Source organism: Hippopotamus amphibius, chromosome 4, assembly GCF_030028045.1.
Source record: "Hippopotamus amphibius kiboko isolate mHipAmp2 chromosome 4, mHipAmp2.hap2, whole genome shotgun sequence".
Lineage (NCBI taxonomy): Eukaryota > Metazoa > Chordata > Mammalia > Artiodactyla > Hippopotamidae > Hippopotamus > Hippopotamus amphibius.
Window position 1 is genome coordinate 61,791,704 of NC_080189.1, and position 132,710 is coordinate 61,924,413.

Genomic DNA, 132,710 nt, shown 5'->3' on the forward strand with positions numbered 1-132,710 from the left:
GTCAAGAGAGGTTTGAACACTAAAAATGTTATTTGACCATTAAAAATGTCATTCTTCCATCAATAATGCTGCATTGACCTTCTGGAAGAGGTAGGTTATATCGAAAAAGTTTTTGAGGTGCTACTCCAAGAAGAAGAAAAGGTTAGATAAAATAGAAAAGCATTATACACCTCAAGAGTCAAGAGGGCTATTCAATGAGCTAAACACAGAAAATGATTGGTCTATAAGAAAGGAAAAGAAAGAAAACCGCAGCATGCTAAAAAGGTAACACCTGTTTTTAAATTAAGGTTTAAGAACACTATAAAGAAAATCAATATGTAAGCACCAAGTGATGAAATGTTTGAAACCTGTTGACACAGGTTTTATTAAAAGTTCATGCTAGCTAAATTGAATAAACCTGTGATTGATATCTGATGAAAGAAAAGTCACAGATGTGGTCACTGGGGTTGTCTATATAATTTTTTTTTATTTTTTAATTTTTTTGGCACATCAATGAAGCCTTTACTAGAAAATTAGCAAACAACTTCTGTAGAAATATAAAATGATGCATCTTAAATTTCATTGGCAAAGATGACAGCTGAGAGGATCCTCCTGGAATGCTGTTTGGTCCTTCCTTTGCCCTTCCTTCCTCCCCTCCCTCAGGCAAGGGCAGGGGAAGAAGAATCTGAGTGACAGTGGTGGTGAGGAGGAGGTGGCTGGGCGGCTTCTGAGGCTACGACTTCTTTGATTCAATTACACAGAAACACAACCAAAAAAAAAGGGTTTGCTTTTCATGCAGAAATTAGACTTTTTTTTTTTTTTTGCTTCAAATTATAAATACAAATTTAAGTAGATTATAAAACTGCATAGATCTTTCATAAAAGGACTTTCATAAAAGAATTGGCTCTACAAGACTAGAGACTCTACAAGGTACACAGTGTTCCTTTTCCATTTCACATGTTCACTGTGCAGCTCTGCAGATTATAACTGATGCAGCATTATAAGCATTTTTTGGAAAAGCAGCAGAAAACAATATTTTAGGTATAAAAGCATACAAGTACTTTAGAAAGAGAAGATAAAATAATACATAAGGCTACTTGATTTTCATTGACTAAAACAATAGGATTCATTCAATCATTTGTTCAGCAAATATTTATGAAATACATAATATGTGCCAGGCACTGTTCTAGACACTGGGGAGACAGCAATAAACAAGATAAAGTTCCTGTTCTCTTGGGCCTTGCATTCTAATGGAGCAAAACAGACAATAAACAGAAGATATATAAAAAGCGTTTGAGTTCTACAAAGAAAGAAAATTCAGCATAAAGAAAGAAGGAAACAGATTATGAATCTTTTTAGGTTTTATCCTCTCCCTTTCAAAGGTCTATTCCCAGACCAAGAACTTGGCAATAAATCTCTGTTGAAGGACCACCAGAGCTGTCAGTGGCCCCTGGTGAGCACAAGTCTCCAGGGTATTTGCTAGTGAGCATTCTAAGAGTGTGACAGGTGCAACTGAAGAACTTACAAAGGAAGCATAAAACCTCTGGGCCCTCCTCATGTGGTTCCTGCCTGGTGAAGACATCGCTCTACCCCCAGGAGTGACTCCAGGAACACAGGGCTGGGCAGGCCTCCTCATCTGACCACCACACAGGGGTATGAAACAATACTCACTTACAGAAGGTGTTTTAATGGTGCACTTCCTGGGTCTCAACTAATTCCCAGGACACCCTACCCCCTCTCCTTTATGCCCTTGGACACAAAAGATCTCTTATTTCTCTGAAAACAGAATTACACTACCTTTGAGTAAGGGCCCAGAACTTAGAAAAGCCTATTTATCTTCCCTGGAGGGTAAAAGGGCCCAGAATTTAGAAATTTTCAAGGACAAAGACTTTCTTTTATCCATTCTCAACACTGAGTGTGTTGTGTGTGTATGAATACCTACCATTCTACCATTCCTCACCTAGTCACCTGCCCCTCCCTTCTGCAGTGGGCCACCACCTTGCTAATCCTGTTATTTGAACAATGGCAGAAAGGAAATGGTGGGAAAAGTCAAAGTGATATAATTGAAGCAGATTTTTTACACAAACAATTATGAGAGAAGATTTGATTTTTGACCAAGGCATAAGAGATGATCAGGAAGACTGTGTTTAATCAATTATAAATTATATAGCAATGCCATAGGAGTGTATATACCTAGACAGAGGCCTGTAGCCACAAATCTAATACTGATACATTGATATTTTTAAATTTTTATGTCAGTTAAAGGCTACAACCTAAATGAGCTTTTTACTAATTGAAGAATCAATCATTTCTATTTTAAAAAATAGATACTATTAATACAATGCTCATTGCACTAAAACATTTTTAATTGATGGTTCTTCTGAGAGAAGTTTGGAAACAGAAGTACTACATTTATTACAAATGGCAAAATGAGTTAACTGAATTGTTAAGATCTGCAAAGGTAGGACCTCGCTGACCAAGAAACAAAGGCATTTCCATATTCAGGAACCAATACGACTTAATTAAAGGTAATCAAATGAGCTAATGATTATGTTAAGTAATAAATCAGAAAGTGACTCAAGGTCAAGTGCATAGAAACAAATGGCTCTAAGAAAAGTAATTGCCTAAGGAGGAAAAAAAATGGGATAACAGGAGCTTACCTACATAACAGTGATATATTGTCACCTAGAAAACTATCTTCTATTCAAATAAGGCAGTAAAACAAATTTGGTACCACTGTTATGCATATCTCTGGAAAGAAAGACATAAATCTAAACTCATGCAAGTTTAAATATACACAATATAGATGGAAACTAACATTTGCGGGTTTTTATATAACAGGCATATCCACTATCCTATTTCATCCTCTTCAAAACACACTGAGATGGACATTAACGTATACATTTTACACGTACTGAAATTGTCTCACAGAGAGGCCTTGTAATGGACACAAGTTATAAAATAAGCAAGAAGTGGCACTGGAATTTGAACCCAGGTCTGCCCAATTCCAAAACCTTTATTTACTACACTCCGTGACTCAGCTCTTTTATGATTCCAATTAAACAGGTCCGGGCTTATGAGACTCAGGCAAGGGTTCTGGGAGCCTGGTGTGGAGCGGAAGAGGACTGAACTTTGGGCTGTGGAGTCAAGAGCCAAAGATATCAAATAACAACAAGAACAAAATAATGATAGTTATATACCAGACACCAAGACAGAATGAAGAGCCAAGAAGACAGTGCAAAAATTTATCAAAAAGATGCCAACCAGTGTACCAAGAGGTACTGGTCTCTCGTTGGACAATATTCCTTTCAAAAACTCCTGGATAAAGGGGGTCTTTAACACCCAGAGGAGGGAGATGAGGTAGAAGGAAAAGCCACCATCACCTGCAGGATTAGACAGTGTTGAAACCCACTGTACAAATAACCACAAGAAGCCAAAGGTGGGGAAGAACTGGGGTCTTTAACATCTCTTGCCTGAGATAATAGTAGTGGTAGTAATAATAATACCAACAACAGTAGCAGCCACAGCACTTAATGTTTGTTGAAGGCATAACTGTCAAAATATATGTTAAACAATTTACATACATTACATAATTTCATTGTGATATCCCTCCAAGGTGGGTACCTTTTTAAAAAAAACCTATTTTATATATAGTAGTGTGTATCTATTAATTCTAAATTCCTAACTTATCCCTCCCCCACCTTTTCCCTTTGGTAAGCATGAGTTTGTTTTCCATGTCTAGGATGTTCTTAATATTGCCATTTTACAGATAAGAAAACAGAAGCTTGTGGAGAAATTTGGCCCCAGAGCTCTTAATCACTGCCTTATAGATTCCTATTCACTGCAATATAGATTTCCTATAGAAATACCCTATCCTCAGTAGGGAAATTTTTGCTTTTAACAAAAATTTTATTCTATTTCTTGACAAATGATATCCTGGCCTTATTATGCTAAAATTTGTTATCTCTATTTTTTTTTTCACCCCAACTTTTTAAAAATGCAAGAACCATTCTTAACCTGTGGGCCATACAAAAACAGATGGCGGGCTGGAGTTTGCTAACTCCTGGTTTGGAGAAAAGATTGTGATTATTACCACAAGTGATTTATACCATACTCAGTGAGTGTCTGGGTGTGTATGGGTATGACACCCTCTCTAGTATAAAAACAGTCCTTTTGGTGTGGCTATCATAAAATTAGTCAGATGTCCTATGATGGTACTCACCACTCTTTTTGACCCCTAGAAGTGACACTAATAGTATTACAGCTAACATTTACAATAGGACTAATACATGCCAATGTCTCTACTACAGTGATGTTTATGCATTATCTCACGATGTTTTCACAACAATCCTATAAACTAGGTACTATTATCTTTCACACTTTATGAGAAAATTGAGGCTTAGAGAGGTGAAATAACTTTCTTAAATGACTCAGTGGCTAGTGACAGAGCTGGGAATTGAATCCAAGCAGTCTACCATCAGAAACTTATTGCTATTGGTAAAATTTTAAGTTAATTCTATGAACTGTTTAACAACTAATCTATTTGTACTAGTTCAATAACTAGATATGCAATACGCATTAATATTCAAACTAAGTATCTTTGGCCCCTCTCTCTCACAAAATCAAGGAAGTTTTTATTCACTCCCTAAGGGGTTTACTTAGGATTGGAGATATATTTGACATAACAAAACCTGAAAATCTGCTCTGTCAGCAGAAGCTCTTCTAGTTGTGATCTAATTTGCTTTTGTATCACCTGGGTCTGCCCTCTGCTACGTAGTGCCTCTCGTCACCATGTCTCCTAGGCATTGCTATGGATGCAGCCCTCTATCTCTGCTGGGCCACGACAATACCATACAGAGATGCCAAAATTAGACGTGGGTCTAGGGAAGAGAGAGGCCTGATCTATAAGGCCAAACATCTTTACCTCCAGTTTATTACTCATGGCTATGTTCTCCTTAGCACACAGCAGTTCTTTCCCACTCTCATTTCCTCTTTTTCCCCACCCAATGAAACCCCCATCTGATGACACTGCCTTCAGGTTCAGGAGGCACCAAAGAGCTGTAACTAACCAGCTTGGCAAGTTTAAGATTTATATCAACCAAATATAAAGGGAGAATAAATTAGGGACAGACAAAAGTTACACTATTTATAAATGATGTCAAATGACTTGAAATCATGCAATGCTCAAGAAAGTAAAATATAAGGTAAAGATGATGAGATTACAAGTGAATGTTTCCCCTAATTTTTCTATAATAAATAAATTGTTGTAAATTTTTGAAGTTAATGGAAAAAAAAAGTTGTGGCCCAGTTTTCAGTAAACATTTTACAACAAGATACAGAAAACAAGACTAGTTTATTTTGGGGGAAAAAAAAATGAACAATGCTATTTAAAGGTTACACTTTATCAGTGAATGTTTTTAAAGAGAACTTCCCTAAGCATCAGAAAACTCTCGATCTATTTCCTAGCTCAGCCACAGTCCATTTTTGTATCTTGGGCAAATCTGAGACACAGTTTATTCATCTTGATCTAAAAAAATTTTTCTCAGAACTAAGATTCTTTGATTTCATATTCTTAGCTCTCTGATAACTAGTAATATGTATGACCCTTTCCTTTTCCCTACCAGGTATATCCTGAAATTCATACATTTATTCTTTAACCCATGTATCCATATATCTATCCATTTGTTCAACTAGTTTAAATTAGTTGAAACTAATTTGAATTATTTCAAAATTTCAATTTTTTTCAATTTACTGGCAAGTTATTATGTTCCTGACACTTAGCTGATGCATCTCCTATGATTTCTTGGTTGTCTGAAGCTTGTTTTCTAGATAGATTTCTCAGGGAGCAATATTCCATGAGTTTTTGCATGCTTACAACTGCTTTGTTTTTCTATAGCTTTTATACCTAAAGCAGGTTTGGGTGTGTATAAAAATCACTGTTTGATATTTTCTTTCCTTGGTTATCTTAAATATATTGTCCCATTGTCCTATGCTGTGGATCAATCTGATGAATATATTTTATTTTTCCTTTATAAGTGACTTGATCTTTGTGCCTGAATGTCCAAAGAGATTTTTCTTTACTGTCCAGTCTTACTAGAATATGTATTGGTGTTGACAATTCTGGGTTCATTTTCCAAGGTTAATGGTGTGCTCTTTCAATATAAATGTTCAATTATTTTTAATTTTCAGAAAATCTTGCATTATGGCTTTTTGTATTTGTTTTGTTCTATTGCTTTCATTTTCCTCCTCCAACATAAATGGTACTTATGTTGGATCTTCTTTTCCTGTCTTTGTATTATTTTTCTGAATCCTTTTTTCTTTTTTCTTTCTCCTCCTTTGCCAACTTTATTTCTCAAATTCTACTTCTGACAATGATGGACTAGGTTGTTTCAGAACAACGTGAAGGTATTTCAAGAATCCTCAATCAGGCAGTGAGGATTTATGGGGATTTGATCCAGAAAACAAGGGAATCCCAGAGAGCAGATCCTGGTACGTGGCATTGCTTTCAGGCTTGAGATACTTGCCTATTTAAGAACAGTAGCTGAAAAGATGAGAATTTGAGCAAAACTTTTGATAGTTTCAATGGATTGGAGGAAAATTGGAGTTCTTGGCCATGCAGGGAAGAGGGGATCCATAAATCTCAACTAGGACCAAAAAGGGACACATTTATGAGTAAGGAAGGGTAAACTAGAACCAGACCATCCCTTACAGTGACTTAAGCTCAGTTTTGAATTACATCTATCCCCAACTGATGTTTAGCCATCTAATTTCTGAGTTTCCTAATTCTAATACATGCTGTCCTTTTATAGTTTTTGTTTTCTTAAGTTCTTTTAGATAATTCTGTTATATTATGTAGTTTTTACCTGCTTTTTGATTGTATATTTTCTGGAATGCATTATTTAGTCCATTTAAAAAAATAATAGTATATTTGTCGTTCGACAATATTCATTTCTGTTCATGTATAAACAATTTGAGTGTATTGTGCTTTCAGAAAGTGGTTCCATTGTAGGGGATTGAGAGGCACCATGGTACCTTTCCTATCTTTACTGTTTGAGAGCTCTCTCCTTTATTGTTATCACAAAGAAGATAGATGGATAGATAGATAGATAGATAGATAGATAGATAGATAGATAGATAGATAGATAGGCAGACAGACAGACAGACAGACAGACAGACAGACAGACAGACAGACAAATATATATTCAAACAGCCTCTCTGTGTAGTTATACCCATTTTCTGAGATCTGCCTTCTCTGGGGTCCTACCTCTCCCCACAGAGTTTGATCCTTTTCTTTCCTTTGCCCTCAGAGTTCCTGTCCTGCTCAATTTGAAGTTCTTTCACAGTAGCATTTTCCTTAGGAAAGGAGTTTTTTTAGGTATTTCTGGGATCTTTGAGCACTTAAGTCACTGCAGTAGTTTCTGATCTTTCCATAGTCCCTTAGTGTGTAGCTGTGCTCCTTTTATTCCACTCACCCATAATTGGAGTCTGGAACCTTCACCTTTTCACTGTTATCTTCACAATATTCACTTGCTGAAAATCCCATTCAAGAGGGACTCTCTGTTTTTGAGGATTTGTTGGCAACTGCTGTATTGCAGTGTTTGTAGAACCATTAAAACTCTCTTTCTCTTCCACTAGCTCTATGTAGCTGCTAAACCTAGGCAGGTCCTATGGGTCCTGCATCATCTGTGATTTGGATGAGGCAATACCCACTGGTGTTCTGAGGTTCATGGGGATGTTTTGGTTGGGCTTCAGGAGGATTTTGTGAGCAGGATTTTTCTTTTGCTATTCTGTTATTTCGTGTTTTTAGGACGAGATTAGAAAAATTCAAAAACTATGCATCATGATCTTGCCCTGACCTAAAGTCAAGAAGGGCTTATTTTTAAATCAAGGAAACAGTCACTGATTCCGTACCACTCCATTGTCTTGACTGCCTTCTAAGATTATAGTTACTTCCACTGTAGTTTCTGTTCAACTTAGCTGAGTGTTTATTAGCTTTCTTAAAGATACTATTATGAAATATAATCAGCCTCTATCTCAGAATTCCCACACATTGATATTGCTTTCATTTTCCTCACCAACTCTCTTCAAATTATAGCTTCCTTCATTAGCTAGCCTCATTTAGAGTACATACATATATGTTCTGAGCAATTTCTTCAATCAATGAGATTCTTCCTTAAAATTAGACTTCGAGAACTTTCTTATGCTAAAATTTCTGTATTTTCCTCCTAGGCATGTTTCAAATTGTTCTTTATATTTCAGGAGCCTCAGTCAGAATGCTTCCTTTAATGTTCAGAGGACTCACTAAATTGAAAATGGTTTCCTCAAGTTAATATTGCATTAACTTTGCAGTACGTTCCTTCCAAATGAAAATTGGCACATTCAAGCCTGTTACCCTCACACTGCTGGAACTGACATATTTGTCTGATAAAAAGAGGAAAATTACTACATTGCTCTGTGATTTTGTAGACTTCCCCCTATTCCTCAGAACTTATTAGAATGCTCCCTTCCTTTTCTCTAAAGAAATGAAATGAAATAGGGGGTGGCAGTGAGGAGAGTGGTCTCTAGTCTCCAGGGATCCACAGGGCCCTGTACTCAACCCTGTTTGGTTTAATTCAATCAATATTCAACCTTCCAGACTTCCTAGGTGGCGCAGTGGTTAAGAATCCACCTGCCAATGCAGGGGACACGGGTTCGAGCCCTGCTCTGGGAAGATTCCACATGCCACGGAGCTACTAAGCCCGTGCACCACAACTTTTGAGCCTGTGATCTACAGCCCGCGAGCCACAACTATTGAGCCCATGTGACGCAGCTATTGAAGCCCACGTGCCTAGAGCCCATGCTCCACAAGAGAAGCCACTACAATGAGGAGCCCGCGCACCACAATGAAGAGTAGCACCCGCTTGCAGCAACCAGAGAAAGCCCGTGTGCAGCAATGAAGACCAAACACAGCCGATAAATAAATAAAATCAATAAATTTATTAAAAAAAATATTCAACCTTCCATGAGTACCTCCTATGTGCTAAGTTTTGTGTTAAGTAGAAAAGATAAATAAGAAATCATCCTCCTGGAGTTAGATGTGGGTTAGAATCCACATCTGTTGTTCACTAGCAGGTGACCTGAATTAGCTACTTGATCTCACCTGAGCTCAATTTCCATATCTGAGTAAAATGAGTCCTACATGATACAGCTGTTGTGAAAATTTAACATATATATGCTTTATATATTATATAAACACATATTTTGTATACATATATAAATATGTACACAAATGTATACGTATGTATATATTTGTATATATGTATGTATATAATTTTTACAACAGCTGTATCATGCAGGAAATAAGTATGTATGTAGTAGGCAGTACTCAATAAATGTTTCTTTCTTTTGTATGTTATAATATACTTGTAATTTGAAAATGTTTCTTCCCCTTTTACCTCTGAAACCACACAAAATGGCTGTTACATATAGCCTACTGATTTTCTTAATGAAATGAATTAAAATGGATTATGTTTTAAGAAACTCTTCCCATCTCAAATTGTGTGATATTTGTAAAATGTATTGAGACAACCAGAAGGGTTCTTGATATGACATCATAAACTCCTAAGGAGTATAGGGAGTTTTTGTACCTTCTGAAATTGCATGCAAATTGGGTATATTTGTGACATGCATTTTTGGAGGGAGGCAATTCATTGCTATCACCAGATGTTTAACTGTACTGAGAAACAAACAAACAAAAGTCAAGAATCATGAGGGTGTTATAAAATCACAGCTGGGATTCACAATAGATTGCATACTTTTGGAAGTCACACACTGTCTACACAATTTCCTTTTTTATAATGCTTAGCACAGAGTCAGAAAGAGTCAAGCACGTAAACGGTTTTTAAAAAACGATAGTAATAGTGACATTCTTTTCTCTACAAGGAGTGGCAAGTATAAAAGTAAGGACTGAAAAATCAAAAGAGGCAGGCCAAATACTGAGAGCATGAAAGACCAGAAAGCAAAGAAAAGGAGAAGAAGAAAACAAAATCACTGCTCCCCCAACCAAACAGAGGAAGAGAAAGAAAGGGAGGAGGAAAGAAATAGATTGGAAGAGACATAGAAACACACAGGAGAAGAAAGAGAAAAGAAAGTAGTCTGTTTATTGGACTGTGGTTTGTTCCTTCCCCTCCTGCCCCCTTCCCTAATAATCTCTTCAAGGCAAATGCTCTTTAGAGACCTAGTAGAAAAAGAAGTTTTACAGACTGAATAAAGGCACATGAAATTTTAATTCTAGCTTAATTTGATCATGATGCCTTTGGCAAGTCACTGTCTTACTACCTGAATTTTATTTATCTGCAACATCTAAATCATTAATATTAGTAAACCAGAAGTCCCCTATCTTTGTGTGAGCTATATTTCAAAAATTCATTTTAAGGTGATCCAACTCAAAGTATGGATGCATTTTCCTAAAAAAAAAAAATGTTAAAACAGTAACACAACAGTTTATATACTAAACATATAATGGAAGAAAAGGGAACAGGCCTTTCAGTCGGCTGGGAGCTTGGTAAGCTACAGCCCAGTCTCTTCTCATTTCCTTTGTCACACTCTAGGGAGCTTTGTACTCATTCATGTTAATAAACTGGGGGCTATGCCTGTACTTCAAAGATGAAAACTAGCAACATCATAAATGGCCATTTGCACACGAGAAGCAAAACTAGTTAAATCTGCCGATCTTTATGCTATACCCCACCCCTTCCTGGCCCACATGTGTGTGCTTCTTGCCCCTAGTACCTCCCCACATTTTATATTGGGTACAAATTCCAGTCTCCTCATAGAACTGGAGTTCTGGTTCTTCTGAACTCTAGAAGTTTCTTTCCACTCTGTTTTTGTATACCATCTTCGATTTCCATCTAGATCTCTCAGGCTTCAACTATAAATTGTTATCTTCCTGCTCACCAGCCTCCATTTTCCATCCTCAACCCCTACCTCTGCCATTTCCCCCCATCATTTATATCCTTGACCAAAGTCTAATGTACATGGGAATAGGGAATGGGATCTTGACTGATAATGCTCTAATATATATACTAAATGGCTGAAGTAGAGTAGGGAGAGAGACAAAATGCTACGCTGTTTCTTATGAGAAAGGAGGTCAGACTCCTCTTCTTAGGAAGTAGAAAGATGGATGTAGAGACAGAGGGGAGGAAAATAAAGATGGTCTTGTGCGTCTGCTAGCCTGGATCCACTCAGTAAAAGAAACTGCAAGTCAGCTCAAAATGGAGGTAAGGCTTGACTCTAAATTGGTTCTAAAGGATGGACTTATACATGCAACTCATTCTAGAGACAAAAGATAAAATACAGGGCACCTGTGCAAGGACATGTCCAAAGATGTGTAGTAGCTGCAGGAATTGTATCAGAGAAACCAGTCCCTGAGAACAATGTTAACAGATAACAGAAAGCAGATATTCTTTCCTTCTGTTTGGGCAGAACTGGTTCCACATGCAAGCATAGCATATATCAGAAGAAGCAATTAGTATTGAGAGAAAAATAATGAGCCATAATATATAATCAATTTAAATAGCATTTAAGCAAGTATAAGGCTAGGACAAAATAATGGACAGTAACCTCCATTTTTATAATAATTTAATCATTACCGACTACTTTTTTTTTCTAAATAAATTTATTTATTTATTTAATTGGCTGTGTTGGGTCTTTGTTGCTGTGCATGGGCTTTCTTTAGCTGTGGTGAGTGGGAGCTACTCTTTGTTGTGGTGCGCGGGCTCCTCATTGCCGTGGCTTCTCTTGTTGCGGAGCATGGGCTCTAGGCACGTGGGCTTCAGTAGTTGCAGCAAGTGGGCTCAATAGTTGTGGCACACCAGCTTAGTTGCTCCGCAGCATGTGGGATCTTCCTGGAGCAGGGATCGAACCTGGGACCCCTGCATTGTCAGGTGGATTCTTAACCACTGTGCCACCTAGGAAGCCCCCTGACTACTTTCGTATTGACAGGTATTTTGTACAATTATTTGCAAGTAGACTTGCAAATTAGTCAAGGGGACTTAGGACAAGAGTTCTGTGGACATGCAGCCACTCTCAATAGAGAGAAATTCAAATTCCCAGGAATAGTTGCTTTTATTTTTAGACAGTCATCCTAATCCACAGACTCAAAAGGCTTTAACCACTGGGAGTGGGGGGTGGGGAGGAACACTTTAGAAATCACTTAGTCCAACTCCTTTACTTTAGAAAATATTGCCCCTTGGATGAAAATCACTTATGTACATTTCAGCAGAGAACTCTTTATAGTGAATATTTTTGCTAATTAATGTTTGCTACTAGGGGACTAAAAATGTGGCAATAAATTGCAATATTTGTTGAAAAGATATTTCCTTTCAAAATTTTGGTCAATCCACTTATTATTGTACTTGTTTATAAAAATAGCTACCATTTATTGAGTACTTGAATATTGTGGGGCTTTGCAAATATCTTCTCAATTAACCAAAACATTCGATAACTCAAAAATGGGCATCATTATTTCCCTTTTACAGTTGAGGACCACGAGGCTCAAAAAAGCAGCCAGTAACAGAGCCAGGATTAAAGCACATTTTATCTAATATCTAGTATTCTATCAGGTTGTATCACCTTGAAAACATTTTTAAAAAGGTACTAGAAAAAAAGGAAAACCTGAATACTCTCCATAGTTACTCTAGTATGTGACTTTTCAAGTTTCCTTAAAAAATATGTGCAAGTGGCAGATTCTATTGATGTTTACCCTAAGGAAAAGATGGTCACAAAGAGGGCCGGCATGCTGAAAATACTTCAGAATTAAACCTCTGATTAAGTGTGAAAAATCCAAAAGCTTCAGTATTTGTCCAAATTGTCCATGGTATTTTACCATGCTATTTACCAATTGAATATCATGGTAAAATGATTGTGGGCTCATTTGAGATAAAACATAATAGACAGCAGATAAGACTCAGAGGTCGCACTGGGTCTATTTCTCTTTATTTCTCATGTGGAGCATTGATGTTAATGCTTGAAGAGCTAACGCCAGGTAAGCAGAAGTCACTAAAAATTGTATTACCTATTGATCAGAGATACTTAAAAAGGAGCTTGGCCCACCTGGCACTCAACAGGAGAGTGGAATTAGAACATCAATGTACAGGGAGGGAAGACGGACATGATTATATCTGTTATTTATTCTATTAGAGAGGCTGGATCTCAGACTTCTGTTGCTCAGGAACTTCTAAAGAGTTTCCACCCGTGTGCACTGGGAAAAAAAATCAGTATTCTGAAGTCATTGATTCTAATTTTCTATATATGTCAATTAGGTAACATCTGCTCATTGTGCGGTATGAATCTTTTATATCCATACTGATATTTTGTCCACTTGTTTTATCAGTTACTGAGGGATATGTTTCATAATCTCCTACTATGGCTGTATATTTATTTTTTATTTATTTTTATAAATTTATTTATTTACAACAATAAAAAAAAGGAGGCTGGATTTCAAGGGTGGTGAGAAATAGCTCTCCTCTTGCTTTAGGTTTTGTCATAGGCTGGGTTCCCCAAAGAACAGATTCTGAAACAGAGATCAGAATGCATACAGCTTATTAGGGAGTGCTTTTGAGATCAATGCCTTTGAAAGGGAAGAGTAAGAAGCACGAATGGACAGAAGGAGAAATTGAACTATGATGTAGTCTTAACAAAGACCTTAGTCAACCCAATGGGGAACTCTGACGATGAAATGGCCCTAGAGAATATTACAGGTTGAGGTTGGCAGGCTGGTTTTTATACCCCTGTGCTAATTAGTCACTGGATGCGAGTGCCCTGAAAGAAGGCATGATCTTGAGTTGAGGCAGGTATCTGCACCTGAGGCAACTCCCTGAGAGGGTTGACAGCTGAGGGCTGTCTGTTGGCAGTACTCCCAATAGCTAGGGGAATAATTCTTTCAGTCCTGAAGGGAGATCAGAGCAATGCATCATTATGTCCACCTCAGGTTTGCTGCCTCTGATCACATGTACAGTATTGTTTTTACCATTTAAGATGTCTGGAGTGAGTCATCATAAAATACCCCAGCTTGGTGAAGATTAACCTTGCCTGTCAACTTTACTGGTCACTTAGGTATTTCCTTAGACTTGAGATCCTCACTAGAAGGACCAAATGGTATCTGGGAAGTCAGGCTGGTGTTTTTCTGTGAACAGGATAAGAAATCACAGTAGTTAGTGAGAGAAGATGACCAAATAACTCAAAGACAGAAGCCAAGTAAGGAAGGAGTGAAGACCAGGTTGTGCCCAGCCATCTGTGTAAGAGGATGGTGATCTTTGCACAAACAGATCTGGGACTAAATAAAGCTCTTTTATTGGCTGGATTTAGCCAAAAGGCTGTAGCTTGCTGACACCCCATTTAAAAGATTATCATTAAAATCATGGATCAGGAATCTGGTTGGTTTCATTTGCACTCTGCACCGCAAGATTTCTATCTGTGACCTTGGGCAAGATTCTAAAACTTTCTCTGTCTCAATATCTTCACCTATTAGATGAATGTAATAATAATAACTGTCTTCTGGGGTTAGGAGTAGGTGATAGTCCAAGTTCAACACTGCGTAGATTGTCTGGCACTTACTAGGTTCAGCAAGCAATTTTTGGAACTGTTATTGTTATATTTATTACTATATTGAGTTAATTGAGTTTTTTCTGTCAAGCCACTCTTAGCCTAAATTTTGGAGGCAGGAGAATAAGAAAATAGTTCAAGTTGTTAAAATTTTAAAACAATAATCAAGGAAAAAGTTGTATGAAGATTCTTTGTACTAGTTTTGCAACTTTTCTATAAAGTCTGAAATTATGTTTGTCTGAGTTGTGGCTATTGTACTCTTCAGCTCCAGAATTTCTCTTTAGTTCCTTTTTATAATTCTCTTTATTGATATTTTGTTCATACATCCTTTTCCTCATTTCCTTTAGTTCTTTGTCTATGTTTTCCATTAGTTCTTTGAGCATATTTAACACAGTTGTTTTAAAATCTCTGTCTAGTAATTCTAATGTCTCAACTTCCTCAGAGATGGTTTCTACCAATTTATTTCATTCCTTGGAAAGAGCCATACCTGGAAGTCAGATTCTCTCTCTTTCACAGGGTTTGCTACTTTTTGGTTGCTGAAGGCTGTGGCAGTTTGTTAAATGTTGTTCCCAAACTACTATTGCAAAGACTGTATTCTTTGTCAATGTGGTCACTGAAGTCTCTGTTCCTTAGCTTGTGTTCCAGCTAGTGTTTTGATAGAAATTTCTTTGAATGCTAGGAACCTATGAGTCTTGGCAAATTGGCTCTGATCTTCAACTTGGCAGGCCTGCATTATGCCAAGGGATCAGCCCAAGGAAGAATTTAGGGTCTTCTCAGTGTCTTCTGAGCATGTGTCTTACCCTGGGCCTGTACATGGCCTTCTAAATTCCCGCATATACATAGTTTCTTTTAAATGTCCTAATTTCCCAAAGAAACTCTGCCCAGCTTTTGCCTTAGACAGTCTACTGTATGTTTCAAACATAATCTCTGCCCCCAAGTGTCTGAGGATTGTTAATTTGACTTGCAGTATTTTCAAGCTCTTTCTCCTGAGTTCTAAATTAGGGGAGACAGAGTGGAACACCTAGCATCCATCCTTTAGGTTGCCCCCTGTGTCAGTCTGCTTGGGCTGCTGTAACAAAATACTGCAGCCTGGATAGCTTAGATAACAGAAATTGATAACAGAACTTTCTCTCTCATGGTTCTGGAGGCTAGAAATTCAAAAATCAAGGTACCTGCCTATTCAGTTTGCATTCTCATTGTGTCCTCACATGATGGAGAGAGAGAGAGAGAGAGAGAGAGAGAGAGAGAGAGAGAGAGAGAGAGAGAAATGCGTGAAAGCTCTGGTATCTCTTCTTCTTACAGGGGCACTAAATGTATTGAATGAGAATCTCACCCTTATTGCCTCATTGAACCGTTATCACCTCCTCACAGGCACAAGTCACACTGAGGATTAGCACTTCAACATATGAATTTTAGGGAACACAATTCAGTGCACAGCACCCCCCAACAGATTAGAAAAGATTTTACAATAATGTGTGAACAGGGTCAGCTTTGCTCCCTCCAGAACAATGGAAAGAGCCCCACACTGTTGCCACTTTAAGACTACTCACATTTTATAAGACTGCCCCCATGCAGGGGTAGAGGGAGTAGAAGGACAAGGAAATCACTGCAAAATCTTCCTACTATTTTTTTGCACAGTTATTTTGAATTTAATGGGCAGAACTCTTCATAAAATAAAGATAGCAGAAAATCAATTTGATTGAGAAATAGCTGGGCTGATAAACTTTACCAGATAATGCACATTACAGGTATCAAGTTTTTTCTATTACTTATAAATAAACCAAATTATAAAATTTTAGGGAATTCCCTGGCGGTCCAATGGTTAGGACTCCGTGCTGTCACTGTGGAGGGCACAGGTTCAATCCCTGGTTGGGGAACTGGTCACCGCCCTGGAGGCAGCCACTCTTTCCAGTTTCTTATATGGCCTTCCAAAGATGAAACTACGCACCTCAGATGGGGACTCTGAACCCAATCACACCTCAGACTGGACTCAAACTCAGCCGCACTTCAGATTGGATTGAACCCACAATCTCCCAGCTGAAACTGCACACCTGGTCTCAGGCCTTAATGAAACTCAGGTTCTTTATGTCTTAGCACAGAAGGAATTTGGCAGGAGGCAAAGCAATAGGCAAAAAGTAGATTTATTAACATAGGACACTTGTGAAGGATGTAAGCAGGCAGGCAAGAGGGCTCTGCCCTGAGAACTAAGTGGGAAAGCAGATTTCTTTAGGGAGACACACACGCCATAGACAGAATGCAGTCCATCTCAAAAAAGTGAGAGTGGCCCTTCCTGCTATTTTGAAGTGCCTTTTTATTGATTCAGTGCTCATCTGGTTGCTGTAACCTTTCAACTGTTTTCCAGAGTTCTCAAAAATTGGTTCTGACTGTTTCTGCTTGTTTTTCGATATTTCTGTAGAAGAACAAGAGGTGGAAGCTTCCTACTCTGCCATTTTGCTCTTTTTATTCAAAAGACTGAAATTTTTGCTCATAAGTTTTATGTTATTCCTCAGACCAAAGCTTTCAAAACACTTTTTACTTCTTACAAATGAAAAGAACTATTTAGATCACTCTTAAATGAAGTGATGAAATATATTCTAAAGAATGGAAAAATTATCCACTCAAACTAAATTAACAAAAAAAAAGTGTAACAATATAAGAATACAGTGTAGGGATTCATGGAACTCAAGAGCAGTCGGGCCATTTGAGGGATGGGGGTCATGAGAAATCTGAGAGAAGCTAAAAAATGACTCTCTGCCCTTTCTTTCTCTGTCTCTGTGAGAGTACCAAAGCTCAAGGTCATTTCCCTTCTCAGATAGTCTGCTTAATTTCTCTCTCTCCTTATACAATGGGTTCCCCTTATCTTGGGTTCACATGTTTGAGTTATAAGTCCCTGTTTAGGTTATAGTTTCAGTGTTCAACAGAGAGCAACTACGATTTCTCTTCCAATTCCAAATTCTCAGAGGAAAGAATCTGATTGATTCAGATTCTATCAGATTCTTTCAAGGATCAAACTATCCAATCAAGAAGGGAGGAGAGAAAAAGATGGCGGCAAAGTAGAGGGACGTGGAATGCATCCCTCTCCACAGATGCATTGGGAATGCACCAAAAGACACAATAATTCCCACAGAGAACCAGCTGAACACCAGCAGACAGCCTCGGACACCAGAAAGGACTGCAAGGAGCCCGACATAACTGGTAGGGAGGCACCTATGACGGCTCAAAGAGGGTGAAGCAGCGGAGCTGTGGCAGACGGGACGGAGTGAGAAACACACAGAGGGTCCACACCGCAGCTCAGCATTCCCGGACCGAGAGGTCGATTCACAGCTGAACAGAGGGTCGGGGAGTGGGAGCATGGGAACTGGAGAGCTGGTCCAGGGTGAGAAACATTGTTGCCAGTAAGGTGACGGACGGAGAGGACAGGAGGGAGGAGGTCCGCGGCGAGGAGTGCCTGCCCCTGAGAGCTGCCCGGCCATGATGGCGGCTGGTTGGGGGGGGGGGATGGGGAGGAGCCGCGCGCATAGCCTCTCTCTCTCTTCCTGCGCCTCTGCAAAAGGCAGTGGAGAGACGCCCTGTGGGCCACCTAAGGCGCTCAGGGATAACAAGTACCCTCAGGCACTTGGGCGGGGCTGGATTAAAACCCCTTGGAACGCTGGCAGCAGGGAGGCAAGAAGGAAAAAAAAAAAAACCAAGAGAGGCCCAACTCTGAGACTTTCTGTTTACACCTGAGCCACCGGCGTCCCTCTGCAACAGGCACCTCCAAGCCCAACTGAAACAACAGTGCACCACTGCTCACTCACTCCCAGGGGAAGGAGCCACTATTGTACCCTCTTCCTCCCTATACACCGACCCTTACAGACGAACAATAAAGGAAGCTCTGCTGGCCACAGAATAATGCAAAAAAACCCAAAGCAAGTAGAAGGACACTTACAGCTGAGATTCTAAGGAAACAGAAATATTAGTATCAATCCTATTGAACTGGTCCATTCTGGGATCAGTTCTGGATTTTTTTTTTCTTTTCTTTTCTTTTTTTTTCCTTTGTTAATTACGATCTTAGTCCTAAGGGACCTACAAGTTTCATAACATAATTTTTTAATGCTATTTTTTATCCTAGTTTTTTTTTTTGCCTTTTTATATACTTCTATTTCTAGCTAACTTTTTGGTAGTACAGACAATATATATCTCATACTTTCCTTTCATCCCTATCTTTTATACATTTCTATTCCTTTCTTTTTATTTGCATATTTCCAATCACACGACGCTTTTCTGTTCCCCTTTCTTCCAATCATTTTAAGTTTATTTTACCTTAACATACGTATAAGCAACACTATCGGTCTGCTCAGACTCCTTGCTCTATTCTCCAGATGACGCACTGCCTTGGTATTTAATATTAGGTTTCTGTCTTTATCTTAGTTCTTAGTACAATTGTCTAATTTCATTCTGAGAATCTCCATTCTGTCTGGTGGTACTCTAGCTCTTTTTTTATATTTGATCCTAGCTTACAAAATCTCCCTGGATTAGTGTTTGTATGTGTAAGGTGTTATTTGTTTGTTCGTTTGCTTTTGCTTTTGTTTCTGATTTGTTCTGTTTCAGTTGTCAATTTCTGTTGGGTTTCTCTTTGAATATCTGATACCATACTGGGGTTCTGTCAGGTCTTTCCAAAGCCTTATGTCCTAATGGATTCAGTAATTGTGTCTTATACATGTATGTGTTTCCTAGACTTAGTATTTCTTTAACCCAACACTTGGACATTAGTCTGAGGCTTGGACAGTCTTCTATAAACACCTCTATTGCCGGGACAAGCAACCCCAAAAGTTTGGACAACCATGAGGAAACAAAGAAACACCATGCAGGCAAAGGAGCAGGAAAAAAACCCACAAGACCAAATAAATGAGGAGGAAATAGGAAAAATGCCTGAAAAAGAATTCACAGTAATGATAGTAAAAATGATACAAAATCTCGATAACAAAATAGAGAAAGCACAAGAAACAGTTCATAAGGACTCAGAAAAACAAACAGCAATGGATAACAAAATAACTGAAATTAAAAATACTCTAGATGCTATAACCAGCAGAATGACTGAGGCAGAAGAACGAATAGGTGAGTTGGAAGATCGAATGGGGGAAATAACTGCCACAGAGCAGGAAAAAGAAAAAAGAATAAAAACAATAGAAGACAGTCTCAGAGATCTCAGTGATAACATTAAGCGTACCAACATTCAAATTATAGGCATCCCAGAAGAAGAAGAAAACAAGAAAGAGTCTGAGAAAATATTTGAAGAGGTTCTAGTGGAAAGCTTCCCCAACATGGGAAAGGAAATAATTCACCAAGTCCAAGAAGCACAGAGAGTCCCATACAGAATAAACCCAAGGAGAAATACACCAAGACACATATTAATCAAACTAATGACAATTAAACACAAAGAAAAAATATTAAAAGCAGCAAGAGAAAAGCAACAAATAACATATAAGGGAAAACCCATAAGGATAACAGCTGACCTTTCTACAGAAACTCTGCAGGCCAGAAGGGAATGGCAGGATATACTGAACGTCCTGAAAGAGAGAAACCTACAGCCAAGAATACTCTACCCAGCAAGAATCTCATTCAGATTTGAGGGAGAAATCAAAAGCTTTCCAGACAAGCAAAAGTTAAGAGAATTCAGCACCACCAAACCAGCCTTACAACAAGTGCTAAAGGAACTTCTCTAAGTAGGACACACAAGAAAAGGAAAACACCTACAAATACAAACCCAAAACAATTAAGAAAATGGTAATTGGAACACACATGTCAATAATCACCTTAAATGTAAATGGATTAAAGGCTCCAACCAAAAGACACAGACTGGCTGAATGGATACAAAAACAAGACCCTTCTATATGCTGCCTACAAGAAACCCACTTCAGACCAAGGGATACATATAGACTGAAAGTCAAGGGATGGAAAAAGATATTTCATGCAAATGGAAGTCAAAAGAAAGCTGGAATAGCAATACTCATATCAGACAAATTAGACTTTAAAGTAAAGACAATAAAAGAGACAAGGAAGGACACTACCTAATGATCAAGGGATCCATTCAAGAAGAACATATCACAATGGTAAATATCTATGCCTCCAACATAGGAGCACATCAATACATAAGGCAAATGCTAAGAGCTATAAAAGGGGACATCAACAGTAACACAATAATAGTGGGAGACTTGAACACCCCACTTAGACCAATGGATAGATCATCCAAACAGAAAATAAATAAGGACACACAAGCTTTAAATGACACATTAGACAATGTTGACTTAATTGATATTTATAGGATATTCCATCCAAAAACGACAGAATATACTTTCTTCTCAAGTGCACACGGAACATTTTCCAGGATAGATCACATCTTGGGTCACAATCAGGAAGGGAGAAAGGTCCTATCCTATAAACAGGGCTATAGGGACCAAACCTCTAGATGGGAACTGGAGGAAAAAGAAAGAGGAAGAGGGTGCTTCTCAATGGATGATGGACAGAAACCCAACAAAGTATCTATCCCAATCCATTCTTAGATTTAAAAACATTTAAATACAACTTAAAAGAAAGAAGAAAAAATTGTGCCACGTTATGCAGCTAAAATTTGTAAGTCAGTTCTTTGCAATCACAGAGGTAACAAACACATTTATAAATAATTTACTGCTTAGGGATTTTAAAGCCTCACCTACTTCATTTACAACAAATGTATTCTGCTTTTGTTGAGCCACCAGGGAATATAATTAAGGAATATTCTGAGTTTTATTCCAGGAAACTAGAAGAACACAGGGTAACCCCAGGGAACCCAACTTTCTAAGTTGAGAATATTTCTCTGGTTCCTCAGCGCACACATGGCAGTTTCTGCTTTCAAGCTAATATGTTGTGAGTCATGCTAAGGCTTCTTCCCTTGAGGTTAAAAGTATTTCCCAGACTTTCCTTTTTTCTTTATCTCCTCCTCTGCTGTGTTCTCCACATTTATCCCCTTCATGCGTCGGTCAATTCAGAAAATAGAACTAGCCTTTCCATCTCGCTCAAAATCTTGGTTGGTTTTCTGAAGATGTAGCTGCAAGGAATAAAAACTGTTTGGAAAACGCTCTCTTAGGTTCCACAGAATGAAAATACTGTATCCTGGCAGGAATTTTCAATATGAGACAAGAAGCTCCGTTAAAAAGCACACTATCTCCAGAAAAGAAAGTTCTCTTTTTTTTCTAGGGTTCTTCTCCCTATTCAAGTTAATAATGATGGTAGGTAGTCAAGGTCATCTAAAACCACAAATAATCTGATATCTAGATAAGTCAGTAGTTTCAACTGATTTAGAGTCACAGCAGAATAGCAGAAAACAAGAAAGAAAATACAACAAAACCAGGAAGTTTGGATAATTCATCCGCCACATTATCAAGACTTGAATCTTACACTAAAGCTCTGTCTTACTCATCCTCATATATTTACCTCTGGAGTCAGCCACACCACCAAATTGTGCATTGTGTATAATCGCATAATCTCTACCTCTGATGTTCCATTATATAAAGCCTTCCCTTCTGTGCCCAAGTCTTTCTCTTTGAAAGAGAAAGACATGTATTCTACCATTTATTTTCTTGCTGTTGGGTGCAATTTTGCCCTGTAATAAATGCTTAGACTCAGACCAAATTATTGGTTAAATGTATGTTTATTACTAAGTATGTTTAACTACCACTGTTACCATAAATGGAGGCACACACCCAACCACAATTACCAATTAATTTTTGAAAAGAGAAAGGAGCCAGTCATAATTATGTATTGCTTTTAAAGTGCAATAATATTTAAACAGGTTAATAAAATGATATCTGACATATAGTAACTTACCATCCTGCCATACTCTTAAATCCTAACTGCTTACTATGAATGATGCTAATATTTTATAAAGGTACACAGTAAAATCAGTTATTACTTCTTGAAAGAAAAATCTTCTTGAAAGAAAATTCTTAATGGTATACACACCTAAAATATTTAATACTCAGTTGCTTAAAAATGAAGTAGGATATACCTTAAGAACCTAATGTAGTTAAAATAATGATACTGGGAGCACTATTCATGTCTCAAGGGTTCCACTGCTCTATTACCTATGTGTTTCTTCCAGGATTGTCAATGTTCAGATTTCAGTAAGATTTACAGTTAATCTCCTATGATCATGTCAGAAAAACCCTACATAATACAGGTGTCAGGGAAAAAAATACCAGCATTGTATGTTACCTGCTAAGTGAAAAAGATATATTGTACTTCATTCAATTGTTTACTCACTCAAACAACAAATAATTAAATACCTACAAATGTGTCAGGCATCGTGCTAAGTAGGCTCTATTATACCCAGCTGTAGTAGTTATCTTTGCTGCACAACAATTATCCCAAAATTTAGTGGCTTAAAACAACAAACATTTATTATTGTACAGTTTCTGTGGGCCTGGAATTTGGAAGTGGCTTAGCCGAGTGCTTCTGGCTCACGGACTCTCTTCTGGTACAATAAATATACTGACAAGGGATGCAGTCATCTGAACACTTGACTAGAACTGGAGGATCTGCTTCCAAATTCACTCACATGGCTGTTTTCAGGAGTCCTCAGTTCCTCAATGGCTGTTGGCTGGAAGCCTTAATTATTCATAATGTGGGCCTCTCTATAAGTTGCTGAGTGTCCTTATGACATAACTACCTTTCCCCATAGAGCAATTCCAGACAGAGAGCAAGAAGAAAGCTGGCATATGTTTTATAGTCTCCTCTAAGAAGCCACACTACAGCATTTCTATATTCTCTTTATGAGAACAAGTCACAGTCTGAATTCTAGGTGAGGGGAATTAAGCTTCACTTTTGAAAGAAGTATCAAAGAACTTGTGAACATATTTGAAAACCACTATACCAGTAAATATAATTTAATTTATAGGATTTAATCTAATTATCATGGAAAGATTTGTTAATCTAATTGTAATATTTGGGTATTTAAAGGAAAACTAAGTTTATTAGAGAGTGGCTTTTTGTCATTGTTTGTTTCCATTTTGTGTCCCTATTTTCATCTTACCCTGTCTATTAAAAAATTCTACATAGAGTGCTAAATAAATGACTTTTCCTATCTTTTGCTGTCAGTTAGGAATTTCATTCAGTGCTTATAACAGAAAACCCAAACAACAAAACCTTAAAGAGGAGGAATTTATTCTGCCTCATATAACAACAAATCCAGAAGCGGGCAGTTTAGAGCTGGTAAGCTGACCCTCCAAAGCAATCATGAACCCAGGCTCCTCTGGCTTCCTATGCTATTATTTTGTTATTGTGGTTGAAATAGAGCTGCCCCACCTCTAGCATCATGTCACTGTTCCAGGTAAGATAAAGGACAGGTATAGGTCCAATGGCTAACAGGAAACTTCTTCCATAAAACTCTGAGCTTCTCCTAGTAATAACCACTTTCATTTTGCTGACAGGTCACATGGCCAACCATGGCTTATAGCAGCCCGAGGAAGTAAATTTTTTTTTTTGGGGGGGGTACACCAAGTTCAATCATCTGTTTTTATACACATATCCCCAGAAGTAAATATTTTAATTGGACATACTGTCACCCCGAAAAAAATCAAAGTTCTGCTAGTAAGAAAGAAAGGATTTTGGTTTAATCAACTACCAGTGTCTATCACCGTGCTCCAAGGAGCCTTGACACAATTATCCTGCTCCAAGGAGCTTTTTTTTTTTTTTTGGCACACGGGCTTAGTTGCTCCGTGGCATGTGGGATCTTCCTGGAGCTGGGATCAAACCCATGACCTCTGCATTGGCAGGTGGATTCTTAACCACTGTGCCACCTAGGAAGCCCTCCAAGGAGCTTTGACACACATTAGTGAAACACCACAGCAGATGGCCAAACATACTGTCCAAGGTTTATCTGTCTTTCAAATGGGAGAATCTGGTCATTTTGAGTCTCATATATAAATTATATTTTTCAAAGTAATCACAACTTTCTTTTTTCTAGTTGATATTGAAGAAATATTGGCTGACATTAATGTCACTTCCAGGAATTTATTCAAGGTGACAGCTGCACAGCTGTGCAAAGGTACATGCATTAAAGAGCTCATTACAGAGTTGTTTAAAATAGTAAACATCTGGGAAAAAAAGAAAGAAATCAATAGAACACTGGTTAGATAAATGATGGTACATCCACTTAATGGACACTATGCAACTTTTAAAAATGATGTTATTCATGGTATATTGTTCAGTGAGAAAAGCACTGTGTACATAATAAAATTCAGTTTATCATACATTGTATTTATATACCTTTATGTGATTTTTACTCTTATATATGTCTGGAAGAGCATAACATAAACTTTTAAAAATGGTTACCTCTGAATTATGGGATTTGGAGAACTTTTTGGTATTTGTTTGAATAAGTATGTATTGTTTTCATGAAAATAATAGCTATTTTCAAAAATACCCAAAACAGTAGGAGGGGCTGATTTGATCTGGTGTTGTTTGTATCAACATACCTTCTTGCCACTAAGAAAATTATCTTAGACATGCTGTAGCTGAGCTTTTCCTTGGAAGGGTTTCTTATTTTTGCTCACTGGAAAAATATTACTACTTATTCATTATAAATTTTAATAAAATTAAAATAAGATAAGAATCCTGAGGTGTTTTATTTTGCTTTCTATTTGGAACACTTTGACCTCTGAAGGGCCTTTTTTTCCTGTTTCACAGTGGCTATAGAAGGAACAGGGGTGAGGCTGCGGAAGAAAGATGGAGGCAAGGATCGAAGAGAGGAGTCTAGAGGCATGGGCCAGGGAAAGAGCACTAACCTGGACATCAGATACTTGCTCTTCTTTTTTACAGTGGGCTTCTCAGTTTCTCTTTCTGACCTCAGTTTTCTCATCTGAAAAAATGAGAGGTTTGGATAAAAATCTAGATGTTTTTAAATTCTTTTGGGGGACTTCCTAGATGGCACAGTGGTTAAGAACCTGCCTGCCAATGCAAGCGACACAGGTTCGATCCCTGCTCCAGGAAGATCCCACATGCCATGGAGCAACTAAGCCCGTGTACCACAACTATTGAGCCTGCGAGCCACAACTGAGCCCATGTGCTACAACTACTGAAGCCTGTGCGCCTAGAGCCCCTGCTCCACAACAAGAGAAGCCACCAAAATGAGGAGCCCGTGCACCACAATGGTGAGTAGCCTCCACTCTCTGCAACTAGAGAAAGCCCATGTGCAGCAACAAAGGCCCAATAAATAAATAATTTATTTAAAAAAAATTCTTTTGGAAGATTTTCAGATCTATTAATGGCATATCCTGGTAAACTACACTAAAGCTGAATCTAAACAAATTAAAGCGGGGGTGCGCATGGGGGACAAGAACAATACCTTACTAACGTGGTTTATTATTTCTCCCGGACATGTCAAGTAACTTGCCAAAGTTACACAGCTAATAGATGGAGGGAACAAGATTCTAGCCCAGAGGCCAAGGCATTAAAGAACTGCTGAGGAGGGCGTTTAAAGGAACCAGGGTAGCTTTCTCACCCTCAAGCTAGGCCTTGTAAACGATGGTTAACACCAATAAAGTCAAGACCTCACCGCATCTCCTGACTGCTGTGGGGTTGCCTCAATCGCCCGAGGGCTCCTCTCTTTAATCCAAAATCCAAAAACGGCTTTCTGACGCAAAGTCCCTATGCCAACTAAAAGGGGGGGGGGGGGGGGGGTGAGGTTTTGTAAGGCTCTGAGGAAGCTCTTCTGGCCACTGCCTGACAACAGTGAAGTGAAGGCAGAACCGATGATCACGTGTGCCTTCAGGAGGCTTTGCGGTATCACTAAGTGGGTTTTCAGCCCCTGCTGATGCACCTACCTGGTTCTCCAACACCCGTTCGCGTACCTCATCTTGCCGTAATTCCTTTCATTAAGGCCAGAGAGATACCGAGTAAAGAGAATCGGGAGGCGGGGATAACAGGGGTAAAAAGAACGGTTTAAGAGCAGGCCATAAGACTCCTGCAGGGTAAATCTCTCCCTCAGACAAAGGTCCCTTAGGTACCCGCAGCCTCGGCCTCTGCAGTCTCGCTGCTTCAAGCCCCTCTCAAGATCCGGAAGCGAATGCAAGCCCCTATAGCACCATCAGGAGGGCGGAGGCCGCCAGTGAGGAGCCGCAAGTGGGCTGCGACTGTCGCTCAGAGAAGACCCGACTTCCCAGACCTCTTCGCACAAGGGCGGGGCGTGTGCTCGACGGCCAATCCCCGCTCCCGCACGTCGCCGTAGCCCCGCCCCACCCCGCCCCCTCTCGCTCCGCCCTTCCCTGGGGCTGGTGCAGCGGCGGCGACGTCAGCCCTAGGAGACCCCTGGGTGGCGGCTGCGCCGTCGGCGGGCCGCGGCCTGGACGCGCTGCGGGGAGGGGCGGAGCGAGCGGGCGGGAGCGCGCGCTGGGCCCGCCTCGGCCGCCGCCGCCGCCGCCGCCGCCGCCGCTGTCGGGGAATGATCTGGGCGGCAGCGGGCGGCCCCGGCTAGCAGCCACGAGCCACTTCTGCGGCTGCCGAGAAGAGCGAGGGTCGCCGGTCCCTTGTCGCCCCCCTCCCCGCCCCCCAGGAGGGGCGAGAGGGAGCCGAGGCTGATGTCAGGTACGGCCGGCGGAGGCGCCCTCAGGCTGTGGGTCCAAGGTCTCGGTTCCCCTCGCCCTCCCCCTCTCGGAGCGTGACTTGGGGGGTGGGTGGAAATGGAGGGTGGAACCCCACCCCCGGCGCCGCCAAACAGGTGTCTCGGAGTTGCCGCGGGGGCTGGGGACGTGCGGGCTCCTGAGCGAGGCGCGGGGCACTTCCTGCTCCCGGCGCCTCTGCGAACTGCCCCTGGGGCCGCCTGCCCACCGGGCCGCTATTTTGTTGACAAGTAGCGTCCTCTGGGTCTTGGGTCCGTCTCTTGCCTCTTGTGCCCCTCGCCTCGTCGCGCGCCGCCCGCCGTCGGGTGGCGACGGTGAGGCGCAGGCTGCGCTCGGGACCGCGCGGCTGGACCACTTAGCGGTCCTGCCCCGCCGGGCCCTCCCCCGCAGACCTGCGGGCGCCCAGGTGTGGACACCTTACAGGAGAGCAGCTGGGCTGCCGCGCCGCCCCAGCGCCCAGAGAGCGGGCGCCTTCCGCAAGCGCCGGGGGACTTCCTTGGGGCTCTCTTGGATCATCAGGTTTGTCTGTGGCTGATTTGTTCTTTAAATCTGGCAGAGTGAGCGAGGAGGTGTGTTTGGGCACTTGCTGCGTGGAGGACGAGGGAAGGTATATTTTCCTGCCCGTCTCCATCCCCCACCAGGTGTGGTGGGAGTAGTAGGTGCTGACAGATTGGCGTTACAGCTTTGAATTTGGATACATTGTGTACTCAAAAAATGAACGAAATTTAGGGGTGGGGATTTATTCTTGCCCAGCTCTTACCCGCTCCCTTTATTATTATTTTCAAATGGCAAACAAAACATCACACGCTTTGGAAAAGTTGACTAGATTTATAATCCAGTTTTCTCAGGTCCTTCTAGTCATTGTGGTATATCCTTTTAAAGCTTTTCAGATTGGAAACTATTATCCTAACCATGAATTGGTTTCATTATGATTTTAAAAGTTAGTTACAAAGGTAGAACTTTAACGCAGTAATTAGGCCAATGTTTACCCAACAGAAATATGTTCATTTACCAAAAATTGGGCATTGAATATAGATTGCTCTGCCTGGTGCCAGGAGAAGGTGTTGTGCATGATTTCTAATTGTTTAATTCTGATATCAGTTTGGACAGTGGGAATCTGAGTTTTTAGGAGGTAAAACTAACTTCTTGCAACTTTCCACACTTTTATCAGATAAATGCCACATGCTGTGTAGTCTAAGTATTGTGTATAGTAATTATATTTTATTTTCTGCCAGCCTTAATGTATATTGATGTACAGTTTAATTCAATGTAAAGTTTCAAGTTACCAAACAGTTAACGCATTTTACCATATGTTAAGTAAAACAGTGATTTAGTAAGGAAAGTATGACTCACTTAAAATTCTTCACAGGAAAAGAGTATGGTTTTTTTAGTACTAGTGGAGAACTATTAGATGTCTCTCTTTGCCTGGAATTTCTGTTTTTCTGTATCTTTTTACTTAGGGTTCAGCATTTTAAAAATATTTTGTGGTTACTACCCAAAGATTGGTATTTTTCTTAAATATGCTTTTTAGACTAGTATAGATTATACTAGTCTACATTTCTGAGTAAATTCAATATCCAGAAGTTACTAGGATTTTATGACAAACCCATTTAGGAGTACATCTTAATTAATGATCACCTAGTCATAGAAATAGAAAAGTGTGTCATTTAGGTATATGCTATATACCATTTGTATACTGACTTGTGCTCACTAAGAGCTAATACAATTTATAAACCATGGTAATTTAAAGTAGAGTCTCTGTGTGGAGAATTATTGATTGGAATTCCTGTGACAGTGCACTATAAACAAATATTAAATGGAAAATGGACAACTTGATTCTGAAATTTAATTCAGATTCACTTAAAATTTTAAGCTTCCCAATACAACCATGTTACTTTTAGAAGATATGTTGCAATTTGAGTAAAGAGACTAGTGTACAAACTATGGCAAGGTGGAAAGAATATGGCAAAATTCTTTTATGCAAACCTAAGTGGGATTAAGGTCATGTTTTAAAAATAAGGGGGGAAAGGTAGAGAATTGTTCCATAAAAGAGAAGTTAGCATTTTATCTTGAAATCTAAATATGTATCTAATGTGTACGTAAATTTTCACTTTACGGACTTTCCTGGGAGCACAGTGGTTAAGGCTCCATGCACCCAGTGCAGGGGGCCTGGGTTGGATCCCTGGTCAGGGAACTAGATCCCACATGCATTCCACAACTAAGGCGCCCACTTGCCGCAACTAAGGAACCTGCCTCCTGCAACTAAGACCTGGCACAACCAAATAAATAAATATTAAAAAAATTTTTTTTCACTTTACAACTAATTCAGATGTCCTATGGGAAAATACATGCCAAAGTCTATACTGTGTGAAAATAAGAAGTGTCTCTTGAAGAAAAAAATATAAAGAATCTGTTATATGTGAGATAGCAAGGTAGGAGAAACCAAAAAGAAAATCTGAGAAAATTATCAAGAACCTGTCCTGTGAGCTGCCTTGCACATTTAAGGGACACGTTGAGGGCAGAGGGAGGTCATATTAAATTGGGGAGATTCTGAAACAGGAAATCTGAGTAGTTCACAATGAAAGCTGTATTTTAAAACACCTAAAGTGGTGCAAGTTGGATAAAAGGCAGATTTGAAATTTATATATACAGCTTGGTGTAGTCATTTGCATTTTTGGTCATTGTATTAGTTTTATAGGGCTGCTATAACAAAGTACAGTAAACTGAGTGATTTAAAACAATTTATCATGTCACAGTTTTGAAGGATGGAAGTCTGAAATCAAGATGTTGACAGGGCCGTGCTCTACCTTCTAGGGAATAATCTGTTCCATGCCTCTTAGCTTCATGTGTCACTGGCGTTCCTTAGCTTGCAGTTATATCACACCAGTCTTTGCCTCTGTTGTCACATGGCATTCTCCCTGTGTGTCTCTGTCTTAATATGGTATTCTCCCCTTTTAGTAAGAACTTCAATCATATGAATTAGGTTCCACCGTGCTGACCTAATCTTAATTTGATTACATCTCCAAAGGCCTTATTTCCAAACAAGGTCGCATTCATAGCTACTGGGATTAGGAGTTTAACTCCAGTCTTTTTGGGGGACACAGTTTAACTCATAAGTCATGTAATTTATCTTTTACAGTATTCAGTAAAATTTTAGCACCATATAGCAGACCAATTCAGAGGGCACATTGGAAACAGTAAATTTGTTTACCTCACTCAGTCCCTACTATGTGCCAGGTCATAGAGGTAAAGCCACGTGAACAGGTGGACAAAAATCTCTGTCCTCATGGAGCTTACATTCTAAGATAATTGTTCTCAAAATGTGGTCCCTGGAACCTCAGCATCATCTGGGAACTTGTCAGAAATGCAAATTTTAAGGCTCTATTCCCCAGACTTCTTAATTTGGAAAATCTTAACAAGCCTTTTAAATGATTCTGATGTAGACTCAGATTTGAGAACCACTGATCAAGATGGATAAAAGAGACAAGAAACAAGATGAGTAAGTAAAATTTGTAATATATTGGATGTTAATAGGTGCTGTGGGTAGCAATAGGGTGGCCAGGGAAGACCCCCTGAGAAGGAAAGGCCTGAAGGAGTTGGGGAGTGAGCCATGTGAGTATCTGGGTGAGTTGTGTTCCCAACAGAGAACAGCAAGTGTAAGGACCCTCACATGTTTGAGGAGTAGCAAGGAGTCCAAAGTTAGAACATAGCAAGGAACAGATAGTAATAGATTCAGTTTTTGACATTGCTCTTTGTTCCTTTTTGGCCTATAAAAACCAAATACTAGAAGGAGAAATCAGCAAGAGAGGAGTGTGGGGTTAGGTTGGCAGATTGTGTGAGGTTCATCTTAAGGTTTTGGCTTTGTCTCTGAGTGACATGGGGAAGACACTAGAGGGTTTTGAGCAAATGAGTGACATGATCTGATTTAAGTTTTAAAAGGACTGGTAAAAATGGATTGAAGAAGCCAGGGATGAAGAAAGGGAAAAGTTAATTAGGAGGCTGTTGTAACAGTTGGGAGAGAAAAAGTGGATGGGTAAGAGGAAGGGAGAAAGGTGGCTTGGACTAGGGTGGTAGTGGTGGAAGGAAAGGTTAGAAGAGGTACAAAATTTAAAACACACATGACTGTAGTGAAAAGTAAGCTTTTTTCTTCCTTATCTAGTTACTTCAGTCACCCAGTTGCCTGTGTGAGGATAGACTAGTATATGATCTAGATATATTTTATGTATTCATTTGGTGATATCTGAAGACATTTTTGGTCACAACTAGGGGGAGTGCTACTAGCACCTAGTGAGTAGAGACCAGGGATGCTGCTAAACACCTTACAGTGAACAGGACAGCCTCCACAATGGAGAATTATCCAGCTCTAGATGTCAGTTATGCCACGGTTAAGAAACACTGGCTTAATGGGATTTATAGAGGTTAGGGCATGGATGGTGGAGGGAAGGGGGTGTTGTATAGACAGAAAAACAGTAGGAGTAGAGGAGCTCACTACATTGAGATATTTGTTGAACTTTAATAGTTCAAACTTGCTGAAGCATACATTATAAGGGAGGGAGAGGTGAGGGTGGGGGGGCATATTGTACCTGTATGGTAATGTAATTCTTTGAAAGCAAAGTTATAAAACAGTAGGAAAACTAACACATTATTAATTTTATATTAAATATCACTTATGCCTGTGTAAGCATAAATAAGTATCATATATTATGTATTCAGGACATAACTTTTTATTAATTTTTTTCAATATTTCTAACCTACATGGTTCATCTGCAAGTTTTTTCAAATTGTCACAAATCTCCAAAAAAGTTTTCCAATATGTTTATTAAGAAATATCTGCATATAAGTGAACGTGGGCAATTCAAACCCATGTTGTTCAAGGGTCAACTGTAGTTATCTTTGGTGAGAACCTGAGGTAAAGATGGGAATGAAAACGTACCCTTTGCGTGTGTATGTGTGTGTATATGTATGTATATACATGTATATGTACATGTGTATATATATGTATATATATTTAATCTATGGCTTCAGTTAGGATTTGTTTTTCTCACATTTCTTATTTAAAAAGTAGCCACTACACCTTATTAACAAAAAGCTATAATCTGCCAGATGTGCAAAGATTTTCCTTATTAGTGCATATAAATCATTGTTTTTAACATCTACAACATATTCTATGGTATGGATGTACCATATTTTTTTTAAACCAGTTCCTTGTCAACAAACATACATCTGTGGTTATGACTGCCATGAACATCTTTGTACATCTGTTTGGTGTGCATAAGAAAAATTTCTGATCATGAAATGATGGGTTAAGGTATACTTGAAAAATTTTAAAGATATTGCCAAACTACCCTTCCAAAAGACAGTAAATATATATATTCTGAGAAACTGTATGAGCGCCAGTTTTCTCTCATATCTATGTCAATACTGGCTGTTACTAAACAATGTTTTTTGGCAGTATGATAGGTTGAAAATAGTATCTCTTCATTTAAGGTTTACATTTCTGTAATATGAGTGAAATTTGAACATCCTTGACCATTGTATTTTCCTTTGAATCCTTTATTTTCTTTAACTGTTTTTATTTTAGGTTGATCTTTTGTCTTTTTTCTTAATGATACTTTTTATTTTTTGCTGCCCAGATTTTTTTTAACATTTTATACAGAAACATACCTTTCAGCCAACAATTTCACTGCCAGGAATTTATTCAGTGAATAGCCTTATACAGTTTTACTATAGTTATACCTTTTGAGTTTTGAAAAGATCTCAGTTCGTGATATAAAAATGTAAAAAGATGTTTTCTTCTAGTTTGGTTTTAATTTCATTTTGTAAAAATATTAAAATCTTAGAAATATTTGCAATTTGAAAGAGAAAGGGAGGGATCCAGATGGTTGCTTTTTATCTTTTTCCCAGAAGATTATTTCAAAATCATGTCTTGAATGAGCCATCTTTTTCTTGATTTGAAATGCTGTGTGTATTATGTATTAAATTTCCGTATGTACTTGTTTGGTTTTTTTTGAAACAGACTCTCTATTTCAATCTGATAATGACCACCAGGGATATACATCTTTAGGCTAACAAAGTTAGGTTAATTAACTTGCTGCTGTGAGGGAGATCACACACCAGAGGAACTGCCAGAGGGGTTAGGATTATTATAGGATTCTGGAGAAGGGTAGAGTTGAGACAAAATTTAAATGAAGCAATATTTGATAGATTTAAAGCACAGCAAGACTGTGAATCGGGTTAATTAACATCAGGCCTAGGCTGAGAAGCAGACTTAAGAGTCCTGTTTCCTTGGAGACTACAAAGTTAAGATAAATGTGGAATGTTGTGTCTGGGAAACCCTTATCTGAAGCTCTGGGTTGGAAATTGAGGCTCTTTCTAATGATTCATCATCCATGCAAGAGTTGGGTGTTGCAGTCTCACTAATACACTTTCAAATAATTCTGACAGTCTGGTTGTAGAGAAAAAAAGTTTCTCAGTAATATATCTTTAGTATGAATTAATAAAAGTGTTAAAAAAATTTTTTCCGATTAGATACACTGATATGCCTGTTCAGCCTGAATATCAGATTGTTTTAATTGCTATACCACGTTATACTCACATGTTTATTTCTCCAGAAATCATTTACAGTAAGTTTTACCACATTATTTAAGTTTTAAAAATCTTGTAATTTAAGTAGGTCTGTCTAGGCTTAGTCCACCCCCATACCTCTTTCAGGAATTTCCCAGGTATACCCTCATGTTTATTTTTCCAAACTTTTCAGTTACGTTTTACCAAGTTACTTTTAAATAGCTTATATTTTAGTTGGGATGACATTATATATATAGATTAATTTGGAAAAAATCTAGATCTTTATTATTGATTTTTTTTCCAGTATTTTTTATTGTGGTAAAATACACAAAATATACCATCTTAACCATTTTTAAGTGTACAGTTCAGTGGTATTAAGTACATTTATATTTTGTAGCCATGACCACCATCTACCTCCAGAATTCTCATCTTGTAAAACTGAAACTCTACACCATTAAATAGTAACTCCCCATTCTCCTCTCCTCCCAGTCCCCGGAAATCACCATTCTATTTTCTGTCTTTATGATTTAGCTAAGTATCTCATATAAGTGAAATTACAGTAAAATACCCTACATACGAACCTTCAAGTTATGAACTTTCAAAGATGTGAACGTTTGTTTGCATGTTCAGTCACATAAGTTAGTTCACGTCTGGCATACATTGTTACATGCGTGCATCCTCTACAAGTGGTTGTGCTTTTATATACTTTATTGTTCAGTACTGTATCAAGTACAGTAGTACAGTATCTTTATTTCAAGCCCAGGATGTTTGGAAGCAAGGGTAAAAGCGGTGGTGATGTAACTGGTACTAATAAGAAGCACCAAGTGCTAACAATGGAACTTGCTGTGCAGCATGAGGAGCTTACTAATGAAGACCTAATGGAATTGGAAGCCCAGAGAAAGGACGAAGAGAGATGAGGAGAAGAAGTAACTGAAAAACTGAAGAGATTCACGATGCAGGAAATGGCGAGGGGATTTTCTTTATTTGAGGAGGCACTGTTAGTTTTTGAGACACAGGACCTGAACGGTACACGAAGGTTGCAGCAGCCTTCAGAATGCAATCCAGTGCTACCATGTCATCTATGACGAGAAAAAAAGAACTATTTCCCAGACATCACTGGATCGTTTTTTCAAGAGAGTAGATAGAATTGAATCCAGCAAGGAACCAGAACCTATGCCATCAGCGTCAGTCATGAGTGAAATTGCATCTTGCCCTCCAACTCCTATTGCTAACAATCCTTCAGCTCTACCATCTCCCACCTCCTCTCCCTCCTCCAGTCAATAACTCTTCTTGCCTGTTTACTCAATGCCAGCCCCTGTATGCCAGCTGTTATACTGTACTATTGTACTTTTCAAGGTACTGTACTGGAAGATTAAAGATGTTTTATTTTGTGTGTGGTTTTTTTATGTATTATTTGTGTGAAAAGTATTATAAACCTATTACAGTACAGTACTATATAGCCGATTATGTTAGTTGGGTACCTAGGCTAACTTTGTTGGACTTAACAAATGCACTCAGAACAGAACTCGTTCATATGTAGGGGACTTACTGTATATAGTGTTTGTCTTTTTGTAACTGGCTTATTTCACTGAGCATAAAGTGCTCAAGGTTCATCCATGTTGTAGCAAATGTCATATTTTCCTTACTTTTAAAGGCTGAATAATATTCCATCTTGTGTATATAACACATTTTGCATATCCATTCAACCATTGATGAACATTTGGGTTTTAGCTATTGTGAACGATGCTGCTATAAAAATGTACAGATATCTCTTTGAGACCCTACTTTCAATTCTTTTGGGCATATACCCAGTAATGGAATTGCTGAATCATGTGGTAATTCTATTTTTAATTTTTTTGTGGAACTCCCATGCTCTTTTCCACAGTTGCTGTACTATCTTACATTCATACTAGTAGTGCACAAGTGTTTCTATTTCTCCACATCCTTAGCAACATTTGTTGTTTCCTGGATTTTTTTGATAGTAGCTATCCTTAATGGATGTGAGGTGGTATCTCATGATTTTGGTTATCATTTTCCTAATGATAAGTGATGTAGAGCATTTTTTTCATACTCAACATGTTCATGCCTATTGGCCATTTGTTTATCTTCTTTGGAGAAGTGCCTATTCAAGTCCTTTGCCCATTTTTGAATTGGGTTTTTGTTGTTATTGTTAAGTTTTAGGAGTTCTGTATATATTCTGTGTATATTAATCCCTTACTAGATACATAATTTGCAAATATGTTCTCCCATTCTGTGGATTGCCTTTTTACTCTGTTGATAGTGTCTTTTGATGTACAAGTTTTTAAAGATTTTAAAAAGACAAGTTTGACTATGTTTTCTTTTGTTGCATGTGCTTTTGATGTTATATCCAAGAAATCATTGCCAACTCCAGTGTTGGGAAGCTTTTGTCTTATGTTTTCTTCTAAGAATTTTATACATTTAGGTCTTAGTTTAGGTCTTTGATCCATTTTGAGTTAATTTTTGTATATGGTGTTAGGTAAGAGTCCATTTTCATTCTTAAGCATGTGGATATCCAGTTTTCTCAGTACCTTTTGTTAAAAAGGCTGTCCTTTGTCCATTGAATGGACTTGGCCCCCTTGTCAAAAATCTTTTGACAGTGCCTACGATGGTTTATTTCTGGGCACTCTGTTCTATTCCATTGGGCTATATGTTAGTCTTTATGCTGGTGTCACCCTGTTTTGATCACCATAGCTTTTGTAGTAAGTTTTGAAATTAGGAAATGTGAGTCCTCTGATTTTACCCTTCTTTTTCAAGATTGTTTTGGTTCTTTGGGGTACCTTGAAATCCCATATGAATTTTATGCTGGATATTTCTAGTTCTTCAAAAAAAACATCAGATTTTGATACAAATTGCATTGAATTTGTAGATCACTTTAAGTAGTATTGACATCTTAACAATATTAAATCTTCCAGTCCATTAATGTGGGATGTCTTTCTGTTGTGCCTTCTGAGGATGCAAAACATATTAATGTTCTCATTGAAAAGTAACAAAAAGGTGTTCTCACTTTTGATCTTCTGAATCTGAAATTGTGGGAATAGTTTTAAAAGTAGAGTTATAGTTTGAGACTTAATGCAACTTGATTTTGAGGTTTTACATAATTTTTGGAAGGTTTATTTGTTTCTAATCCTTACATAATTTTTCAGGATTCATAAAATTCCAAGGTCCTTTCTAGTGCTAAGATTGTGTAACTGTAATGCTCATAAAATGCTTCAGGGTCATTAGGTGAAGGCTGTGTGTTAGTATTTTCTGTTTCTGTAGTTTTAATAAATTGCTAACAGAAAATGTTTTTAGTCTCTAAATTAATATATACTTCTATTATAATTTATATGAGTTGAATACACATCAAAGGAAATAGTATATATAGTTCATGTTATATATCTAGTTTATGACTTTGGGGTATATATATGTATATAGGTATCAAGTGATGGGACCATATAATTTTTTTATTTAGTAAATTAGGTAGTATAGATAAAGATATCTATGTGGAAAAAGTAATTTCAGCTGTGCCTCCGCATAACACACACTTAAAACAGACATTTGAATACATTGTACAAGCCAGGCAATGTGTTAGGTGCTGGAGAGATAGAGATAAAAGAGTCATAGCTATTGTTCTTGAGGAACTTATAGTCTAGGGGGAAATAGATTTGCACATACCTACTATAATGCAGTATGATAAGTACATAGTAGGAGATGTGAATGAAGGAACAAGAAAACATTTGATGGGAGAGTAGTTAATTTGATCATGGGTGATGGGGAAGACTGATGATGGAAAGTACTGAAACTAAGGTAACCATGAAAGATAATTATGCATTTATCCAGTAGACATAACTGAGGAGGGCACTCCAGGCAGAAAGAATAGAATGGCCAAAGTCATCCATATGAAAGGTTGTGGCAAATTTGGAGAATGACTGAATATAGGCTTTATGGATAAGGGAGTATCAGAAATAAGAGCGCAGGAAGGTAAACTAGAGCTAGATCTTATTTACCAAGTAAGCAATATGGACTTGATCCTGTGGCATTGGAAAATATTTCCTTTAAACAAGACTGCTATGTGAAGCCTTTAATAAGTTGTTGGGAAAGAGAAGAAAGCTGAGCCCAAGGGAGAATAATCGAGGAATGAAGTGAGAAAAGTTTATAGAGTGCAAAATAGGTGTGGAAATATAATCAGGTTTGGGGGCTTGGGGCATGAATAAAGAGATGCTTTGTCCTCTCATTTCAAGCCAGCTGATGCTTATTTTACCACTGTCATGTGAAAAGCATCATAGTCAGCAACTCTGAAAGGTAAGAAACTTTTTTGCCTTCTGGGAGTTTACATTCTGTTAACAGGAGAAAATATACCAATGACTGTATCCTTTGTTCCTAGGACAGTATTTGACACATTGAAAGGTGTTCAGTCAGTAGCACTTTCCAAAGATTGCACAAAACCTCACCGTCAAGTTAAAATCAAATTGTATTAATCTCAAACTGTAATTCTATTTTTTTAAAAATGTAGTCTCGGGGCTTCCTAGGTGGCACAGTGGTTGAGAATCTGCCTGCCAATGCAGGGTACACGGGTTCGATCCCTGCTCCAGGAAGATCCCACATGCCGCGGAGCAACTAAGCCCGTGCGCCACAACTATTGAGCCTGTGCTTTAGAGCCCGTGAGCCACAGCTGTGGAGCCCATGTGCTGCAACTACTGAAGCCCACGCTCCTAGAGCTTGTGCTCTGCAGCAAGAGAAGCCATGGCAATGAGGAGCCCGCGCACCACAACAAAGAGTAGCCCCCACTCACTGCAACTAAGAAGGAAGCCTGCGCACAGCAAAAAAGACCCAACACAGCCAATAAAATAATTAATTTTAAAAAAATGTAGTCTCAAACTGTAATTCTATTTTTTAAAAAAATGTTCCCACAAGTTCTAGGTTCAGAAGATCAAAAAGTAAGAATGCCTTTTACTATTCTATGAGTTTCACAAATATTTTTTGCATCCTCAGTGATTAATGTAATACCCAAAGTTAGTGCTGTGTTATACTGCTTTATATCAAAATGAAGAAAGGGAGAATGGAAAAAAGTGCCATACAGATTTCCTTTCACATGTGCTCTACTTAGTGGCTAACACTCAGAATGGGATTTCTGGATATACCTACCAGTAACTCAAAGAGAACTGAATCTAAACCCAATGGGAAGAGCATTGAACTAAGGAAAAGGCTTGCCTCCCTGCTTTAAACATTATTCTTTGAGTTAAGAAGGGAAGTTGAGTAAAGCATGTTCCTTTTTGAGTTCTAGTCACGTAGAAATCAGAACTCTCAAACCTTTATCCTGTCTATTTCATAATCCAGCAAGCTACCAGCCACCATTCAGTATTTTTGGAGAGAAAAAAAATTTTAGTCAAAATAATGCAGCAGTTCTCAAAGTGTGATCCAGGAAAAGTGAGATCCCAGAAAAGTGAGATCCCTTGTATTGTTTTAGGAGGTCAATAAAGTCAGTCTATTTATACTAATTTCAAGATGTTATTTGCTTTTTTTCACTCATTCTCTTACAGGTGCACAGTCAGGTTTTTTAAGAAGTTACATTATATATGATATTGCAACAAATTGAATGCAGAAGGAGATTTGGAATTCCAGACCCAGGTATCTTATATTAAACCAGATACTGAGATTGCAAAAATTTTAATCAATGTCACTCTTCTCAATAATTTTTTTAGAAAATATAATTCTTTTCCATAAAATAAGTTATTTATGTAAAACAGTGGATTTGTCACTACTGTTTATGAATAAATAGATATTTCATTTTTGTTTTAATTTTTAATAAAAACCTAATCAATAGGTATAACTCACATAAATGAAAGTTATTTGAGATCCTCACTAATGAAGAGTTTAAAGGGAGTTTGAGACTAAAATTTTTGAGAATTGCTCAAGTAATATATACCTGTTGAACTCAATTGGGAAAAAGTATGGAAAGAAAAAATAACCTTAGTTGCCCCTAATTCCACCACTTAAATTAGAAATTAGAATTGAAATTAGAAATGAGAAAATGTTAATATTTTGGTATATTTTTTCTAGTAGCTTTTCTTAGGATAGCTTTTTTTTTAACTACAGAATTCTAATAACATTAGATATAGAACTTTGTATCCTTTTTTTTCACTTATGTGCTAACCGTATATCCATGTTATCATGTAATTTCAAAAAAAGTTTAGTGATTCTAAAATATTCTATGTAGTGAATACATTTTAGTTTATATAATTTTATCTTTTATTGATTCTACTTTTTGACTGAATCTTTCATTTTGCAGATACATCAGGGCTTATATGTAGGCATTGTTCATAAATGCTATTTTATATTTTATTAAAATGCTTCCCTTCAATTAAGACTTGATCCACTAAGCTACACTTTGAAGACAAAGAGGGTAATATGCTAAAGAAAATTTTAAATTGTCCTGAGTTTTTAATGATATCAGACCACATGGCAAACTATCAAAAGTATTAGGACTTTACGTAACTCTTTTAGCCTGTATCATGCTGTGGAAAGATTAAATGAATGAATTTAAATCACTTAGAAGAGTATCCTTTACATTGAATTCAGTGTTACCTATTTTTATTTGCTAGATCATATTTTAGATTTGGCTGTTAATTTTAATGTTGTAATTCAGATATACAGATGACCAACTGTGAATATTTTCCCAGGTTCCATACCTGTGTCTCTTAACAGCTTGCTCAGCATTTCTGTATCAGTTGCCTACTGGTGCTTTAAAATAGATACAGTGTGATACACTGAATATTGACCTGACTAAGCTTGTCATGTCTTTAAAATATCTTTACTTCTGTCTCATACTTATTGGATAGTTTGTCTGGGTATAAAATTCTAGCTTGGAAATCTTTTTTTTTCTCAGAATTTTGAGGGAGTTTCTCCATCGCTTTTAACTTTCAGTATTGCTGTTTGAAAATTCAAAACCATTGAATTTCTGATCTCTTATATGTGACCTTTTGCCACTTTCTCTGAATGTTTACAGAATGATTTCTTTGACTCAAGTGTTGTGATATTTTATTATAATGTATCTTTTGGGGTCTGTTTTTATCCACTGTGCAGGGTATTATTGGATCTTTTCAGTCTGGAAACTTCCTTGAAATATTTGGTTTTTGATTGCCTCCCTTCTCTTACCTACACCTCAGAACTCATCTTTAGTTATCAATTTTCTGTCTTTTTTTTCCCATCACCTTGCCTTTTTGCTTTGCTCACTTTTGGAGTGATTTCCTTAACTTTATCCTCCTGCTGTTCTATTGAGGTTTTTGATTTTCTTGTATTTTAAGTTCTTGGAGTATTTTTTTTCTCAGAAAAAAAAATTTTTAAGGTAGTGTCGTGTTTTATTTCATGAATATGATGGCATGACTTATCTTTCAGGATATTAATGATAGTTTGGGGTTTTTTTTTAAGTTTTCATGTCGTTACATAGTCTCTTTTACTTTAAATTTGACTGTATTGATCTTTTTTTTTCATATTAGAGGCTTTCTTTAAAATATCCAGTGATTCTTAACTGACTATTTATATTTTAGAGTCTTACCACTGGTCTTCACTGTATGATGGTTGAACTGGAATGATTAATTGCTTAACTTTTGGGGGATTTCATAATGCAAAACCAAAGCATTTGGTTTTTAACTTTACCTGTGCTGCAGCCACTGTAACAGATGATGCTAATACTCTGTCCATAGGCCTTTATCTCCTTCCTTTTCACAAGCTTGTGGTCTATTTTTATTCCCAGTGTCTGTCTCCTGAGGCTTCTTGTGGTAGCGCTGCCCTCACACTGCTGGATCCTGCTTTGCCAGTGTACTGGGAAATTGGAAGTGTCTGGGAAATTTGTTTCCTATGAATAGCGTTTAACCAGTGATTGCTTGTATGGGTACAACTCTGAGGTATGGCCTGCATTGCCTCTAGTACTACCTTGAGGGATTGTGCTAAAATTACTCACCATGGACTTTGCTTGGCATCTTACCCTTTCTTGACTTCCTTCCCTTCCCTGTCCTACTTTCCTACAAGTTTTTCCAGGAAATACTTTCTAACAAATCATATTTGCACAAATGCATCATCTCTGAGTTTGCCTGGGAACCGAACTTAAGATAACCACTGTTTGGGCTGCATTTCCTTTAATAAGGTATTATTTGGGAGTAAGATTGGACTGAGGTTTTCTATTTTATTTTTGGTCTCTCTTTGTTAGATATCAGTATCCAACTTTTACATAAAAAAAGAATTGGTTAAGTTCTGCTACTTAATTTTCCATAATAATTATGTTTTTTGAAAGATTGAAGTATTTTCTCCAGGAAAAGCCTGGACCTTTTTGAAGTCTGGCTCTTTGACAACATTCTTTATTTCCTCTGAGGTTTTTTGTTCATTTAGGTTTTGTATCTTGAGTCAGCTTTGATTATTTGCTTTTTTAGAGAAATGTGTGTTTCATTTAGGTTTTCATGTTTAATAGCTATTTGTTACATAAAATGCTCTCGTTTTTTTCATTTTATCTGTGAATAGTTTGAATCCTGATTTGAACAAACTGAATGTGAAAAGACACGTGTGAGCTAATTGAGGCAAATTGCTTCTAGAAGACAGTTGGGGAAATTTGATTACAGACTGTGAGTTGGATAAGTCCAATGAATTATTGTTAATTTTATTAGGCATTTGATAAGGGCATTGTGGCTTGTAAGAAAATGTCCATATTTTCAGAGAGGTATATAGAAGTATGTAGAGGTAAGATGACTTGATACCTGGGATTTGCATTAAAATACTTAATCAGGTGAAGAAATAAAGTAAATATAGCAAATTTTAAAATTATAATTCAATTGCTGTAATTGGATATATAGGGGTTTATCGTTATGCTTTTGGGTGTATTTGCGGATTTTTAAAACTAAGCTTAAAGAAAAAAGCAACTCCAAGTTACCCCTCTGATGAAATTAGGGTACATACTTGTTGGCACATTCTCTCCTACCCCTCCCCACTCCATTTTTATTCACGATATGTCCTTTTTGCCTAGGTATCTTAGAGTTAAATTACTATTATCATTTTATCCTATGTAGCTTTTCTTTCCACGATAGTAACATTTCTGCTTTGTTTCATCATTACCACACACAGTTACTCCACAGTGGAAAGGATTACAGCCTTTTCATTGTGTTATTTCATTTGTGAATTTGGGTTGTTTGTTTTTTAATTTGAATTTAACTCTCAGCTGGATTATATCGTTAAGTAGGTAATGAACCAAGGGTATGTGGGTACTGAGTCCATTGCATTTTTGAGAGTGTCTTCCTGTTATATAGATTCTTAAATGACAACTCGCTGAATATTTAAATCTATAGGCATGTTTTCTCCCTCAAAAACTTGGGGTTTTGCAGCATTTTTTTTGACATATAATGATACAGAAGAGAAAGCTGACTAATAATTTTTCCCTTGTAGTTCTGCCTGATTTTTTGCCTTTGACTTGCTTGTTTTTCCCTGGATACTTTATAGAGATTTTTTTTTTTTTAAGTGAAGTTCAGGATCTCTTAACCAAGGTTTTTCTTGGTTATATGTGAGACCTTTAAATATTTTGATGTGTAACCTCCATTTCAGTGCATTTTCTTTTATATCTTTAACTTTTTTTTTTCTGTTTCATTTGTTCTATTCTCTTTTGAGAAATGTTATTTCTCTGTTGGCTCTCCATTGCCCATCTTTCATAGCTGTCATTTTATCCACAATTGCTTTAATCTCTTCAGTTTCTAAGAGACTACAGAATAGTCTTATGTTGTTTAAGATTTTCTTTTTCATGGAGTAAGTATTCAGGTCTGTGCTTTTCCCTTGTCTTTTGCATCCTATGTTTAATTTTGTTTCCCACTGTAAGGTTTTTATGTAGGCTCCATATATTTTCTGTTTATTCACTTTTAAATAGAATCAATTCTAGGTAACCTTGCTCAAAAATTGTGTAGTTGAAAATCTCTTTTATTACCTACATAGATAATTGTTTTATGCACCATTTGGATCTTTTCTTTAAATTTTGAGCTAGAGATCTGTGCTGCTGCTGGCTGACAGTTTATGTCTAGTCAGTTAGCTACCTGAGAGAGTTAAATTGGGGGTCTGGGACCTTGGACAGCTGCAAGTAGGAACTTTGTTTCTGACTTTTTAATTATTTTTTTTCCCCAAGACTCTAGGCGTAGGGGGCTTCTCCAGATTGGAGGCATATCATTCAAATTTGTTTGGTGGTTTTCCTGTTTTATTAGGGTGAGTAGTTCACCTTGATAAGAAGTTGGGTTTGTTTCATGGGTCAGAATATATTTTTCTCTGAATAGTGTCTTTTGCCTATTTTTGAATTGGATTGTTTATTTTTTTGCTGTTAGTTTGGGAGTTTTTAATATATTCTACATACTAGTTCTTTGTTAAGTATGTGGTTTACAAATACTTTCTTCCAGTTTGTAGCTTGTCTTTTCATTCTCTCAGTAGGGTCTTTCACAGAGCAAAAGTTTTTAATTTTGATGAAGTCCAGTTTATCAATTTTTCCCTTTTATGAATTTTGCTTTTGGAGTCAAGGCTAAGTTTGCCTAGTTCTCAGTCTTGAAGATTTTTCTACTTTTTTTTTCCTAAAAATTTTATAGTTGCATGTTTTACATTTAAGTCCATGATCCATTTTGATTTAGTTTTTATATAAGATGTGAGACTCAGGTCAAGGTTTATTTTTTGCCTAGGGATGTCCAACACCATTTATCAAAAAGTTTATCTTTCCTCTACTCAGTTGCTTTTGTACCTTTGTCAAAAATCAGTTGAGAATACTTAGGTGGTCTGTTTCTGGTTCTCTTTTCTATTCCATTGATCCATGAGTCTGTCCCTCCACCAGTACTATAGAACCTTGATTTCAGTGGCTATATAATGTCTTGAATTTAGGTTGACTGATTCCTCCTACTTTATATCCAATTGTGAGGATCAGAGAAAACATATAGAAGTTTCAAACATAACGCATCACATACAGTGTATTCATAAGCATTTACAAGTCATATCATTATATAAGATTGATCCCAATTTTATAAGAAAAGTTTGGGGGAAAACTTTTTGAAAATCATTTTAATGTGATTTGAAGAGAGAAATATTTTGAATATGTAAGTGTAACAAATGAATATGATAATCCAGAACAGATTACAAATACTAGATTGGCAACCCTGGCAGGATGTGGTATAAAGGACTAAAATTTAAAAAGCAAACAAGAAACACTGAAAGCCTAAGATTTTAGGGACTTTATTTTGAATTCCATTGACTTTCTGAAAACCTAAAAAACTCAAGGAAGTATTTGCTCTTGTAATAAAGGGCATTAAAGTCTTGGTGAGAGGATGTTAGTGACCAATGGAATGAATGAATACCAACCATAAGAGAAGAGGAGCATTTACCTATATACAAGGATAAAAGATCAGTCTACCCTCAAAGTTTCTGACACCAGTGTGAGAAGACCATGAGTAATGTTTAGAGTTTTAAGAAGAGAGGTTATACTCCATCAAGTTGTGCTTCATGTATAAAGGCGGTAGTAAATATTCTTCAGCCTGTAAGAATGTAGAATATAGCAACAATAAGCACCATTACAAAAATTACTTGCTGAAATCCAGCCAACAAAAATGTGTCGTTAATAAAGAGCTCACGTTTAGAGCAGCTGTGATAAAAGAACTATTAATGAGCGTAGAATCCAATTTAAAATATACTCAAGATCAAGCAGTCATGGGAATTACAATGTAATTTACAGAATATAAACTATAATTTTATAGAATAGAAGTAGTTCACAAAAATTGATTGTTATGGGAGTATGTGTGTATATATATATATATATGCTGACATACATTCTCAAAGCAAGAGATCAATAGGTACTGTCTAAATTTGAAACATATAATAAAAAATAAGGGCTCTGTTTTATGTTTTTCGTAATCGTTAGAGGTATTGTTTAGAGGAGGAGGGGTCACATAAATGTTTAGCTGATGTTCAAAGTTAATTTAGATACATTTAATTTTCCTTTTTTCTATAAATTCAAATAAATCTAATATGTTAAACCTTTAAAGTAGCATGAGTAATATAATCCCAATTCTATAGCACAATGGTTACAAATCTGAATTCTTGATTCAGATTGCTAGTGTGACCCTGGGAAGCTTACTAATATCTCTGTGTCTGAGTTCATCTGTAAAATGGGATTAATAGTCCCTAGTTTATGCTTTACAGGTAATCTATGTAAAGCTTTTATTAGTACAAGGATCAAATGTTAGGTATAATTATCCCTCCTTCCATCTCTGTTATTCATAAAAGTGTTATTCATATTTGTAGTGATATTTTTTAAGAACTTTTATTGAGATACAGTTGACATACAATAAACTGCATATATTTAGTGTACAATTAGATTTTTTCTTATTAGTAATGTATATATGGCAATCCCAGTCTCCCAATTCATTCCCCTAAACCCTCCTCACTTTCCCCACTTGGTGTCCATATGTTTGTTCTCTACATCTGTGTCTCTATTTCTGCCTTGCAAACCAGTTGATTTGTACCATTTTTCTATGTTCTGCATATATGTGTTAATATATGATATTTGTTTTTCTGACTCACTTCACTCTGTATTTCAGTCTCTGAGTCCATCCATGTCTCTACAAATGTCCCAATTTCATTCCTTTGTGCAGCTGAGTAATATTCCATTGTATATATGTACCACATCTTCTTTATTCATTCATCTGTTGATGGACATTTAGGTTGCTTCCATGTCCTGACTATTGTAAATAGTGCTGCAATGAACATTGGAGTGTATGTGTCTTTTTGAATTATGGTGTTCTCTGGGTATATGCCCAGGAGTGGGATTATTGGGTCATATGGTAATTCTATTTTTAGTTTTGCAAGGAACGTCCATACTGTTCTCCATTGTGGCTGTATCAATTTACATTCCCACCAACAGTGCAAGAGCATTCCCTTTTCTCCACACCCTCTCCAGCATTTACTGTTTGTAGATTTTCTGATGATGCCCATTCTAACCAGTGTGAGGTGATACTTCATCATAGTTTTGATTTGCATTTCTCTAATACTTAGTGATGTTGAGCAGCTTGGCCATCTGTATGTCTTCTTTGGAGAAATGCCTATTTAGGTCTTCTGCCCATTTTTTGATTGGGTGTTTTTTGTGTTTTTTTGATATTGAGCTGGGTGAACTGTATATATATTTTGGAGATTAATCCTTTGTTGATTTGTTTGCAAATATTTTCTCCCATTCTGCAGGTTGTCTTTTCATCTTGCTTATAGTTTCCTTTGCTGTGCAGAAGCTTTGAAGTTATATCTGGTCATGCTTATTTATTTTTGTTTTTATTTTCATTTCTCTAGTAGGTGGATCAAAAAAGATTTTGCTGTGATTTATATCTAAGAATGTTCTTCCTATGTTTTCCTCTAGGAGTTTTATAGTGTCTGGCCTTATATTTAGGTCTTTAATCCATTTTGAGTTTATTTTTGTGTATGGTATTAGGGAGTGTTCTAATTTCATTCTTTTACATGTAGCTGTCCAGTTTTCCCAGCACCACTTATTGCAGAGGCTGCCTTTTCTCCATTGTATATCCTTGCCTCCTTTGTCATAGATTAGTTGACCATAGTTTATCTCTGGGCTTTCTATCCTGTTCCATTGATCTATATTTCTGTTTTTCTGCCAGTACCATATTGTCTTGATTACTATAGCTTTGTATTATAGTCTGAAGTCAGGGAGTCTGATTCCTCCAGCTGCATTTTTTCCACTCAAGATTGCTTTGCCTATTTGGGGTCTTTTGTGTCTCCATACAAATTTTAGGGTTTTTTGTTCTAATTCTGTGAAAAAATGCCATTGGTAATTTGATGGGGATTGCATTGAATCTGTAAATTGCTTTGGGTAGTATAGTCATTTTCACAGTGTTGATTCTTCCAGTTCAAGGACATGGTATATCTCTCCACCTGTTTATGTCATCTTTGATTTCTTTCATTAGTGTCTTATAGTTTTCTGAGTACAGGTCTTTTACCTCCTCAGTTAGGTTTATTCCTAGGTATTTTATTCTTTTTCTTGCAATGGTGAATGGGATTCTTTCCTTAATTTCTCTTTCTGATCTTTCATTCTTAGTGTATAGAAATGCAAGAGATTTCTGTGTGTTAATTTTATATCCTGCAACTTTACCAGATTCATTGATTAGCTCAGGTAGTTTTCTGGTGTCATCTTTAGGATTTTGTAGGTATAGTATCATGTCATCTGCAAACAGTGACAGTTTTACTTCTTTTCCAATTTGGATTCCTTTTATTTCTTTTTCTTCTCTGATTACTGTGGCAAGGACTTCCAAAACTATGTTGAACAGTAGTGGCAAGAGTGAACATCCTTGTCTTGTTCCTGTTCTTAGAGGGAATGCTTTCAGTTTTTCACCATTGAGAATGATGTTTGCTGTGGGTTTGTTGTATATGGCCTTTATTATGTTGAGGAAGGTTCCCTCTATGCCCACCTTCTGGAGAGTTTTTATCATAAATGGGTGTTGAATTTTGTCAAAAGCTTTTTCTGCATCTATTGAGATGATCATGTGGTTTTTATCCTTCAGTTTGTTAATGTGGTGTATCACATTGATTGATTTGTGTATATTGAAGAATCCTTGCATTCCGGGGATGAACCCCACTTGATCATGGTGTATGATCCTTTTAATTTGTTGTTGGATTCTGTTCGCTAGTATTTTGTTGAGACTCTTTGCATTTAAATTCATCAGTGATATTGGTTTGTAACTTTCTTTTTCTCTAGTATCTTTGTCTGGTTTTGGTATCAGGGTGATGGTGGCCTCATATTCTATGAGTTTGAGAGTGTTCCTTCCTCTGCAATTTTTTGAAAGAGTTTGAGAAGGATGGGTGTTAGCTCTTCTCTAAATGTTTGATAAAATGCACCTGTGAAGCTGTCTGGTCCTGGACTTTTGTTTGCTGAAAGACTTTTAATCACAGTTTCAATTTCATTACTTGTGATTGGTTTGTTCATATTTTCTATTTCTTCCTGATTCAGTCTTGGAAGTTTATACCTTTCTAACAATCTGTCCATTTCATATAGGTTGTCCATTTTATTGGCATATAGTTGCTTGTAGTAGTCTCTTATGGTGCTTTTTATCTCTGCGTTGTCTGTTGTAACTTCTCCTGTTTCATTTCTAATTTTATTGATTAGAATCCTCTCACTCTTTTTCTTGATGAGTCTTGCTAGTGGTTTATCAATTTTATTAATCTTCTCAAGGAACCAACTTTTAGTTTTATTGGTTTTTCTTATTTTTTTTTTTTGTTTCTATTTCATTTATTTCTGCTCTGATCTTTATGATTTCTCTCCATCTACTAACTTTGAGTTTTGTTTGCTCTTCTTTCTCTGGTTTCTTTAAGTGTAAGGTTAGATTGTTTATTTGGGATTTTTCTTGTTTCTTGAGGTAGGATTGCATTGCTATAAACTTCCCTCTTAGAATTGCTTTTGCTGCATCCCATAGGTTTTGGATTGTTGTGTTTTCATTGTCATTTGTCTCTAGGTATTTTTTGATTTCCTTTGATTTCTTCAGTGATCTCTTGGTTATTTAGTAGCATATTGTTTAGCCTCCATGTGTTTGTGTTTTTTACAGTTTTTTTCCTGTAATTGATTTCTAATCTCATAGTGTTGTGGTCAGAAAAGGTGCTTGATATGATTTCAATTTTCTTAAATTTACCAAGGCTTGATTTGTGACTCAAAATGTGATCTATCCTGGAGAATGTTCCATGTGCACTTGAGAAGAACGTGTAATCTGCTGTTTTTGGATGTAATGTCCTATAGATATCTATTAAATCAAGCTGGTTTATTGTGTCATTTAAGGCTTGTGTTTCCTTCTTAATTTTCTGTGTGGATGATCTGTCCATTGGTGTAAGTGGGGTGTTAAAGTCCCCCACTATGACTGTGTTCCTGTCGATTTCCTCTTTCATAGTTGTTAGCATTTGCCTTATGTATTGAGGTGCTCCTATATTGGCTGCATATATATTTATAATTGTTATCTCCTTTTCTTGGATTGATCCCTTGATCTTTATGTAGTGTCCTTTCTTGTCTCTTGTAACATTTTTTATTTTAAAGTCTATTTTATCTGATATGAGTATCACTACTGCAGCTTTCTTTTGAGTTCCATTTGCATGGAGTATCTTTTTCCATCCTCTCACTTCAGTCTGTATGTGTCCCTAGGTCTGAAGTGGGTCTCTTCGAGACAGCATATATATGGGTCTTGTTTTTGTATGCATTCAGCCAGTCTGTGTCTTTTGGTTGGTGCATTTAGTCCATTTACATTCAAGGTAATTATCGATATGTATATTCCTATTACCATTTTCTTAATTGTTTTGTTTTTTTTTTGTAGGTCCTTTTCTTCTCTTATGTTTCCCGCTTAGAGAAGTTCCTTTAGCATTTGTTGTAGGGCTGGTTTGGTGGTGCTGAATTCTCTTAGTTGTTGCTTGTCTGTAAAGCTTTTGATTTCTCCGTCGAATCTGAATGAGATCCTTGCTGGGTAGAGTATTCTTGGTTTTAGTTTCTTCTCTTTCATCACTTTAAATGTATCATGCCACTCCCTTCTGCCTTGCAGAGTTTCTGCTGAGAAATCTGCTGTTAACCTTATGGGAGTTCCCTTGTATGTTATTTGTTGTTCTTCCCTTGTTGCTTTTAATAACTTTTCTCTGTCTTTAATTTTTGTCAGTTTGACTACTATATGTCTTGGCGTGTTTCTCCTTGGGTTTATCCTGCCTGGGACTCTCTGCACCTCCTGGACTTGGGTAGCTGTTTCCTTTCCCATGTTAGGGAAGTTTTCAACTATAATCTCTTCCAGTATTTTCTTGGGTCCTTTCTCTCTCTCTCTTCTCTTTCTGGGACCTATAATGTGAATGTTAGTGTATTTCACATTGTCCCAGAGGTCTCTTAGGCTGTCTTCAGTTCTTTTCATTCTTTTTTCTTTATTCTTTTCCACATCAATGATTTTCACCATTCTGTCTTCCAGGTCAGTTACTCACCCTTCTGCCTCTCAGTTAATCTGCTATTGGTTCCTTCTAGTGTATTTTTCATTTCACTTATTGTGTTGCATATCTCTGTTTGTTCTTTAATTCTTCTAGGTCTTTGTTAAACTTTTCTTGCATCTTTTCGATCTTTGCATCCAATCTTTTTTCAAAGTCCTGAATCATCTTCACCATCACTATTCTGAATTCATTTTCTGGAAGGGTGCCTATCTCCACTTCATTTAGTTGGTTTTCTGGCGTTTTATCTTGTCACTTCATCTGGTACAAAGTCCTCTGCCTTTTTATTTTCTCTTTCTGTGGCTGTGGTTTTCAGTTCCACAGAACGAAATACTACTGATACTGCTTGATACTGCTGTCTTCCCTCTTGTGGAGGAAGCTATCTAAGAGGCTTGGGCATGCTTCCTGATTGGAGGGACTGATGGTGATTTGGGCTGGGTGAGTGGAGCTCAGCAAAACTTTAATCTGTTTGTCTGCCAGTGGGTGGAGCTATATTCCCACCCTGTTGGTTGTTTGGCCTGAGGCTACCCAGCACAGGAGCTTACAGACTCTTTGGTGGGGCTAATGGCAGACTCTGGGAGGCCTCAGGCCAATAAGCACTTCCAGAATGCCTGCCACCTGTGTCCCTGTCCCTGCAGTGAGCCACAGCTGCCCCCCACCTCTGCAGGCAACCCTCCAACACCAACAGGTCGGTCTGTTTCAGTCTCCTATGGGTTCACTGCTCCTTCCCCCGGGTCCTGGTGCGCACACTATTTTTTGTGTGCCCTCCAAGGGTGGAGTCTCTCTTTCCCCCAGTCCTGTGGAGGTCCTGCAATCAAATCCCACTGGCTTTCAATGTCTGATTCTCTGTGGATTCCTCCTCCCGTTGCTGGACCTCCATGTTGGGAAGCCTGATGTAGGGCTCAGAACCCTCACTTTAGTAGATGGACTTCTGCAGTATAACTGTTCTCCAGTTTGTGAGCCGCCCACCCAGCATTTATGGGATTTGATTTTAACGCGATTGCGCCCCTCCTATTGTCTCATTGTGGCTTCTCCTTTGTCTCTGGGTGTGGGGTGTCTTTCTTGGTGAGTTCCAGTGTCTTTCTGTCGATCATTGTTTAGCAGTTAGTTGTAATTCCAGTGCTCTTGCAAGAAGGAGTCTGTAGTGATATTCACCAAATGTTAATGGTAGTTGTTTCTGAGAGTTGGGATTTGGGGTCGTTTCTTTCTTCTTCACATAGTTCTGAATTTGCTTTATTTTTTTTCTTTTTAACCAATGAATAACACAAAGCTGTTCCTTAAAAAATAAAAATGAAAATTTTAGTTGTCCCAGCACTTTTGCATCTGAAATCTGTATTTTTAAAATCTCCTCAAGTGATTCTCATTATGCATCAGGTTTGGAAAGCAGTTGGCATTGATAACTTACCTGTACTCGATTCTAATTAATATATATTGAAACCCCTGTAATGTGCAGTGTTGTTAAGCAATGTCTTCTTCCAGTCTGGTCTACTTCAGTACTCTTAAGAACTGAAGAGGTGGGGGTGGTGGGGGTGGTGATTTTTGCCAGAAATCTGAGTGCTTGAGGGGGGGCATTGCACTCATATGAGATAGCTCTTTTATGCCAGGAACCATAAGGAAAAATGGATGTATACAGAAATTTAGTCATAAGGCAGGAGCCCTTGAAATTGGAAGGCGATGGGTTAAAAGCAACAGGGATGAGCCAGCACATGCTGAGAATTCTCTGGACAGGAAGGGGTAAGAGTATGACAGTCATCAAACAGCATCACAAAATATTTTAAAGTTAAAAACAAATTCAGTCTTACTCTGCCAGTCTTTATTTACTGTAAGAAATTTGGAGTTATGACGCCTTTTACTTCTCTCAGCTTCATGTTTTCAATTCATGGTACTTTCAAATCACTGACCTCAATCGTAGGTCAAGTCTTAATAACTTACACTCTAGTTAAAGCATGAACAGATAGTTGAATAGTCAGTTCTCTTTGGCTTTTTGAATTTTTTTTAAGCTCTTCATTGGAATATAATTGCTTTACACTGTTGTGCCAGTTTTTGCTGTACACCAAAGTGAATCAGCTGTGTTTATACATATATACCCATATCCCCTCCCTCCCAAGACTCCCTCCTACTCTCCCTACCCCAGTCCTCTAAGTCATCACCCATCGTAGAGTTGATCTCCCTATGTTATGCAGCAATTTCCCGCTAGCTATTTTACATTTGGTAGGATATATATGTCAATGCTACTTTCTTACTTCATCCCAGCTTTGGCTTTTTGAATCTCAGACCAAGATTCTGGCTAGAGCAAGGTCTAATGAACTGGGCTACAATAATCTGGAGTATTTTAGGTTTTCAGAAGAAGCACTTAAAGCAGGAAGAATATTTTTTGGGATTGTAGATTACACCTTTTGAATTATAAGGATTTTGTTAAAGGGAAATCTGAATGGGGAAAGAGGACAGTTGGAGGGAGACTGTGTTGCCCCTCAGGGAAAACAGCAGAAAGACTTGGTAAACTTGTTTCTGCTTTTCCTCTGGAAAATTGAATCAGGGAGTTGAGCAGGACTTATATACTCTTTACCCATAAAGGCCTACCTTTCTGAACTTGAAGTTACGGTAAAGATAGAGCAAAAGAAGTAAACAAGTGCCTGCTAGTTTCATATTGGTAATTTACCTCTCTGGTGTTGAGCAACTTTGCTCTCCACTTCCCCTTTGGGTCGTTCTTCTCAAACTGGAATTACTATTCAAGAAAGGGCCTGAGGTACAAGATACAGGATAAGCATGGTATACTTCCATGGCATGCCAAATTTACTTACAGATTTTGGAATAAATATTTTTATATCAAATATACATGTATTAAGTATGTATTAAATAGGATAAAATAAAAGGTCATTTGAAAGTATTTTTATGTAAAGCTTTTATAAAGTAAATGTTAATGTAGAAAAGTGCGTAAATGATAAATGCAGAGTTTAATGAATATCATGAAGACAACAAACCATGTAACCACTACTCATTTGTTTTGTCTGATTTTAACATACTTTCTTTTTATAAGTGTTTGAATGACCTATCTTTTCCCATCCTTTTGCTCTTAACTTTCTGAATATATTTAATGTGTGTCTCTTATAAGCAGTGTATACTTGGATTTAATTTTTTCTCTAGTCTGGCTGGTAATCTTTATCTTTTAATTTGAATTTTTAGTCTTTTTATAGTTAATGCCATTGCAGATAATGGCATTAACTATAAAATTTGTATTTAAGTCAGTCATATTACTGTTTGTTTCCTGTTTTTCCCACATATTTTTTAGTCCATTTCTCCCTTTTTTCTTGCCTTAAAAATACTTTTGTCTTCCTCTATCATTTAATTTTTTTCTATTAGACTTTTACTTACTTATTTTTACCTTTTCTTAATGATCATATTAGCGATTATAGTATATATTACTAGTGCTTTAAAGTCTGATATTTGTTACTACTTTTACACAACAGAATAATTTTAGAACACTTAAACTCTTTGTATCCTTTGTATCCTTCTCACACTTTTTGTGCCAGTTTTGTCATTTATTTTCATGATAATAGTAATAATACCTTGTGGGAACTTTTTAATGTTTTGTGTAGCCAATGTTCGTTTGTATTTATTTATATATGTAAGTTTTTTATGGCTCACCGTTCCTTTTACAGCTCTGAATTTTCATCTGGAATTCTCTTCCTTCTGCCTGAAGGAAAGGCATTTCAGTATTTCTTTTAGAGTAGACCTGCTGATTATGAATTCATTCAGATTTTGTTTCTTCGAGAATCTTTTTTAGATTTATTTTTGAAAGTATTTTTGCTGGATATAGAATGCTTTCTTTGTCTTTGGTTTTCAGCAGTTTCACAGTGGTGTATCATGGTATCATTTTCTTTTTTTTCTTTTTTAAATTTTTTAATTTTTTTGTGTTTCATAGAGCCTCCTGAATCTGAGAGTTGGTAGTCTTTTGTCAGTTTTGGAAAATGTTCAGTCATTATTTCTTCAGATACTGGTTCTCTTCAATCATATGTCTCTTTTTCTTCAGAGATTACAATTAATACATATGTTAGACCTTATGTTTCTTTTGCTCAGTTCTTTATTTACCATCCTTATGTCTTTCTGTACTTCAGTCTATTTAATTTCTTCTGACCTAGCTTTCAGTTTATTAATTTTTCTCTTCATCTATGTCTATTCTATACCTTATATCTTATTCTTATCATTTAACTTGTTGACTAACTGCAGTTATTAATAGAAAAATCTCTTATCTAAGTCTCCTGTGAGTCAGTTTCTATTTTCTACTCTTTTCTCTGTTTTCAGTCAGACTACTGATTTTGATACCTGATTGTTATTGTGTTGGACATTATCACTACCAAAAAAATAATAATAATTTGAGATTCTCCATAATTTTATATTTAGCCAGGAAACTTTATTTTTGCAGTTAGGCTAGGAATAGGTCAACCTAATCAGTCCGTGGTTAAGATGATTCCAGCTTGGGCTTCAGTCCTTATGAAGGTTGGTCTGTTTTCTGCTCCATCCTTGTTCCTAGATTGTAGCCTTTCAGGGTACAGATAAAAGCCTGGGTGTTTTTCAGGACCTCTTCTCGTAGGCAGATCTTGGACCCCTAGGCAGATCTTGGACTCTGTTTTTTTTAGCTTCTTTGCCTTAGCTGCTATTTTATCTATCAGAATCAGTAGTTGTCTTGAGGAATGAAGCTGTGCCAAATGTCCAACCCACCTTTCTTGACTTCTTTCTTTTTCCAGATCTTGCCCCCACCTTTTGTGCAGTTTTTCTGGTTCTACTCAGCTGGTTGGTTTTAAAGAACCTAGCCATTCTGGAAATATAATGATATGAAGTTGTTTTGTTGTTCCAGTGGTGATCATTGGTTTGTTTGTTTTTTTAGGAAATATTTCAAAGCAGTTTTCGTTTTGAGAGTCATATCTCCCAGACCCCTACCTTCACTACACATGTCCATTGTCCTGTGCTGTTAGTGGTGATTGGGTAGAGTTTGAGAAATGCAATGGAAAGAGCACTGACTTTTTTTTTTTTTTTTTTTTTTTTTTTTTTTATCAAATGTTCGCTTTTTATTTTTATTTTTTATTTTTATTTTTTGGGCACACAGGCTTAGTTGCTCCGTGGCATGTGGGATCTTCCTGGAGCTGGGATCGAACCCGTGACCTCTGCATTGGCAGGCGGATTCTTAACCACTGCGCCACCTAGGAAGCCCAGCACTGACTTTTTAAGCAGACATGACTTATGTTCAAATCGTGGCTTTTATTGATTGTGTCAACCTGTGCAAGTCATCTGTTAGTTTTTTTAAATTTCCGTTTTCTTATCTGCACAATGGTCAAAGAGTGAAAAATGAAATTAATTTTTTTTTCAAGTGAAATAAAGTATGAACTGCATCTGGCATGTGGTAGATGCTTAGTAAACATTTGGAAACTGTAGATTTAGGACTATTCTCATAGGAATTTCATAAGAATTTATAAGTTCACCATGTAGTAATTATTAGCAAACCCTTAAGAAGGGCCTGTTTGATTGTTGGGCAGTTCAGCAGGCATTTGTCGAGCAGCCACTGTCCCAGGCACCCTACTTAATCCTAGTGTTATGTAGATACCGTTCAGGGTCTTGCAGTCCAGTGGGATAACAATAAAAGGTGGTGAGCAGGTGGTGGCTGCATTCAGCACTGCAATGAAGCCTGGGTATTAGAGTGAGAGGTTGGCAAACTTTTCCTTTAAAGGGCTAGATGAGGTTTTGTGGGACATACTGCTACTGTTGTAACTACTCAACTCTGCTGTTGTAGTACAAAAGCAGCCATAGTCAAGAATGGGCCTGGGTGTGTTCAAGTAAAACTTCATTTACAAAGATAGGTGGCAGTTAGGTTTGGCCCCATGGGTCCCAAAACAGTGCTGACTTTGCCCTTCCACAAGCTAAGAATGTTTCTTACATCTTTAAAAGATTGTTTAATAAAAAGGAAGAAAAAGAATGTACAAGAGACCATTTGTGGTCCACAAAGCCTAAAGTATTTTATTTCTAATTCTTTATAGAAAAAGTTTGTTGACCCCTGATTAGAGTAGGTAGTGATTACTACCAAAAGAGAAAAAAGGTAAATATAAGCACTTCGACGACAAAGAAGAAGAATGTGGCAAGCAGGCTTGGGTTCATGAAGGATCCTGTCAAGAAGAATAGGAAATTCTGTTGTGTAAATACTGACACATTTACCCGTGTCCCACCCCAAAAATGATCCTCCTAGTTGCTACTCATTTTATTGAATTCTCTGTAATGTGTGTTTTAGCAGCAAATAGATAAAAGTTAAATATGCTTAGAAATGTTCTCCTGTATGAAAGGAAGTAACTTTCCAGTATAGCTAAAAGTTATCAGTACTTTTACTCTTGGAATGTATATTGCTTTATAAGTTATAACATCCTGCTAATTTTTTTTCTTACAGAAATACATTTTCGGGAAATGGCCTCTAAATCTTGGCTGAATTTCTTAACCTTCCTTTGTGGGTCAGCAATCGGATTTGTTTTATGTTCTCAGCTACTTAGTATTTTGTTGGGCGAACAGAGGGACATCCAGCCTAATACTCTTCGTAATGACCCTCATGCTAGGCATTCAGAGGATAATGAACAGAATCATCTAGAAGGACAGATGAACTTTGACGCAGATGCTAGCCAGCATAAAGGTATGGTTTACTTTATTACGGAGTAGACAGAAACCATATTTTTCAGTTTGTGTAAGTGTTGATAGAATTGGAAAAAGTTATTTGTATGAATTTTGTTATATCACTATATATTTGGATGAAAATGAGCTTAATTTAGATATTAAATGACAATTCTTGGTTTGCCTCAGGGGCAGGAAATTGCTAAAACCCAGGTTTATTTAGGGGGTAAGATATTAATTTTGGATTTATTTTTAAATAGAAACAGTTCAGAAACCATAATTTGGGGAAAGGCAAAATTTTCAGATTAGATTTTTTTTCTAAAAATTTTAATTTTGTTATCATGGTTCATATCTATGTCTTTGGTTTTTGCTCTCATCTTGTTTTAGTCTTAGTTTTTGCTTAGTCTTGTTTTCCTAGAGAAACTCAGGAGGTATCTATAAATCTCAATTTATCAGTAGCTAACATAACTAATCTTTTCTCTTTTTGAGAGACATAAAAAATTAGGGAAGTAAAAAACTAGAAATGTGTTATATAGAATGACTTCATTTTCTCCTGGTCATCTACCTCTAACCAGATGTTCTCAGTCGTGTCCTCCATGTGCCCCTTAAATGTTGATTTTCTTCAAGTTTCTGTCCTTAGGCTCTTTCTTTGCCTGTGTGATATCATCAGTCCCCATAATTTTAGTTTCCATCTGTTCCTTGCTGTCTTTACCTTAGCCCAGTTCCAGACACTATAAGAAGACATTCACAATTCAAAGATCTCTGCAAATCGTGATTTATTTGACAGAGAGATAGGGAGGGTGAGAGGGAGGCTCAAGAGAGAGGGGATATGGGGATATATGTATAAATACAGCTGATTCACTTTGTTGTACAGCAGAAACTGGCACAACATGGTAAAGCATTTATAATCCAATAAAGATCTAAAGGAAAAAAATTTTTTTAATAAAATCAAATTTAAAGAAAAGAATACAGCAACTTGAAAAACAATTGGAATTCTGGGATGCAGAAGATCCCCCATTAAGGGTTGTTTCTCATCTTTTTGGCAGTAGATTGCTTCTTTCCTACCTCTGAGGTTAAGGATGAGGTATTACATCCTGATTGAGTTTTATGAACTAGCAAGTACATGTATACTATTACATTGTGTGAATGTTTATATGACAGTCCTTTAGCTCTGAGCAGTTGTGTTCTTATCATAGAGCAGCTTGGTCATTGTGCACTTGCTCTGTACCATTGCTCTAGGTTTTCAATTGATCAATTAGAGCCAGGCTTCTCTACTCTTGGTAGGCTGTACTAGGTTGGCCTCACTGCAGGCACATGTATTAGGACCTACTTGTCCTACTTGATGGTCTACAAAATGTGGGGTATGCTAAAGGTCTGTCTGTTTCTCTCAGACTTAACATATGTGAATCACACTCCTTTTTTTCCTTTACAATGCTAAAATTCGTTCTTCCTCCTATATTTATATAGCTCATTACTTTCTGCCTAAGCAAGAAACTATGAAGTCATGGTAGGTGCCTTCCTTTGCTGTCCAGTCAATCCTGTTTCTCATAAACTTAAACAGTCTGCTTCTTTACCATTCTTTAGGTTACTTCTCTCAACCTGTAGCACACTTTCCCTAGTTCAGGCCTTCAGTTATGTCCGTACCTGCACTCCACCAAACTTCGCATGCCTTTTGTCCCTTCTTCTGGTGAGCTTCATTTAAAGACCTAATTTTTTCATCATTTCTTGTTTTCCATGATATTGTTTTATATCCTCTTCTTCTCTGTTCTAGCCAATTTCCCATTCCACTGTTCTATAGTATTTATCAGCCATTGGTTTCTTTTACCCTCATCATATTGCAACCTTTATACATACCTCTATTATAGCATGTCTTAGTATATGGCAAGTATTGGTTTGCATGCCAGGCTCCCATGCTAGACTGAATTCTTCTGTAGCAGGACACGTGTCCTATTCGTCTTTTTATCTCCTGTACCAGCACATCCCTACTACAAGTAACGAATGAATGCATCATTAAAAGAATGAGAAAGACTATCTACCAGATTCCAGCAGTAGGGAGAAGGATGTCTTGCTCTAAGTGAAACATATTGAGAATTCTTTCTTCCACTACTTTCCCTCCCCCTCCAGGCTTTGGCATGTCTGTACAACTAGGAGATGGGGCTCCTCAAGTATATGAAATGTGAATGCTCTCTGACTGAAAGGAGGATAATTTTGTCTGTGTTTGGATTGTGAATTCTTGATATTCAGAGGGACATGAGAATATTTTCATGCCCTGCCAGCCTTTCCTTCTATTCTGTCTCAGTCAGTTAACTAGAAATTTATACCTCCAGCTGTTAATTTTTCATAGGACTGAGCTTTTGTAACTCACTGGTTGACCTTAACTTTAAAGATGTTTCCACAGGATTCTGCCTAGAGCACTGCTACACAAAGTGTGGTTTTGCAGACTCATGCTGGTCCACAACTAAATAAGTTGTGAAATCAGGATTAAATAGTTAGGAACTTTTATGGTAATTTGACAGTAATTTTGTATAAATCTAAAAGTAAAAACTTAGGATTTGTATTTTGTGTTAATTTTTTAAACTTTATTTTATTAGTAATTCATTTTTAGCATATTCACAGAAGTACAGGTCTCTGTTGGAAATAAAAATTGGTCCTTCACCAAACACTGAGCTGGAATATCATAGTTGGATTCTTCCTCCAGAGCACTGTTACTCAAAATGTAGTCCTGGCCTGACAGCCTGTGAATTGTTTGTCACCTGTCTGTATCCTGATAAGGAGCTTGCACCAGGATGTAACTCAGTTAAGTTCACTGGTTAGTCAAGTGGACTTCCTCGTAGATTGTAGCAAGACTTCCTCCATGAAAGAAGTAATATGTTGCTTTATATTCTGGCATAAGCTCCCTATTTCTTTGCAAACCAGTACTTTGAAAAACACTGCTCTAGGCAATCTTGGAAATACTTCTACTGTTCTGTTTCTCACGGATGGATTTGCATTTTGGAATGAGCTATGTTACTATAAGAAGTAATCTCAGCTTTGCGTTAACTTCTCTTCTTCGAACTGGGGTAGTCTTGAAAGCATTTTTAAAACCACCTCATGGTACTTGTAGAAATTCATAACAGTGGACGCCAAAGTGAACTGCTACTTCATTAACTTGTCTTTACTGCCCTTCAGAAGCTTATTCATAGCAGTGAGAAATTCCTGTCAATGTTCTGTTTCTTTCAGCTAAATTTAACGATAGAGAGGTATATAGAAGTGGGGGTGGGGGGAGTGTCTTTGAAATTAAGAAAATGTCTTCTTTGGTATAATTTATTTGGACTTCAACAATGTAAATTAATTTTAAAACTTTTTTGTTTAGATGAGAACACTGCCATCGCTGAAAACCTCTATCAGAAGGTTAAAATTCTTTGTTGGGTGATGACAGGGCCTCAAAATCTAGAGAAAAAGGCTAAACATGTCAAAGCTACATGGGCCCAGCGTTGTAATAAAGTGTTGTTTATGAGTTCAGAAGAAAATAAAGACTTTCCTGCTGTGGGACTGAAAACCAGAGAAGGCAGAGACCAACTCTACTGGAAAACAATTAAAGCTTTTCAGTATGTTCATGATCATTATTTAGAAGATGCTGATTGGTTTATGAAAGCAGATGATGATACATATGTTATTCTAGATAACTTGAGATGGCTTCTTTCAAAATACAACCCTGAAGAACCCATTTACTTTGGGAGAAGATTTAAGCCCTATGTAAAGCAGGGCTACATGAGTGGAGGAGCAGGATATGTACTGAGCAAAGAAGCCTTGAAGAGATTTGTTGATGCATTTAAAACAGACAAATGTACACATAGTTCCTCCATCGAAGATTTAGCACTGGGGAGATGCATGGAAATTATGAATGTAGAAGCGGGAGATTCCAGAGATACCACTGGAAAAGAGACTTTTCATCCTTTCGTACCAGAACACCATTTAATCAAGGGTTATCTGCCTAGAACTTTTTGGTACTGGAATTATAACTATTATCCTCCTGTAGAGGTAAGTTTAGAAATTTTATTACTGTATAAATACTTAGACTGACTTTCATTTATTTAAAAAAAACTAGCTAGTAATATGTATGTTTCTTTAGTATCAATAACTAAGAATCTCCCTTAGTCTTTTTATATTGAATGGCAGTATAACAGGGTAGATGAGAACAAAGATGTCAGCACTAGTAATTCAACAAATATTCATACTACTGTATGCCAGGCACTAAGAATATAGCAGTAAATATAGCAAAGTTCTAGTTCTTATGAACCTTAAATTCTGAGTGAGAAGACATACAATAAACAGGCCGGCACGTCAAGTTATAATATGATTTTAGGTAGTGGCAAGTGCCCTGAAGAACAGTAAAGCCAGGTAAGAGGATGGAGAGTGACCCAGAGTGGAATGGGCTACTCTAGTTTGGGAGATTAAGGAAGTGCTAAAGGGTAACTTTTGAACAGAAACCTGAGTGAGGTTGGAAAGCAGGCTATGGGAAGATCTGGGTAAAGAGCCTTCAGGAACAATGCGTGAAAAGACTTTGAGGTTCAGAAAGACCTAGGTTCAAATACTGCTCTCCCACTTAATAGTTGAATAATTTTGGATGGACAGAATTTGCCTAACTGCTGAGCCTAAGTTTCCTCATTTGTGAGATGGACCTGATGTACCTGTCTCATTCAGTGGTAGTTACAGTGTAGGACAGTGTCTATCATACAGTACCTGATAAGCCCTAGATCTCACTTGACACCTTAGCTTATATTCCTAAGAATTTTATCCAAAATACATTATTTTACTAAATATTTCAGATGTACAGCTAAATATTTGAGAAGGGTATACTATTTTGTACCCACCAACCGGCTTTATCAAATATTAATCTTTTGTCACATTTGCTTCAGATTTTTTTAAGAAAGAAAAAAGCATAGAGATAGGTGAGTTCTGTGTACTTTCCTCAGAGTTAACCATTGTCATGAGTTTAGTATTCATCATAACTATACATGTTTTTATATTTTTCCTACATGTTTATCTGTCCATAAATAATATATAGTATATTGCAAATTTTTAAATAAGTGGAATTATACCATATGTATACTTGAACATCTGCCTTTTTCACACATTAATGTATGTATCTGCTTCATTAATTTAGACTGCTGTGTAATAATCTAATATATGAATATACTGTAATTTACCCATTCTTTTGCTGATATATATTTCATAGGCTGTTGCCAGTTTTTCGCCATATGAGCATTGCCACAGTGAATGACTGGAAACCAGGAAACATGAAACCTAGCTTTTAGACTCAGTTCTCTTGTTGATTAATATGTCTTGAGGCAAGTCATTAGTGCTCTTCACCTTCTTTTCCCTGGCCCTAAGATACAAACAATACACTTTGTGCTACCTCTCTCTTCTTCACAAGCCAGTGTTTTCAAATCATCATCTAGAACAGTGGTTCTCAACTGGGGTTTTTTTTGCCTCCCAGAGGACATTTGGCAAAATCTGGAGACCTTTTTGGTTGTTAACTTAGCAGTTGCTGCTGGCATCTAATGGGTAGAAACCCACAAGATTGTAAACCCCTAGATGCTACACATTCCACCATGTACAGGACAGCCCCCCACAACAAAGAATTATCCAGCCCAAAATGTCAATAGCACTGAGTTTTCAAAACCTTAACCTAGAACATCTGACCCAAACTTTAAGTTATCAGCTTTGAAAGGAAATTTTGAAGCAAATCACTGCTGTTTCGGCTGTCAACCACCAGTGTGTTCTTGGTGGTTGACATGGAAATGATAGCTAATCCTTATGGTAATCCTGCATTTAATAGGTGACAAAACTGAGGCTTGGGAAAGTCAAGTAACTTGCCTATCCTGATAAGTAGCCCAGGCACTATTGCAAATTCACTCTGATTCTAAAAGTTCTTGTTATTTCCATCATGAGCACCCATCTGTGATTAATGGGATATGTGCCCTTGAAAGGAGGGGTAAGGGATGTGTTAGAATAAATATTCTTTTGTTGGGATAAATTGCACTTGAATAAACACGTTAAGCACAGTTTTATGTAATGAGATTGTTTGAAACCATATGCTAGCACCTTATTGCTATTATAGATGCAAGAATTTCCTAAACTGTGAAACAGATGTATTCCCAAGTGTGCCTTTTGATAATCTGTTTTTGTTGTTTTAGTGAGGTACTACTTTGGATGCTTTTTTAGTGTAAACTCTTCTTAATTCCAAGATTACTTGACCTCTTCCCTTCTTAATTCTGTACCCTTCCCATATGGAAATATACCCAAACTCAAAACCATTACAAATGCATAATAACAAACACACCTAAATGCATATAAGATTTTACTGAGAGTATCTGATATTGGATACACATAACAGTAATAGCAAAGGGACATCACAATTGTCATTATTTCATAACCAGTAAAATATCCTATTTTCCCTTTAAGAGTACTGCCCACAGTTCCCACCCACAAATGGGGTATACCTAACAATATAGTTTATATTAACAAAATAAATATTTCTGTAGTACATATTTTATTTAAATTGTACTAGTTTTTAAAATGGATGGAAAATTTTATGTTCCTTCCATAAAAATTTGTGAGTTATATTGAAAACTATAAAGTAGACTTGGAAGTTACAAATTGACCCAACTTTCTAATATTGCCTCTTCTCTGTCAGGAGGTTCTATATAAATCTAAAGTGAAATCATACTTCTATTTTTACTCATGATTTAATAAATTGTCTTCTCTCTAAGGGAGTTACTGTTTTCAAAGCCATCCTGAATCTCATACATACACTTTCTCTGTGTAGTAATCATTAAAATAACAGTGTAGAAAAATTTTTTCCAGCAGATTAGGGTGTGAAATATTCTAGTTGATCAAAGAGTTATGTTCTTAAGTTGATTGTTCAGAACGTTGCATGCAGTTCCTTTCTCACACCACTTTTTCATTTGCCTAGAAGTGAGTCTATTCCTAGACTAACGTACGAGGGTGAGTCAAAAATTATCCACAGTGCGGGTATATTAAAACTTCTGTTAGCCGCACTGTCTTATCAGCACTTGCCATTCAAGGCTACTGTCTCCCCAGTCACCACTGTGCAGGTGTGAACATGTTACATCAGTTCATTTGTAACTGCTGTGTGAACAAGAATGGATGCCCCACTTGTGATTTGCATGAAATTTTTTTTTTGTGGTCTGAGGGTGTGCACATCCACACAATTCTACCCACACTGTCTAACATGCTCCAAAAACTTCGTTTCGAGGTGTTAAAGCATCCTCCCTATAGTTCTGATCTTGCTCCATTGGACTTTCACCTGTTTGGTCCCCTGAGCAGCCCTACGAGGACAAAGATTCACTTCTGATGAAGTTCAGACAGCAGTGAACTCGTGTCTTGCAGCGCAGCCTAAAAGATTTTTTAATGAGGGTATACGAAAGCTTGTTGACAGATGGACAAAGTGCATTGAAAAGCAAGGAGACTATGTTGAAAAGTGATATATCTGTCTTTTCTAAAAGTTAATTAAAATAAAATCTACAGCCAGAGTGCAGATAATTTTTGACTTACCCTCATATATTCCCTAGGAATAAAGTCTATTCTCTAGGACTACAGTCTATTCCCTAGCAGTAAATTTTTCACCAGAAAATTTGCAATCAGTCTTAATACACTGGATTTAAAGTATAGTGCATTTTAAAATACTTAAAAAATCCCTCTATGGGTGAAATTGCCTTTTTCATAGATCAGAAGTGATCAAATGTGGTTTTTTATATAAATTATTCAGTTTTATTTACATAAATCTAGTGCATTTGAAACTTAACTGGTATATGGTTGATGTAGAGAGCTCCTGATACTTCCAAATTGTTAGCTAATTATTCCAGTACCATTTATTAACTGAGTCTTTCTTTCATTACTGATTTAAAAATACCTCCTTTATTATTATTTACTGTAGCATTGCTTATAGTAGGATCGGTATCTGAGATTTCAGTTCTGTTCCATTCTTTTGTTTGGTTTTGGCTCAATACCATATGGTTTTGAATTTTGTAGCTTTACAAAATTTTTGAGTTATTAATCTAAGATTATGTCTTCCTTTCCTTTATTTCTCCCTCTCTTTTTCTTTTAAATTGATTTGGCAACTCATGTCTTTATCCTTATGTATAAACTTATTAATTTAGGAACAGTGGACATCTTTGCCCAGGATTTTTTGTTTTCTTTTAGGTCCCTTAGTAAAGTTTTATACTTTTCTTCAAGTAAATCTTTATTCATTAAATATCTCCCTAGGTTTTTAGTATTTTTGTTACTCTTCTACTTGGGCTTTATTCTTAAAACTTTTGAATTAGTACATATATGAAAGCTGTTATTTTTGTATTTGTTTTTGTTTTAAAGCATCTTTAAAATCTGGCTCTATTCCTGGATTTTTTATTTCTGATGATTTTCCACTCGACTCTTGAGTTTTGGGGATATCCATAATTATATGCAAAGAACTTGGTATTTTGTTTCTAATAATTATAGCTGTTTTATTGCCTTTTATTGCTTATAAAGCTAATAACAGTATCCTGGCCATGTAGTGAAAAAACAGCACAGTAGAGTATAACGTAATTAATGCAGTAAATCTTATCAAAAATATTATTGCAATATTTCAGAGTTATATAAAATTGCTTCCAGAGAGGATCAGTAATTTAAAATTAACTGCTCTTGCTCTAATCTTTAGTTTACTCTGCACTGGCCACTGTAGTAACCACTAACCACGTATGACTGTTGAGTGCTGGAAATATGGCTATTGAAATTTAGATGTGCTCAGGTATAAAAGTCATACTTGATTTTAAGGACTTAGCACAAATAAAAGAATGATTTCATCAATAATTTTAAAAATATTGATCACGTATTGAAATATTAAGAAAATAATATAGGTTTATTCAGTTAAAATATATTCAAATTTCACCTGTTTTTACTTTTTAAGCATGGCTGTTGCATTATGTGGCTCACATATATCTATTGGACGGAGCTGGTTTGATAATCACAAACTGAGGTTATCTGTTTACTTTTCATATTTGTTCCTATTCTTAAATTCTCTAAAGATGTAAAAAGTAGGCACCAGATAGTTGTCCAGCGTCTACATGGTGGTCCAGGAATCCCACATATTCAGTGTTTGTTTCAAAGGAATGGTCAGAGAAGAGGCCAGAGAAAACGCAATGGACAATTTCTTAATGATTTTTACTGCATTGTAAGCTACATACTTCAAAACATGAATTATTAAATGTTCAATTTAGTAAGTCAATATGAATCTTCTTCGGGAACTTGCCCGACAGTTTTTCTCCCTGGGTCCTTGCAAAGACATTAGATAGTCTTAAGTTTTCTCGGAGTCATCTGAGTGGAACAGTCTCCAGATATCAATTCTGACCCCAAAATGACCTTGTGACTGTTTAATTCTGGAACCAGTTTTTAAAATTTCTGTTTTCTTGCTTTTTCATTCCTCTTTGTTTGTTGTATTTTTATTTTGTTTTTGTCTTTTATTTAAATCTGCTCTCATGCCAACTCTATTAGAAATCTATGAGAATTATATAACTGAACAAAGGTTTAACGTTGACCTAGTTACTCAGGACCACCTGAACTTGATTATTCTGTCAGTAATAGCTAACATTTATTGAGCATTTACCATAGGTAAAGCATGGTAGCAGGCATTTTATACACATTGTCTTCTTTAAGTAACCGTCTTTTGCACATGGGGAAATTGAAACTTGTAGAGGTTAAGTAATTTGCCCAGGATGGTATACTAGTAGACAAAATTTGGACTCAAACCTAGATATGACTCAGCACTTCCTCTCTTAAATACTATCCTGTTTGGGTCGATGTGTCAATGAACTATTAGGTTGCAGACACATAAGGGGCAAAGGTTTGTAGTCATTGAATGTTCCGTAGGTATCTTTGTAAGGCTGAGCCAAGCAAAAATTCATAGTGAGAAAGTTATGAAGAGAAAGCAGAACTTGGAGAAATAGAGCTTTATCCTTTGTATAGCTGACCCTTTCATTTGAAGAAGTCTTTAGGTTTTTGTGGGGGTTTTTTTTTGTTTTGTTTTGTTTTGTTTTGTTTTTCTATTTCTTGCTAATCTATAGGATATGAGAGAATATTATTTTAATTAGATATACTTCAGAAATTTCATGTTTGATTTTAAAACGTTGGGAACTGAAAACTCTTGGTTTCTTTCACAGGTCTAATAAATTATGTGCCTCTGCTTTACTTTGCCAGCTTTATTTCTTCGATTCTGTTAAAATTAATGTTTCTTTCATCAGCATGTGAATATTGTATGTTAACAATGTGCTATTTATTAATAATTCCTGTTTCCAATATTTTTTTAGGGTCCTGGTTGCTGTTCTGATCTTGCCGTTTCTTTTCACTATGTTGATCCTACAACTATGTATGAGTTAGAATACCTCGTTTATCATCTTCGTCCATATGGTTATTTATACAGATATCAACCTGCCTTACCTGAGAAGATGCTAAAGGAAATAAGTCAAACATACAAAAATAAAGATACAAAAGTAAATCAGGAGCCCTTGAAAGAAAAACATAAATGAACAGAGGTAAAATGTCTAGCATTGCACTGAAGAAGAACTTCTCCATTTCTGATACAGAACACTGGAATCCCAGTGAGGAATTCTTTCTAAGCGAACATTCCATATTAGAAATCTTTCATATGAATGACTGTAAACTGAAGCTTTAAGTGAGCTGTGAAATCTGTTAAAGTGTGTTTTGATACAGTAATATATATACATATCTGAAAAACTTGTGTTTTTTAAAATGGTGGCCAGGCAAAGGGACTAGAAAAGAGATTTTGTTGCCTGTTACTGACCACATGTATTATTTTCACTGAGAAACTAAAACAAATTTGCTAAAACTACACTGCACCATGTTAGTAACCCATACACAATGCTAAACAGATCTGCCTTAAAGAAAATTTAGAAGGAAATATTGTTGCTGAGTGTTGTTTGTAAACTCAAGAGGTGAGTTTATATTTGCAGTATGATATAAATGAACCACTCCACCCATGCACCCCCCACACACACATGCAGTTTTTGTCTAATGAAAATTTTGCTGTGACTATTTATAATTGGCAGTATTTCTTCCAGAAGGTAGAATAAGAATGGCACTTATCCTAAAGTGCATTAATAAAACCACATTTTGAAATTATCAAGGGCCTTGATTGTATTATATACTTGTTTCTAATTAATAGTTAATCTTTTAATGAGTCCCTGTTGTCTTTTTCTAAACATGTTTAACCATTCTTGAATGCCAGTCTCAACTATTAATATTTATTTACTGAAAGCATTAATAGCATTATGTAAACGTGCATTTTTAAATATTTTATTCCCAAATTTACCCATCATTAATTATGGGTAACTAATGAATAGTAAATGTAATGCTATCTGCGAATGCTTTTCTTATATTAGTGCCATTCTCAGGAATCAAGTAACATTTTTAACTGATTATTTAAAATTCTGTCCAACTACATAATTATACTTCCTTTCATTCTCATCCTGTTGAGAGATGAGAACTTGTTTGTGCCTTTCATTACCTGTTTAAAGCAGAGTTTTGAGGTTCATTTTCAGGATCTGAGGTGGCTGTTAGTTACACTGGCAAAATAGTTTGTGAGATTTTGACCAGTTAATTAAAACATTAAAAAATGCAGAGTGCTTAAACAAACTGAAATGTCAGATATTAAAAGACCAAATACTTAGTTTATGAATAACAGCCTGAATTTTGATGCTGACTTATTTGGAGATGATTGTTTTGCCAATGGACAGTTGTAAGAGAGTAGAATATCCGTTCAAGACTGTCATCAAAAACACATTCATAAATGTTTCATTCTAATTTTAGTGACTCTCTAAAGAATTTCTGGAAGGAAAGAAAATTTTAAATTTTTGTTGTCTTTAGCAGTATCATCTGAGTGTATCATAACAAAATACTTTAGACTTTCCGTAAGGTTATCTTAAATGTTACAAATAATTTACGTTTCTCTTATGTTTTATTGTTATGCTAATTTTATGTGGCTCTCATGCCATTGATTCTGCTGCTTAGCTAAATAGTTTATATTTATTGTGCCAAAACATGTCAAAACCATGACCTCTTTGGGTTCTATATTTGAGAGGATGTTCATCTCAGTGGCTAATTATGGATTACTCTGTCAACATAGTGAAAACTTACACCAATTTTTACCTATTAAATTGTTTTTTGCTATTTTCATGGTGATATCATCTGCCACAATTTCAAGGGATTCATTCTGTTCTTTGAACAACTCCTTACCTTGGTATGGATATGAATTTATTTGTAGTCCATATATGCTACTTTTCTGTACCAGAAGTATAAATGGTTTACCATAAACATCCAAAAACCTCAAAATTGATTCATAGTAAATGAACATTTGTGTTGAATTCTGGGGTCTGGAGTCAGACTGCCTTGGTTTAAATTCTCGCTCCATCATTAGTTTTGTAACCGTGAGGAATTTACTCAATCTCTCTGTGCCTCAATTTCTTCATCTGTAAACTAGGGACAGTAATACTACCTACCTCACAGGATTTTTATGAGGATTAAATGAGTGAAAATGTGTATGGCTTTTAAGAACACTGTTTGGCCCAGAGTATGGAGTGCCAACTGTAAAGTTTTCTTATTATTCTTTACCTTGGAGTGTAAATATTTGTTTTAAATGAATGAGAAATCTGCTTTAATCAAATCAGGTATTAAAGGAAATATCTCATACATTTCTTATAAGTAATAGCTAGTTTTTATTTTATGCCTACTGTGTGCCAGGTAATGTGCTTAGATACTCTGTTTTAATCCTCACAAATTGGGGGTTATTCCCATATTATAGATGAGAAAACTGAGGCTCAGAAAACTAAAGTCATTTTCCACTGTCAGAAAGCTAGTAAGTAACAGAGCTAGGATTTATACTCAAAGCCTCTGTTCTTTGCACCATGTCAGCCTTGAAGTTAATCATTAGCATTATTTCTGTTTTTACCTAATGACTTGTGATATCTGATTCATTGGCCAGTAGTAGTCAAATTAACCAGCCAAATTGTCATTGTGATTCTTAAATTGTGGTTCTTATACTCTTGCCTGGGAGCTTGTTAAAACAGAAATTTCAAGACCCCAATTTCGGAAGTTTTGATTCTAGCATGGGGCCCAGGAGTCTGCATTCTTACTAGATACCCTTGGGCATTGGTTCTCAAAGTGTGGTCCCAACCAGTAGTGTAAGCATCACCTGAAAACTTGTTGGTAATGCATCCTCTCCTGGGCCTCACCCCAGACCTACTAAATCAGAAACTCTAGGGGTAGAGGCTAACAATTATGTTTAAACAAGCTCTCCAGGTGAGTTTATTCAGCATTCCCCTAAAACCTGGTGATTCTGATGCAAATCATCCTTGCAACACGCTGAGGATTACTTGCCCCATAAGTGAGGTTATAGTTCAAAAATTTAGATAAAGCATCTTTTAAATCAGTGTAGTTCAGGATCACACTATTTTAAATGTAAAACACTGAAAGATAATTTAAAGGATCAGTGGATCATTCATTTTGGCAAAATTCTTTAGCTTCTTCAGACTTACTAATATCAGGGCCCGCAGTAAAATAAGAAGTTCAGTAATTTCATATTGGGGCAGAAAAGTTTCAGTAAGTACCAGTAAGTACATGTTAATTCATTAAAAGCATACCTAAATGAATGTCATCAAGAATGTCCACATTAGTTAGTAAAAAAACAAATTTAAGTAGAGGTAGCAGAGTACTATTTTATAATGTGCAGAATGGTTTTCTGCTAATTTATACTATCAAAATTTCATCACTGTTAACAATCAGTTGACTATCCTGTAGGACCTAATAAAGCAAAAAACTCTCCAGGTATTTGATAGAGCACATAAAACCAGATTTCATGGTGATAATGACTTACTGTCTTTTAAATTAAGATTTTTGTCATCTGGGTAAATGGTTTTAGTATGGTCTCAAAACAGGCTTTTGCTGTCTTACGTTCTCCAGTAACAGTAGACTTGTATTTTCAAGTGGGAATTTTGTGGATGATACAAAGCAGATTTTTATCCCAGAGTTCAATTCTTTGTTTTCAAATAGCTTAAACATCAGAAGAGTTTTTGTTAATGTAAGAAGATTCAAAAATAAATCACTGACCAGTTTTTGATATTTTTAAAACTATGGTAATTGGATTTGAGCATTAAATTTGCTAACTGGTTATTTTCATAATTGTTTGAGTATTTTTCACTTCCTTGAGCCTGTTATACTATATTATTACCAGACTGAGGTTTGAAAAAGCCTTCATTTGATTGATTAGATCAAGTCTACCCTTTTATTCATTTAAATTTTCATTTCTTTAGAATATTCTATGACAATTTCTGCTTCTTTGTATTTATTGCCCATCTTTATTTCCTTGATAACTAACTTCCATTTTCTAACTACTTTTAATGCTACCTTCACAAGGCTAATTTGGCTGTCATTAGTGATTAGAATTTGTATGTATCAGTTACATAATTTTATATCTGTTAACATTAGGTTTCCCTATGAGATTGGAAGTAAAAATTTGTCTAAGAATAATGCCTGTTGGCTCTCAGGATACTTGACCTACTTAAAAGTCTACAATGTTAAACTAATTCTAGATATACAACTAAATGAAGCAAAATTATTCGGATTCTACCACTCCTCAACTTCCCCTTTTCTCAAACAAAAAACCTCATTTGCCTCATTTCTCTACTTTTTTGTAGTAGGCTTGACAGAGCATACTTAAGAAATCTGGGGGGACAACCTGTGGTTTATTTTGTGCTAAATGTTACCTCTATTGATTAAAAAAAAAAGGCTTATGTTAATATATTGGAGTTAAAATGGAGATTTTAATTCAGATTCGAATAAGAAATTTTATCAGTTCTCTTTAGAGAAACAAATTCTAAAACTAGTTTCAGAGTTGAATAGTTTATTCCACTATTTCAACTCCTTTTACCTCTCTAGTTTTTAGTTTATATGTGTGAAGTTTAAATAACTTTGCAGGGCCCTGCAAATTAATAATCCATATAAAGTATACTGTTAGAGGGAAACTAATCTTACTGCTAAGCAGTGTGTTATATTACCCAGTGAACGTTTGTGTTTTGGAATTTAAAAATTATGGTAAGGTAATAGTATCATGAATGATTTTAAAATGTCTGGTGACTTGCTTATTTTAAGTGATCACCAGTAAGTCAGAAAAATGTATTTTTAAATGTTTTTTAAAGTGCCTTTTGAACATTTTTAAACAATGGATTTAAACAACTGCATAAAATAAATTACCATGTTTAAAGCTGTTTTATCTGATTATTTTTAACTGATGTAAAAGTTGTGTGAGAAACATTGCCTTTAATGGGTAGTTTTGGGGTTATTTTACCAAAAATATTAAACTATTTTCCCATCAAAGTTACTCAATTTAAATAGGCTTAATTTTTACTGCAACATATCTTATTTTTCTTTAAAGCAACAAAATATTCCACCTATGATTTTGAATAATATGCCTTAAAAAACAGAAACACCTATGCCATAGTCCAGGTAAGTGTCTGTCTGTGTATATATTTATATAGGTATACATATATGTTATAGAAAGAGGAAAAGAAAAGATTGCTTTTCTATTTCTTGGTATATTTTGATCTGTCATGTACACTGAGAAATTCATTTATTCAGCTAATTATTTATTTAAATAATTGTGCCCAGCATCTACTAGAAATACAGTGGTGAACAAGATATACAGGATTTCTGTTCTCCTAGAGCCTTAACTCTACAGCTGGACAATAAACAAGTTAATAGATGAAGGAATAAGATATTTCAGAGAGTGGTGTTAGGAAAATAAAAGTGATATGGTAGAGCAATTTTCCATATCAGAGGCTGTCAGAGAAGACCTCTGAGGTAATATTGAAGCTGACCTGAATGACAGACATATACTTCAAAAGGCATTTATGTCTATGAAGTTCTTTGCTCCTACTGTGTAAAAAACTAGCAATAATAATGTTTCCCACCTTTCGGTAATTATGCTTTGGGCGTATGTGAAGGCTCATTGAAATGTGATCTATAGGCCAAAAACTTTGTGGTTTTAGGCATATTTCATACAGAGTTCAGGTCTGTTGATACTAGATCAGCCTGGGACTTTTAGGATATGAGTAAAAATTGACCTACCTCTTCCTAAGGGAGTTATTACATATGTTCATAAGGCCCCTGAGTCTAGTCTGCCTGCCTCAATTTTCAGTAACTGCTACCCAATATGCTGCTTACTAGTGTACATGTACATATATGTATGTACAAACATATATATACACACAATGCCATTTGGATTAAGCAGCTTTAGAAAAGCTAAGGAAATAAATGCTGCTTCGTGTTGTTTTAGTAGCAGAGTTGCACAATTTAACATATCCAGAAAGTCCCATGTGTTCCAATCAGTAGTATTTAGTAGTTCTGCTACTTAATGTCAGAGAAAAGACTTATTTACCTAAATATATGCAGGTTGATTACCTATTTTAAGTTTTCCAGAGAGATAGTCCTGGAAAGGATACAAGATTATTAATGAATTTATCTTCTTGCTAAAGGAAAGGGCTCTACCTCAAATGTATTTTATATCAGATCTAATAATGCTGACAATATAGATTGTGCAAGTAGAAATTCCTTTAGTGTTTGACTGAATGAACATTTAACACCTGGAGTTAAGTTAAGCAACATTGACATTCTCCAAATAAGTCTATACTAATAAACCGTGGAAGTAAACTTTGGCCATAAGTTTGATTTGCTGCTAATTAATGAATTTAGCATTGTGCCTAGAACTTTTAACTGCCATAGTTCTTAAAATTATCTTTGTGTTGTATCATTTCTTCTGCCAAAAGAACCACCCATTGTTTCTGCTGGTGTTTCTCATATTCAGTTTTTGATGTTTATTCTTTCCAGGACTGAAAATTTGTCCAGCACATTTACACATTTTTTTCTCCAATATATTGCCTGTGTATAGTGCAGTTGAATACACCTGTTTACTTTGCATTAATGAAATACACATTGTTTTTTATTTATTTTTTTAGTGAGATTCAGTCCTAGAACGTCAGCTATTTGAATTTGCTAATGAATGTCTAGTTGAAAGATTAACAGTAGTTCCTCATTTGTAGAACTGCTAGGTAATGTAGAACTGGTCTGACTGCAGTGTCTTAGTCTTAACAACTAATAGTTTGGGTTTTGGTCAGCTTCAAATCTTTTGGAACTTTAAACTGCATTGTCTTTCCTCCTTCTATTCCTATAATACTGGAATCACACTCCTGGTAGCACTTAGGTTGAATTTCACTTTCCATTATTTTTGTTGTTAGATTGTAGAGAAATGGTAATAAAATCTAGAAAGAAGTTTGAGAGAGAAGTAATGACTTTGACTTTTTCTTTAGTTTTATGCAAGGCTGCCTTCCTTGTACCTATACTGTTCATTGGGGTGTATGTGTGCATGTGTATGAGGAGACAGGAATATTATTTTAATAGTTGGATTTTTTCTTTAAAATGTTAACACTGTTGGTTTTTTCATTCTGATTAGATTTACATAATAATTTTATTTGCTGAGGTGAAAGTATATACTTACAATAATTAGGCATAGAAATGATTTCCTGTTCATAAAAATTTATTTTTACAATCCTATTTGCCTGGTTGAATATTCCCTCACTTTTTGCCTTTCAACTTCTGGCTCTTTGAACCTTCCCCTATTCTTTTCTTCTCTCATCCCATGTCTTGTCTTTTTTCCTCTTCTTCCCATTGGCAGCAGTTCTTTTGTTTCTTTAGACATTTTATTGCCCCTATTTTCAGTCAGCAGATGTGTTTTAAAGACTTTCTTAAAAAATCACATATCTTTTGTGAATTTCAGTTCCCTCTCACCAGCTGAAGAAACTTTCCTAGAATTAACAGAAAGGAGAAGGAAGAGAAAATTTCCTAGAATTAACAGAAAGGACTCAGAAAATACATGTCATCAGAATCCAATAATTTTTTCTTTTCTCTGGAGATGTTTCCTTCTACAACCTACCCCCCAAAAATATGGGCGCATTTTTTTAAATACTTGAAAACCAGTGAGAATCTGCCTTATTATTTTTAACGCAAAATTGGTACCGTCTTGTCTGACGAAAGTGCTGTGTGAGGTTTTGAGTGGCGCTCATTGTGGCAGAGGTAGCTCCTAGGAACAGAATCACAAGTATTTTTCTACTTTATTTGAAATGGTGCGGCAGAGGACTCTCCTCTGATTGGCCATTGCCTGCTTCTTTGGGCACTGTCATCTCGTGCGGTGACTTCCTAGCATTGTGTTTGGCCCTGAGGAAGGAATTTACCCTCTCCCTTATTACTGCAGCAGAGCAGAGACTAGACGTTCCTGAATGTTCCAGAATAATAGAAGAAAAACTCCAGAGAATAATTTATGAGAGCTGCCCAGATCCAGTGGGATCCTCTTGCCCCTCACCAAGCTGTCTTTTCCTGGCCACCTGTTTCCAAGGCACCAGAGGTAGCTGAACCACCCCCACTAGAAGCATTCCAGATACTACCACATCTTTAGAGTGTCAGCCAAATTGACATCTACCCTGTGAAAAATGAGGAAGCTCTCCCGTCACCCCAGTCTAAAGCTCTCACGCTTCACTTCCTGCTGGAGAACTGACCCCTCTCCTGGGAAACTGACAGAAAACATTCACTCTCTTCAGAGGAAATCACGTCTTTACCCAGAGGAGTATGGTCTAGATTTGTGGACGCAATATGGAAATACCCAATAATCTGACTTCATTGTACTTCATGAAGTTTGTATTGTTTGTTCTTAAATAAATCATGTGGCGCAGCAACAACCAAACCCAGGTGAGGCTACACCAGGCTCAATCCTGTTCCTGTTTGATCTCACTGGATTAAGGGTTTCAAACATGTCATAGGATCCAGTTTCAGCTATGCTCACTTTAATATAATACTAATCAACCTTGAAACTTAACAGGAGTTACTTTATGACTTTATATCATGTTCCTTTTTATTTTTTTTAATTTTTGATTTTTTTATTTTTTTTTAATTTTATTTATTTATTATTATTTTGCGGGGTACACCAAGTTCAATCATCTGTTTTTATACACATATCCCCGTATTCCCGCTCTCCCTCGACTCCCCCTCCCCACCCTCCCTTGAGTCCCCCCCACCCTCCCCGTCCCAGTCCTCTAAGGCATCTTCCATCCTCGAGTTCAGCTCCCTTTGTTATACAACAACTTCCCACTGGCTATCTGTTTTACAGTTGGTAGTATATATATGTCTGTGCTACTCGCTCGCTTCGTCTCAGCTTCCCCTTCACCCCCCGCCCGCTCCCAAACCTCGAGTTCTCCAGTCCATTCTCTGCATCTGCGTCCTTGTTCTTGTCTTGTCACTGAGTTCATCAGTACCATTTTTAGATTCCATATATGTGAGTTAGCATACAATATTTGTCTTTCTGACTTACTTCACTCTGTATGACAGACTCTAGATCTATCCACCTCATTACATATAGCTCCATCTCATCCCTTTTTATAGCTGAGTAATATTCCATTGTGTATATATGCCACATCTTCTTTATCCATTCATTTGTTGATGAGCATTTAGGTTGCTTCCATGTCCTGGCTATTGTAAATAGTGCTGCAATAAACATGAAGGTACATGTTTCTTTTGGGATTATGGTTTTCTTTGGGTATATGCCCAGGAGTGGGATTACTGGATCATACGGTAGTTCTATTTGTAGTTTTTTAAGGAAACTCCAAATTGTTTTCCATAGTGGCTGTACCAACTTACATTCCCACCAACAGTGCAGGAGAGTTCCCTTTTCTCCACACCCTCTCCAACATTTGTTGTTTCCAGATTTTGTGATGATGGCCATTCTGATTGGTGTGAGGTGATACCTCATTGTGGCTTTGACTTGCATTTCTCTGATGATTAGTGATGTTGAGCATCATTTCATGTGTTTGTTGGCCATCTGTATGTCTTCTTTGGAGAAATGTCTATTTAGGTCTTCTGCCCATTTGTGGATTGGGTTATTTGCTTTTTTGGTATTAAGCTGCATGAGCTGCTTGTATATTTTGGAGGTTAATCCTTTGTCCGTTGTTTCATAGGCAACTATTTTTTCCCATTCTGAGGGTTGCCTTCTAGTCTTGTTTATGGTTTCTTTCACTGTGCAAAAGCTTTTAAGTTTCATGAGGTCCTATTTGTTTATTCTTGATTTTCTTTCCATGATTCTAGGAGGTGGGTCAAAAAGGATCTTGCTTGGATGGATGTCATAGAGTGTTCTGCCTATGTTTTCCTCTAGGAGTTTTATAGTGTCTGGCCTTACATGTAGGTCTTTAACCCATTTTGAGTTTATTTTTGTGTATGGTGTTAGGAAGTGTTCTAACTTCATTCTTTTACATGTTGCTGTCCAATTTTCCCAGCACCACTTATTGAAGAGGCTGTCTTTTGTCCATTGTATACTCGTGCCTCCTTTGTCAAAGATAAGGTGCCCATATGTGTTTGGGCTTACTTCTGAGTTCTCTATTCTATTCCATTGATCATCCTTTCTATTTTTGTGCCAGTACCATCCTGTCTTGATCACTATGGCCTTGTAGTATAGTTTGAAGTCAGGAAGCCTGATTCCACCAACTCCATTTTTCCTTCTCAAGATTGCTTTGGCTATTCGGGGTCTTTTGCGTTTCCATACAAATCTAAGATTTCTTGCTCTAGTTCTGTGAAAAATGCCATTGGTAATTTGATCGGGATTGCATTGAATCTGTAAATTGCTTTGGGTAGTACAGTCATTTTCACGATGTTGATTCTTCCAATCCAGGAACATGGTATGTCCCTCCATCTGTTTGTGTCGTCTTTGATTTCTTTCATCAATGTCTTAAAGTTTTCTGCATACAGATCTTTTGCCTCCGTAGGCAGGTTTATTCCTAGGTATTTTATTCTTTTTGTTGCAATGGTGAATGGGAGAGTTTCCTTAATTTCTCTTTCTGCTCTTCCGTTGTTAGTGTATAGGAATGCAAGGGATTTCTGTGCATTAATTTTGTATCCTGCTACTTTACTAAACTCATCAGTTAGTGCTAGCAGTTTTCTGGTAGAGTCTTTAGGGTTTTCTATATATAATATCATGTCATCTGCAAAGAGTGACAATTTTACTTCTTTTCCAATTTGGATTCCTTTTATTTCTTTTTCTTCTCTGATTGCTGTGGCTAAAACTTCCAAAACTATGTTGAATAATAATGGTGAGAGTGGGCATCATTGTCTTGTTCCTGTTCTTAGAGGGAATTCTTTCAGTTTTTCCCCATTTAGAACGATGTTGGCCTTTGGTTTCTCATATATGGCTTTTATTATGTTGAGGTAATTTCCTTCTATGCCCATTTTCTGGAGAGCTTTTATCATAAATGGATGTTGAACTTTGTCAAAAGCTTTTTCTGCATCTATTGAGATGATCATATGGTTTTTATCCTTCAATTTGTTGATATGATGTATCACATTGATTAATTTGCATATATTGAAGAATCCTTGCATCCCAGCGATAAACCCCACTTGATCATGGTGTATGATTTTTTTAATGTGCTGTTGGAGTCTGTTAGCTAGTATTTTGTTGAGGATTTTTGCATCTGTATTCATCAGTGATATTGGTCTGTAATTTTCTTTTTTTGTGACCGCTTTGCCTGGTTTTGGTATCAGGGTGATGGTGGCCTCGTAGAATGAGTTTGGGAGTGTTCCTCCTTCTGCAATATTTTGGAAGAGTTTGAGAAGGATAGTTGTTAGCTCTTCTCTAAATGTTTGATAGAATTCACCCTTGAATCCATCTGGTCCTGGGCTTTTGTGTGTTGGGAGATTTTTAATCACTGCCTCAATTTCCGTACTTGTGATTGGTCTCTTCATAGTTTCTATTTCTTCCTGGTTCAGTCTTGGAAGATTGTATTTTTCTAAGAATGTATCCATTTCTTCCAGGTTATCCAATTGATTGGCATATACTTGCTTGTAGTAGTCTCTCATGATCTTTTGTATTTCTGAGGTGTCCGTTGTTACTTCTCCTTTTTCATTTCTAATTCTGTTGATTTGCATCTTCTCCCTTTTTTTCTTGATGAGTCTGGCTAATGGTTTATCAATTTTGTTAATCTTCTCAAAGAACCAGCTTTTAGTTTTATTAATTTTTGCTATTGCTTCCTTCCTTTCTTTTTCATTTGTTTCTGCTCTGATCTTTATGATTTCTTTCCTTCTGCTCACTTTGGGGTTTCTTTGTTCTTCTTTCTCTAGTTGTTTGAGGTGTAAGGTTAGGTTGTTTATTCGATCATTTTCTTCTTTCTTAAGGTAGGACTGTATTGCTATAAACTTCCCTCTTAGAACTGCTTTTGCTGTGTCCCATAGGTTTTGGGTAGTTGTGTTTTCATTGTCATTTGTTTCTAGATATTTTTTGATTTCCTCTTTGATTTCTTTAGTGATTTCTTGGTTGTTTAAGAGTGAATTGTTTAGCCTCCATGTGTTTGTATTTTTTGCAGTTTTTTTCCTGTAATTGATATCTAGTCTCATGGCATTGTGGTCAGAGAAGATGCTTGATAGGATTTCAATTTTCTTGAATTTTCTGAGGTTTGATTTGTGAACCAAGATGTGATCTATCCTGGAAAATGTTCCGTGTGCACTTGAGAAGAAAGTGTAGTCTGTCGTTTTTGGATGGAATGTCCTATAAATATCAATTAAGTAGAGATGGTCTAATGTGTCATTTAAAGCTTGTGTGTCTTTATTTTCTGTTTGGATGATCTGTCCATTGATGTAAGTGGGGTGTTCAAGTCTCCCACTATTATTGTGTTCCTGTCGATGTCCCCTTTTAAGGCTGTTAGCATTTGCCTTATGTATTGAGGTGCTCCTATGTTGGGAGCATAGATATTTACCATTGTGATATGTTCTTCTTGAATGGATCCCTTGATCATTAGGTAGTGTCCTTCCTTGTCTCTTTTAATAGTCTTTACTTTCAAGTCTAATTTGTCTGATATGAGTATTGCTACTCTAGCTTTCTTTTGACTTCCATTTGCATGGAATATCTTTTTCCATCCCTTTACTTTCAGTCTATATATATCCCTTGGTCTGAAGTAGGTTTCTTGTAGGCAGCATATAGAAGGGTCTTGTTTTTGTATCCATTCAGCCAGTCTGTGTCTTTTGGTTGGAGCCTTTAATCCATTTACATTTAAGGTGATTATTGACATGTGTGTTCCAATTACCATTTTCTTAATTGTTTTGGGTTTGTATTTGTATTTGGGTTTGTTTTCCTTTTCTTGTGTGTCTTACTTAGAGAAGTTCCTTTAGCACTTGTTGTAAGGCTGGTTTGGTGGTGCTGAATTCTCTTAACTTTTGCTTGTCTGGAAAGCTTTTGATTTCTTTGTCAAATCTGAATGAGATTCTTGCTGGGTAGAGTATTCTTGGCTGTAGGTTTCTCTCTTTCAGGACTTTCAGTATATCCTGCCATTCCCTTCTGGCCTGCAGAGTTTCTGTAGAAAGGTCAGCTGTTATCCTTATGGGTTTTCCCTTATGTTATTTGTTGCTTTTCTCTTGCTGCTTTTAATATTTTTTCTTTGTGTTTAATTGTCGTTAGTTTGATTAATATGTGTCTTGGTGTATTTCTCCTTGGGTTTATTCTGTATGGGACTCTCTGTGCTTCTTGGACTTGGTTTATTATTTCCTTTCCCATGTTGGGTAAGTTTTCCACTATAACCTCTTCAAATATTTTCTCAGACTCTTTCTTGTTTTCTTCTTCTTCTGGGATGCCTATAATTCGAATGTTGGTACGCTTAATGTTATCACTGAGATCTCTGAGACTGTCTTCTATTGTTTTTATTCTTTTTTCTTTTTCCTGCTCTGTGGTGTTTATTTCCCCCATTCTATCTTCCAACTCACTTATTCGTTCTTCTGCCTCAGTCATTCTGCTGGTTATAGCATCTAGAGTATTTTTAATTTCAGTTATTTTGTTATCCATTGCTGTTTGTTTTTCTGAGTCCTTATGAACTGTTTCTTGTGCTTTCTCTATTTTGTTATCGAGATTTTGTATCATTTTTACTATCATTACTGTGAATTCTTTTTCAGGCATTTTTCCTATTTCCTCCTCATTTATTTGGTCTTGTGGGTTTTTTTCCTGCTCCTTTGCCTGCATGGTGTTTCTTTGTTTCCTCATGGTTGTCCAAACTTTTGGGGTTGCTTGTCCCGGCAATAGAGGTGTTTATAGAAGACTGTCCAAGCCTCAGACTAATGTCCAAGTGTTGGGTTAAAGAAATACTAAGTCTAGGAAACACATACATGTATAAGACACACAATTACTGAATCCATTAGGACATAAGCCTCTGGAAAGACCTGACAGAAGAACCCCAGTATGGTATCAGATATTCAAAGAGAAACCCAACAGAAATTGACAACTGAAACAGAACAAATCAGAAACAAAGTCAAAAACAAACAAACAACACCTTATACATACAAACACTAATCCAGGGAGATTTTGTGAGCTAGGATCAAATATAAAAAAGAGCTAGAGTACCACCAGACAGAATGGAGATTCTCAGAATGAAATTAGACAATTGTACTAAGAACTAAGATAAAGACAAAAACCTAATATTAAATACCAAGGCAGTGCGTCATCTGGAGAATAGAGCAAGGAGTCTGAGCAGGTCGATAGTGTTGCTTATAATTATGTTAAGATAAAATAAACTAAAAATGGATGGAAGACGGGAACAGAAGAGCGTCGTGTGATTGGAAATATGCAAATAAAAAGAAAGGAATAGAAATGTATAAAAGATAGGGATGAAAGGAAAGTATGAGAAATATATTGTCTGTACTACCAAAAAGTTAGCTAGAAATAGAAGTATATAAAAAGGCAAAAAAATAAAAATAGAATAAAAAATAGCATTAAAAAAATTATGTTATAAAACTTGTAGATCCCTTAGGACTAAGACTGTAATTAATAAAGGAAAAAAGAAAAAATAAATCCAGAACTGATCCCAGAATGGACCAGTTCAATAGGAATGATACTAATATTTCTGTTTCCTTAGAGTCTCAGCTGTAAGTGTCCTTCTACTTGCCTTGGGTTTTTTCGCATTATTCTGTGGCCAGCAGAGCTTCCTTTATTGTTCATCTGTAAGCGTGGGTGTGTGGGGAGGGAGAGGGTACAATAGTGGCTCCTTCCCCTGGGAGTGAGTGAGCAGTGGTGCACTGTTGTTTCAGTTCGGCTTGGAGGTGCCTGTTGCAGAAGGACGCTGGTGGCTCAGGTGTAAACAGAAAGTCTCAGAGTTGGGCCTCTCTCGGGGTTTTTTTTTTATTTCTCTGCAGCCTCCCTGCTGCTGGCGTTCCAAGGGGTTTTAATCCAGCCCCGCCCGAGTGCCTGAGGGTACTTGTTATCCCTGAGCGCCTTAGGTGGCCCACAGGGGGTCCCTCCACTGCCTGTTGCAGAGGCACTGAAAGAGAGAGAGAGGTTACGCCTGCGGCTCCTCCCCCCTGCCCATGAGCCCGCAGCCTCCAGCCGCCATCATGGCCAGGTAGCTCTCAGGGGCGGGCACTCCTCGCCACGGACCTCTTCCCTCCTGTCCTCTCGGTCTGTCACCTTACTGGCAACAATTTTTCTCACCCTGAAGGAGCTCTCTGGTTCCCCCACTCCCACTTCCGGACCCTCTCTTCAGCTGTGAATCGACGTCTGGGTCCAGGAACGCTGAGCTGCGGTGTGGACCCTCTGTGTGTTTCTCACTCCCTCCCGTCTGCCACAGCTCCGCCGCTTCACCCTCTTTGAGCCGTCGTAGATGCCTCCCTACCAGTTATGTCGGGCTCCTTGCAGTCCTTTCTGGTGTCCGAGGCCGTCTGCTGGTGTCCAGCTGGTTCTCTGTGGGAATTATTGCATCCTTCGGTGCATTCCCAATGCATCTGTGGAGAGGGATGCATTCCACGTCCCTCTACTTTGCCGCCATCTTTTTCTGTTCCATGTTCCTTTTTAAAATTAGCCACCTTCGGGGGCTTCCCTGGTAGCACAGCGGTTAAGAATCCGCCTGCCAATGCAGGGGACTTGAGTTCAATCCCTGCTCCAGGAAGATCCCACATGCCATGGAGCAACTAAGCCCGTGTGCCACAACTACTAAGCCTGTGCTCTAGAGCCTGAGAGCCACAGCTAATGATGAGCCCATGCTCCACAATTACTGAAGCCAGCATGCCTGGAGCCTGTGCTCCGCAACAAGAGAAGCCACCACAATGAGAAGCCTGCACACCACAACAGAGTAGCCCCCGCTCTCCACAACTAGAGAAAGCCCGTGTGCAGCAAAGACCCAACACAGCCAATAAATATAAATAAATACATTTATTTATTTAAAAAAAATAGCAACCTTCAAATCTTCATCCTCTTTAAAATATCAAAATTTTAGAAGTGGAAGCAGAACACAAGAGTTGGGAAATAGTTGAATCACCTGTGTTTTCTTAGTGATCCTAAATCAGACATGTGCCCTGTTATTTCTGCGATCCTTAAGTAATAATGATATTTGGTGTTATTTTCCATCTGAAAGTCTAATAATTTTACCAAGTGAGTCCTTCTTTTCATGTTTCCTTATAGTCTCTTAGGCTACTAAATCCTCAAATTTAGCAAATGGAGAACTGGTGTTCAGAGCTCAAGTGACTCTGAACCAGAGAAGCAGTACTGAGTGGTGAAATTTAACCTGAAACTGAAATTTCAAAACACACCAAGATCCAGTCTTCTTTATAATTTACTGACTTAGAGGGCAGAATGAAATGAAAAACTGCTTGGTGCTCGTAAATTTTAAGATCACAAATGACCTCATTTAGGGCTAATTGATTCCTCTCTAAAAGTTACTGTTCTTCTCACACCTAATAATTAAAAATTAACCTCACCCTGTGGCATATCATGCAAAAATTGGGAGTTGTCATGATTACTTCCTCTTTCTCCTCTCCACAGGTAATACTTCCCAAGGTTCAACCCAAGCTATTCTCTACGCACAAGGTCAGCAAACATCTGATTTTAAGTCAAAATCACACCCAGCAGACTGGGAAGTAGTAATAAGGACATCAAGTCTCCTAATAGCCTAATTCTAAGCCAGTCAAAGCCAGTCAGTCCACACCCTGACCCTGTTTTATGTGAGAAAGAATGACAGAATCTGACAATGAACATCCAGCTTCTAGAGCCAAGGCACACTAAAATGTAAGAAAAACTGGTGTAATAGAGTGACTTGCTTTGGGGCTAGAGGAGTGCTCAGTGGTAAATCTAGCCCAAACCCCTTGGATTGCGACCACAGCACACAGATATGTTATAAGGTTTAAGTAATGAAGTCACAGTCTGAGACACTTTTAGTTAAACAAATATTTATGGATGGCCTACTCTCTGCAAAGCTCTGTGGGAAGTAAAAAAAATGAATGAAACATAATTCTTGCCCTCTCTCAATCTGCAATGTCATCTCTCTAATTTTCAACTAAAAGTGTAGTTCAGTTTTTCCCCAATACACTGTTTTCATTCTTACATCTCTTCATGTAAGATTGTCTTATGGAACTCACTTAATACAATACAATTCCAACTAGTAGTTTTATTTTTTGCTCTCAATTCATCTCCCCATTATAAGATCAAGACCAGGGTGGTGAATGGGTGAGTTGGTGAATAAAAATAATTCCAGTCTACTCTGCTGTCAAGCTGAAATCACATCAGGCATATGGCTTTAACATACAAAGTCAAAATATATTCACAATGTCTGTGCCTCTGAATTTTTCACCTTTTCACTGTTAGCTTTCAGAACCCTTTTTGGCAGATGAAATTGAGACTTTAAAAAAAAAATTGAAGCTCATGATGCAATTTTTCAATCCAATAAATTTATTTTCCAGTCATATTTTAAACTGCTAAATCATTTTCCCATTCTTTCTTGAATTAAACACAACACACATTTGTGTGCCTGTACCCACACACACAGACACATCCACTTCGGAGACCTCTGGTGAACAGTCTATCGTCAGGGTTAATGGGACTTGTTAGGATCTGTTGCTGGCCTGAGAGGAGCATGCAGGAAGGTGGATGGGAAATGTCCTTGGGATTCATACCTTCCTGGAAGTCGAGGGAACAGGTCTGTGCAGAGGGAGGTGTTCAGATGTAAAGCAGACCTAACAGGCCTGAGCCAGCCCCTCAAGGAAACTGGAACTGGGATGGCCCTTCAGTCTTCTGCTTGGGGCAAGGCTGCCTGGCCCTTATACACCCATACAGGTATCCCCTGCTTTTCAAAAGTTGCTTTCCTCCACTTTACTTTTATGAAACTTCTGTATTAGTACCTGTCTCTGCTAACACAAAAATTCTAAAGAGGATTTTCACTTTTACAAAAAAGGTAAAAAGTGAAAATAGCATTCTGCGTTGATTTTGCCAGGATGGAGCCATTATAGAGGCAGCACACACCCTGAACAGAGCAGGGAGAGTGGCACCTCCAAGCTCCTTCCCTGGGGAACCACACTCAGCATCTCAGCATCAAGCCACCATAGTTTTGAATTGTGTTGGTGAGCATCTGTGCTCTATCTCAATGTATTTTGTGCATTGTCAGCAAGATATGTCCTAAGGTAATTGCTTCTTTGCTTTATGCCATTTCAGCTTATGAAAGCTTCTGTAGGAATGCTCTACTTTCGAATAGCTGGGACACTTGTATTTGGCAGGTCACTGGATAAGGACTGCCCAGGGAGAAGGCATGATCTTGGACAAAGTGTCTCTCTTCAGCTGGGGTTAATTCTTGAAACTTGAGAGCCATCAGCTGCCAACACTCCCAGCAGCTGGGGAATAGGTGCCTCAAACATGAAGGGGAGACTGGACCACACCCCACGGCGTCCACTACAGAATCACAGTAAAAATCTGGCCATGAAATCTCGCCTATGGGTCTGTCTTCAGGCCTTTATTTTTTGTTTTATTTTGTCTTGTTTTGGCTTTTCAAGAGGATCTAGACTTTCCCACTCTCACTCTTTGTGCTGTGTTTTTTCAATACTTTAAAATGTTCTCAATTTAAAGATTGAATGTAAAGCTAAAACAATACTTGCCTGAGGACTCCTTAAATTACTCTGGAGAACTACCACGTATGCTTTGCTCCAAAGAATACTTTTCTGAACCAATTTGGGCTTCTGAGCAAAGTCAAATTGAGTTTAGGAGGCAGGAAAGTTGGGGGCTGCCCGTGCAGTGTGATTAGAATGGTTGTGGGGGTTGCGCAGGGCCATTGGCTCAGAAATCGTCTTCATTCATAACTACTTCTGAATCCTGGTGGTGCTTACCTGTCGGTGTCACTTCACCTTGCCCTTGGAGTGAACTCTCCTTTTCTTTATCACTTTGTGTCTGATTGGAATTCCCAGGCTTGACTGCCTGATACCTCGGACACCTCGAGGTCAGGCCAGCCTACTGTTCCTCCATGTCCATGACACGTACCTGGGGATTACATGGACACTTACCTGGGGGTTGCGAAATACCAGCTAATAACATGATTGAAGAATGGATGAGAGCCACTGGGGTAAAGGGGTGCTAAACAGGAAAGTGGATGGGCAGCCATAGTAGGCAGAATTTCTAAGGTAGTCTCCTCTCCTCAAAGATGCCCCATCTATTCCCTAGCACCTGTGAATATGATGGCATATCACTTCCATGATTCTGTGGTGATACAGCATAGTTTACTTTCTTAAAATAAGGAGATTATCCTGCATTATCCAGATGGGCCCAGCGTAATCACAAGAGCCTGTAGAAATGGAGAGCTTTCTCCAACCGGAGCAGGAAAGGAAGTGAGAGAGATCTGAAGCATGGATGAACATGACACCCCGTTGTTGCTTTGAAGGTAAAGGGGACCATGTGCAAAGAAATTTGCATGCCCTCTAGCAGCAGAGAGAACCCCAAATGACATCCAGCAAGAAAATGGGGCCTCAGGGGACCCCGAGCATGGAGCCCAGCCTACCCTGCCTGGATGTCTGACCTACAGAACTGTGAGATTGTAGTTTGGTGGTGTTTTAAGCTGCTAAATTTGTGGTTATTTGTTATTGCAGCAATAGAGAGCTAGTACAGTAGCCGAAATCAGCAAGTTTACTCACTATTTTGAAAAGTGCTGTTTTTTGAAGAAAACTAAAATCTGCCTCTAAAACCAGTCCATCGGAAGGGGAGAGTAGACCGAGGTCCAAAATCGTGCATCATTATGTGCTGACTTGAGCTGCAACTTTCTGTACCTTTACTCCGAACCCCTGTCCTATGTGGCAAATGCTGTTAGTATCCTAACATCATCTCCATAGGCTGCTAACTGGTGTTCACAGAAACTAAGTGATTGGTCCAATGAGTTCTCAATCCTAGTGCATATCAGAATCACCTAGTGAGCTTTTAAAATGTCCTGATGCTCAGGCCTGAATCGGTGTGGTCCAGGCCTCTGACTTTTTTTTTTTTTTAACTTAGTTCTAATCACAGGGCTTATTACTTTATTTACTGTTTATTTTTCTTCCAGTTTTATTGAGATGTAATTGACATACAGAACTGTGTAAGTTTAAGGGGTACAGTATAATGATTTGACTTACATACATCATGAAATGATGACCACAGTTTAGTGAACATCTGTCATCTCACATAGATACAACATTAAAGAAATAGGGGAAAAAATGTTTTCCTTGTGTGAAAATGCTTAGGATTTACTCTCTTAACTTTCATTTATAACATACAGCAGTGTTATCTTTATCATATTGTACATTACATCCCTAGTACCTATTTATCTTATAACTGGAGGTTTGTTCCCTTTTGACTGTCCAATTCCTCCTCCTCCACATCTGCTACCTCTGGTAATCAGAAATCTGATCTCTTTTTCTATGACTTCATATGTTTTTGAAGTATTATTGACCTACAACACTTTTCTAGTTACTGGTACACAACATAGTGATTCAACATTTCTCTACATTTCAAAATGATCACCATGAGAAGTCTAGTCACCATCTGTCACCATGCAAATATACTACATAATTATTGACTATATTCCCTATATGATACATTTCATACCCTTGACTCACTTTTTTTGTAACTGAAAGTTTGTTACCTCTCAATCCCCCTCACCTATTTCTCTCGTCCCCCCACCTCCTTCTCCTCTGGCAACCACCTGTTCATTCTCTATATCTATGACCCTGTTCCTATTTAGTTAGGTTTATTTGTTTTGGTGTTTAGATTCTACATATAAGTGAAATCATCCAAAATTTGTCTTTCTCTGTCTGACTTATTTCACTTAGCATAATACCATCTAGGCCTATCCATGTTGTCACAAACAGCAAGATTTCTTTTTTTTTTTTTTTCTTTTTTGGCTGAATAGTATTCCATTCTGTATATGTGCCACATCTTCTTTATCCATTCATCTATTGATGGGCACTTGGGTTACCTCCATACTTTGGCTATTGTAAATAATGCTTCAGTGAACATAGAAGTGCACCTCTGGCACTTTTTTAAGCTCCGTGGATGACTCAGATATAGCCAGATGGTGTTTGACAACCACTGGTTTAAAATGTGGTTCATGGATGCCTGTGTCAGAATCCCCTCAGGTCCAGGGCAGACACAATGGTTGTCTCCATGACAGCCATCCTCTACTTCTTCATTTACAACAGAGCCCCATTTATGTTCAGGTAGCAATGTGCTTAGCCTTAGGGAACATTGCCATGGTCATCTCAGTTTTACACTCTAGCCATGTTATCCCATTGCACTTTCTCAAATACCTTCGTATCTCCTTGTAGCTAGGGGCAACCAGTAACACGATTCTGTCCAAAAACATATAAGGAGACTCTGCCAGGGTGAGCAGTTTCTGGGAAAGATTTTTTTTTCCTGGAAAACAAAGAAGGGGCACCAAGAGAGCTGTCTGGTGCCATTCTTTGAGCATGGTGGTGAGAGGATGTGCTGCAGGGAACAGTGTCAGCCATGGCCGTGAGTACTAACATACTGAGAAAGTAGGATAGAAAGAAAGAGCTTGGGGCCCTGACGACCTCATTGAGCTGCACCAACCCTGGAAGCATTATTAGGAGACTTCTTGTTATGTGAGATAATAAGTTCATTTGTATCTTTTTTAAAATTAGATTCTACATATGAGTGATATCATATGATATTTGTCTTTCTGTCTCTGACTTACTTCACTTAGTATGATAATCTCTAAGTCCATCTATGTTGCTACAAATGGCATTATTTCACTCTTTATGGCTGAGTAATATTCCATTGTATATATGTATCACATCTTCTTTATACACTCTTCTCTCAATAGACATTTAGGTTGCTTCTATGTCCTGGCTATTGTAAATAGTGCTGCAGTGAACATTGGGTGCATGTATCTTTTCAGATTATGGTTTTCTCCAGATATATGCCCAGGAGTGGGATTGCTGTATCATATGGTGGTAGCTTTATTTTTAATTTTTTAAGGAACTGCCATACTGTTCTCCATAGTGGTTGTATCAGTTTACATCCCCACCAACAGTGTAGGAGGTCCCTTCTCTCCACACCCTCTCTAGCATTTATTGTTCAGAGACCTTTTGATGATGGCCATTCTGACCAGTGTGAGGTGATACCTCATTGTAGTTTTGATTTTCATTTCTCTGATAATTGGTGATGTTGAGCATCTTTTTATGTGCTTTTTGACCATCTGTATGTCTTCTTTGGAGAAATATGTATTTAGATCTTCTGCCCATTTTTTGATTGGGTTGTTTGTTTTTATTATGTAGAGCTGCATGAGCTGTTTGTATATTTTGGAGATTAATCCCTGTTGGTCACTTCATTTGCAAATATTTTCTGCCATTCTATGGGTTGTCTTTTCATTTTGTTTATGGTTTCCTTTGCTGTGCAGAAGCTTTTAAGTTTAATTAGGTCCCATTTGTTTATTTTTGTTTTTATTTTCATTATTCTAGGAGGTGAATCCAAAAAGATATTGCTACAATTTATGTCAGAGTGTTTGGCCTATGTTTTCCTCTAAGCGTTTTACAGTGTCTGGCCTTACATTTAGGTCTTGATCCATTTCGAGTTTATTTTTGTGTATGGTGTTAGAAACTGTTCTAGTTTCCTTCTTTTATATGTAGCTGTCCAGTTTTCCCAGCACCACTTATTGAAGAGAGTGTCTTTTCTCCATTGTATGTTCTTGACTCCTTTGTTGTAGATTAATTGGCCATAGATGCATGAGCTTATTTCTGGGCTTTCTTTTCTGTTCCATTGATCTATATTTCTGTTTTTGTGCCAGTGCCATACTGTTTTGATGACTGTAGCTTTGTAGTATAGCCTGAAGATAAGGAGTCTGATTCCTCCAGCTCTATTCAAACACCCATCTTGAAAACCAATCTCCAACACATCTCCCCTATGAGGATTACATGGAACAGAGAGGTAACTATTTACCCTTAACAAATAACGTTTTGCCATTTAAAAGAAAAAAAATGTATATTGAAACAAGGATTCTGGTCCACAATGGCTAATGATCAAAAGAAAAACTTGCCTAAATTTCCTTAAAATATGGATGAAATCAAACTTGGTCAAAAGGAGCTGCTCTTTCCCAAAAGAAAATGGTCCTAGCTGTCCCCTTCCAGGACATCACTTAAGAGCCCCATTGATTAGTCTGGGATTTCTCCTGTGTGCAAGCAAGAAGACCTCTTTCCCAATTCAGACAGATGGGATCTCAAAGATCATGCTCTGATCCTACAGATCACATTCAAGAGATCCCAAACCCATCAGTCCCTGTTCAAACTTGAGGGAGCTTGTTTGAGGATAGAAACAAACCAACAAGGAAACAAACCTTATGCAGCAAATGGAAATATGCTAAAATTGCTGTTTCCAATAGTTTGTATGGGTCCAAAGAATAAATGATCTAAAAAGTAAAAAACAAAAATTTTTTTTAATTTTAATTTTTAAAAGAAAGAAAAGCCTGTTTTTTACCAGATTCACCAAACAGATGTTTCTTATCTTTGGGCAAAATTTTTATAAGCTGAAAAACAAACGACAAACAGAGGACTCAGAATTCAATTTTCTTAGCTGCTCCAACATCAGAAGAGTTAGTTGATCACCTGGGAGAGAAATAAATCTTTTGTAATGAATTGAAGACATATTTTCTTGGATGTGGGTTGGCCCCCTGCCCAATAGTAAAACTGACATATTTTCCCTGTTCAATTATAATTGACAACTCATTTTTGGAGGAATCTTTGGGGGAAATAACAGTGCATTATTCTATTTCCCCACCTCCAGTGTTGTTTGTTCCTTGCACTGCGTAGACGGAGACACTGTGGGTTCCTTCACTGCTTGATGGAGAGAGCCCATCCATGTGCTTCATGCCAAACTTGCTGACAGTCTCTCACTCCCCAGTACCCCTGTGGTGCTTGCAGAACATGCCTCCTTCCTGCTCTGTTCTTACTATCTTTGCACATTCTCATTCTCCATCTCCAACTGCCCAGGTCCTCCTTGTCTCTCCAGACTCAGTTCAGATGCCTCCAGGAAGCTCCCACCATGCCTCTCTGCCCCTCCCATGGCACTTGTTAGAACAATTTAGTGCCAGCTTCTTATGTTTTAATAAACTGCTTGGCACATCTTAGAAGGCAGGGACTCAGTTTGTATCCTGCATGTCCTACAATGTCCAGGACAAGGCCTTGGATCTAAGATATAGTCAATAGATGTTGGTTGTCTGAATGGTTATCTGCCCCAAATTAGTCAGAACAGCCTTCTCCCTATAGGCAGGAACTTCTTCCCATGGGGCCCCAGGAGAAGCAAAATGAACCAGGACTTCAATGGGGTAGGCAAAGCTATCTACAGGCACTTGCCTTGCCTAGTCCTGAGCAACTTCCTGACACCCCAACTGCCCCAACCACCCAGGCCCTTTTTATTACTTACTAGTTCCCTTTTCCAAAAGATCAATATAGTGGGGAATGCTGAAGTTGGTTTCACCCACTATTTGAGTTTTAAATTGTATTTACAATGAGTGAGGGCCTACTGGCCTAAAACTATGAGATTAAATCATTAGTTGAATGAATGAATTTGATGGGATTCAGGGGAGGCCACTCCAAGATGTGCTACTCTGGCATGTGGATTATTTTGAGCTGAAAACAAGCAAAGCCCAAAAGACTCAGGAAGAACCTTTGAAATTCCTCTTTACTGCCTAAAAGAATTTAAAATAGAAGGCCTGGACTTCCTAGGTTGCGCAGTGGTTAAGAATCCTGCCAATCCAGGCGACACGGGTTCAAGCCCTGCTCTGGGAAGATTCCACATGTCGTGGACCAACAAAGCCCATACACCACAACTATTGAGCCTGTGCTCTAGAGCCCATGAGCCACAACTATTGAGCCTGTGTCCAGCAACAAATGAAGCCCACATGCCTAGAGCCTGTGCTCCGCAACCAGAGAAGCCACTACAATGAGGAGCCCACATACCACAATGAAGAGTAGCCCCCGCTCGCATCAACTAGAGAAAGCACATGTGCAGCAATGAAGACCCAATGCAGCCAATAAATAAAGCAAATAAATAAATTTATTTTAAAAAAATTTGAAAATTAAAAATTAAAAATTAAAAAAATAAATAAATAAAATAAAATAAAACAGAAGGCCTGTTCCAGGAAGTAGCTATCACCATAGACAACTGTAAGAAAGTACGAAATAGGTGTGGTAGACAGGGAAGAACCAGCAAGGCCTGTTTGATCAGAGTCCTCTCTGTGTCTCATTGTACTTTTTGTTTTTAATAATGAAATCTTCTTGTCTCTTTAAAATATTTATTTATTTATTTATTTATTGGCTGCGTTGGGTCTTCATTGCTGCACATGGGCTTTCTCTACTTGCAGAGAGCGGGAGCTACTCTTCATTGCGGTGTGCAGGCCTCTCATTGCAGTGGCTTCTCCTATTGTGGAGCACAGGCTCCAGGCATGCGGGCTTCAGTAGTTGTGGCACACTGGCTTAGTTGCTTCGGGGCATATGGGATCTTCCTGGAGCAGGGCTCGAACCAGTGTCCCCTGTATTGGCAGGGATTCTTAACCACTGCGCCACCAGGGAAGCCCCCACTGTCTTTATATAGCTTAGCAAACATTTGTTGACAAGACATTAATTCTTTTCATCTTCCTGTGAATTATCTTACTTCCCTTCGAAGTCCCAGACCCTAGCCTCCTCCTCCAGAGTTCAGAATGATATATATATACACACACACATATTTATATATACATCATAAGATATATATATACATGCACATATATAAGATAGATATATACAGATATATATTAGATATATATATATACACACACCTTATCATGCCTTGCTGTCTTTGAAATTCTTCCTGCTTATGTGGTTTCTCTGTACATATGTAATAAATTTAATTTTCTCCTGTTAATCTGCCTTATGTCATTTTAATTGCCAACCTAAACAACTGAGAGGAGGAAAAGGGCAAGATTCTCCTTCCCCACAAGTTCACTGAGTACTGATTTCAGGCCAGCTTTGCACTGAGACAGAGCCATCTGGAAGTTTAGAGAGATTAAAGGGCATACAAACAGAAGAGTAACATGAGATCTGATTCCACGTCAGATTAAAATTATCCTTTGTATGTGTGTATGCTCTTTAAATCCTAACTCTCAACAGGCCTGGATCTGCATTTGGCCCTGCCAGGAAGAAGAGTTTGAGACACACACAGAATAGGACTACCTGAATGGCTGGAGACCTTAATAGCTAAAGCCTGCAAAGTGCTGAGATCCTTTAGAGACACTGGTAGTTTTCCAAATAAGTGTTCCTGAAATGATGCTGTTAGCTTTTGATGGACAAGTATGAAGGTTTTGTTTAAACATAAATCAACCATGTCTTGATTCAGGAAAGAAATTTATCTATGACAAATGGTAAGTCTTCCTCTAGCATCTGGGTGTCTACTGTTTGGGATTTTTGGGGTGCCTGTTGTGCTTCCAGAGATATTTATGTGTCAGTGATACTCTATTGCATAAATACTTTCTGGATGAAAATATATCTCCTAAAGTATTAGATATGTTAAAATATGAGCTTAACTGCTAAAGAATTTACCAATCCTAAAATATGTATATTTCAATTCAAGGATGGCATTTCGTTTAGAAATGTGACACGAAAATCACATAACTGATGAGGTATGGTAGGCAAGTATGTTGCAACATGCCTTAAGTAAATTTTTTAAATTTTTTTTATTTGTTGAAGAGTTAATACATATGTATGATAAAAAAATTCTGAAGGAAAAGAGCACAGGAAAAAATACACATCTCCTTTATCTTGCTTCGATTTTAAAAATGATGTGATAGGAAGAGGTCCAGGGCAGCGAACATTACACAGACTAATAGTTTAAAAAGAGAATAAAACAGAATGGAGAGAGAATATTAAATGAGTTTTAGTCCGTAGTTTGGAAGAGAAATGAAATGCACAGAAGCTATAATTCAGTCTGCTGAGAAGACATTTAGGAGAAACAAAAGTTAGTAATGGATCCTATGTATGTCTCAATACCTAGTACTAGACCTCAGATACTGCCATATATGTACTTATTTGTTGCACAGTCACTCTTCAAGGTAGGTTATTTGTTCCAATTTACTAATGAGATTGAGATTGAGTAATTTTCTTGGGTATGAATCCCAGCTCTGCATCTTATCAGCTGGGGAATCTTAAGTTTAGGAAAGTTTTGAACCACGCTTTCCTCATCTATAAAACAGGTATGCAGTGTCATAAGCATGCATGTAAGTTCCTTAGCATAGTGCCTTGGACATGTAAGAACTTAATAATTCTTTTACTATTATTATTGTGTACTTGAACCTCTCAGATATATGCGGGAAAATGGCAAATTAGAAAGAGCCCTACTCTAGTTTCTTGTAATCTTGCTCTCAAGATCTAACTCTAAGCTAAGCCATGGCAGCCCTCATCCTACCTAACTGGAGTTTTACTTCTTAGGAGGGAAAATGGGTGCCAAGATTTTCATTTGCCAATAGAAATGATTATAAGTCATTAACATTTTTCTCTCTATGAATCATGATCAGGTTACAAAGACATCTAATTGTATTACAAAAAAAAAAGAAAGAAGGAAAGAAAAAGAAAGAAAGAAAGAAAGAGAGAGAGAGAGAGAGAGAGAGAGAGGGAGAGAGAGAGAGAAAGAAAGAAAGAAAGAAAGAAAGAAAGAAAGAAAGAAAGAAAGAAAGAAAGAAAGAAAGAAAGAAAGAAAGGAAGAAAGGAAGGAAGGAAGGAAGGAAGGAAGGAAGGAAGGAAGGAAGGAAAGAAAGAAAGAAAGAAAGAAAGAAAGAAAGAAAGAAAGAAAGAAAGAAAGAAAGAAAGAAAGAAAGAAAAAGAAAGAAAGAAAGAAAGAAAGAAAGAAAGAAAGAAAGAAAGAAAGAAAGAAAGAAAAAAAGAAAGAAAGAAAGAAAGGAAGAAAGAAAGAAAGAAAGAAAGAAAGAAAGAAATAGAAAGAAAGCCCTCTATTTCCATTTCTTACCTGTAATTCCCTGGTTCTGTAATTTCATGAGCCTCACATCCCCCATGCTGTCCATGAAATATCAGTTATAAAGGGTTTTAAAAGCCTTCTGTAGGGTAGTTCACTACATTTTTTTTTTCCTCAATAAGCTCTATTAACATGTGGCCGCCCAGATAGAAGAGAAAGTTTTTCTGGGGGTCTAGATATTTTAAAAGCTAGATTAAGAAGGTTAAAGAGACATCTTGCAGAGGCACCAATCCAGAAGGGGCACCAAAACATTTCTGGAGATGTAATAAGATTAAGAAAACTGTGTTGCCCAGGAAAGGCTTGCTAGACTGCTGAAGAAGAGAGCTCAGGTCTCCAGCAGCATTTGGAGTCACACCAGATGTTCACTGAAATACTGAGTATAGGTTCAGTTACCTGAACACTTATACTTTGCTCCTGGGGTAGTGAAAGATTGAGCCCTGAGCTGAGTCCTACCTTCTCCCTTGCTTTTTCCATGAAAAGCTGGACCTCGCCTCTAAAGAACTGTTGAACAGATATATGAAGATAAAATTTAATATAGTAACCAGATACTCATAGGTCTTGGTTTATGAAATATTTACAAATATCACCTGGGAAGATGCTCATAGAACTTGCACTGTATCTTGATGTTGTGTGTTACATTTAAATTTTCTGCACCAGAGGTTGTTTACTGGAGGTCTTCCCTTTCTGGAAGAGGGAGAGGTGCCTTATTTCACCATTAAGAACCACAGATTTAGCTGTCACAGTGGGACCCACTGGCCCCACATCTTGCCAGTGCCCAATTCACCAAGGTATGTAACTGAGTCAGGCACAACTCTCTGCTATTAATTAAAATATAAAAGCAAATTGCCAGTAATAATGGGTGTAGTGGTGAGTTGACTTGCTTATATGAAGCTGTTTTGTTGTGGCTTCATCTGTCTTGCCACATTGTGGGATATTTCTTGACGTATGTGTAGATAATGACATGCTGGCAGCAAAGATGGATTTGCTTGAATAGTTAACCATTAGTTGTAGGTTGATTGCAGTTTATCCCATAGCAAAGTTCCCTATCTTTGTTAATTTTTTGTGCCACGTTATGTAGACACAAATAGAACCAGAACCGAAAGTTTAATTCAGCTTTACTTGGACATAGAGAGGGATGGGAATCGACAATTGCAGTGTGTTCTGTGCGCCCTGTTATTTCAAACATTGAAACTGTCTGACCATAAATTTTTTTTAATGTGAGGAGGTAACCTGGTTATCATTCATGTGCAAGGGAATGATTTGACCATAGCAAAATCTTGAGGACATGTGAGTTTATGTGACTTGGGAAGCTCTGGATTCAAACATCCTAGTGAGTAGCAAATTCATATGCCAAGGAAAAGAGGCTCCTGTAATGGGTACATTTCTGTGCACTGGCAATGTTTTTTAAAAATTGTATTGAAAAGGAATGGACGAATGCAGCTTCAGCATTTTCCTTGTGTAATGATGAGATTTGTTTCAAAATTTATGCAAAAAGCCAGGATATCTGGGAGCAAGTTGTAGAGAAGGTGGAACCTATCTTTCTGAAAGGAGGTATTAGTTTGACAAGCCACGTGATAATAATGGCTGCAGTGAGCTGTTGGTATTTTTGCACTATGTGAGGGAGAGAGTGTAGGTGAATTATTGCTTCAGTTAACTATGAGAGGAATTGACGTGTTCAATCTCATCTAAGATTTCTTTTTGAGCCATAAGCCACCAACTCAGGGGTGTGGATCAATTTGTACTGATAGTAACCCCTGCTACTGGGGTTTGCGCCCTACATACAGAAATGGTAAAATGTCAAGCTTTGCTCCCTATATACAAAAAGGAGTAGCTATTTGTATAATACACTATCACGCACTTGGTGCAAGAAACGTGTCTGCAAAAATGAAGAATGCTCTGTCTTCTTTATGTAGTAATGAAAATCCTACCGGGAGGTAAAAACCAAATCTTTGCTTCTTCCGTGATTTTTGTCAAGCAGTTTGTAGGTGGCACAGCATCTATCTCCACGTGGAAGTGAGGTGACTTCCCCTGGCAGCATGTTTACTTTGCGATGGGAAGATGATAAGAGTGGTGTGAGTGCTTCTTTTACCTCTCTGAGAGAGTGGCCTTAACCAGTTGACCTGAGTGCCCATCTAATTGAAGACGGTGGGGGTGTACAGTCTTGGAGACTGGGCTTTACAGTAGGAAGTAATGCAAACCAACCAAACAAACAAAAACAACAACAAAAAAAAACATCATTTTGTTCTATTCAGATTTTGGCATGAGAAATAAGATTATTCAGGAAAAAATTTTTGAAAGACTTTCAAGTCAGTCTATTGCCGTTTGAGAGAGGATTTTTCAAATGGTCTTTTCTTCCTCTTTAACATATAGCAGCCCCAGTGTGGAGGAGCCAGCTTACGGAGTTCTGCTCTGGGGTAGAGAAGAAACCTGTGCTACCTATGACAGCAAAGCTCCAAGACCTACTGTCACATGGAAGAAGATATGTCACAAAATCAAAGACAACCCATCCATTTTTCTTCCCGGGGGGTTGTGGGAAGAGGGAAGCTGGATGGAGAAGGAGGGCTAAGAAAGCATAGTACGAGGATGATGTATTCACACTCCCCGCTACCTGCCCCACTCCCCACCTTAGATGAGTGAGGAAAATGCACAAGTAAAGAAGACAGAGATGTTCTTGCCCCAACACTCCACTTGGAACTCTGGGAGGAATAACCTCACAGGCTGTTCTGCACCGTCCTGGGGAGAACCCACATCACTCGGCCATGCAGCAGGTCAGGAGAAGGTTGTGGTTTCCCCAAGTGATTTTGGTTCCCATGGGGTGTATTTTTAGGATCCTACAGTCCTTGAGCCTGAGGTGGAGAGCATCCCCGTGGGGGCTGCTTTAGTGGGGATGCAGTGCTCTGTAGAGCGAGTTACAGGGCAAGTCACCAGGCCAGGGACTCAGAAGTGTGGGTAGCCCCTGAGGAATCAGAATGAAGCTGAGTCAGTCAAAGAGAGAACAGATGACAGAGTGACTGCAAGTCCGTTAGTGAGCCTATGCTCTGACCACATGAAGACCTCAGGACAGCTCTCAGGGACTGCTCTAATAGTTTCCAACCATCTGCATTGAAGAAGAGGTCCAGAAGAACATGGAGAAAGTTAAAACTTGTGTAGAGAATGGAGGGGAGCATGCAGATGATGCCAAACCAGCACACAGAGGACTTTGGGAGAGGTCTGCATTGTACAGCGGCCACAGAATTGAGCCACAAGCTGGGCATGAACCAACCAGGTGAACTAGGTCCATCACCCCAAAGACCACTGTGCCCAGTATTCTTCCCAGCTGTCCAGGAGTTGTGAAAACCTTGCCTGTCCCCCCATGTCCATAGAAGCCATCATGAAGTGGAGCTAGGGGACATATCATAGGCGAAATCTGGGAGGCTGTTTGTTTTGTCTTTTTCCCCAAAGCTGAGCATTATCTAAAGGCATTGTTCCCTTTATTCGTTTGAACTAAGGTTTCACCCAGATAGGGCTAAACGTTAGTGATTGTTTCCCCAAGACTGGAGCTCAGGAGAGGAAGCCTACAATATTTATAGTTAAAAATAAAGGAGGGACTTCCCTGGTAGTGCAGTGGTTAGGAATCCACTTTCCAATGCAGGGGACACAGGTTTGAGCACTGGTCGGAGAAGATCCCACAAGCTGAGGATAAGCCCATGCAGCGCAACTACTGAGCCAGCGTGCTGCAACTACTAAAGCCCACGTGCCTAGAGCCCATGCTTCACAACAAGAGAAGCCACCACAATGAGAAGCCCACACACCACAACAAAGAGTAGCCCCTGCTTGCCGCAATTAGAGAAAGACTGTGCGCAGCAACAAAGACCCAATGCAACCGAAAATAAATAAGTAAGGAAGTAAATAAATAAATAAATAAATTTAAGTGAATAAATAAAGGAACACATTTTAGTTGTACTGTAAGTTAAATTTGCAACCGTGTTACATTTTTTTGAAAGCCATGAGAAATGTCTGTTTTTCACAACCAAAGTAATTCTTTGACAATTTAAAAAACAGAAAATTAATCCTTCACCTAGCATATGTAGTAGTTGTACTCAAACACAAAAATGAATTCATCTAAATATTCATCTAAATGTTGATCTAATAAGAACATGTGGCCAGAGAGAAATTATTTGCTTTCATACAGAAATTTCTAGTAGGGGTAAAGTATGTTGAAATAACTTTCCTTTTCTTGGAGAAACAGTTCCAGAAAATGAAAAAATGACCACCTCAACTGATGTGACAACATATTTGCAACAATTGAGTGACTCTTTTCATGGATATCTTCCCACTGGAGATATCTTCCCAAAAAAAACAAAGAATAAAAACCAAGGATACTGGAGCCATTTTTTGAAAAATCTCAATTGTATCAGTGACAGTCCTCTACATAAAAGATAATCTTATTGAATTATGACCCAATGAATAGGTTTCAGCAAAAAAGGCTTGGAAATTTCTGGTGAACTTGATTAGCATATCCTACAAATGGCAAAGCTAACAGTGGATATTATGTGATTTTAGATTTTCTTACTTTCATACATCAAAAAAAGCTCTAGAAACTGACAATGACATGAATATGTAAAATGTCCTTACTTCTTGAATATCTTTGAACTAAAACTATAGGAGAAGAATATATTGTTTTATATGGCTGTAATTTTAATGTGTTCTTATTAATTCAGGATTATGGTAAACACTGATTGTATTTCATTTATAATTATCTAAAAAGTATTATTCTCTTTCAGCAGTGTGTAATACATAGTGTAAGAACATAATCTGAGAATAAAAGGATGCCATTTGCCATCAAGTTAAGGACCAAGTTCAGCATCCAAATTGCCAGCACAGCCTTTCAAAGATCTGGTGCTTATGTTCCAATGGCAACAACTCAAAGCCCACTGCCCTGATCTAAATATAACTGAAACCTGATGAAGTCATCTATTTGCCTTTCATTTTAAACCGGGTCTTATAGAATTTGATAGAATACAATGTGTGTTAAAGAGCAGCTCAAAAAGCTGGGCATTACATAATCACTCTTGTTGCTATAAAACAAATGTGATAACCATGTCTAAACATCAAAATACATGGTGAATATAACATAAGATCTTTTCAAGTAGGCATTCTTGTCATAAGCTATTGGATCTCGAAGGCTCAGCATGTCTGTAGTCAGTGTCTTAGCTCAGTGTGATGTCACCTTCCCTCCAGTGTTTTTCCAGTTGGCACTTCCTGTCCATCCATTTGCCAAGGACAACTCCTTTCCCTTCTTCCGTGGCAACTGGTCTTATTTGAAAATGATGGAGCCTGCTCTCTCAGCCTCTCTCCCTCTTTACTATCCTTCTTTTTTTCCAGTTATTACATCTTCTCACTTTCCAAAGGGGCAGCAGATCCATTGTCAAGATCTTTACCATGAGAAGATATAAGTGGAGGGGGGAAATCCTTATGCATGTAGCATTTTATAAAAGTGTACATTGGTTAGAGCTGTGCGATTAGAAAGATTACCTGGATTCAAAGTCAGTTTTGCTGCCAAAAAAACAGGCTGCTTCTTCCAAAAGAGAAGTCTGTCTCAGTCACATCCTCAGGTCCCAAGCTGTCCAGTTGGGATGTGCGAACTTGGTTCTTGGGAGGAAAATTGCTTGGAATTCTCCCAAACCACCCCAGCTGCTGTTGGCAGCTGTGAGGTTCTTATCTTCCGACTTTACATTTTCATTTCTGTATGTGTCTGGCTGCCCACTTCAGCATCTCAGCCAACCACCCATTCTTACCCCCCGCAAGTGCTCAAAGTAGATTCAGTATTGAATGTGTATACTCTCTTTTCACAGTGTCATCAACAAATCAACAAGGTATTGCAGCATGTCTACGAATGCTGCAAAGGCAGACATTTTCCAGTCTCCACCCTGCTGTGCTCCTGCCACTCTACGCTCAGACCTTTCCGGCTGTGACTAAGACGCGGCATTTTTGGCCCAGGGATATATCCTTGGGTAGCCTGAGCTCGTGCCCTACAATCAACACACAACCAAAGACCTACTTGAGTGCCTCCCTGCTTGTCAGCAAGCTCACACTAATTTTACAGACAAAAAATTTTACAAATATAAAAATATCTGATTAATGTCTGATGTTTAATGAGAGCCTTAGGAGAGGATATCCATGAAATTATTTCTGGGTACGTTCTGACGAACAAAAGAGTTTTGGATCAGGAGCAGCTCCTGTTAGAGGTACTTATGAAAAAAGGGAGAAAAGAGCTAAGTTATAGGCATGGACAGGAGGCATAGAGAGCTGACAGGAAAGTCAGATTTTGCAGTGAAATACCGGAAAGATGAAAGAAGGTAATTGAAAGTAACCTAGGGCCTACGAGCTGAAGTCTGTGGGAGTGGGTGCGTAGAGGGAGGGACTGAAGAGCTGAGAGAATGGGAAGCAGCAGGCAGACGTCACTAGCCGCAGAGTTATACACTCAGAAGGAGATTTGTAGCAAATACAGCTGGTTATCTACGGGATTCCCTCCTTCTTCCAAATTAACAAAATGCTCATTTTTTAGGGCAGAAATATCATCAGTTAAAGACTCTAGTCCTCTAGGTTCTCTTTCAGCTATGGGTGTGATGTGACACCAATGAGATGTAGGCCGCTGTCCCTACAGGGTTTCATTCTCGAATGAAATTTATTCCAATGAAATTCGTTCCCCGAGGACAGAGCCTCTGGAAGGAAAGAGTATTGCTATTCTTCTTTGCTCTTCCTCCTTCTTGCCTTGTGAGGGGTCCTGACACTGCAGATGCAGCAGTTGTCCTCCAACCATGAGAAAGAAAACCACATGACCAAGGATAGAAGGAACTGGAAGGTGGAAAGACTGTGATTCCTGATGAAGATCTTGAGCCGCTGCATTTTTGGTCATTTGAAGCAGAGCGCATTTCGAACAGACAGAGTAAGGTACCTTTGAAAAGAGACCCACCAAGATGAGAAAAAACACTCCTTTATATTATCTTGAATATACTATCTGTAGCAAAAATAAAACTAAATTAGACGCCTCTTCCTGAAATAGTGTAAGAGGGACAGCCAGTTAAATTTCCAGTGAGCAAGGAATGATAAAAGGAAATTCGCTGTACATTACTAATATTATTCATGTAAAATGAATAGAATCATATAATATTTTTCTATTTCAAAGTCTCCTTGTTGTTGTATTTTAGTAAACCTAAAAGCATAGGGGCTTTCCTAAGTTGATGGCTGATTCTTCCAATGTTTTTGTTTTGTTTTCTTTTGTTTTGTTTTTTTCTGTGTTAGGGTTTAAGTTCTTCCACTTCAAACAGTACTTCCTTGGGTGTTTTTAAGGAAGCTAAGTCTGCATGCAGAAGACCTGTTGGGTGATAATCCTCTAGGACTTGGACCCCAAAGATAAACACATCCCAACAATTATAGTCTCACAGGAACAGAGTCTATTCTTCTTCAAGCATTTGGAGTTTGGGTGTAACTTCACAGAAACTAAGTAATTAGCTGGCTGAGAAACAAACACCTCCAACAATGCTATTCACTCTTTTGCTGTCCATACAAGATCCTAATGATATACACCCAAGGTGAGTTATGGAGAGTTAATTACAGACTTCTAGAATCTAAGAATGGGATAACAGCCCAGTTGTTCTGATCCCTGAGTCATGCTGTTTCATAGATTCAACACACCTTAGATAAACTTAACTTTTGATAATGCAACCAGTATGAAAATAGGACACATTTCTAAGTGACTTCCTTTAGGAAATTTGAGTATGTATTTGTTACACTAATATGTGGTGAGTAGAATCTGCCTTCTAAAATTTAGACAAGTTGAAAATGTGATATTTCTGTTATTTGAACAAAAAGCAAATGCATATACATTATGTATATACATAATGTAAAGCAGGTAAAAGAAGTTTATATGAAGGAAAAAATGACCAATTCTATTTAAACTACCCGTTTTAGAGTTATATTAGTTTCTCATTCAGAAATGTATTGGGTCAGCATAAGTATGTCAGAACTGCCAGCACCTTTGTTACCCAGTTTGGAAGAAAGAACATGGATCAGGTGTCAATTCCACCTTAAATAAAGTGACTCATTTCCTTCCATTTCAATAGTTGAGATTTAAGAAAGAAAATGGACCCGATGGGGGTTTGATGCCACAAGCAGGAGATGAACAGGCTCCAAGTGGCAGTGTAGTTCCAAGGAGACCTTCAGATTTTTCATTCCAAGGATTGGCTCAATACCTCATTACACAGAAAGTGTGTTTGATCAGACAAGACCTTCAAAGCTGAGCTCCTCTGTGGTCAGGGGAATACTAATGACTGTCTGACAGCTAATCACAGACATTGGATTTTTCTCCTAGCATCCCTGGCCGATTTTCCTTCTACCTGGCACAGACTGGCAGCAGGTACCATGCCCACTATCTTGGGAGGATCCTGTTTCCAGTAAGCTTTCCTTTACTGTCATCTCTATATTGCATCTCTATTCCAGGTCCCTCTAGAATTTATAGCTATTTGATTTTCATGTGCATTTGTGTGCTATATCGCTTTACATGGCTCCGTTTTCCTAATTCATGAATCTGTGTTTGATCTCCCCAGGACATCAAAGTGCCTGGAGGATCTGATTCTCTTCGACACAAAAAAGCCCCAAAGGCCATGCCTTTGATTTAGTTTATAGTCCTCTAGGACAGTATTTCCACTTCAAGACTCCCCTACAGACTAGTGAATGACTTACATTATTGAGTAGGAAGAAGTGAGAGCCAAGGCAAGTCACAATACCTGTCCCCAAAGAGGGGGAGGGTGCTAGATAGGAGTCCTTTGCCTTTCTTTTGTCACCATCTCTTAGAGAGCATTACAGGGAGCTTGTCATCAACCAACATCAACCACTCACTCTTACCTTGGGGTAAAATTATCTCACATAGCTTGTATGCACATAGTAATAATTCTCATTATGGTACATGACGCCTCTACAATATCCTCAGACGGTAATGACCTGGTAATGTTCCAGCTCAGGGTGCAATCCTGAGCCTGTCCATTTAGTCCTTGCCCAAGTACAGGGGCTGGGGGCTTCGCTTCCACTCCCACACCCTCCTTGGAGTGTCCAGGCCCAAGTCTCAGAGAGCTGGTTATTCTGATTTTTAAAAAAGGCAGTGGCCCAGAAAAATAGTTCCAATAGTGCTGACTGATGTCTTGGGGTAAGGGGGAGGGCATCATCCCCACTGAGGCCTGCAGGCCGGGCACAGTTTACTGTACATGGGAAGGAGGACGGGTACCATTGTTTCTCAGCGCAGGTGCGTGTGGTGGGCCCCAGAGTGGCGAGTGTGCTGGCAGTCATCTCTTGGTTGGTTGTGACAGCCAGCAGAGAAGAGTGTCTACACAAGGCAGCACTGGGAGTGCTGTCTACACAAGGCACGTTCAGAAGCTGAGGGCCTGTAGCAAAACGAGGGCAAAGCAGGTGGTATGTTGTGCCAGGAAGTCCATTAAAATGGAAAGTGGGGAGTGGACTCAGGCCTCAGGGCTTGGCTAAATCCCAAAAACTGCTCATGGTATTCCTGTTGCAGACAATGCATAGGAGTGAATAGGGCAGAAAGCAAGACCAGGAGGATGAATCAGAAGAGTGAAAACAGCATGACTGAGCCTTGGATATATGGAGAGTCAAGCATGCGTGGCTTCTGGTTATTTCAATGGTCCCCTGTGGGTAGAGCATGTGGTTGAGGGGCCAAGGACATGCAAACAAGTAAAATGTTGAAGATTTGGGTCAAGGGCCCTGGAATGAGCAGTGCTACCAGGATGTTGGCTTTTTACTCTTTCCAGTGTTTATCCCCCACTCCTAACCCAACCCAGAAGATGAGCTCCCTGACGTGTTCACCGCCGCTCCTGGAACAGCTGGTACATAGCAGGGATGCACTAAACATTTGTTGAAAGCAGGATGAATTAAACTAGCTTGTATTCCTTCTCACTCTCATTATTGGAGAGAGGAAGAGTCAGCCAGCCCACAAAACCCATTCTGGATTTAGAAGAAATAGCAAGCCATGCATTCCAGTAAGAGCAGAGAAGCACTCTCGTGTTTCTTCCCTTCTCTACCTTTCCCTGTCCCCAACACTGCTCCCCTCCCCCACCCCCGCACTGCAAAAGATCTGTTCTGGTCACGTTGAGTCCCAGCACCGGCCCTCAACATGATTCTCCACGCCCCCTCCCCGCAACTAACTCTGTTGTACCACATGGTGGGCCGTCATTGGCTCCTGCATCCAGGGAGCTTTTCTCAGCACCGCCAAGGTGACTGGTAACTGGAAGTGATTCTTCTCAGTGCAGATGAAACCTAGGTGAAAAGCAGAGACGTGGGCCAGAGGTGGATGGGGCCTTCCCGGAGGACACTTTCTTTCTTCACGAACTTCATCCGTTATTAAACCGTGAACCAGCCCTACTGATTTAATGCCTGGGCTTGGTGCACAACTCGATTCAGCAAAGCTTCAGAACGGCACAGAGTGACTTCCTGTGGTAATACTCAGTTTTCTCCCCTGGGCAGCTGTAGCCTTGGAGGGTCATCTGGTTTACCTAGGGTTCTTTATTGTACAGGCCTCCTTTCTTCAACTCATGAACTGGGACCCTTAGCTCCTGGCTTACATCCTTTTCCACATTAAACAGTGATAAGTAACATAACTCACTATAGACTGATTCCTAACCTCCTCCCCCTCACCCCCCCAAGAAAAAAGAATTAGCAAATATGGAGAATCCACAGTATATAGGACTTTGGTTTCCCGAGGTCCCTTAGGTAATACAGAATTCTTTAAAAATGTGAAGAGATTTTTTATAATGTCATAATCAATATTCTAGTAAATCACTAATATCCACCAGACTATAAATTTTTCAAGCTATTCTGCTCTCCCCAAGCCCCAGGCCTCACCCAGGCCCTAACATAGCGACATGCTCCCAGTCCTTACCAGATAGATATTGGCCAGATGCATGCAAGTGTTCATCAGTCAGTGTGATGGAAAGAATTTGAATAAATGGTTCCTGTTTCCCTCGGTCTAGTAAGAGGGAAAGAGCCTAATACATATATGTGTAAGTTTGATAGAATTTGTGAAGTCTCTTGAGTATTTGGGAATCTGTGATTTCATTTCCCAGATATATAGAGTATATTACGGTTTAGCATCAAACTTTTTGCACAGGTAGGTACTTCTGCGCATTTTCTTTATTAAACAGTTTGGTGTCCTATCTGTGCTTTCACTGTAGTATATGAATCCTATTAACAACAACAACAACAAAAGATTTAAAGAAAGTGAAGGAAATGTCACCCCCACGGTGAAGCTGGGGAATGTGATGCAAATGGAGGGGAGGAGGGACAGCTAGATATGACTCCACAAGTTTTGATTTGCAAGAGGGCTCTCTCTTGCAAGAGTATCTCTCCTCCACTTGTGCCAACTTTGTATTGGCAGAAGGTATTCAGAGAAATATGCAAATGGAAAACTCAGAAATGAATGCACCAGAGGAAGAAAAGATACATTTGATGTTGCTTTTTCACTTTTTCAATTGAGGATATAATTTTGGTGCTTTGCTTCTCCCATGCCACTTTTTCTGGAGCTGTGGTTGAGGACTTGCCCCTAATTATAAGATTCTGACTGTTGAAGCTGCTGTTTATGCCTGAACAACTGCTCAGAATACCACTGTAATTGCATGTCTGCCTTTCTGACTTCTTCAAAAATAGGAGCAGGACTTAGATGTTTGGAAAAGGTTAAAAAAAAGTGCTGAGTGCTAAAAGGAAAAAAGAAAAAGGGCTGAAAACTTGCCAGTATTTTATTATAGGTCTATGTTTTAAGATTATCTCTATTGCAGTAGTAATATCTTGAATTTATCAAATTCTGTAGTGTTTTAACCCTTGTCATGTATATTTCCCCCCACCCCTCGCCCCTGAAAACATGATGTAGGTGTGATGGTTATCGTTATAGCCCATTTGCAGGTAGGAAGATAGAAGGGAAGTGCCTTGTCTTGCTCTGTCTTCCTCCTGTGTCCACCGTCTCTGCGGGAACTCTTCATCACCATAGATTCCATTGCCTCTTAATATCTGGGTGGAAGACCGCAAATCATTATCTTCAGCCCAGACCTCGCTTTAGAGCGCTCGCCCCACATATCCTCCTGGACGTTCTCCAAGATGTCTCATAAGTACCTTGAAATGAATATTTGAAATCTGTGCTTATCCTCTTCACTCTGATCTTGACCTTCATTCATCCTGGTAAATGGCCCTGCTACCCAGCCAGTCACCCAAGCCAGAGTCCTTGGGTGTGATTTCTCTTCAATATCTTCATTATGTGTTCCCTCCTCCTCTTCCTGCCACTGCTTAGTTCAGCTCTTTGGAATCTCTTCCATGGACTACCGATATTAGATTCGGATTGCTCTTCCTGCTTCCAGCCTAGACCAATCTGGTACATGGCTGCCAGAGTGGGCTCTTTAAATCACACATCTGAAGTTTTTACTCTCCCAATTAAAATCCTTAAACAGCTTTCCATGGCCTATGGAATAACATTCGAATTATTTCATGTGGCACATGTGATCTGGCACTTGCCTATCTCTCCAGCTTTATAAACTTCAAGTCTCTTCATACACCCTACACTCATATCTATAGTTCACTGAAAGAGTGTACATGCTCTGACTCACATCTAATATAGTCTGAAGCCACAAGAAGCCCTTATTATTCCATTTAAATAACATTCTTGAAATGACAAAAATATAGAAATGGAGAATAGGGTTACTGCTTGCCAGAGTTAAAGAGGGGGAGGAGGCAGGAGGGACATGGAGGTGGTTATAAAATGGCAAAGGAAGGATCCTTCCAGTGATGGAAATGTTTTGTAACTTTATGGCATTAAGGTGGATGTACTGGTTGTAATAATATAGTTTTGCAAGATGTTATCATTGGGGGAAATAGGTAAAGGATTAATGGGGTCGCTCTTGCTTTCTCTATATTCTTTCTTTCTTTAAACAGTCCAGGTCAGGGGCTTCCTAGGTGGCGCAGTGGTTAAGAATCCGCCTGCCAATGCAGAGGACACGGGTTTGATCCCTGCTCCAGGAAGATCCCACATGCCGTGGAACTAAGCCCATGCACCAAAAAAGAAAAAAAAAAGACTCAAAAGAGAATTAGAATTACCTTGGTGTGTACAGGGAAAAAATTGGGGGAGCTACTACATTACTCTTCTGGGCTGACCTGTCTGTTAAAAAAAAAAAAAAAAAAACAAAAAACAGTCCAGGTCTTTTATTTTCTTTACACCCATCATGCCATGAATTCATAGGGAATGGGCTCCAACAGTTCAGGCTCCTTTCCAATGGTTCTCACGAAGTGTGCTTCTCTGGGTGTAGCAGGTTGGCACTTCAGCTGGACCCACATACCCTTCTCTTTGGCTTCCTTCTTTTTCTGATCATTTTCCTTCACCCGTTTTAGGAAGCTATCTCAGCTCTTAGAGTGCTTAATATACTCGATATGCACATTAATTCCCTTGGCAAGAATCTTGCCCTTAACTTGTTTGTTTACAATGATGCCATCAGCATGCTGGGTGACACGGTAGACTCTTCCGGTTTTGCCGTGGTAACATGTGTGGGGCGTTCCTTTTTGAAGAGTGCCCATTCCCTTGATATCTACAATGTCACCTTTCTTGTAGATTCGCATGTATGTGGCCAAAGGAACAACTCCATGTTTTCTAAAAGGCCTAGAGAACACGTAGCAGGTGCCTCTCCTCTTCCCCTTTGTGTTGGTCTTTTTGGCAAATTACTGGAAGATGGCTGTTCTGGCCGAAAGGCCTCTGTATTATTTCTTACAACTGCATATGAATCTACAATTGTCTCAAAATAAAAAGTTTAATGAAAAAAATAGCTGCTATAAATATCAAAATAAACATGTTGGTTTGACTAAATTGTTCGAGGATTATTGAAGACTGAATCTCAGCACCACTGAGATTTATGAGCAATGGCACCACTATTTATTAGGTACTGATGAGCTACATAGCCTTAACTTTCTCAAACCTCAATTTTTCTCCCATATGTAGTGGAAAACAATAATATTTTATAGCAAAACTTCCAAGTTTTGATATGCTGGGGCACTCTGGTATCCCAAATGCAGGTGGGGCGGGAATAAGTTTCTTTTTATTCTTCTAGGTTCTTGGCTGACCTACCCTGCCCACCCCCCTTAATAAAAGACATTAACAGAAGAAAAAAAATTTTAATTAAGTGTGTAAATTAAATTAATTAGGCACTTAAGTTAATTAAATTAGTTAATTTAATTTTTAATTTTAAAATTAAATTGGAAATTAATTAATGTATTTAATTAATTGGTCTTGGGGGTCCCACAAAGATATGAGACTCAAAATGCAGCCAGACATTGAGGCGTATATACTATCCTGAGCTAAATAAAGAAAGGGAGAGGGTTCTGGGGCTTCAATGCAGGGAAGGCAATTCACAGGAAGGTGAGAAGAGAAAATGTTAGGTAAACAAAGGTTCCCCTGCTATGCAGATAAGTCTCTTAGGTGAAAAAGCTATTTCTGGTAATAACTCTCTTCCTGGTACAGGATCCCTTTCTAATGTAAATTTCCCTTACAAAACAGTAACTTCTACTCTATCTTCAAAGCTTCCATGTCTGCAGTTTCTTAAAAGAATCAGCTCAAAATAATCCTTATGCCACAGAGGCATGTTCTGGGTGGCACATTCTGTCCCTATCACAAATGTATGACAAGGATGCCAAGATCTTGGCTGTAACCTCTTGGTTGCTCTCTGCTGGCTTTGGGCAGTCTCACCTGTTAACCCCTGAGGACTGTGACAATTACCATTTTGCATGTAGGTCACAACCTCTAAAAGGTCATATGTAAAAAGCCAGCATAGGGTCTGGACTGTAGGAGACATTAGAAAGTATGTTACCTACTGTTTTGTAAATGGGTGGCTTTTTCTCAAAGGAAGATAATAATATCTTATATTTATTGGGCATTTACCATGCATCAGGCACTGTATGTACTATAGTACCTTGTCTCATCTAAACCTCACAATGATTTTGTCAACAAAAAGGAAAAAGGCACAACCTAAAGTTGAAAATTTTATTTGGTGGCCTTACTAAGGACTCTACTCTGGATACAGCCTGTCAGATAGCTCTTGTCAACTATAAATTGGCCCTTGCCATCTACCTGTACAAGGAGTAAATCATGTGCTGCTGCAGCTGCTGATTTTCTGCACCCCCAAAAGGAGTTCAGGGTGGAGAGCAGAAATGAGGCACTCTGTGCTGGGGCGGGGGAGGCGGGGATTGGCAGAATAGGTCTTCAGATAGTTAATTATAGGAGCTGATTTTATGAGCCCAATTCTTGTATCTCCTCATATCTCGAAAAGGACTAAAATCCTTCATGGTGATGTCTGCTCCTTGTTACTAGAAGTAACCTTCACGAGACGAGCAGAAACCTTCTGCAAAAAAAATGTGCTCAATTGAATGTACTCCCTCTTCAGCAAAATTGCATATATACTGACCTTCCCCCTACCTCTTTGGAGTAGTTTCTCAGAGCTATCTGAAATGCTATCTCCTGGGCTATAGTCCTCATTTTGCCCCAAACAAAACTTCACTTGTAACTAGCACATTGTGCATTTTTTTAAGTCGACACACTGAGGAACTGTTTCAAAGAGGTCGGGCAGGAGCCAAGATATGTAGGAATTTTTGTCAAAAAAAAAAAAAAGTGTCGAACATCAAAAGTTCACTGCTAATCACACAAAAAACAGACCTCTCAAGTTAATGATTTTAGTGCTTTTCTAAGTATGGGAAGATACAAGAGTCTGGGCTCATTGAACTTATTCCTTTGATACGCATCTTATCTATCTAGGGCCAGTATCCTCTATTTCTCCATCATGAACTCCCCTCAGGGCGCACCACTGGGGGTGACGGCTTGATGGCAGGCAACATTTGTTGTTTACTGAAATAGCAGGAAACATTTTTTTGTCCACAATTTTATGAGCTAAATAGTATTATACGGAAAGAAACAAAGCTCAGTTTATGAACTTGCTCAATATCTCACAGTCAGTGAATGGCTATTAACCCAGGGGTTTTCTTGCCAGAGCCTAAGTTCCTCACATGGAATAATATCATCTTGCTTGAGAGCCTCCACATTCTGCAAAGTCTAGCACTCTGGTGAGTGAGCAGCTGGTCTTGATCCCTACAGGAGAGTCTTAAGGGTGTAACTCCAGGTAAGTCAGAGAGACCCACAAGGGTTTCATTTCTATTGCCAAAGAAATACAGTGCAAACACCTATGTGAGGTAATACTTCAGTAATAGTAACTAGTCTTTGGTAAGAGGTAATTTTTCATATTCTTTGGGGGAAGAAACAAGAAACTTCAGCTCTGGGACCTCTGTAAGGAATGCAGGCTGGTGATTCTTGCAGCCTCACAGCAGACAGAAACAAGCAGAGATGGAACAATAGGACTTGGAGAGAGGAAATCTGGTGCTCTAGTGCTCCTTCAGTATTTTTCCTAGCAGACAGAATTCTCTTTTTAGATAGAATGGGACCAGAGAGATGTGAAAAGTTCATAAATATTTAGTCAAAGCAGTTACCATTTCTTTCCATCCCTTTCAGCAATCCTCAGTGCCTGAAACAGCTAACCGGCAGTTTTTAAAGAAATGACAGAGAATACTCTAGCTAAGTTAATAGACAATCTACCAAAAGGGAGCCCTGCACAATCTTAAAGTGATAATAGCTAAATAAAATATAATCATCAACTTCATGATGAGGACTGTCTTGAATGACAACATTATATTATGTGAACATTTTCCATGTAATTAATGGTTGCTTTGGATATCGAGTGACAAGTCAGCAAGCCTCTGGTTTCCCGGTAGGTAGAAAACATATTGCCAGACAGATGTTTCACTAGCTATTGGTGGTTTGATTCTCAATGACTAGTTCCTTTCCTTTGCAGTGGATGCAATGCGATGTACTTTAAAACAATGAATGATTATTGAGTACTTACTATGTGCAAGGCAATCTGTTAGACCTGAGAAGAGAAACAAAAATGTCTCAATACTTTCAACAAGACAATAAAGAGAAATGATATATGTGCATATATTAAGATAATCTATGGTAGAAAAGGTAAGTGAGCAAACACCTCTGGCCCAGGCGGAAAAACTTTGTCTTGCATTTGAGATGACACTGGAAGGTAAGCCAGATTCAAAGACTTAGGAGAAGGAATTTCCAAGAAAAGGGAACAGTGCCTTTCAAGATACAAAGCAAATAATCTTGGAGTGTTTCAGGGAAGAGTAAGTATAGCTGACAGAAAGTTAAGGGATCAGGGTCTGGTAGGGCTAGTCTCTCTAATATAGTAGCCAATGGCCACATGTGTCTACTAAGCTCTTAAAATGTGGCTAGTCCTAATAGACATTTGCTGTAAATGTAAAATATACACTAGATTTTGAACACTTAATTTTTAAAAATCTCATTAATATCTTTATATTATGTCAACTGAAAGAAAAACACACAATGTAAAATTTGTGAGTTAAGCTTCATTCAAGGACCTTACTGAGGACTATAGTCTGGGAGATCGCCTTTCAGATAGCGCTGAGGAACTGCTCTGAAGAAGTAAGGGAGCCAGGATATATGTGAACTTTTTGCTGGGAAAATCATGTAGTCAAACATCAAAAGATTACTGCTAATCACAAAGAACAGGCAACTCAAGTTAATGATTTTAGTGCCTTTCTATATTTGGGAAGATGCAAGAATCTGGGGTCATTGGAAATTTTTCCTTAGATATATACCTTAACTATCTAAGGGCCAGTATATTCCAAAAATGGAATGTTTCCTGTATTCCTCCATCCTGAATTCTCCTCAGGGCACACTGTCTGTAGGTAACCACAGTAGCTAATGGCTTGATCCTTATAGAAATGCAATGGCAGGCAACATTTTTTTTCTTTACAATTGTTATATGTTGAACTAATATTTATATATTATATTTCCTTTTTCCTCTGCCCATCTTAGATTCACTAGCTGGGGCCCTGTCAATTTGGCAAAAGACAGATTAACAAAAGAAAAAGAACTTTATTAGCTTGTGCATTGCTTCTACACACGGGAGTACTCAGTGATGAGTAAATCAAAGAGGTGGTTAGAACTTCGGCTTATATCACATCTTAACAAAGAACAATCAATTTGTAGAGAAGTGACAAGACAAAGGAAAGGGGCTTTGAACTTCTAGGGGTGGCAAATTGTGGGAAGGCAAATGTATGGCAAAACTAATGGAAGATAAGAATTGTTTTAACAGTGTTTGTGTAAATTCCTCTAGTGCCATCCCTGGGCGATAAAATTCTAGAGTCTTCTCCAGGGAATAAGAATTGTTCTAGTCTCTCTCTCTGAGAATTGGGGGAGGGGGACAGAGAGTTTTCTTGTGCTTGCTTTTTTCCAATTGCTCCCACCCAAAATAATCCTCACACCAGCATGACATATTTGGGGATGGTACACTCTGAACCCCTTCAGCATACATTGGATTAAATACAATATATTATTAAAATTAACTCCACTTTTTTGAAAAAAAAAAAAAAAAACCTTTAAATTAAAAAAAAAAACTTTTAAAAATTACTAAAAATTTTACATTACATATGTGGCTAATATTATTTTTCTACCGGATAGAGCTGGGCCAACTTGTGGCATGTTTTGAATATCAAAGTGCGTGAAAGGCATTTCTTGGCATTGGATTTTGGCCATGTGAGGTGGATATGACACCATCAAGGGGGTAGGGCACATGCTACTGTTATGATAATGTTATCTTAATTGAGAACCAGGACCAAGGTTTGGAAAAGGGCTGGGAAACTGCTGCTCTGTTTGCTTGTTTGAGTAGGTGGCTGGGGTTTTATTCATAATTGAAGTAAATTACAGAGGCACTAATGATAGTGTTTCTGTGGTAAGTAAAAAAATGAGGTAGTAACTCTCAAGAAAAACTAAAGGTGATCCAGTGCTGTGTTTTCTCAATTTAGATCTGATAGTGATACACTATTAAAGAAAATACCTTATTATTGACACTTTGTAGGAAAAATAGCTATTACTGCCAGTCTGACTCTCTCTAGCCTATAACTTCCATTTTCCCCTTTTAAGAATAGTTTTTTAATGAAATTGTTAAAAACTGAAGATTGCTTAGGAACGTGGTTGTTGTGGTTGTTTTATACAGTCTGAAATTTAAGTGCTTCAGCACAGTGTGATACGTAGGTGTATGTTTAAATTAGTTTTAATCTATACCCAAGGAGATGTTTGTTAACACCTGAAGGATTCTAATCATAAATCCACACTTGAAAAGTGCGTTGCACGTGAAAGACGCATTGCACATGAAAGATGCTGTACTCTGGATGACATTTCTGCAAGAGCTACAAAAATTTCTCTCTGAATCTGCACATTATGGGATTTAAAGGGATAGTAATAATGGTGAAATGAATGATGAGCAGCTTGGCAGCCTAACACCTGAGGAAAACTCCTATAGCTTCAGAACTCCATCCTGCCTTACTTCTCTTAATGAAGGGCTCTCTTGTCTGGTCTGATTAGAAAGTTAGCTGATCTTCAATCAGAATGTTTTCTCAGTTTGCCTGGGTATTAGCCTTTTGGGCAAGGTGTTTGCTGGTGGTCCTAGATAACCAAGGAGCTAGAATTTCACTGAACTTACAAAGCAAGAAGTATGAGTGTTTGGGAGTCAATCTGAAGCAGATATTTGCACATGTGTCTTGGTCTGAGCTGTACTTCATGAGCAGTTATGGGAAGATCAGTAGCTCAGTGACCAGACAGCCTTGTTTGCCCAGGAGAGTCCCAGTTTACACTTACTGTCCAGCCCTGATTATTAATAGCACCACCTTTCACTGTTGAAAATGTCTGATTTTGAATGATAAATTATGTGGTTATTCTTTTGTGGTGGTTTTAAAATATGTCCACAGATTCTTTGCAATTCCTCAGGTCAAGAGGTGGAATCTATTTCTCCGCTCCTTGACCATGGGCTGGATTAGTGACTGGCTTTAAAGAAATAGAATTAGGAAGAAGTAATTGTGTGTGACTCTGGTGTAGGTCAAAAAAGGCACTTACTCCCTGCTGCCTTTGGGTCACTCACTGGGGGAAGCTTGCTGCTGTACTGTGAGTGTTTTGTAAACAAAGAACCTGAGATTCAGGTAAAGCAATCTGCCTAAATTCCCACAGCCGGGTGGTGGTGGAGCCACCTCTAAACCTGTATCTGCCTCACTGCAAACCCACACTCTTTAAAGAACAAAAGTATGCTCTACTGCCTTGCAAAAAAGAATCCAGAAAAATAATATAACAGAAATTTTGACAAAAGGCCATGAGTAAATGCAGATAGACTTTGCGTGAGACAGTAAACCTAAGGTTTTAGATGCTGTTTTTGAACCATATTTTTTTCAGAGTATATAACACATTCACGTGGTTCAAAAGACATGAATGTATTTCAGTGAAATCTCTCTCTCTCACCTCTGCTCCCAGCTGCCTAGTGCCCCTTCCTGAAGACAACCAACATTGCTAGGTTCTCGCATCTCTTTCCAGAAATAACTCTATAATTGCATAAGACCATATATATATATGGGGTGTGTGTGTGTGTGTGTATATATATATATATACACAAACATTCACCATCACAATTTTTTTTTTAACACAAATGATAGCACAGAATAGACACTGTTTGGCACTTTTTTTGTTGCTCTTTTTTTTTTAACCTAACAATGAAGTGTGGATGTCATTAAGTATGAGTACATTAAAAAGTACGGTTTTTATAGCTGCATTATATTCCAGTGAATTGTGTAACATAACTTACGTAATGAATACCATTTTGATACCACTTTAGTTGTTTTCAATCTTTTCTTATTTCAGCAAAATGCTGTGATGAATAACCACGTCCACATGTCACTTCTAGATGCAGGTTCTCAGTGCCCACCTCACTGCCCCGATGTGCTGACGGGCTAATCTGAGGGCATGATAGACCAAACTATTCACTAACTCCGTGATGGGTACGGAACTATTGCTTTCCTTTTCTATTATCCTAGGAGTGGGCTGAGAACATAAGGGCAGAGATGTTGCTTTTTTAAAAAAATTCTGTTAAATAAATTCTTAGATATTTATCTTCTAATCTGCTTTATCAGAAGATAGCTGATGAGGGAATTCCTTGGTGGTCCAATGTGGGAAGACATTCAGGTGTCTTTCTGAAACCTTGAAAATGTTAAAGTATGTGGGCCGAGTGACTGGATGCAGAATGTCCTGCTTGAGCAGTGGAGGAGCTAAGGGTGCTGGGCGTGGAGACTATGGGGGCACAGGCAGAAAATTGACCCTCTCTGGGGGGGCAGCCCCTTTCTCACTGCACACCTCATATCACCCTGCTTGGCCCTGGAGGATGGCTGGTTAGCCAGAGATGGGTAAGATTCCTCAGGGGAGGAACAACCTAAGACAGGCACAGCCGCAGAGGGGCCAACAGGGGTAGGGCACAGACCCTTAATCCTTCTGAGAGAGGTCTCCTGCCCCCAGGGCTGCTTTGCTCTCCACGCCCAGCTCACATCCGCACCCTGCTCAGATCCACACCTGCTCAAATCGGACCCAGGAGGCAAACAAAGATCATTGCCCCAGTCATGTGAGGCCTTTGATTGTTTATGGGATTAACCTGGAAGTGTTAGACCCTTAGGCTATGCCGAGAACTCTATAAAAGCAACGTGGAATCAATCAGCAAGGCTCTTGATCCTAGAGGTCTTGAGTCCCCCGGTCCCATCTTTCTCTTCAGTCTGTGTCTGTGTTTTCTTCAAGCTTGCGGCACCCGTCACTCACCTCGAGTCGCCGAGCTGGCCCCGGCAGTCCAATGGTTAGGACTCCGCACTTTCACTGCCTAAGGCATGAGTTTGATCCCTGGCTGGGGAATTAAGATCCCGCAGTGAGGCCGAAAAGAAAAAGAAAAAAAATAGCTGATGAAATGATGAAATGATTTAAACTTGGCAGCCCTATCAGTTTTGGTATTCAATACATTCTCATTTGTGCCCCAAGGAAACAGTGGATGCCCTTTAATATAAATACCTTTAAGTCTTTTCCTGAAACTTCGCTCTTCCTCTCCATCCTTTTTCTGCCCACTCCCTTCCTCCACCTCCTTTAGATGCCGAGCTGTCCAGGCCAAAAAGCTGTGATTCATCCCGGCTCCCTCCTTCTTTCTCACCCCTGTGTCATGATGCAATGGTCAGAATATCTGGAAGGGACCCCACATGTTCATTCCTGGTTGCTGGGACAACAGATCAGCTGGGGTGAGGGCTCCTTCCCTCAGTAGAAGAGGCTGCACTCACACCAGCTGCTCAAGGGTTCAGTTCCCTCCTCCTACTTCTCCTTCCCACCCCATGCAAATTCCCACGGGCCCAAGGTTTTCCCATGTGGGACGACTGGGATTCTCAGGCACGTTCTGTAAACTGGAGCCTCCCATAGTATATCTCTCTCTCACCCTGCAACAGGCTGCTTTCTCACATCTGCACTATAAGAAGAAGGGTATCGATGGGGTTCAGCATATGCTGCCTCAAAATATGGCACCTTGACATGTGGAATATTTTAAACCAAAGGAGTTTGAGAAAACAGATGCAGGAAGGTCACTCTGACCTCTCCCACTCCTCCTTTTCCCTGAAACAGGTCACAAAACCCTCATATGATAGGTGCCCTCCCTATACCTGGAAGAGAGAAGCATCCTTTCTCCGAAGACCAAGAGACATTAAGAAAAATCTAATAAACAGGCCTTGCTAAATTTTCGCCAGTTTACTACAATGACCTCATACTCCTCAATGTAACATATGACTGCCCACTCGTCATCCAACCTAGAATCAAAACACTTGGGTCTGTTTCTTTGGGTCTTCATTTCCTTATGAAGGCTCCCACGTCACATAAAACTTATATTAAATAAATGTATATGCTTTTCTCCCATGAATCTGTCTTAGTTTAATTTTCAGATCCAGCCAGGAATCCTAAGAGGATCTAGGAACGCTTCTTCCTCCCCTACAGCATGAAGGGGGCAGGTCCCTCCATTGGAACATAGACCCTTGCTTCCTGTTCGGCAGAGTTCCCTGGCCAGGACCCCTCTCTGTGGGATGATGGGAGAATGGAGACCTCCTGCTCTCTTTTCCCTTGATGACCCAGCCCAGTAAGTTTTCTTTTCCCCCAACAAAGCCTCTCCTCTAACCCGTGCTGTGTGGCATTGTGGGATTTGTCCTGAACCCTGACATGAGATAAGTGGTGGCCATAAAGAGGCCCATCTTGCATGCCAGGTGACAGTCCCCAGACCCACCAAACCCTGTAATAGCTGGTTTAGTGAATGTGCTGGGCTTGGTAAGTACAAGCAGAGTACTGTGTTTTTCCTTCTCATCTCTCCTCCTCAAATCTGCCCTATAGATCCATTCTAGGCCTGCTCTGGAAGAAATCTCAGGCAATTTTTGTCACCTTTCTGGTCACTGTCACATAGTAAAAAGTCCAGTTCAGCTGACCCGGCTGCAGGGTGGGGGGAGCATAATGGAAGTCGCGGTCGCCTGAGTCGCAGCAGCGCCTCCATCCCCGCTCTCGACTCCCAACAGTCCCCTCCCCCACTCCGACTGATTTCAGCGCAGCATCCTTCCAAAATCTCAGCAGTAGTAGAAAGATACAAGGGTGGGAAGCAGCTTCCTGTACGGGATAAAACCAGGCTCCTCGGACCGGGTCATGTTAACACGAGTAGTTTACCAGAATAACTCGAAGGGTGTACAGCTGAATGCTAATCAAGCCTTCTTCCTGTTGGTGAAGGGAGAGTGTTTCCATGGTGATTTCTAAAGTGTGTGGAGGTGAGAGGATGAAGAGGAACTCCTCTATGTGGTATATGCCTCTCAGGAGGGATTTAGAATGAAAATGCTAGTGCAAGACTAATAAAGGCATATTCGAGAACGTTTTAAAAACCCTTACCAAGGATAACAGTGATGTTACCAGCTGTGACTAATCGATTCACCTAATCACAAGCAATCCAAGCAGTAGTGTTCCCACCTAGGAGTTTTAAGAAGTTGCTTTTATTTTTCAAGCAGAAAAACTGAGCTGGAAATGAGTCCATTCAAGCTTTGAAAAAACTACATTATTTAACCTAGGCTCTCCTGTTTTCAAATTTTAGAAGTTTAAAAATAAGTTGCCAATGAAATAGTCGTTGGAGTGACTTTAATGCCCAATAGGAAATTGCGATTCAAACAGTAACTTAAAGGCATTCAGAGATATACTGCCTTTAAGTTCACGAACTTGCTGCCTTTTGTAGAAGGGTTTCTATTCAACTAGAGAAGTCTCTGTAGAGGATCTTTTTCTTTTTTTTCTTTTTTTTAAATATCCCTCCTCCCATCCCTTTCCCTTTCATAACCATAAGCTTGTTTTCTATGCCTGTGAGTCTGTTTCTGTTTCAAAAATAAGTTTATTTCTGTCATGTTACATTCTGTGTATAAATATCATACGATATTTGTCTTTCTCTTTCTTACTCATCACTTTTTATGATACTCTCTGGGTCCATCCATGTTGCTGCAAATGGTATTATTTCATTTTTTATGGCTGAGTAATATTCCATTGTATATATTAGTACATACCACATCTTCTTTATCCATTCATCTGTTGATAGATATTTAGGTTACTTCCATGTCTTGGCTATTGTAAATAGTGCTGTGAACATTGGGATGCATGTATCTTTTCTAATTAGAGTTTTTGTCTTTTGCAGATATATGCCCAGGAGTGGGACTGCTGGATCATAGGGTAACTTTGTTTTTAATTTTTTAAGGAACCTCCATACTGTTCTCCATAGTTTCTGAGCTAATTTACATTCCTACCAACAGTGTAGGAGGGTTCCCTTTTCTCCACACCCTCTTCAGCATTTATTACTTGTAGATTTTTTGATGATGGCCATTCTGACTGGTGTGAGGTGGTACCTCATTGTAGTTTTGATTTGCATTTCTCTAATAATTAGCAATGTTGAGCATCTTTTCATGTGCCTGTTGGCCATCTGTACGTCTTCTTTGGCGAAATGTCTATTTAGATCTTCTGCCCATTTTTGATCAGATTTTTTGTTTCTTTTTGATACTAAGCTGTGTGAGCTATTTGTATATTTTGGAAATTAAGCCCTTGTCAGTCATATCGTTGGCAGATATTTTCTCCATAGAGGATCTTTAAACATAAGTTGTCAAGCATAACCACCCCCCTTAAACTCATTTTCCACAGCAATTGGCACAAAGCAGGGTACATAGAGGGGTATAAAAAACCCTGACTCTGAATGGCTGTTCAAGATCCCCGATTCCTTACAGGAAGCACACTAAAGGTAACTTTCTTGCAGTGTTAGCAAGTTCTTATTTTGTTTGTTCTCTGGACGATTACACACAGAAAAAAACGGCTGATTAATATAAACCTTAAAAAATGTATAATTTTGGTCTAGCTTCCAAAAAGTCCCCGGAGAAAAAAGGAACAATATTTCTTCTGTTTTTGGATTTTCTCTAAGAACACAGACTAGTGCCTGATTTGGTAAATAAACAAGCAGTTATATCAATTTCTTTAGTGGTAGAAACCATAGGTTATAAAAATTAAAAGCATAATTCAGATGCACGCCCTTCTACATTTTCAGGTTTTCTTGTACATGATTCATGTTATATGTTACATGAGTGACTAATACTTTATTAAAATTGTCTCACATTTTTAAGAGTACTTCAGTTATCCCTGTTAGAGGAAACAGCCATCCAAATTCCCCCATTCTAAGTGCATGACAATTGTGAAATAATACTAAAAGGAGACATATGCTCTTTACAAATGTTCATGTCAAGAGTTACACATCTTCTAAGTTCAATATGGAATAAATGTCTTGCTCCTTCCTGCTCTTGAATGAGGTTTACTCACGACTATTTTCATGGGAGTATGACAGAAAATTCATAGTAATGTCCCCTTAGACTGTATACGTACGGGGTCAAAACTCATCCTGTGTATTTACATGTGTGGAATACCTGCATCTGTAAGCACAGGTAATTTCCTGTCATGGAGAGGAAAGTCAATATCACTGCATATGGACACTTGACTGATCATAAAGGGATCCCCAATTTCCTGTCACATACTCTACCCATTGCGTGCATTTGTCCACATGGCAAACGTGTATATATATATTTTTTTATATTATGCACATTCTTAATAAACCTGTTTTATTTGGATTGTATACATTATACCTCACATTTTTATAACTTCTATGTCATCAATAAAATTCCTATAAGAAACACTGCTTAATAAATAAAACCATGCTGAGAAGAGTTACCCATGTCCCACATTAGTGAGTGGTTACTTCAGTTATAGGATCTTTAAAACATTTTTAATAAAATAAGGTGAAAAAAGGCACAACTAAAAACTGTCCAAAAAAGGAAAAAAAAAAAAGTCCAGCCCAGGATAGGAGTGAAACTCAAAAATCCCTTCCAGTTTACAACCTCTCCCTTTGCCTGGGTTAGGCCTGCTTCAGGCTGAGAAATGTGCCACAGGGAGGATAATTAAGTTTTACGATTCTTCTTCAGTGTTTAATCTACCACTTCGCCACCCTCCGGATACTGTTTTGGGCCCCTCCAGGGATAGAGCACCAGAAGATTGGTGATTAGAGGGAACAGGCATAAAATATTTAACTTGACAGCTGCAATCTTCATCGGCACTCCTGGGGCCCCATAAAAGTCAGAGCCAAATCTGAGTCTCGCTGGCACCCTGGGGGATGTTTGGAGAGCCCCTGTCGCCCCTATCAAGGATGAGTCTCTCCCCTGATGCCCATTGGAGTTCAGTGCTTCCTTTTCCAGGTATCTGCGGTGAGCTCTCACTTAGCTCCAGCTTCCCAGAGAGAGGTTCATTCTATTTTTAGAATCACTCCCTGTCCCCACCTCCCACCAGGTTGCCTATTTGGATGGGGGCTCCTCTCCAAATGACCCAATCAAGCTGCCTCCCTGTGGTGCCTAGCCCACAGGACACCCTGAGTCATTCTCACTTGCCAAACTGTAATAGTAGAGGCCATCCCTAAGCAACCATTTCTTCTCCTGCAGCTGCTGCCAGGCAGGGCCAGCTCCCACCACTGCCTCCTGGCTTTTGCTTCCCAATGACTCTCAAATATCAAGGCAACACGTTCGAGCTCTCCAAATGTGGTTTTCTCTAAGCTCCTCTCATTAGCTTCAAGTGTGTTGGAAACACTCCCCACCTCCACTACCCTGTTTGAGGAGCACATGGATACCTGTCTGCAAAGAACACCTCACAGGAGGCTCTTCTTCAACCCTGCAATGATTCTTCAAATTCTCTTCTACAGTCTGGAGGTGGCTGATGGGCTGATGCCGGCAAAACCATTTCACAATCTCGTCACACGATCTGCGTAGGTGATGTACTGCCTTGCTTTAGAATGAGGGAGTGCTTGGCACTTACTTTGTCCTCGAAACTTGGGGCCTCTGCTGAAGTTTCAAGATGAAAAGAAGAGTCAATTTTAACACCTTGTTACACATTATAATCTGGATTCTTAGGTGCCGCCATAACACCATCAATGCAGTAAGAGTTTTTAAGTGGCTGGGGAGAGAGGAGCGGCACTGTGCTCTGTGTGTGATTGACAAGGAGATGTGCCTCCACTCCAGGGTAGCAGAGCCTGAAAGGGAATAGTCTGCCCTTGAACACAGATAATGCAGCTCTCGTACATCTCTCTACTTCTCTCCATTCTTGCTGCCCCAACTGTGCTTTTGCCCTCATTGTCTCTTGCCTGTGTGGGCGATAATCTCTCTAACTAGTAATCAGAGTGACTGGATGGTTAGTCCTTCCACTGCTCTCGTGAAATTGTTTCTAATATATCACTGTATTCATTTCCTAGGGCTGCTGCAACAAATGACTGCAAACTCAATGGCTTAAAACAATAGAACTTCACGGTCTCACAATCCTAGAGGTCAGAAGTCCAAGATCAAGGTGTTGGCAGGTTTGGTTCCTTTGGAGGCTCTGAGGAGGAAATGCCCTGAGCCTCTCTCCTAGCTTCTGGTGTCCAGCAATTCTTGGCATCCCTTGGCTTGTAGATGCATCCCTCCAACCTCTGTCTCCATGTTCACATGGCCTTCTCCTCTGTGTGTCTCTGTGTCTCAAATCTCCTTTTTTTCTCTTTAAGGGCACCACTCATTGGAATTGGGCCCACCCTAAATCCAAACCATCTCATCTCAAGAGCTTCAATGTAGTTACAGCTGCAAAGATCCTGTTTTCAAGTAAGGCTGCATTCACAGGGACTAGGGGTTAGGACTTGGACACTTCTTCTTGGAGGTGGGGGCACACCATCAGTTTTTACCATCACAAAAGGCTTCTCCCACACAGCTGCCTCCCTTCTGCTCCGCGCCCACCATCTCACCTCCAAACAGGAAGGCTGAGAATGCTTCTGAAGGACTCAGATACACACTGACTGACTGTGTTTTCTTACACAGACTAGGTTGGTTAGAAGGAGAACCGGAAAGCATGGAGGAGAGGAACCTCAACCCTGGAAGGAGGAGCTGTGCAGAGGCAGACTCCCCAAGAGCCGACAGCTACCCGCAGGTGACTCGTCCCTAGGGAAGGAGCCTAAGGGCTGGTGCTCATCCGTACACTGGACACCCTGCCCCTTACACACCCAAACACACACCACCTACCCATACACACCCCACACACACCACACCCCATACACACCCCACACACATACTCACCACACACACAAACACACCCTACACATTCACACGTACCACAGAAACCCCTGTACAGTTATCCCGGATTGGAGGTAGGGCTCTGAGACACCTATGATGATGGTGACGAGAAGAGAAAGCTTGGCCTCTGTGGCCAAGGTGAAATCCACACCCATGTGCCTTGATAACGGCCACAAAGCCATCTCCGCCCTCGTCTCCTGGCCTCCACACATTTTTCTGTAGTGATCTCCCTAGAAATCAGATCTGTCTTAAGTGTCACTCTGGTTAAACCCCACAGTGGCTTCCTAGAGCCTTCAGAATGGAATCCACCCCCCCAAGTTCTAACCACACTGACTACTTTCGGTTCCCCTAAATAGCCTGCTTTGCCACCGTGCCCCTGCGTAAGTTGCTGCTTCAGCCTAGGGTCTGCTTCCATTTTCTCCACCTCTCACCCACCCAAGCCCATATCTACTCATTTGCCCTTCAGGTGTCAAGAGAGATGGACAAAATGGGTGAGCAGCAGAGCGTGCTCACACTGAACATGGGTCTGCAAGTTGGTGCAAGGACTCGGTGTCATGATGTCCAGACTGCCAGGCCAGAGCACACCTGTTCCCACACCTCCGGCTGGTTCTCTTGCAGCGGCCACGTGCACACATGTGCGTGACATCCTGTGCACGTTGCTTCCTGCCCTCGTCACACTGTGCTGGAATCAACCGTCTCCTCCTCTAGACTGTGGTTCCTTGAGGGCAGTGACCTGGTCTTGATTCGTCATTGTGACCGCAGTGCCTGGGACAGAGTCAATGTTTCTTCTGGTCGATGCCTGCAAAGGGAAGGTTGACCTCCAGACTGCTTCCTTGCTCTTCACCAGTTGTGCCCATGGTCCCTGTGGCGGTGGAGGGAGGGAGGGTGTAGTAAGGAGGATTAGAAACGGTCCCTGTGCCCTAAGTTCCTTCATCTCCAAAGGTGGGGAGTGAGTCAGCATACAGACCTTGCATGCCCTTGATCCAGCCCAAAACACTGTTGTCTAAACCCACAACTCTGGGTGATTGCTTCCCTTAAGATAATGAGGATGTTTCGTTTTGTTTTGTTTTTTTCATTGTAAAGATAATAATTGTTTATTGCAGAAAATTCAGAAAACATACAGAAGTTGGAAAGACTACTCATAGCCCCACCACTGTTTAACTCTTTGGTCTATTTATCTCCAGATTTGGAAAGGAAATTCTATTTCTGTTTGCTTAGTTTTGCTACTTCAGGGAGGATTGTAAAATGAAGATGATACTGTATAGTATTTGTAAATTTGTATCTGTTTTTTTTTTTGATATAAACATTTTCCCGCATGAATATAAACTCTTGGTAAACATTTAGTGGCTGATATTTAACTTTTTTTTTATCTCAAGGCAACACTACCTTTTTCTTTTTTCTTTAACTTTCTGTTCCCCTCTAAAGTAAAAAGGCTGATGAAAATTAAAAGTTCAGAGTGATGTTGATCTCCCAGAACTTCCTGTTCAACCAGAAATTCAAGTATCGGAAATCTCCTTCATGTCTCTGATCCTCTAGTTCCTAATTTGTTAAATCTATTTCTTAATGTGGTTTTGAGGATTAAATAAGATAATCTGTAGTAAGTTCCTACATATTCCTGCAAATGGTCGGTCTCAAATCCAGTAAGTTTCCTCTAGAATCCTAGAACCTCTGCATTTAAGAGCAAGAGCCAGGTAGTCTCAGGGTAGTTGTAGGTCAGTGAATGAACGAGGGACCCCAAGACCTCCTATGTCCACGTTCTCACTAGTCACATCAAAGCCCTGCTCAGAGCTCCAGGGCTTAGCAGAGCCGCGGCACTGGAACCCACTTTGCTGACTTCCAAACTGGATTTCTCCCCTTACTTGGCATTTAAATTTACAATAAAATGAGTTTACCAGTCATTCAGACATTCACCATTGATGGCTTTATAAGGAAAGTTCTTACTGAGCATTTATCGTATTGTTTCCAAACGACAAGTTATTTTATGCTTATAGAAAACTTTTCCTTGGGGGTAGTGGAAACCAGAGAACAAGTGGGGGTAGAGTGTAAAGTGATCCCATAATAAATCCCCTCCCCTCTTCCCCTCCTCACCTCCCCTTCCCTCTCCTCTCTTTTCCTGATAATTGTGTTTCCACTGTGGTAGGAAATTTTGGAGTGGTCTATTCTTTGCCAGCTGGGGGAGAGATTGGATTGGGGAGTCCCAGGTTGAAAATGAAAAGGACAGTACTTCAAGTCATTCTGGCCTATTCCAGGTCCTGTGTCAGCTTCCCATTTATGTTATTTGTGAGATTGATGGAAAAGATGAATAGCAATCAGTGTATCTGAGCCTAGCTGCGTGTCCACCCAGGAACTGGCTTGGCACCTAGGACTCCAGGATAGAAACAGAAAGACAGCTATTGTGCCTCCTGAGCAGGCCTGGGTCACCTTCAAAAGACAAATGACATGTTCCTGGCATCCTGGGGGTAATCATTACTCTTTCAGAGAGGTGCAGAAGGAAACTCTTCCCACTGCCTGAGGTTGGGCTCACCTCAAGAACCCACAGCATTCAGAGGAACAGACACTGGGAGACAGAACTCTGAGCTGGAGTCACCACAGCTCTCCAGCCTCTGTCCCCTCACCTCTAAAAGGAAGATCTTCTGGGATGCTTTTATCTTAGCTCATGCAGTTGTGAGGTGCAAATTGTTAAAGCTGTTATCTTAAGCGGGGGGGGGGGGGGGCGGTTAATATGGAGCTGGGGGGCGCCTGGAGGTGAGAGTCAAGGGCGTGCAGGGCAGCTTCAGAGCCATCCTGCACATCTTGGGGGCCCCTCCATGGCTGCTCCCATCGCCTCCCTCTCCCTCCAGCTTCCTTGGCTTCTGCTCCACAGCTCTTCTGCCTCTAGACAACTCCTGCTTGCACGTGGCTTTCAGCTGCCATGGCCCTGATTCAAGCTCGTCACATCATTCTGCTTTGAACTCCACTCCCAACTGGTTAGTTCTGTGTGTCTCTTAGATCACATTCCAAAGAGAAAATATTTGATTGACCCGATGTTTGGGGGTTGAAGTGGGTCCCCCCAAAGGACATATTCAAGTCCTAACCCCCGGGACGTGTGAATGTGACATTATTTGGAACTAAGATCTTTACAGATGTAATCAAGTTCAGATGAGATCATCTTGTACTTGAGTGGGTCCTGAGTCTAACGTGACTGGCGTCCTTAAAAGAAGAGGTCAAATTTGGACACAGAAAAAAAAAAAAGAAAAGACTCAGAGGGAGAACACCATGTGACAACTGAGACAGAGATTGCAGTGATGCATCTAGAAATCAAAGATCAGCCAGGATTGTTGGCAACCACCAGAAACTGCAAGAGGCAATGAATCTTCCCTAGACCCTTTGGCGCTTGATTGCAGACCTCCAGCCTCAGAACCATAAAAGAATAAATGTCTGCAGTTTTAAGCCACCCAGTATGTGATCATTTGTTACGGCAGCCCCAGGAAACGAATACACTCAGCTTATCTTTCGGTGCCAGGCCAACCTTGGAATGTGGCCCCTCGGGTGGGATATTCACTTCTTTCCCAGTCAGCTGAGGCCAAGAGTGTCAGGGTAATGGCATCCAATTGTGGCCACTTGGATGGGTTTTAAATAAACGTTCCTTTCTAAAGATGCACACCACCCAGGATTGTGGGCCACTTCTGGCTATATTTCAGCACAAGGAAGATTTTTGTTATTGTTTTTGCTTGCCAAAGCCATATTGTGAATATAAATTATTTTCCTAACTGCGATTCCTGAGGAACAGTTTCTTCAAACGAAAGGTATGTTGGTTGCTGTCCAGATCCGCTCTTGTTCACGGGTGAGCCTGTGGCAGCGCCAAGCACACTGGCCAGCTCAGAGGTAGACTGGCTTCTGGCCAACCCTGAAGGCACAGCCAGAGGCAGTTCCCATCTTAAGGAGAGCTAAAGATCTCACCCAGAAAATGAGTAGCGCTAACAGACATGTCATGTGAGATAAAGGAAAAAAAGAAGCAATGTCCATGGCCAAAGGGCTTGGAAGCTTGATGGACCAGGTGACAAGAATGAGGAAGAGAGCAGTTTAAAACCAAGACCATGAAGGATGAGTGTGCAGGATTTTCTCTTTCCTGCCCAAACCGTGTGTGCTTCTAGGGCAGTGACAGCATCAGCACAGAGCAGACAGCCTAAGACTCCTTGTTCCTGACACATGCTTGTTCTATGGAATTGACTTTGGTCTTAATGAACAAACCATTTTGGTATATTGGAACTCAGCATCTATGATGAGAGCCCTGAACATTTCTTCAAAATCTGATGCTTAATTTAGGACAAAAGCAGAGACTGTAAGTTACTGGCAGAATTGGTTAGGGTTCAGCTTTGCCACTTATCTAGGTATAATCAGCTTTCTTGTATGTTTTAAATTTGTTTTCATGAATATAAACATCATATGATTTAGGATGGAGACTTGTTTTCAAAAATTTGGGGGTCTGATGCCAATGGTGGTTTTGGAAATGGTTCTTTCAATCAGATCTCTGCTTAAGATCTGTCCCTGTTAGTGCATTTCTTTCTTTCCAGCCCCTGAAACTCTAGCTTTGTTCCAACTTTACAATTGTCACCCCTCCAGGAAAGCATTGTTTTCACTCACCCTGGTTCCTCTATTTAGACAACTGTTTGCATAATCTGTCAATTTACAGGACTATCTTACATCACTTGCACATGCAGTCTTGTGAAAAACCTTGGGAAAAGATCCCTGTGTGGAGTTGGAGACTCCTTGACCCCCACTATAAGCAATGCTTTTTTTTCCTCTGGGAAGTAGATGGCATCAGCCAACTCTGATTATTGTCTGTGCTGCTTCTTTTTGGTTTTTTTTTTTTTTTAATATTTATTTGTTTGGCTGTGCCACTTCTTAGTTACGGCACATAAGATCTTCATTGCCATGTGCAGGATCTTTAGTTGTGGCATGCAGGATCTAGTTCCCTGACCAGGGATCAAACCTGAGCCACCTGCATTGGGAGTGGGTAGTCTTAACCACTGGGCCTCCAGGGAAGTCCCCTGCCTCTGCTTCTTCATCAAGGTACAGTGAGATCAGTGTACCACCTTCAGAGACAACTAACTGCATTGCTACAAAAACAGGAGATGGCATGTCTGCAAATTTCCTGTCAAAAGTCCCTCTTTGTTAGAAATGGTCTTTGCTCCCTTTCAATATTTTCATTTAAAAAATAGGGGGAAATTGTCTATAGTGCCTTACATGAGGCAAGAGATTTGTATTATCACAGCCCTGGGGAAGGTGATAAGAAGGGTTGCAGCATTTTTACTCCAAACTTTACCTCCCATGTCAATGTCCATGGTCACTTGGCTACACCCACCGAGGCATGGCTGTGGCAGGAGGACAAGTGTGGCACTTGAGGTTATGACAATCCATTGCTGGCCCTTGGCCTTGAGCCACTTGTGTGAGCCTGCAGTCAAGCTTCCTCTTATCAGTGTTCTGACTGTGATTGTGCCTCCAGCCTATAATACCCGAGGGTGGGTGGTGGAGCAGGTGTTCTTTTCCTGGGTGCCTTCCGCTACCACACCCAGGGGAGTCACCCCATACCCTCCACAGGCTTGGCACCCTGTGTCAGTCAGCTGTCGGGATGGCGGCAGCTGTCTCCTCTGAGGGCCACTGAGACCATTGCCCACAATAGCGATGGGTCCTCCGATCAAGGTCCTGTCTTGCCTTCCATTACTATGGTGACAACATACTCTAAGGACATTCCTTATGTGAATGGGACTGTTCTTCTAGCTTTGCCCACAGGGCTTTTTCCTACCCTCACTTTGGTGGTGATGCACTGAAGGAAATGGTGCAGTCCATATTGGAAGAGATTATATTCTAGAAGTGCAGTGACCACAGCCTAAAGAGTTCAAGAGAAGACATGGTCGAAAGTCATGCTGTCTTACATTTATGCTCTAAAATTCCAAATGATAAGTTTAGCAAGACCAGAATATCTTATTTACATGTGTCTGCACACTCTGGGTGAGACTTGCATTTGTGACTCTTGTCAACAAAGCGAGGTAACAACCTTTGAGAGCGTATCCATGGGCAGCATGATGGATGATGCCGTATGACGAGCAATGATGTAAACATCATTAAATCAATGGTGTCAGGGAACTGCAAAGGCAGGATTATCTACTATGTTGTTTCAGTACTAACAGGTTCTGAAGAGCCATAGCACTGGAAGAAATTGGCCAGGAATGGTACATTTGACAGTCAAGAGCACAAAGAGGTGGTTCCTGGGTCTGAATAGAGAGAGGTGTTACAGAGAATCTTCATTCACACTGATTGGGTAACAAATACATAAATACTTCTCTACCGTTCTTCTAAATCTTCACTGATAGTTTAATAATGTACCTCACACGTCCATGAATTTTGTAATACTTTTTTTTTGGCTGCGTTGGGTCTTTGTCGCTCTGCGTGTGCTTTCTCAAGTTGAGAGCAGGGTCTACTCTTCATTGTGCTGCGCCGGCTTCTCAGTGCAGTGGCTTCTCTTGTTGCGGAGCACAGGCTCTAGGTTTCAGTAATTGCAGCACATGGGCTCAGTAGTTGCAGCACGCAGGCTTAGTTGCTCCACGACATGTGTGGTCTTCCCGGACCAGGGATCAAACCCGTGTCCCCTGCATTGGCAGGCGGACTCTTAACCACTGTGCCACCAGGATAGTCCCTATGTTTAACTTTTTAAGAAATTGTCAGACTATTTCCCAAAGCAACTATACCATTTTAAATTCTAACCAGTTACACTTTCTGCACATCCTCACCAACATTTGGTATTTAAAGTCCTTTTTGCTATGGCAAATCTAATAGGTGTGAAGTGGTATTTCCCAATTTTAATTTTTATTGCCTAATGACTAATAGTATTAAGGATATTTTCATGTGTTTATTTTCCATATGTGTATTTTCTTTGGTGAAATATCTTTTCCAGTATTTTGCTAATTTTAAAAATTAGATTGTCTTCCTATTATTGAGCTATAAAATTCTTTATACTAGAAACAAGTCCTTTATCACATATATGATTTATAAATACTTCTCCCAGTGTGTAACTATCATTTCATTCTCTTAATGGTCTCTTTTAAAAAGCAAAAGTTTTCCATTTTAATGGAATCCAATTTATCAGTTTTTATATTTTAATAGTTCATGTTTTTAGTTTTTAGTTTTATTATTTTTTTTAAATTTATTTATTTTTATTTATTGGCTGTGTTGGGTCTTTGTTGCTGCTGCATGGACTTTCTCTAGTTGTGGAGAGTGGGTGCTACTCTTCGTTTTGGTGCACAGTCTTCTCATTGCAGTGGCTTCTCTTGTTGCAGAGCATGGGCTCCAGGTGCACAGGCTTCAGTAGTTGTGGCACACGGGCTTAGTTGCTTCACGGCATGTGGGATCTTCCCATACCAGGGATCGAACCCGTGTCTCCTGCATTGGCAGGCGAATTCTTAACCACTGCGCCATCAGGGAAGCCCTAGATTGTGTTTTTAGTATCTAAGAAATCTTTGTCTATGCCAAGATCATAAAGATTTTTTCCCTGTTAACATCTAGAAATTTTTTAGCTTTTAACATTTAGATCTATGATGCATGGTGAATTAATTTTTACCTATGGTGTGTCATAAGGGTCTAAGGTTTGGCTGTTTGTTTGCATTTTTTGCATATGTATATCCAATTGTACAGCACAGAGAGCTAAAAATATTATCCTTTCAACATTGAATTGCCTTGGTATCTTTGTCAACTTACCATTGTTTGGGATTATTTCTGAACTATTATATGTCTTTAATCTATATGTCTATCCTTATGTCTATACCATGCTGTCTTGATTACTGTAGCTTTACAGTAAGTTTGAAAATTTTTTTTAATTTTGTCTAGCATAGGTCCTTTGCATTTCTATATACATTTTAAGATTAGCTTATCAATTTCTCAAAAAAAAAAAAAAACTGGAATTTTGATTGGGATTGTGTTGCACTTATAGATCAGTTTGGGGAGAATTGCAATCAACAATATGAAGCCTATTCCATGAACATGCTATATCTTTTCATTTATATAGATCTTTTAAATTTTAAATGTTTTACATTTTTTCAGCAATGTTATGTCATTTTCATTGTATAGATCTTGCATTTTTAAAAAAATTTATTCCTAAGTATTTTATTCTTTTTGATGCTATTATGACTATATTTGTTTTCTTAATTTCATTTTCATGTTGTTGTTGCTAATATGTAGAAATACAATTGAATTTTTTATCCTGTGGC

General features: G+C 38.6%; 1 protein-coding gene across 6 annotated transcripts; it reads left to right on the forward strand.

The window, feature by feature from the left end:
- Positions 1 to 26,979: 26,979 nt before the first annotated feature.
- C1GALT1 (core 1 synthase, glycoprotein-N-acetylgalactosamine 3-beta-galactosyltransferase 1) lies at positions 26,980 to 98,260 on the forward strand. 6 transcript variants are annotated; one of them, XM_057733695.1, is made up of 5 exons: positions 26,980 to 27,162; positions 39,302 to 39,389; positions 57,181 to 57,417; positions 60,748 to 61,415; positions 98,173 to 98,260. In XM_057733695.1, the coding sequence occupies exons 2-5, from the start codon at positions 39,338 to 39,340 to the stop codon at positions 98,218 to 98,220; spliced, it is 1,005 nt and encodes a 334-aa protein (XP_057589678.1). In that variant the 5' UTR covers positions 26,980 to 27,162; positions 39,302 to 39,337; the 3' UTR covers positions 98,221 to 98,260. The 6 variants fall into 6 exon arrangements, with proteins under 6 accessions (XP_057589678.1, XP_057589677.1, XP_057589673.1 ...); XM_057733694.1 differs by lacking the exon at positions 98,173 to 98,260 and adding an exon at positions 84,325 to 84,444; XM_057733690.1 differs by lacking the exon at positions 98,173 to 98,260 and adding an exon at positions 67,742 to 68,285.
- Positions 98,261 to 132,710: the final 34,450 nt, after the last annotated feature.

What these genes read in the sequence shown, in the direction of transcription:
- C1GALT1 (XM_057733690.1), top strand. Translation starts at nt 39,338, where the DNA reads ATGATATTGCAACAAATTGAATGCAGAAGGAGATTTGGAATTCCAGAC. An exon ending in AGATGCTAGCCAGCATAAAG is followed by an intron (nt 57,418 to 60,747) that starts GTATGGTTTACT and finishes TTTTTTGTTTAG; the next exon opens with ATGAGAACACTGCCATCGCT. An exon ending in ACTATTATCCTCCTGTAGAG is followed by an intron (nt 61,416 to 67,741) that starts GTAAGTTTAGAA and finishes ATATTTTTTTAG; the next exon opens with GGTCCTGGTTGCTGTTCTGA.